We start from the raw sequence: 128,640 nt of genomic DNA on the forward strand, positions 1-128,640 counted from the left end.
ACAAAATTTAGTACCGCCAGGGAGAAAAGCGGTGTCAAAATTTGAACTGCTAGAAACACAGTTTGAAAGGACAGTCAAGGACAAAATCGCTAGTAAAACCCACTTTTAGTAAAAAAATTACTGTTTTAAGCACATTTTTGGAATCCTCATTAAATTTTCTATTTGAGAATCAGAATAAACAATACAAAATTTAGTACCGTCAGCGAGAAAAGCCGTGTCAAAATATGAACTGCAAAAAACACAGTTTGAAAGGACAGTCAACGACAAAATCTCTGGTAAAACCCACTTGTAGTTAGAAAATGACTGTTTTAAGCACATTTTTGGAATCCTCATTATATTTTCTATTTGATATTCAGAAAAAACAATACAAAATTTAGTACCGTCAAGGAGAAAAGCGGTGTCAAAATTTGAACTGCAAGAAACACAGTTTTGAAAGGACAGTCAACGACAAAATCTCTGGTAAAGCCCATTTGTAGTTAGAAAATGACTGTTTTAAGCACATTTTTGGAATCCTCATTAAATTTTCTATTTGACAATCAGAAAAAACAATACAAAATTTAGTACCGCCAGGGAGAAAAGCGGTGTCAAAATATGAACTGCTAGAAACACAGTTTGAAAGGGCAGTCAACGACAAAATCGCTGGTAAAACCCACTTGTAGTTAGAAAATGACTGTTTTAAGCACATTTTTGGAATCCTCATTAAATTTTCTATTTGACAATCAGAAAAAACAATACAAAATTTAGTACCGCCAGGGAGAAAAGCGGTGTCAAAATTTGAACTGCAAAAAACACAGTTTGAAAGGACAGTCAACGACAAAATCGCTGGTAAAACCCACTTGTAGTTAGAAAATGACTGTTTTAAGCACATTTTTGGAATCCTCATTAAATTTTCTATTTGACAATCAGAAAAAACAATACAAAATTTAGTACCGCCAGGGAGAAAAGCGGTGTCAAAATTTGAACTGCTAGAAACACAGTTTGAAAGGACAGTCAAGGACAAAATCGCTAGTAAAACCCACTTTTAGTAAAAAAATTACTGTTTTAAGCACATTTTTGGAATCCTCATTAAATTTTCTATTTGAGAATCAGAATAAACAATACAAAATTTAGTACCGTCAGGGAGAAAAGCCGTGTCAAAATATGAACTGCAAAAAACACAGTTTGAAAGGACAGTCAACGACAAAATCGCTGGTAAAACCCACTTGTAGTTAGAAAATGACTGTTTTAAGCACATTTTTGGAATCCTCATTATATTTTCTATTTGATATTCAGAAAAAACAATACAAAATTTAGTACCGTCAAGGAGAAAAGCGGTGTCAAAATTTGAACTGCAAGAAACACAGTTTTGAAAGGACAGTCAACGACAAAATCTCTGGTAAAGCCCATTTGTAGTTAGAAAATGACTGTTTTAAGCACATTTTTGGAATCCTCATTAAATTTTCTATTTGACAATCAGAAAAAACAATACAAAATTTAGTACCGCCAGGGAGAAAAGCGGTGTCAAAATATGAACTGCTAGAAACACAGTTTGAAAGGGCAGTCAACGACAAAATCGCTGGTAAAACCCACTTGTAGTTAGAAAATGACTGTTTTAAGCACATTTTTGGAATCCTCATTAAATTTTCTATTTGACAATCAGAAAAAACAATACAAAATTTAGTACCGCCAGGGAGAAAAGCGGTGTCAAAATTTGAACTGCTAGAAACACAGTTTGAAAGGACAGTCAAGGACAAAATCGCTAGTAAAACCCACTTGTAGTTAGAAAATGACTGTTTTAAGCACATTTTTGGAATCCTCATTATATTTTCTATTTGATATTCAGAAAAAACAATACAAAATTTAGTACCGTCAAGGAGAAAAGCGGTGTCAAAATTTGAACTGCAAGAAACACAGTTTTGAAAGGACAGTCAACGACAAAATCTCTGGTAAAGCCCATTTGTAGTTAGAAAATGACTGTTTTAAGCACATTTTTGGAATCCTCATTAAATTTTCTATTTGACAATCAGAAAAAACAATACAAAATTTAGTACCGCCAGGGAGAAAAGCGGTGTCAAAATATGAACTGCTAGAAACACAGTTTGAAAGGGCAGTCAACGACAAAATCGCTGGTAAAACCCACTTGTAGTTAGAAAATGACTGTTTTAAGCACATTTTTGGAATCCTCATTAAATTTTCTATTTGACAATCAGAAAAAACAATACAAAATTTAGTACCGCCAGGGAGAAAAGCGGTGTCAAAATATGAACTGCTAGAAACACAGTTTGAAAGGACAGTCAACGACAAAATCGCTGGTAAAACCCACTTGTAGTTAGAAAATGACTGTTTTAAGCACATTTTTGGAATCCTCATTAAATTTTCTATTTGACAATCAGAAAAAACAATACAAAATTTAGTACCGTCAGGGAGAAAAGCGGTGTCAAAATTTGAACTGCAAGAAACACAGTTTTGAAAGGACAGTCAACGACAAAATCTCTGGTAAAACCCACTTGTAGTTAGAAAATGACTGTTTTAAGCACATTTTTGGAATCCTCATTAAATTTTCTATTCGACAATCAGAAAAAACAATACAAAATTTAGTACCGTCAGGGAGAAAAGCGGTGTCAAAATTTGAACTGCAAGAAACACAGTTTTGAAAGGACAGTCAACGACAAAATCTTTGGTAAAACCCACTTGTAGTTAGAAAATGACTGTTTTAAGCACATTTTTGGAATCCTCATTAAATTTTCTATTTGAAAATCAGAAAAAACAATACAAAATTTAGTACCGTCAGGCAGAAAAGCGGTGTCAAAATTTGAACTGCAAGAAACACATTTTGAAAGGACAGTCACGCACAAAATCGCTGGTAAAACCCACTTTTAGTAAAAAAATGACTGTTTTAAGCTCATTTTTGGAATCCTCATTAAATTTTCTATTTGATAATCAGAAAAAACAATACAAAATTTAGTACCGTCAGGCAGAAAAGCGGTGTCAAAATTTGAACTGCTAGAAACATAGTTTGAAAGGGCAGTCAACGACAAAATCGCTGGTAAAACCCACTTGTAGTTAGAAAATGACTGTTTTAAGCACATTTTTGGAATCCTCATTAAATTTTCTATTTGACAATCAGAAAAAACAATACAAAATTTAGTACCGCCAGGGAGAAAAGCGGTGTCAAAATTTGAACTGCAAGAAACACAGTTTTGAAAGGACAGTCAACGACAAAATCTCTGGTAAAACCCACTTGTAGTTAGAAAATGACTGTTTTAAGCACATTTTTGGAATCCTCATTAAATTTTCTATTTGATAATAAGAAAAAACAATACAAAATTTAGTACCGTCAGGGAGAAAAGCGGTGTCAAAATTTGAACTGCTAGAAACATAGTTTGAAAGGGCAGTCAACGACAAAATCGCTGGTAAAACCCACTTGTAGTTAGAAAATGACTGTTTTAAGCACATTTTTGGAATCCTCATTAAATTTTCTATTCGATAATCAGAAAAAACAATACAAAATTTAGTACCGTCAGGGAGAAAAGCGGTGTCAAAATTTGAACTGCAAGAAACACAGTTTTGAAAGGACAGTCAACGACAAAATCTCTGGTAAAACCCACTTGTAGTTAGAAAATGACTGTTTTAAGCACATTTTTGGAATCCTCATTAAATTTTCTATTTGATAATCAGAAAAAACAATACAAAATTTAGTACCGTCAGGGAGAAAAGCGGTGTCAAAATTTGAACTGCTAGAAACACAATTTGAAAGGACAGTCAAAGACCAAGTTTTACCAAATTGGTAAAACCCACTTGTAGTAAGAAAATTACTGTTTTAAGCACATTTTTGGAATCCTCATTAAATTTCCTATCCAATAACCAGAAAAAAACCTCCAATTGTTAGTACAGTCAGGAAGAGAAGCGGTGTCAAAATTTGAACTGAGAGAAACACAGGTTGAAAGGACAGTCAGAGACAAATTACCCTGTAAAACCCACTTGTAGTGAGAAAATGGCTGTTTTAAGCACATTTTTGGAATCCTCATTAAATTTCCTATTCAATAACCTAAAAAACAGTACAAAATTTAGTACAGTCAAGAAGAAAAACGGTGTCAAAATTTAATCTGTGAGAAAAACAGTTTGGTAGGACAGTCAGGGACAAAATCGTCTATAAAACCCACTTGGAGTTAGAAAATTTCTGTTTTAAGCACAATTTTGGAATACTCATTAAATTTCCTGTCCAATAACCAGGAAAAAAAACTCCAAATGTTAGTACAGTCAGGAAGAGAAGCGGGGTCAAAATTTGAATTGAGATAAACACAGTTTGAAAGGACAGTCAGAGACAAATTACCCTGTAAATGTCACTTGTAGTGAGAAAATGGCTGTTTTAAGCACTTTTTCGGAATCCTCATTAAATTTCCTATCCAATAACCTAAAAAACTGTACAAAATTTAGTGGTCAGGAAGAGAAGCGGTGTCAAAATTTGAACTGAGAGAAACGCAGTTTGAAAGGACAGTCAGAGACAAATTACCCTGTAAAACCCACTTGTAGTGAGAAAACGACTGTTTTAAGCACATTTTTGGAATCCTCATTAAATTTCCTATTCAATAACCTAAAAAACAGTACAAAATTTAGTACAGTCAGGAAGAAAAACGGTGTCAAAATTTAATCTGTGAGAAAAACAGTTTGGTAGGACAGTCAGGGACAAAATCGTCTATAAAACCCACTTGGAGTGAGAAAATTTCTGTTTTAAGCACATTTTTGGAATACTCATTAAATTTCCTATCCAATAACCAGAAAAAAAACTCCAAATGTTAGTACAGTCTGGAAGAGAAGCGGGGTCAAAATTTGAACTGAGGTAAACACAGTTTGAAAGGACAGTCAGAGACAAATTACCCTGTAAATGCCACTTGTAGTGAGAAAATTTCTGTTTTAAGCACATTTTTGGAATACTCATTAAATTTCCTATCCAATAACCAGAAAAAAAACTCCAAATGTTAGTACAGTCTGGAAGAGAAGCGGGGTCAAAATTTGAACTGAGGTAAACACAGTTTGAAAGGACAGTCAGAGACAAATTACCCTGTAAATGCCACTTGTAGTGAGAAAATGGCTGTTTTAAGCAGTTTTTCGGAATCTTCATTAAATTTCCTATCCAATAACCTAAAAAACTGTACAAAATTTAGTGGTCAGGAAGAGAAGCGGTGTCAAAATTTGAACTGAGAGAAACACAGTTTGAAAGGACAGCCAGAGACAAATTACCCTGTAAAAGCCACTTGTAGTGAGAAAATGGCTGTTTTAAGCACATTTTTGGAATCCTCATTAAATTTCCTATCCAGTAGCGTAAAAAAACTGTACAAAATTTAGTACAGTCAAGAAGAAATGCGGTGTCAAAATTTGAACTGCCAGAAACACAATTTGAAAGTCAAGAAACAAAAATGCTGGTAAAACCTTTGTCTCTGGTAAAAGGGTAAGACCCTCTTGGAGGGTGAGAAAATGACTGTTCTAAACCCAACCGACAACTGACAGAAGCCAGTTAACCAATTCATACCTAACCTCACTTCTCCAATGTTGACTTTATCAGCTGTTTTACGTCATGTAGTTTTTGGAAGGGCAAACACAGGAAATGCTGTCATATTAGTTTCATTTTAGAGATTTTATGACGTTTTTCCTTTATTTCGTGGATAATTATAGTAGTGGATTGTCACTGTCAGTGGCAGTGGATTGTGAATTTACTTAAAATGACTAAAATTCTATCAGAATTCCCCGTCTCCCACAATTCATAACACATCAAAATGCAGGCATTTTATGAAATTTCAACTGAAAGTCTTTAGAAAAACTCAATTTAAGCTAAAACTCTATCAGTATTCATAAGAAAGTGTGTTTTAATGGCCGTGTTTGACCTTCCCAAAGTTTCGATTACCTGTTTTTGTAATTTGATTGGAGTGACTAATTTAATATTGCAGAATAGTTTGTTGACTTAACAAAATAATGGCAAATTTCACAAAAAAACTGTCTACATTAAAGCCCTGGGTGTACTTCTACTTCTAAATATTATTGAAAGTTTCGCATCAGTCCCAACACTCCCAACTCAAGTACAACGTGTAGGCCAACAGGTGACGTCATAAGCAGGACAGCCTCAGAGCACAACCGACAACTGACAGAACCCAGTACCCCAGTTGACTTGTCAGCTTGTCTATGCATACTTAACCTCACTTTTTTTTTGTATTTTTTTCCAATGTTTCTTTATTTTCAATTGAATATTTAAAGTATAGTTTGACTCAATAAATAATGGCAAATTTCACAAAAAAGCTGTCTACATTAAGGCCCTGGGTGTACTTCTACTTCTAAATATTATTGAAAGTTTCGCATCAGTCCCAACACTCCCAACTCAAGTACAACGTGTAGGCCAACAGGTGACGTCATAAGCAGGACAGCATCAGAGCACAACCGACAACTGACAGAACCCAGTACCCCAGCTGACTTGTCAGCTTGTCTATGCATACTTAACCTCACTTTTTTTTTGTATTTTTTTCCAATGTTTCTCTATTTTCAATTCAATATTTAAAGTATAGTTTGACTCGATAAATAATGGCAAATTTCACAAAAAAACTGCCTGGACCATCAAAACCGTGGACGTTAACCGAAAAAGCGCAAAACTTCTTTTTCGTCACCGCCAATCTGTCTACTTGCGCTGCCGGTTTGGCCACAGTACTGCCCCACACTGTCCTAGCCTCACATTACAAGGACTTTCTACGACTTTACAAGTATAACATTCACTAATTCCACCCTCACAGACCCTTATTAGTGCTTTTGTAGTAAAGGATTCACTGTGCCAGTTCCACCAGTTCTAACCGAGAGATTCAACAAAACGTTGGATTTGCTGGAAATTAGGAAGAAAGAACGGTATCGCTTTGAACCATTCATGTCTTGCGGGTTTGATGTGTTTAGTTTGGGCACCCAAGGCCGGTATGGTATTCACATAGGTTTGCCAGTGAATTTCCGATATAACAGTACAGAGGATGTGGATATGTCCAAAATTCGAGTGAGTTTTTGTCTTTTGTCACTGTTTTGTTTTCAGACAGTTTAATATTAGCTTTGGTGCTTGATTCTGAACTGTCCTTAAATTGATTTGGGTTAACAGGAACCCTAAAATTCATATTTTAAACCAGTTTAGAATCAATAATCAAAATAAAGTTATAGTGGTGTAGTTTGTTCAGGATTTTGCTGAATCCACTCTATTCATGGATTTGTTTATCTTAATTTTGATATTTTTTAAAAAAATTTTTTTTAAATTTCCAGTTTTGAAAACTGAAAATTCAAATATATCAAAATCATGAAAATTGACTTAAAAACTGCAAATTAACATCAAATTCATGAAAACTAGCTTAAACATTGCAGTTTTACCAGTCAAGTGAATTTTCAAACTTCCTCAAACTAATTTTAGTGTTTGAAACTTAATAATTGATTTGAAACTGAAAGTTGATATCAAAATCATGAAAATTGACTTAAAAACTGCAAATTAACGTCAAATTCATGAAAACTAGCTTAAACATTGCAGTTTTACCAGTCAAGTGAATTTTCAAACTTCCTCAAACTAATTTTAGTGTTTGAAACTTAATAATTGATTTGAAACTGAAAGTTGATATCAAAATCATGAAAATTGACTTAAAAACTGCAAATTAACGTCAAATTCATGAAAACTAGCTTAAACATTGCAGTTTTACCAGTCAAGTGAATTTTCAAACTTCCTCAAACTAATTTTAGTGTTTGAAACTTAATAATTGATTTGAAACTGAAAGTTGATATCAAAATCATGAAAATTGACTTAAAAACTGCAAATTAACGTTAAATTCATGAAAACTAGCTTAAACATTGCAGTTTTACCAGTCAAGTGAATTTTCAAACTTCCTCAAACTAATTTTAGTGTTTGAAACTTAATAATTGATTTGAAACTGAAAGTTGATATCAAAATCATGAAAATTTACTTAAAAACTGCAAATTAACGTCAAATTCATGAAAACTAGCTTAAACATTGCAGTTTTACCAGTCAAGTGAATTTTCAAACTTCCTCAAACTAATTTTAGTGTTTGAAACTTAATAATTGATTTGAAACTGAAAGTTGATATCAAAATCATGAAAATTGACTTAAAAACTGCAAATTAACGTCAAATTCATGAAAACTAGCTTAAACATTGCAGTTTTACCAGTCAAGTGAATTTTCAAACTTCCTCAAACTAATTTTAGTGTTTGAAACTTAATAATTGATTTGAAACTGAAAGTTGATATCAAAATCATGAAAATTGACTTAAAAACTGCAAATTAACGTCAAATTCATGAAAACTAGCTTAAACATTGCAGTTTTACCAGTCAAGTGAATTTTCAAACTTCCTCAAACTAATTTTAGTGTTTGAAACTTAATAATTGATTTGAAACTGAAAGTTGATATCAAAATCATGAAAATTGACTTAAAAACTGCAAATTAACGTCAAATTCATGAAAACTAGCTTAAACATTGCAGTTTTACCAGTCAAGTGAATTTTCAAACTTCCTCAAACTAATTTTAGTGTTTGAAACTTAATAATTGATTTGAAACTGAAAGTTGATATCAAAATCATGAAAATTGACTTAAAAACTGCAAATTAACGTCAAATTCATGAAAACTAGCTTAAACATTGCAGTTTTACCAGTCAAGTGAATTTTCAAACTTCCTCAAACTAATTTTAGTGTTTGAAACTTAATAATTGATTTGAAACTGAAAGTTGATATCAAAATCATGAAAATTGACTTAAAAACTGCAAATTAACGTTAAATTCATGAAAACTAGCTTAAACATTGCAGTTTTACCAGTCAAGTGAATTTTCAAACTTCCTCAAACTAATTTTAGTGTTTGAAACTTAATAATTGATTTGAAACTGAAAGTTGATATCAAAATCATGAAAATTTACTTAAAAACTGCAAATTAACGTCAAATTCATGAAAACTAGCTTAAACATTGCAGTTTTACCAGTCCAGTGAATTTTCAAACTTCCTCAAACTAATTTTAGTGTTTCAAACTTGATAATTGATTTGACACTGAAAGTTGATATCAAAATCATGAAAATTTACTTAAAAACTGAAAATTAACATCAAATTCATGAAAACTAGCTTAAACATTGCAGTTTTACCAGTCAAGTGAATTTTCAAACTTCCTCAAACTAATTTTAGTGTTTGAAACTTAATAATTGATTTGAAACTGAAAGTTGATATCAAAATCATGAAAATTGACTTAAAAACTGCAAATTAACGTCAAATTCATGAAAACTAGCTTAAACATTGCAGTTTTACCAGTCAAGTGAATTTTCAAACTTCCTCAAACTAATTTTAGTGTTTGAAACTTAATAATTGATTTGAAACTGAAAGTTGATATCAAAATCATGAAAATTGACTTAAAAACTGCAAATTAACGTCAAATTCATGAAAACTAGCTTAAACATTGCAGTTTTACCAGTCAAGTGAATTTTCAAACTTCCTCAAACTAATTTTAGTGTTTGAAACTTAATAATTGATTTGAAACTGAAAGTTGATATCAAAATCATGAAAATTGACTTAAAAACTGCAAATTAACGTCAAATTCATGAAAACTAGCTTAAACATTGCAGTTTTACCAGTCAAGTGAATTTTCAAACTTCCTCAAACTAATTTTAGTGTTTGAAACTTGATAATTGATTTGACACTGAAAGTTGATATCAAAATCATGAAAATTGACTTAAAAACTGCAAATTAACGTCAAATTCATGAAAACTAGCTTAAACATTGCAGTTTTACCAGTCAAGTGAATTTTCAAACTTCCTCAAACTAATTTTAGTGTTTGAAACTTGATAATTGATTTGACACTGAAAGTTGATATCAAAATCATGAAAATTGACTTAAAAACTGCAAATTAACGTCAAATTCATGAAAACTAGCTTAAACATTGCAGTTTTACCAGTCAAGTGAATTTTCAAACTTCCTCAAACTAATTTTAGTGTTTGAAACTTAATAATTGATTTGAAACTGAAAGTTGATATCAAAATCATGAAAATTGACTTAAAAACTGCAAATTAACGTCAAATTCATGAAAACTAGCTTAAACATTGCAGTTTTACCAGTCCAGTGAATTTTCAAACTTCCTCAAACTAATTTTAGTGTTTGAAACTTAATAATTGATTTGAAACTGAAAGTTGATATCAAAATCATGAAAATTGACTTAAAAACTGCAAATTAACGTCAAATTCATGAAAACTAGCTTAAACATTGCAGTTTTACCAGTCAAGTGAATTTTCAAATTTCCTCAAACTAATTTTAGTGTTTGAAACTTAATAATTGATTTGAAACTGAAAGTTGATATCAAAATCATGAAAATTGACTTAAAAACTGCAAATTAACGTCAAATTCATGAAAACTAGCTTAAACATTGCAGTTTTACCAGTCCAGTGAATTTTCAAACTTCCTCAAACTAATTTTAGTGTTTGAAACTTAATAATTGATTTGAAACTGAAAGTTGATATCAAAATCATGAAAATTGACTTAAAAACTGCAAATTAACGTCAAATTCATGAAAACTAGCTTAAACATTGCAGTTTTACCAGTCAAGTGAATTTTCAAACTTCCTCAAACTAATTTTAGTGTTTGAAACTTAATAATTGATTTGAAACTGAAAGTTGATATCAAAATCATGAAAATTGACTTAAAAACTGCAAATTAACGTCAAATTCATGAAAACTAGCTTAAACATTGCAGTTTTACCAGTCAAGTGAATTTTCAAATTTCCTCAAACTAATTTTAGTGTTTGAAACTTAATAATTGATTTGAAACTGAAAGTTGATATCAAAATCATGAAAATTGACTTAAAAACTGCAAATTAACGTCAAATTCATGAAAACTAGCTTAAACATTGCAGTTTTACCAGTCAAGTGAATTTTCAAACTTCCTCAAACTAATTTTAGTGTTTGAAACTTAATAATTGATTTGAAACTGAAAGTTGATATCAAAATCATGAAAATTGACTTAAAAACTGCAAATTAACGTCAAATTCATGAAAACTAGCTTAAACATTGCAGTTTTACCAGTCAAGTGAATTTTCAAATTTCCTCAAACTAATTTTAGTGTTTGAAACTTAATAATTGATTTGAAACTGAAAGTTGATATCAAAATCATGAAAATTGACTTAAAAACTGCAAATTAACGTCAAATTCATGAAAACTAGCTTAAACATTGCAGTTTTACCAGTCAAGTGAATTTTCAAACTTCCTCAAACTAATTTTAGTGTTTGAAACTTAATAATTGATTTGAAACTGAAAGTTGATATCAAAATCATGAAAATTGACTTAAAAACTGCAAATTAACGTCAAATTCATGAAAACTAGCTTAAACATTGCAGTTTTACCAGTCAAGTGAATTTTCAAATTTCCTCAAACTAATTTTAGTGTTTGAAACTTAATAATTGATTTGAAACTGAAAGTTGATATCAAAATCATGAAAATTGACTTAAAAACTGCAAATTAACGTCAAATTCATGAAAACTAGCTTAAACATTGCAGTTTTACCAGTCAAGTGAATTTTCAAACTTCCTCAAACTAATTTTAGTGTTTGAAACTTAATAATTTATTTGAAACTGAAAGTTGATATCAAAATCATGAAAATTGACTTAAAAACTGCAAATTAACGTCAAATTCATGAAAACTAGCTTAAACATTGCAGTTTTACCAGTCAAGTGAATTTTCAAACTTCCTCAAACTAATTTTAGTGTTTGAAACTTAATAATTGATTTGAAACTGAAAGTTGATATCAAAATCATGAAAATTGACTTAAAAACTGCAAATTAACGTCAAATTCATGAAAACTAGCTTAAACATTGCAGTTTTACCAGTCAAGTGAATTTTCAAATTTCCTCAAACTAATTTTAGTGTTTGAAACTTAATAATTGATTTGAAACTGAAAGTTGATATCAAAATCATGAAAATTGACTTAAAAACTGCAAATTAACGTCAAATTCATGAAAACTAGCTTAAACATTGCAGTTTTACCAGTCCAGTGAATTTTCAAACTTCCTCAAACTAATTTTAGTGTTTGAAACTTGATAATTGATTTGACACTGAAAGTTGATATCAAAATCATGAAAATTGACTTAAAAACGGCAAATTAACGTCAAATTCATGAAAACTAGCTTAAACATTGCAGTTTTACCAGTCAAGTGAATTTTCAAACTTCCTCAAACTAATTTTAGTGTTTGAAACTTGATAATTGATTTGACACTGAAAGTTGATATCAAAATCATGAAAATTGACTTAAAAACTGCGCAAATTAACGTCAAATTCATGAAAACTAGCTTAAACATTGCAGTTTTACCAGTCAAGTGAATTTTCAAACTTCCTCAAACTAATTTTAGTGTTTGAAACTTAATAATTGATTTGAAACTGAAAGTTGATATCAAAATCATGAAAATTGACTTAAAAACTGCAAATTAACGTCAAATTCATGAAAACTAGCTTAAACATTGCAGTTTTACCAGTCCAGTGAATTTTCAAACTTCCTCAAACTAATTTTAGTGTTTGAAACTTGATAATTGATTTGACACTGAAAGTTGATATCAAAATCATGAAAATTGACTTAAAAACTGCAAATTAACGTCAATTTCATGAAAACTAGCTTAAACATTGCAGTTTTACCAGTCCAGTGAATTTTCAAACTTCCTCAAACTAATTTTAGTGTTTGAATCTTAATAATTGTTTTGAAACTGAAAGTTGATATCAAAATCATGAAAATTGACTTAAAAACTGCAAATTAACGTCAAATTCATGAAAACTAGCTTAAACATTGCAGTTTTACCAGTCCAGTGAATTTTCAAACTTCCTCAAACTAATTTTAGTGTTTGAAACTTGATAATTGATTTGACACTGAAAGTTGATATCAAAATCATGAAAATTGACTTAAAAACTGCAAATTAACGTCAAATTCATGAAAACTAGCTTAAACATTGCAGTTTTACCAGTCAAGTGAATTTTCAAACTTCCTCAAACTAATTTTAGTGTTTGAAACTTAATAATTGATTTGAAACTGAAAGTTGATATCAAAATCATGAAAATTGACTTAAAAACTGCAAACTAACGTCAAATTCATGAAAACTAGCTTAAACATTGCAGTTTTACCAGTCCAGTGAATTTTCAAACTTCCTCAAACTAATTTTAGTGTTTGAAACTTAATAATTGATTTGAAACTGAAAGTTGATATCAAAATCATGAAAATTGACTTGGCAACTTCAAATTCATGAAACTTCTTAAATATTGAAATTTTGCCAGTCAACTTAATTGTCAAACTTTGTCAAACTTATTTTGGTGTGTGAGACTGGATAATTGGCTTGAAAACTTCCAATTAACGTCATAATTATGGAAATTGACTTTACAACTTATAACTGCAAATTGAATTTTCAAACATTGTTAAACCAATTTTAGTGCTTGAAACTTGATACCTAATTGATTTGAAAACTGGAAATTAACATCAAAATCATGAAAATTGATTTGGGAACTGGAAATGTACACCAAGTTCGTAAAATTTACATGGAATTCATTAAAACTGACCTGTTTCTGGAAATTCAAATTTTGACACTACTTTTTTCCTAACTTTACCTTATTTTGAGGTGTTTTTTAATGTCATTCAAAAGGAAATTTAATGAGGATTCTAAAAATCTGCTTAAAAATGTCATTTTCTCACTCCAAATGGGTTTTACAGACAATTTTGTCCCTGACTATCCTTTCCAACCATTTCCAACTGTGTTTCTGACAGATCAAACTTTGACACCGCTTTTTTCCCTGACTATACCAAATTTTGTCGTGTTTTTTCAGTTTATTGGACAGAAAATTTAATGATTATTCCAAAAATGTGCTTAAAGTTGTAATTTTCTCACTCCAAGTGGGTTTTACAGGCAATTTTGTCCCTGAATGTTCCTTTTAAACTGTGTTTCTGACCGTTCAAACTTTGATACCGCTTTTCTCGCCACCTGTACCAAATTTTGTAGTGTTTTTTTGGTTATTGGATAGGAAATTTAATGAGGATTCCAAAAATGTGCTTACAGATGTCATTTTCTCACTTCAAGTAGGTTTTACAGGCAATTTTGTCCTTGACTGTAATTTCAAAATGGGATTCTGACATTTCAAACTTTGATACCACTTTTCTTCTTGACTGTACCAAATTTTGTACTGTTTTTTTCAGCTTATTGGATAGGAAATTTAATGAGGATTCCAAAAATGTGCTTAAAACACTCATTTTCTCATTCCAAGTGGGTTTTACAGTCGATTTCGTTCCTGACTGTCCTTTCAAACTGTGTTTCTTGCAGATCAAACTTTGACACCGCTTTTCTCCCTGACCGTACCAAATTTTGTACTGTTTTTTTCAGCTTATTGAATAGAAAATTTAGTAAGGATTCCAAAAATGTGCTTAAAACAGTCATTTTCTTACTCCAAGTGGGTTTTACAGTTGATTTCAAACTTTGACACTTTTCTCTTTGACTTTGTCTGATTTTGTAGTGAGAAAATGCCGTAGCAACTAAGAATTGACTTGATAAGTCAATTTTGAAATTTCTTGCGCTTATTTTTAGGTTTTTACTAATAAAATTGACTAGGAAATGTGAAAATATACTTAAAAACGTAAAGGCTGACCTACAAGTTTGAAAATGTACCTAAAAACGTCAATTTGGAATTTCTCTAAGGAAGTTAACTAGAAAAATTGAAAATTGACCTAAACAGGTGAGACTTGACTTTAAAATGTGAAAATGACCTAAAAATGTCTTTTTCTTTCTTGGAAACTGAGAAATAACGAGAAGTTAATTTTCAAATTTCTGACACTGTTTTTTAGGTTTTTAATAGGGAGATTGACTAGACAAAAAATTTGAAAACACGTCTTAGAAATTGACAATTGACTTAAAAAGTTTTTAATTTAAAATTTCCGACGCTCATTCTTAGATTTTTACTAAAAAAATTTCTAGGATACTTGAAAATTGACTTGAAAACATGAAAATTTACCTAATTACTTGAAAATTGACCTAAAAATTTGAAAACATGTCTTAGAGACTGAGACTTAACTTACAAATTTCTGACTCTCTGACTTTACTTTAAAATGTAAAAATTGACCTAAAAATTTGAAAACACGTCTTTGAAACTGAGAATTGACTTAAAAAAATAAATTTCAAATTTCTGACGATAATTCTTATATTTTTACTAAGAAAATTGTCTAGGAAACTTAAAAATTGAAAACATGAAAATTGACCTAAACACTTAAAAATTGACTTTAAAATGTGAAAATTGACCTAAAAATTTGCAAACACATCTTAGAAATTGAGAATTGATTTAAAAAGTCAATTTTATAATATTTGCTAAGAAAATTATCTAGAAAAATTGAAAATTGGAGTTGAAAACATGAAAATTTACCAAAACACTTGGAAATTTATTTTAAAATGTGAAAAATGACCTAAAAATTTGGAAACACATCTTAGAAACTGAGAATTAACTTAAAAGTCAATTTTCAAATTTTTTACTCTGTATTTTAGGTCTTTAATAGGGAGATTAATTAGAAAACTTGAAAATTGACCTAAAAATTTGAAAACACGTCTTTGAAACTGAGAATTGACTTAAAAAAATAAATTTCAAATTTCTGACTATAATTCTTATATTTTACTAAGAAAATTGTCTAGCAAACTTAAAAATTGACTTGAAAACATGGAAATTGACCTAAACACTTAAAAATTGACTTTAAAATGTGAAAATTGACCTAAAAATTTGCAAACACATCTTAGAAATTGAGAATTGACTTAAAAAGTCAATTTTATAATATTTACTAAGAAAATTGTCTAGAAAAATTGAAAATTGAGTTGAAAACATGAAAATTTAACAAAAGACTTGGAAATTTATTTTAAAATGTGAAAAATGACCTAAAAATTTGAAAACACGTCTTAGAAACTGAGAATTGACTTAAAAAGTTTTTAATTTCAAATTTCTGACGCTAATTCTTAGATTTTTACTAAGAAAATTGTCTAGGAAACTTGAAAATTGACATGAAAACCGGAAAATTGACCTAAACACTTGATAATTGACTTTAAAATATGAAAACTGACCTAAAAATCTGAACACATGTCTTGATGACAATTGACTTAAAAAGATAAATTTCAAATTTCTGACGATAATTCTTAGGTTTTTACTAAGAAAATTTGAAAATTGACTTGAAAACATGAAAATTGACCTAAACACTTGAAAATTGACTTTAAAATGTGAATACTGACCGAAAAATTTGAAAACAGATATTAGAAATTGAAAAAAGACTTAAAATGTAAATTTTATGACTTTTACTAAGAAAATTGACTTAAAAACATAAAAATTGACCAAAACACTTGGAAATTGACTTTAAAATGTGAAAATTCACCTAAAAATATGAAAACGTCTTAGAAACTGAGAATTGATTTGATTGATGACTTTTGTCAGTTTTCAAATTTTTGACTCTCATGTTTAGGTTTTTAATAGGGAGATTAACTAAAAAACTTGAAAATTGATCTAAAAATTTGAAAACACGTCATAGAAACTGAGAATTGACTTAAAAAGATATATTTCAAGTTTTTGACGTTGAACAGAAGATTTTTACTATGAAAATTGTCTAGAAAACCTGAAAATTGGCTTGAAAACATGAAAATTGACCTAAACACTTGAAAATTGACTTTAAAATGTGAAAATTGATCTAAAAATTTGAAAACACATCTTAGAAATTGAGAATTGACATAAAAAGTCATAATTTTTTCTAAGAAAATTTTCTAGAAAAATCTGAAAATTGACTTGAAAACTTACAAGAAAATTATAAGAAATTGTAGGAAATGTTTTATAATCTTAAAACAAATCCTAGTCAAATTGTCCAAATATACAGCGTGGTCCAAATTGATTGTAGGATAATTAGTAAGGGTGGAAAGTACGAGTACCTACAGAAAAATAAACTCAAAAGTGTCCATAAACTATAGTCGAAAAAAGCTTCAAAAAGGTATGGGCTGTCACCCATCAGAATGCCTTAAAATTACAGCTTAAACAAATTTGAAGCTGTCAAACATTTTAAACGGCTCCCGTATCTGTTCAGATTACTTTCCGCATTTGAAAAAATTCCCAAATAAACACTGCAACTTGGCAAACATGCATGCCAAATTTCATTTGAGTACTTTTTTCTTGTAAGTTTTTATGTCAATTCTCAATTTCTAAGATGTGTTTTCAAATTTTTAGATCAATTTTCACATTTTAAAGTCAATTTTCAAGTGTTTAGGTCAATTTTCATGTTTTCAAGCCAATTTTCAGGTTTTCTAGACAATTTCCTTAGTAAAAATCTTCTGTTCAACGTCAAAAACTTGAAATATATCTTTTTAAGTCAATTCTCAGTTTCTAGGACGTGTTTTCTAATTTGTAGGTCAATTTCTACATATTAAAGTTAATTTTCAAGTGGATAGATCAATTTTCATGTTTTCAAGTCAGTTTTTAATTTTCCTAGAGAATTTCAGAGTAAAAATTATAAAACTGACTTTTAAGTCAATTCTCAATTTCTAAGATGCGTTTTCAAATTTTTAGGAAGTTTTCACATTTTAGTAAATTTTCAAGTGTGTAAATCAATTTTCAAGTTTCCTAAAGTATTTTTTTAGTAAAAATCTATGAATTAGCGTAACTAAACACTTTTGACGTCAATCCTCAGTTTCTATGACGTGTTTTCAAATTTTTAGATCAATTTTCAAGTTTTCTAGTTAATCTCCCTATTAAAAACCTAAACATCAGAGTCAAAAATTTGAAAACTGACAAAAGTCATCAATCAAATCAATTCTCAGTTTCTAAGACGTTTTCATATTTTTAGGTGAATTTTCACATTTTAAAGTCAATTTCCAAGTGTTTTGGTCAATTTTTATGTTTTCAAGTCAATTTTCTTAGTAAAAGTCATAAAATTTACAAATTTACAATTCTCAATTGCTAAGATGTGTTTTCAAATTTTTAGGTAAATTTTCACATTTTCAAGTCAATTTTTAAGTTTCCTAGACAATTTTCTTAGTAAAAATATAAGAATTATCGTCAGAAATTTGAAATTTATTTTTTTAAGTCAATTCTCAGTTTCTAAGACGTGTTTTCAAATTTTTAGGTCAATTTTCAAGTTTTCTAGTTAATCTCCCTAATAAAAACCTAAAATACAGAGTCAAAAATTTGAAAATTGACTTTTGTTAATTCTCAGTTTCTAAGACATGTTTTCAAATTTTTAAGTAAATTTTTACATTTTAAAGTCAATTTTCAAGTGTTTACGTTAATCTCCCTATTAAAAACCTAAAAATCAGAGTCAGAAATTTGTAAGTTAATTCTCAGTGTCTAAGACATGTTTTCAAATTTTTAGGTCAATTTTCAAGTAATTAGGTCAATTTTCATGTTTTCAAGCCAATTTTCAAGTTTCCTAGAAATTTTTTAATTAAAACTTACAAAATTTAAAATCAATTTTGTCTAGTCAGTCTCCCTATTAAAAACCTAAAAAACAGTGTCAGAAATTTGACAATTAACTTTATTATATTTTATATTATATTATTATTTTTATACTTTATTATTTATTATATATAACATTTTATAGTCAAATCTCACGTGTTTAGGTCAATTTTCAATTTTTCTAGTCAACTTCCTTAGAGAAATTCCAAATTGACGTTTTTAGGTGCATTTTCAAACTTGTAGGTCAGCCTTTACGTTTTTAAGTATATTTTCACATTTCCTAGTCAATTTTATTAGTAAAAACCTAAAAATAAACACTGCAACTTGGCAAACATGCATGCCAAATTTCATTTGAGTAACTTTTTTCGTTTAAGAATTAAAATTTAAAAAATGATTTTGGTGCCTCACGTTTATACAGGGTGATTCCAAAGTTGGTGCTTTCCTTTCACCTGCGAATAGGTCTTCAAAAGATAAGTTTTTTTTTCCTTTGACGCTTTTTCGAAATATGAACAATAACGAAGATACAGGGTGTCAAAGTTTTACTGAAAAAAAAAATAATAAAAAATAACTTAAATTTAATTTTAACTAACTACAGGTTATTCCTTATCAACAGACATAAACAAAAACGAAAGATTTCAGCCGCCTTTGAACTAAGTTTTAATAATCTGACATTTTAAATTAAAACAGCATTTAATTTTAGGCACGCATTAAGACGGTTTTTATTTTTTTTACTGGGAAACGGTGCGTCGTAGCAAAAATAATAAAAGGGGTTTTATTTTTAGAATTGAACAAGGAATTCAATAATAAATTTTATGTTGAAAAAAAAACCAGTAGGGTATAATTTTTTTTTTGAAAATGTTTTAAAAAAATGACACGCGCGCCTCTGGTAAACGCAAGAAAATTTTTGTTTCTTGGAAAATTTGCTTTCCACGTAGCTACTGACACCTACAAAATTTTGTTTAATTACTTCAAGTGGTTTGGCCAAAATCATAAAATTTTTATTTTTTCAGTAAAACGTAAAGATAAGTCTTATATTTTTACTAAGAAAATTGTCTAGGAAACTTAAAAATTGACTTGAAAACATGGAAATTGACCTAAACACTTAAAAATTGACTTTAAAATGTGAAAATTGACCTAAAAATTTGCAAACACATCTTAGAAATTGAGAATTGATTTAAAAAGTCAATTTTATAATATTTGCTAAGAAAATTGTCTAGAAAAATTGAAAATTGAGTTGAAAACATGAAAATTTACCAAAACACTTGGAAATTTATTTTAAAATGTGAAAAATGACCTAAAAATTTGGAAACACGTCTTAGAAACTGAGAATTAACTTAAAAGTCAATTTTCAAATTTTTTACTCTGTATTTTTGGTCTTTAATAGGGAGATTAACTAGAAAACTTGAAACCTAAAAATTTGAAAACACGTCTTTGAAACTGAGAATTGACTTAAATAAATAAATTTCAAATTTCTGACGATAACTCTTATATTTTTACTAAGAAAATTGTCTAGGAAACTTAAAAATTGACTTGAAAACATGGAAATTGACCTAAACACTTAAAAATTTACTTTAAAATGTGAAAATTGACCAAAAAATTTGAAAACACATCTTAGAAATTGAGAATTGATTTAAAAAGTCAATTTTATAATATTTGCTAAGAAAATTGTCTAGAAAAATTGAAAATTGAGTTGAAAACATGAAAATTTACCAAAACACTTGGAAATTTATTTTAAAATGTGAAAAATGACCTAAAAATTTGGAAACACGTCTTAGAAACTGAGAATTAACTTAAAAGTCAATTTTCAAATTTTTTACTCTGTATTTTTGGTCTTTAATAGGGAGATTAACTAGAAAACTTGAAACCTAAAAATTTGAAAACACGTCTTTGAAACTGAGAATTGACTTAAATAAATAAATTTCAAATTTCTGACGATAACTCTTATATTTTTACTAAGAAAATTGTCTACGAAACTTAAAAATTGACTTGAAAACATGGAAATTGACCTAAACACTTAAAAATTTACTTTAAAATGTGAAAATTGACCAAAAAATTTGAAAACACATCTTAGAAATTGAGAATTGATTTAAAAAGTCAATTTTATAATATTTGCTAAGAAAATTGTCTAGAAAAATTGAAAATTGAGTTGAAAACATGAAAATTTACCAAAACACTTGGAAATTTATTTTAAAATGTGAAAAATGACCTAAAAATTTGGAAACACGTCTTAGAAACTGAGAATTAACTTAAAAGTCAATTTTCAAATTTCTGACTATAATTCTTATATTTTTACTAAGAAAATTGTCTAGGAAACTTAAAAATTGACTTGAAAACATGGAAATTGACCTAAACACTTAAAGATTGACTTTAAAATGTGAAAATTGACCTAAAAATTTGCAAACACATCTTAGAAATTGAGAATTGATTTAAAAAGTCAATTTTATAATATTTGCTAAGAAAATTGTCTAGAAAAATTGAAAATTGAGTTGAAAACATGAAAATTTACCAAAACACTTGGAAATTTATTTTAAAATGTGAAAAATGACCTAAAAATTTGGAAACACGTCTTAGAAACTGAGAATTAACTTAAAAGTCAATTTTCAAATTTTTTACTCTGTATTTTTGGTCTTTAATAGGGAGATTAACTAGAAAACTTGAAACCTAAAAATTTGAAAACACGTCTTTGAAACTGAGAATTGACTTAAATAAATAAATTTCAAATTTCTGACGATAACTCTTATATTTTTACTAAGAAAATTGTCTACGAAACTTAAAAATTGACTTGAAAACATGGAAATTGACCTAAACACTTAAAAATTTACTTTAAAATGTGAAAATTGACCAAAAAATTTGAAAACACATCTTAGAAATTGAGAATTGATTTAAAAAGTCAATTTTATAATATTTGCTAAGAAAATTGTCTAGAAAAATTGAAAATTGAGTTGAAAACATGAAAATTTACCAAAACACTTGGAAATTTATTTTAAAATGTGAAAAATGACCTAAAAATTTGGAAACACGTCTTAGAAACTGAGAATTGACTTAAAAAAATAGATTTCAAATTTCTGACGATAATTCTTATATTTTTACTAAGAAAATTGTCTAGGAAACTTAAAAATTGACTTGAAAACATGGAAATTGACCTAAACACTTAAAAATTTACTTTAAAATGTGAAAATTGACCAAAAAATTTGAAAACACATCTTAGAAATTGAGAATTGATTTAAAAAGTCAATTTTATAATATTTGCTAAGAAAATTGTCTAGAAAAATTGAAAATTGAGTTGAAAACATGAAAATTTACCAAAACACTTGGAAATTTATTTTAAAATGTGAAAAATGACCTAAAAATTTGGAAACACGTCTTAGAAACTGAGAATTGACTTAAAAAAATAAATTTCAAATTTCTGACGATAATTCTTATATTTTTACTAAGAAAATTGTCTAGGAAACTTAAAAATTGACTTGAAAATATGGAAATTGACCTAAACACTTAAAAATTGACTTTAAAATGTGAAAATTGACCTAAAAATTTGAAATCACATCTTAGAAATTGAGAATTGACTTAAAAAGTCAATTTTATAATATTTACTAAGAAAATTGTCTAGAAAAATTGAAAATTGAGTTGAAACTATAAAAATTTAACAAAAGACTTTGGAATCACCCTGTAATTCGCTAGCTCCGCTAGAGGGCACTTCGACTAGGATTTATATGACATTTTGGAGTTTATTTTTTATGTCCTCTTGAATTATCCTACAATCTGGACCACCACCCAGTTTTGGAGGTTAAATCCACAAGATTCAAGAAAATCCTGAATAAGTTCTAGCAGACACCTTAAAAGTTTTCACGCACACTTTTTCAGGTAAACCAAGTTTCGGTAGTTTGGGAGTCGGAGGAAGGCAACCAACTACTAAACGCCTTAATAGTACCGGAACCAGCTCAACTCTACGCAATAGCGAGAGAAATCAAATTGCGCGATAGCTACAAACTCTTCATAGACGCTGCTCTAACATTCATGGGATTCAGTTTCACTTACGTGACTAGTAGATTTTTAAATAAAAAACTCAATTTATACCAACAACCGAAACAAGTCAGGTTGATCGGTTACGGTTTGGTAGTATTGTTGAATTTAGGGAATTATTTAATGTGCTCGGACGCTGTTCAATGTTTCTACGAGGACAAAGTTGACAGAGAACTGAAGGAGCTTAATCCAGTGTTTTCGGAAGGGGGTAAAGTGTTTTTTGAGAAATTACTGGAGAGGAATAAAGCTTTAAGGGTTTTAATGGGGAAAGAGGGAGAGAGCACTTATACAGTGACGGGGAATGAGAATTTCTTTCTGAGACAGAAACATTTGCCTTTAGTGCAAAGGAAAGCGTTTTTCGACGAGTCTGCTGGTAGTGTTAGTGCAAACACCAATTCCGCTTAGTGTTTTAATTATTTATGTGTTGTTGAAGTGAGTAAAGTGTTTAGAACTGTTTTTGTTTGGGAACGTTTACATTGTGAGTCCTTTTCCGCCCAACCATTTAAATGAGGTGCTTTCAGATTCAGAGTCTGATATTGGCATAAAATTTATGAAAATTGACTTGAGAACTGTAAATTAACGTCAAATTCATAAAATTTAACTGACAATTGTCAAAATAACTCTCATAAATCTAAGAAACACAACATTTCGAAAACTGTGTTAAACTGTAATTCTTGCAGGTTCTAGACAAATTTTGAAATTAATGACATTTATCACGTGGTTTTACAGGATAATTTACCTATACGGTCACGTGACAACTGTCAAATAACTCATAAATCTCAGAAACGCGTTTTATATCGAATACTGCAAGAAAACTCTTCTAAACCCTGATTTTTCCAAGTTTTGAGTAAAGATCGACAGTTCAGACGTTAGTGACAGTTGTCAGGTGATTTCAGAACACTATTTAGCGAGACGGTTACGTGACAATTGTCAAAATTACTGTCAAATCTCAGAAAGACGGTTTATATCGAATATTGCAAGAAAAGTCTTCTAAACCCTGATTTTTCCAAGTTTTGAGTAAAGATCGACAGTTCAGACGTTAGTGACAGTTGTCAGGTGATTTCAGAACACTATTTAGCGAGACGGTTACGTGACAATTGTCAAAATTACTGTCAAATCTCAGAAAGACGTTTTATATCGAATACTGCAAGAAAACTCTTCTAAACCCTGATTTTTCCAAGTTTTGAGTAAAGATCGACAGTTCAGTTCAGATTTGCAGACTTTAGAACTGAAAATTAAAGTCAAATTCGTAAAATCTAACTGCCAGTTGTCAAAATAACTGTCATAAATCTTAGAAACACAACATTTCGAAAACTGTAAGAAAACTCTGTGTTAAACTGTAGTTCTTGTAGGTTCTAGACAAATTTTGAAAGTTTTGAAATTAATGACATTTATCACGTGGTTTTAGAGGATAATTTACCTAGACGGTCACGTGACAACTGTCAAAATAACTGACATAAATGTCAGAATCACAACGGTTTGATAACTGTGTAATTCTTGCGGGTTCTAGGCAAATTTTGAAAGTTTTGCCATTAATATTATTTATGAGGTAGTTTTAGAGGATAATTTAGCTAGACGGTCACAAACCCTGATTTTTGCATGTTTTGAGTACAGTTTGCCAGTTTTGAAGTTAGTGACAGTTGTCACGTGATCTTAGAGCACTATTTAGCTAGACGGTTACGTGACAACTGTCAAAATAACTGTCAAATCTCAGAAACACGTTTTATATTGAATACTGCAAGAACACTTTTCTAAACCCTGATTTTTGCAAGTTTTGAGTACAGTCTGACAGTCTTGACATTAGTGACAGTTGTCACGTGATTTTAGAACACTATTTAGTTAGACGGTTACGTGACAATTGTCAAATAACTGTCAAATCTCAGAAAGACGTTTTATATCGAACACTGCAAGTATACTTTTCCAAATCCTGATTTTTGCAAGTTTTGAGTACAGTTTGACAGTTTTGACGTTAGTGACAGTTGTCACGTGATCTTAGAACACTATTTAGCTAGACTGTTACGTGACAATTGTCAAATAACTGTCATAAATCTCAGAAACGCGTTTTATATTGAATACTGCAAGAAAACTTTTCCAAACCCTGATTTTTGCAAGTTTTGAGTAAATATTGACAATTTTGACGTTAGTGACAGTTGTCACGTGATTTTAGAACACTATTTAGCTAGACGGTTACGTGACAATTGTCAAAATAACTGTCAAATCTCAGAAACACGTTTTATATCGAATACTGCAAGAAAACTTCCAAATTATGATTTTTGCCTGTTTTGAACACAGTCTGACAGTTTTGACGTTAGTGACAGCTGTCACGTGATTTCAGAACACTATTTTGCAAGATGGTCACGTATTGAATCAAAATTTTGAAAGTTCTGTATCTCGGTTATTTTTCTGGTTACAGCGACCGTAAAAAACTTAAAATGTTTGTCTTGAAATGCTCTTTCACCTCCTGCAAACAGTGACATGATTAAACATATACAGAGTGTCTAAAAATTAAAAAAATTATCGCATTAAATCAGAAAGTAAAACTTTGCCAGAAATAACCGCGTTTACACCGTTTTACCATACGGTATCGGTGTAAATGCAGTCATTTGGGTGCTAAAAGGCTTACTGAATATTTTTGGTGTCCGGTCAAATTTTTGTTTCTCTAACCGTTTCCAAGATATTCGACTTTTTTTTGAAAATTGCATCAAAATTTTGAAATTTCTGTATCTCGGTTATTTTTTGGGTTACAGCGACCGTAAAAACTCAAAATGTTCGTCTTGAAATGCTCTTTCACCTCCTGCAAACAGCGACACGATTAAACATATACAGAGTGTCTAAAAATTCAAAAAATATAACGTCAAATGAGAAATTAAAGGTTTTCCAGAAATAACCGCGTTTACTCCGTTTTACCATACGGTACCGGTGTAAATGTAGTCATTTGAGTGCTAATAGGCTTACTGAATAATTTTGGTGTCCTGTCAAATTTTTGTTTCTCTAACCGTTTCCAAGATATTCGACTTTGTTTTTGAAAATTGCATCAAAATTTTGAAAGTTCTGTATCTCGGTTATTTTTTGGGCTACAGCGACCGTAAAAAACTCAAAAGGTTTGTCTTGAAATGCTCTTTCACCTCCTGTAAACAGTGACACGATTAAACATATACAGAGTGTTTAAAAATTTAAAAAATAACGCCAAATCAGAAAGTAAAGCTTTGCCAGAAATAACCGCGTTTACACCGTTTTACCATACGGAACCGGTGTAAATGTAGTCATTTGGGTGCTAAAAGGCTTACTGAATATTTTTGGTGCCCGGTCACATTTTTGTTTCTCTAACCGTTTTCAAGATATTCGACTTTTTTTTGAAAATTGCATCAAAATTTTGAAATTTCTGTACCTCGGTTATTTTTTGGGTTACAGCGACCGTAAAAACTCCTAAGTAAAACTTCCTAAGCCTGAAATTAGCCTAAAATGATCATAATTAGCCTAAAATCTTCCTTAAAGCTAGTAAAATGTGTAAAGCAAACTAGATCAGCCTAAAGCTTCATGAGTTACACTAAAACCCTGAAGATTAGCCTAAAAGAGCTCAAAATCTTTTAATCTAACTTTGCAAATCTTAGATCAGCTTGAAATTAGCATAAAATGATCAGAATTAGCCTTAAATCTTCCTTAAAGCTATTAAACTGTCTAAAACAACCTAGATCAGTCTAAAGCTTCTTGAGACAGTAAAACCCTGAATATTAGCCTAAAAGAGCTTAAAATCTTGTAATCTAACATTGCAAATTGTAGATCAGCCTGAAATTAGCATAAAATGAGCCTAAAATCTTCCTTAAAGCTAGTACACTGTGTAAAACAAACTAGATCGGCCTAAAACTTCTTGAGTCACACTAAACCCTGAATATTAGCCTAAAAGAGCTTAAAATCTTTTAATCTAACTTTGCAAATCTTAGATCAGCCTGAAATTAGCATAAAATGATCAGAATTAGCCTTAAATCTTCCTTAAAGCTAGTAAACTGTGTAAAACAACATAGATCAGTCTAAAGCTTCTTGAGGCAGTAAAACCCTGAATATTAGCCTAAAAGAGCTTAAAATCTTTTAATTTAAGTGTGCAAATCTTAAATCAGCTTGAAATTAGCATAAAATGATTAGAATTAGCCTTAAATCTTCCTTAAAGCTAGTAAACTGTGTAAAACAAACTAGATCAGCCTAAAACTTCTTGATTCACACTAAACCCTGACGATTAGCCTAAAAGAGCTTAAAATCTTTTAATCTAACTTTGCAAATCTTAGATCAGCCTGAAATTAGCATAAAATGATCAGAATTAGCCTTAAATCTTCCTTAAAGCTAGTACACTGTGTAAAACAAACTAGATCGGCCTAAAACTTCTTGAGTCACACTAAACCCTGAAGATTAGCCTAAAAAAGCTTAAAATCTTTTAATCTAACTTTGCAAATCTTAGATCAGCTGGAAATTAGCATAAAATCATCATTATTACCCTAAAATCTTCCTTAAAGCTAGTACACTGTGTAAAACAAACTAGATCAGCCTAAAGCTTCATGAGTCACGCTAAAACCCTGAAGATTAGCCTAAAAGAGCTTAAAATCTTTTAATCTAACTTTGCAAATCTTAGATCAGCTTGAAATTAGCATAAAATGATCATAATTAGCCTAAAATCTTCCTTAAAGCTAGTACACCGTGTAGAACAAACTAGATCGGCCTAACACTTCTTGAGTCACACTAAACCCTGAAGATTAGCCTAAAAGAGCTCAAAATCTTGTAATCTAACATTGCAAATTTTAGATCAGCCTGAAATTAGCCTAAAATGATCAAAATTAGCCTTAAATCTTCCTTAAAGCTAGTAAACTGTGTAAAACAAACTAGATCAGCCTAAAACTTCTTGATTCACACTAAACCCTGACGATTAGCCTAAAAGAGCTCAAAATCTTGTAATCTAACATTGCAAATTTTAGATCAGCCTGAAATTAGCCTAAAATGATCAAAATTAGCCTTAAATCTTCCTTAAAGCTAGTAAACTGTGTAAAACAAACTAGATCAGCCTAAAACTTCTTGATTCACACTAAACCCTGACGATTAGCCTAAAAGAGCTCAAAATCTTGTAATCTAACATTGCAAATTTTAGATCAGCCTGAAATTAGCATAAAATGATCAGAATTAGCCTTAAATCTTCCTTAAAGCTAGTAAACTGTGTAAAACAAACTAGATCAGCCTAAAACTTCTTGAGTCACACTAAACCCTGAATATTAGCCTAAAAGAGCTTAAAATCTTTTAATCTAAGTTTGCAAATCTTAGATCAGCCTGAAATTAGCATATAATGATCAGAATTAGCCTTAAATCTTCCTTAAAGCTAGTAAACTGTGTAAAACAAACTAGATCAGCCTAAAACTTCTTGAGTCACGCTAAAACCCTGAATATTAGCCTAAAAGAGCTTAAAATCTTTTAATCTAAGTTTGCAAATCTTAGATCAGCCTGAAATTAGCACAAAATGATCAGAATTAGCCTTAAATCTTCCTTAAAGCTAGTAAACTGTGTAAAACAAACTAGATCAGCCTAAAACTTCTTGATTCACACTAAACCCTGAAGATTAGCCTAAAAAAGCTTAAAATCTTTTAATCTAACTTTGCAAATCTTAGATCAGCTGGAAATTAGCATAAAATCATCATTATTACCCTAAAATCTTCCTTAAAGCTAGTACACTGTGTAAAACAAACTAGATCAGCCTAAAGCTTCATGAGTCACGCTAAAACCCTGAAAATTAGTCTAAAAGAGCTTAAAATCTTTTAATCTACCTTTGCAAATCTTAGATCAGCTTGAATTTAGCCTAAAATGATCAAAATTAGCCTTAAATCTTCCTTAAAGCTAGTAAACTGTGTAAAACAAACTAGATCAGCCTAAAACTTCTTGAGTCACGCTAAAACCCTGAATATAGGCCTAAAAGAGCTTAACATTTTTTAATCAAACTTTGCAAATCTTAGATCAGCCTGAAATTAGCCTAAAATGATCATAATTAGCATAAAATCTTCCTTAAAGCTAGTACACTGTGTAAAACAAACTAGATCGGCCTAAAACTTCTTGAGTCACACTAAACCCCGAAGATTAGCCTAGAAGAGCTTTAAAATCTTTTAATCAAACTTTGCAAATCTTAGATCAGCTTGAAATTAGCATAAAATGATCATAATTAGCCTAAAATCTTCCTTAAAGCTAGTACACCGTGTAAAACAAACTAGATCGGCCTAAAACTTCTTGAGTCACACTAAAGCCTGAAGATTAGCCTAAAAGAGCTCAAAATCTTGTAATCTAACTTTGCAAATCTTAGATCAGCCTGAAATTAGCCTAAAATGATCATAATTAGCATAAAATCTTCCTTAAAGCTAGTACACTGTGTAAAACAAACTAGATCATAAGTGAAATCAAAACTCAGAGTCGATCTCCACAAATATTTATTAAAAAGGCTGTTAATTTCCTAACATGTTTCGGGTGTATTCAGACACCCATCTTCAGAGGCTGTAAGTTATACAGTGTGTTAATTAAAAACTTTTAAAAAACTAAGGATATGGAAGCCTACCTTAACTAGATCACTAGTCTGCTGACTGTCATTCTAAAAGGGGGGACAGCTGAACCCAAATGTACCAAGGTGGTTTTTATTCTGCACGGGGGAAAAAACCTTGATCAAAAACCCAGTTCTGGTATAGAGGTGACAGGTTGCTCCGTTTTTTATTCTCGAAGGGGAAAAAAAAACTTAATCAAAACCCAGTGTTGATGTCAAAAAGTGAAGTTACTAGCTCAGTTTTTATTCTTTAAGGGGAAAAAACTTTTTAATCAAAACCCGAAGAAGTTGAATGATGTAAAAACTGCATGTCTATCTGTAATAAAAAGCATGAGTAGAAATAGGATGTCCTGAAGGGGTGTATATGTAATGGGGGGAGATAAATTAAGGTCAAAAGATAAAATGAAGATAAGTCAAAAAGGGGGGGCTAAACTGCATATCTTACCTGAGGAGACCAAATGGACACGAAAGGGACGTCACACAACAAAAAACCGCGGTGGACACTCACAAGTTCAACATTAAACAAATTAAAATGAGGGCGACTTTCCCTTTGTCACTGTGGAGGTGTGACCGTGCAGGGCAACATGGCTTGGGTGCAGCAGGACATGGAGTGGCCAAAATGGCTTCCAACCCACGCCAAGGGCAGGTTGCAGGAAGCGGAAGTCTAGGGGGCAGCAACATATTGCCAAATTCGAAAAAACCGAAAAACCAAATCTCCTAGAGAACTGAAAAGGTCAAAAACCCCCAGAGCCGGACATGACAGACAGCTGACAGCAGACAATACATGTGTGATCGGTCCACTCATCAAAACAATACAGTGTAAACAAATAAAGTTAGGTTAAATTAGCACTTAACACTAATTATCCTACGGCCTAATTATAGGTTTTACAAATAATACAATGGTTAATCAACAAATGAAAGCAAAGAAAGAAAAAACCAAAATTAAAATTAGATTAACATTAAGCAATGAGCAACCTTCAACCTGGGGACACAAAAGCACAGATTAAACACCGTTCTTGAGCACAGGCGAAGCAAACGTAAGTATCAAACAGTGGGTATTGATTAAGGGTAAATGGGGGGAAATCTAATGTAGGGAGGCGGGAAAAGTCTGGGAAACTAGAAATTGAGGGATCTGAAGAAAGGAGTGGAGCTATGTCTAAGCTGGTCATTAAGGCAGACCACCTTATCGTTGGATGAAGCCTTGTGGATTTCAAGGACCTCCAGAAGGTCCAGCAGATTGCCTTTTCCACAGAAATGGAGGGGCTTAAAGCCCTCATCAACGTTGAAAGTATGGTTATTAAGGCGAAGGTGGCGTGAAAATAGTGATTTCATGTAGCTAGTGTTCAAATTTGGGTTGTTAATAAATTTTTCAATTCAAAAATTTTTCAATTCAAAAATTTATTAACAACCCAAATTTGAACACTAGCTACATGAAATCACTATTTTCACGCCACCTTCGCCTTAATAACCATACTTTCAACGTTGATGAGGGCTTTAAGCCCCTCCATTTCTGTGGAAAAGGCAATCTGCTGGACCTTCTGGAGGTCCTTGAAATCCACAAGGCTTCATCCAACGATAAGGTGGTCTGCCTTAATGACCAGCTTAGACATAGCTCCACTCCTTTCTTCAGATCCCTCAATTTCTAGTTTCCCAGACTTTTCCCGCCTCCCTACATTAGATTTCCCCCCATTTACCCTTAATCAATACCCACTGTTTGATACTTACGTTTGCTTCGCCTGTGCTCAAGAACGGTGTTTAATCTGTGCTTTTGTGTCCCCAGGTTGAAGGTTGCTCATTGCTTAATGTTAATCTAATTTTAATTTTGGTTTTTTCTTTCTTTGCTTTCATTTGTTGATTAACCATTGTATTATTTGTAAAACCTATAATTAGGCCGTAGGATAATTAGTGTTAAGTGCTAATTTAACCTAACTTTATTTGTTTACACTGTATTGTTTTGATGAGTGGACCGATCACACATGTATTGTCTGCTGTCAGCTGTCTGTCATGTCCGGCTCTGGGGGTTTTTGACCTTTTCAGTTCTCTAGGAGATTTGGTTTTTCGGTTTTTTCGAATTTGGCAATATGTTGCTGCCCCCTAGACTTCCGCTTCCTGCAACCTGCCCTTGGCGTGGGTTGGAAGCCATTTTGGCCACTCCATGTCCTGCTGCACCCAAGCCATGTTGCCCTGCACGGTCACACCTCCACAGTGACAAAGGGAAAGTCGCCCTCATTTTAATTTGTTTAATGTTGAACTTGTGAGTGTCCACCGCGGTTTTTTGTTGTGTGACGTCCCTTTCGTGTCCATTTGGTCTCCTCAGGTAAGATATGCAGTTTAGCCCCCCCTTTTTGACTTATCTTCATTTTATCTTTTGACTTTAATTTATCTCCCCCCATTACATATACACCCCTTCAGGACATCCTATTTCTACTCATGCTTTTTATTACAGATAGACATGCAGTTTTTACATCATTCAACTTCTTCGGGTTTTGATTAAGTTTTTTCCCCCTTAAAGAATAAAAACTGAGCTAGTAACTTCACTTTTTGACATCAACACTGGGTTTTGATTAAGTTTTTTTTCCCCTTTGAGAATAAAAAACGGAGCAACCTGTCACCTCTGTACCAGAACTGGGTTTTTGATCAAGGTTTTTTCCCCCGTGCAGAATAAAAAAAAACCACCTTGGTACATTTGGGTTCAGCTGTCCCCCCTTTTAGAATGACAGTCAGCAGACTAGTGATCTAGTTAAGGTAGGCTTCCATATCCTTAGTTTTTAAAAGTTTTTAATTAACACACTGTATAACTTACAGCCTCTGAAGATGGGTGTCTGAATACGCCCGAAACATGTTAGGCAATTAACAACCTTTTTAATAAATATTTGTGGAGATCGACTCTGAGTTTTGATTTCACTTACCCTGAAGATTAGCCTAAAAAAGCTTAAAATCTTTTAATCTAACTTTGCAAATCTTAGATCAGCTTGAAATTTGCATAAAATGATCATAATTAGCCTAAAATCTTCCTTAAAGCTAGTACACCGTGTAAAACAAACTAGATGGGCCTAAAACTTCTTGAGTCACACTAAACCCTGAATATTAGCCTAAAAGAGCTTAAAATCTTGTAATCTAACATTGCAAATCTTAGATCAGCTTGAAATTAGCATAAAATGATCAGAAATAGCCTTAAATCTTCCTTAAAGCTAGTAAACTGTGTAAAACAAACTAGATCAGCCTAAAACTTCTTGAGTCACGCTAAAACCCTGAATATAGGCCTAAAAGAGCTTAACATTTTTTAATCAAACTTTGCAAATCTTAGATCAGCCTGAAATTAGCCTAAAATGATCATAATTAGCCTAAAATCTTCCTTAAAGCTAGTACACTGTGTAAAACAAACTAGATCGGCCTAAAACTTCTTGAGTCACACTAAACCCTGAAGATTAGCCTAAAAAAGCTTAAAATCTTTTAATCTAACTTTGCAAATCTTAGATCAGCTTGAAATTAGCATAAAATGATCATAATTAGCCTAAAATATTCCTTAAAGCTAGTACACACTGTAAAACAAACTAGATCGGCCTAAAACTTCTTGAGTCACACTAAACCCTGAAAATTAGCCTAAAAGAGCTCAAAATCTTGTAATCTAACATTGCAAATCTTAGATCAGCCTGAAATTAGCATAAAATGATCAGAAATAGCCTTAAATCTTCCTTAAAGCTAGTAAACTGTGTAAAACAAACTAGATCAGCCTAAAACTTCTTGAGTCACGCTAAAACCCTGAATATAGGCCTAAAAGAGCTTAACATTTTTTAATCAAACTTTGCAAATCTTAGATCAGCCTGAAATTAGCCTAAAATGATCATAATTAGCATAAAATCTTCCTTAAAGCTAGTACACTGTGTAAAACAAACTAGATCGGCCTAAAACTTCTTGAGTCACACTAAACCCTGAAGATTAGCCTAGAAGAGCTTTAAAATCTTTTAATCAAACTTTGCAAATCTTAGATCAGCTTGGAATTAGCATAAAATGATCATAATTAGCCTAAAATCTTCCTTAAAGCTAGTACACCGTGTAAAACAAACTAGATCGGCCTAAAACTTCTTGAGTCACACTAAACCCTGAATATTAGCCTAAAAGAGCTTAAAATCTTTTAATCTAAGTTTGCAAATCTTAGATCAGCCTGAAATTAGCATAAAATGATCAGAATTAGCCTTAAATCTTCCTTAAAGCTAGTAAACTGTGTAAAATAACCTAGATCAGTCTAAAGCTTCTTGAGACAGTAAAACCCTGAATATTAGCCTAAAAGAGCTTAAAATCTTTTAATCTAACTTTGCAAATCTTAGATCAGCTTGAAATTAGCCTAAAATGATCAAAATTAGCCTAAAATCTTCCTTAAAGCTAGTACATTGTGTAAAACAAACTAGATCAGCCTAAAACTTCTTGAGACACACTAAAACCCTGAGAATTGTTCTAAAAAGGTTTAAAAAAATCATACAAAATAAAAAATTTAAAAAAAATAAAAATAAATACAAATAAAAATAATAATAAAAAAATCAAACTATAATTTTGCTTACTGTAAATAACAACCGACTGTATTATACTTTACACAGTAACTATTGGTCAAAAAGTGTGAAGAGCCGTTCTACTTCCTATGTTCTTACTCTTCCTAGGTTATCCCACTTTTGCTTTGTAGCAGAGGCACAGCATATGAACAAATTGGCAGTCACAAAACAAATTATTACATTACCAATGAAAAGTGTCTTCCATTCATTGGCATCTTGCTATATAAAAAAAACAGAAAAAAAAAAAACTAAAACTAAACTTCTTTCTCAACTTCTAAGCAGTTAGAAACTGATACTAACCGGATCAGGGAAAACCAACAACACGTAATACATCACAATAACTTGGCTGACAGTGATGGATATCCCGCGCAAAATGCCAGCAAATCTTGGCGTTAAATCAATTTCGTTAACTATGTAGCCAGAAAAAGTAGCACCATGAAAAGCTTGGCTAATTGTAATCAGGATTAGTGCAGTTGTGATATCATTGGCAACGTAGATTAGCAAAACCAAACAGAGCAGTTCACCGCATGATGCTAGAATTTAAAACACATTTTTGGAATTTTCATTAAATTTCCTATGTAATGACATAAAAAAAACACTACAAAGTCAGGGAAAAAAGTGGTGTCAAAGTTTGAACTTCCAGAAACACCGTTTGAATGGTCAGTCAAAGACAAAATCGCCTGTAAAACCCACTTGGAGTGAGAAAATGACTGTTTTCATCAAAATTTTGTAATCCTTATAAAATTTTCTATTCATTAACATAAAAAACACTACAAAATTAGATACATTCAGCGAAAAAGGCGGTGTCAAAATTTGATCTGCAAGAAACACAGTTTGAAAGGACAGTCAAGGACAAAATCATCTGTAAAACCCACTTGGAGTGAGAAAATGACTGTTTTAAGCACATTTTTGGAATCCTCATTAAATTTCCTATCCAATAACGTAAAAAAAAACAATAAAAAATTTTCTACAGTCAGGAAGAAAAGCGGTGTCAAAGTTTGAACTGCCAGAAACACAGTTTGAAAGGACAGTCAGGGCCAAAATCGCCTGTAAAACCCACTTGGAGTGAGAAAATAACTGTTTTCGTCAAAATTTTGGAATCCTTATTAAATTTCTTATCGACTATCATAAAAAACACTACAAAATTAGATACATTCAGCGAAAAAGGCGGTGTCAAAATTTGATCTGCAAAAAACACAGTTTGAAAGGACAGTCAAGGACAAAATCGTCTGTGAAACCCACTTGTAGTGAGAAAATTACAGTTTTAATCCCATTTTTGAAATCCTCATTAAATTTCCTATTCAACAACATAAAAAAAACACTAAAAAATTTGGTACAGTCAGGGAGAAAAGCGGTGTCAAAGTTTGAACTGCCAGAAACACAGTTTGAAAGGACAGTCAGGATCAAAATCGCCTGTAAAACTCACTTGGAGTGAGAAAATAACTGTTTTAAGGACACTTTTGGGATCTCCATTAAATTTCCTGTTCAATAACCTAAAAAAAACCTTACAACATTTGGTACAGTCAGGTAGAAAAGCGGTGTCAAAGTTTGAACTGCCAGAAACACAGTTTGAAAGGACAGTCAGGGCCAAAATCGCCTGTAAAACCCACTTGGAGTGAGAATATAACTGTTTTCGTAAAAATTTTGAAATCCTTATTAAATTTCTTATCCACTAACATAAAAAACACTACAAAATTAGATACATTCAGGGGAAAAGACGGTGTCAAAATTTGATCTGCCAAAAACACAGTTTGAAAGGATAGACAAGGAAAAAATCGTCTGTAAAATCCACTGAAAGTGAGAAAGTGACTGTTTTAAGCACACTTTTAGAATTCTCATTAAATTTTCTATCCAATAACCTGAAAAAACATAACAAAATTTGATACAGTCAGTGAGAAAGGCGGTGTCAAAATTTGATCTGCCAGAAACACAGTTTCAAAGGATAGCTAAAGACAAAATCGATGTAAAACCCACTTGTAGTGAGAAAATTACTGTTTTAATCCCATTTTTGAAATCCTCATTAAATTTCCTATTCAACAACATAAAAAAAACACTAAAAAATTTGGTACAGTCAGGGAGAAAAGCGGTGTCAAAGTTTGAACTGCCAGAAACACAGTTTGAAAGGACAGTCAGGATCAAAATCGCCTGTAAAACTCACTTGGAGTGAGAAAATAACTGTTTTAAGGACACTTTTGGGATCTCCATTAAATTTCCTGTTCAATAACCTAAAAAAACCTTACAACATTTGGTACAGTCAGGTAGAAATTCGGTGTCAAAGTTTGAACTGCCAGAAATACAGTTTGAAAGGACAGTCAGGGACAAAATCGACTGTAAAACCCACTTGGAGTGAGAAAATAACTGTTTTAATCCCATTTTTGGAATCCTCATTAAATTTCCTGTTCAATAACGTAAAAATACCTTACAACATTTGGTATAGTCAGGTAGAAAAGCGGTGTCAAAATTTGAACTGCCAGAAACACAATATTTGTAATTTGTCAGTAATTTACCGGTCAAATTTTCATGGTAAAGTAAAATATTTACTTTACCGGTAATTTACCCATCACTAGTTAAAAACAACTTACCAATCGCTTGAAAAAGTTTTCTTGATCTTAATCTCGTGATGTAGCTTTTACGAATTAGATAGTCGGACAGACAAGCTGCTATTACTCCACAAATTCCGGAAGAAAGATGTGGCAGTAAACTATTTTCGAGTGTCTAAAACAAATTAAAAAAAAAAAATATTAATTAATTAATTAAATTACTTTTTTTTATTTAATAATTTTTTTTTGTAACTTAATTTGCTGTCAAGGAAAGCAAACAAAGTCTTACCGAATAAAAGTCCCAATCCCTGTTAATTGTGTACATATATAGAGGAATTTCAGTCATTGTCATGGTTTCACTCAAGGTTGAGCTAAAATTGGCAGTCATTACTGCAACAACTGGCAACACAGCCATCATAATATGTTTCCACGGAGCTGAGGTATTCTGCCAAATAAATGTCAATCAGACAACTAAAAGTTTAAATCCAGGGTTGCCACATTTTCCCCAAAAATTTGGAATTTTATCTTTTTGGGGTATTTTTTGCAGGGGGAAACCAGACTAACTGGGAAAACCACCCCTTTTGGGAGAATTTGATGAAGTTACGCACTATACCGTCAAAATTTGTGGAAGAGAGAGTATACTAAAGTTTTGTATTCAATTTTGGCGGGCGCAACAGTCTTCTAGGCCAGTTTTCGCAGTTTTTAGGTTTTTTTCTATAAAAACTCTGCTTTGACAAAAGAAAGAAGTTTTGTGCTACATTTTGACGTTTGAACGAACCTCTTAGCTGTCATAGTAACTAAGCTAGGCGCTGTCAAATTGTGACACCTTCAATATTTCCAGTACAGTTACACTGTTGTATTTCATGTCAAATATCTCAAGTATTTGTGATTTTTGACAAAAATTATTCAGGTTTCAGAAAGTCAAAATCACGTGCTACATTTTGACGTTTGAACAAACCTTCTAGCTGTCATCGTCACCAAGTTAGGAGCTGTTAAATTGTGACACCTTTACTATTTCTAGTACAGTTACACTGTTGTATTTCATGTCAAATATCTCGGGTATTTGTGATTTTTGAAAGAAAATAGTATTCAGTTAAAATATAGCCAAAATCACGTGCTACATTTTGACATTTGAACGAAACTTCCAGCTATCATAGTAACCAAGTTAGCACGTGTCAAATAAGGACACACCTGTCATCTTAAAAGAAACTGAAGAAAAGTGACGGTTTGGGAATTTTCTTATTTCGACTGGGTAAATCGAGTTGACAGATGTGGCAACCCTGTTTCAAACTCACATTTTCCCTTGGAGAATCCTGCTCCAACGAGGTTTCAATGTAGCAGCGTTCCTCCGTTGATATATTTGGATGGGAAGCAGGATCATTGAATCCAAAAAAGTAATATAATACACTCCAGGCTAATCCTAGCGCTCCGTATAAGTAGAAAAGTCCCGACGCTCCCACTGATGAATATATTACAGGTTTAGTGATTAGAAACGAAGCTATAATAGCAACAATTCGACCTAAAATTAGGACAAAGTGAGTAAAAGATCGAGTAAGTCAGTGTTGCCAAGTCTAGGAAAAATACCCCACCTCTGGGGATTCGAACCACATTAGGATTTATATTTATTTAATTATTATTTATTACAAAAATTTAAAAAATCGTTTCTGTCCTTTAGAAACTAGATAATACCATCATCAAGTATATCATTGAAAAGGATTTTATAAGCGCTTTTCAAAAATGCAAAAATTATAAATGGCGACCATAAGAATTTACAAAGTTATCATCTATATGTCGGAAACCGATGCCGATAGATTTTAGATAAAGTTCTCTAATACTTTTACCATTTAACCGACTCTGTAGCCCTTATGGTTACCGAGATCCCAATACATATAAAATCAATTTGGGACACACTGTATAATAAATTTAGTCTAAAATAATTTTAAAAAAACTAGCTTAAAATGGCCTGAAAAAGCCTAAAATGCTAAATATTAACCTAAAATTCTTAAAACTATCTCTAAAAGCCTAAAATGCTTTAAATTAGCCTAAAATACACTAATTTTTAAAATTAAAAAACCGAAGATGAGCCTAAAATTGTTATAATAATCACGAAAATCTTAGAATGTCTGTAATTATCATAAAATGCACATAATAGCCTAAAATGTTTTAAATAGCATTTTTTATTAATTAGCCTAAAATTACCAAAGTTAATTAGAGCCGAAAATCACCTAAAAAATAAACTGATTTAGGCTGAAATGTTGAAAACTAGCTTAGAATAGTAAAAACTATCTCGGAAATTCTAAGTTGTCCAATTAACCTAAAATGCATTTTTTTTAGGCAAGAAAAGTGAAAATTAGCCTAAATTGGTAAAAACGAGCTGAAAATGCGTTATATTACCTTAAAATTGTCTGGTCGATTTTGAAAAATCTAACAATGCTAAAAAAATTATCCTAAAATATACTAATTTAGTCTAAAATGATATAAAAAAAGCCTAAGATGGACTGTAAAAGCCTAAAATGCACTAATTTAACCTAAAATGTCGAAAATTAACTTAAAATTGTTAGAAGTGACCCGCGTGAAAGCTTCGAATGTCTTAAATTGGTCGATATGGTTAAAATGGTGAAAATTAGCCTAAAATTTAATAATTTAGGGTAAAATATTAAAAATGAACCTAAAATTGTCAAAAACATCTCGAAAAGCTTAAGATGCCTTAAATTAGCCAAAAATGCACTGACCAGTGCTAAAATGCTGAATATTACCATATATTTTCAAAAAATATTGCAAAAAGCCTAAAATGCTCTAATTTAGCCTAAAATGTTGAAAATTAACCTAAAAATGTTAAAACAACTTGAAAAATTCTAAAATTGCCCTGATTTGGACTAAATGCTAAAAATTAACCTAAAATTCTTAAAACTATCTCGAAAAGCCTAAAATGCTTTAAATTAGCCTAAAATACAATAAGTTTTAAGATTATAAAACCGAAGATTAGCCTAAAATTGTTATAATAATCACGAAAATCTTAGAATGTCTGTAATTATCATAAAATGCACATAGCCTAAAATGTTTTAAATAGCATTTTTTATTAATTAGCCTAAAATTACCAAAGTTAATTAGAGCCGAAAATCACCTAAAAATTAAACTGATTTAAGGCTAAAAATGTTGAAAACTAGCTTAGAATAGTCAAAACTATCTCGAAAATTCTAAGTTGTCAAATTAGCCTAAAATGCATTAATTTAGGCAAGAAACCTGAAAATTAGCCTAAATTTGTAAAAACGAGCTGAAAATGCGTTATATTAGCTTAAAATTGGTCGATTTTGAAAAATCTAACAATGCTAAAAATTATCCTAAAATATACTAATTTAGTCTAAAATGAAAAAAAAACTAGCCTAAAATGCACTAATTTAGCCACAAAAGCCGAAAACTAACCGGAAAGTGTTACAAGTAATCCGAGAAAGCTTCAAATGGATTAAATTGATCGGTTAGGTTAAAATGAGGAAAATTACCCTAAAATTGAATAATTTAGGCTAAAATATTGAAAATTAGCCTAAAATTGTCAAAACTCCCTCGAAATGTCTTAAATTAACCAAAAATGCACTGATTAGTGCTAAAATGCTGAAAGATAATATAAAACTGTTCACCCAAACGCGAAATGCCTTAAATTAGCTTAAATTTTGTAATTTTGGCTAAAATGTTAAAAATCAACCTAAAAGTGTTAAAGCAACTTGGGAAAGTCTAAAATACCTTAAATTAGCTTAAGTTGCCCTGGTTTGAGCTAAAGACTATTTTAAAAAGCCTGAAATCCCTTAAATTAGCCTAAAATTTAGCCAAATGAACTAAAAGACAAAATTATGTTTGTTTTTTCACTTCTTGTCTTGTTAACAGCTTAACGAAGCCCCTGAGAGCAAAAACACCGTAACACAATCTTGTAGAGGATGAAATTTCCTTCAACTTTAGTTATTTACACTTTTTTTTAGCTCCTCAAATAACGGAACTACGCTCAGCTAAAATAAAGTTTTTAAAAAAACGTAGTTTGTGTCACTTCTTGTCTTGTTAGCAGCAATTTTAGTGAAATGTGGCAACTTTTTTGCATTTGGGGAAATTATTATATTATTCAAAGGTTGGCAACACTGAGGTAAGTATAGTATCAAGTTACCGTTATAAATAATCATAGTCAGAGTAGATCTTTCGTCTGGTGGAGCCCATTTTCCCAAAAACACGTGGACACAAGGAAACAGAAATCCCTGAGAAAGACCTGCAAGTAAGAAACGTTACCAGTTAAGACTTGTAATAAGTAATTTAGAATTTCAGCACCTTGAATGTATCTGCATATCGTTACACCTGTGGATCCTGAATTACTCGCAGCAAATGGTATAAGAATGAATGCAATCGAATTGATAACGATTGCGGAAATTAAGAAATATTTAGATCCATACTTATGTCCCACGAATCCGGCCAACACTGGAAGCCACATGTAACCTTTTGCGAATGCTGACAACATCCTCTCAACTTCTGTCTAAAATTCAAATTATATTACTCAATAAAAGAAAAATTCAGAGAATCGATTAAAAAATTCCTCAAAGAAAAGTCAAAATACAATAAAAACTAAATTCTTTTCTAAATTAAAGTCTAAAGTTGAGACTCCACTAAAGTCGAATGTAGTATCTAATATTCTATGTAACAGTTGTAACAAATGTTATGTAGAACAAACAAAAAGATATCTTAAACACAAAATAAAAGAACACCAAAATGGTGAAAAGAATTATCTTACAAAATCAAATCCAACAGCACTACACCATTTCCAAATGTAGTTCAGAATAGGCCAAGTGAGATCCAGAAGAGAACAAGCGTAATTCAGAATAAGCAACTGTAATTCAGAACATTCAAAGGTTATTCCATAAAATACATTATCTGTGGATAAAATTACCAAAACTCCAAGGCACTTAATACGGAAGGACAATTACCACGATATGTAGAGGATCGTCAAGTTTTTGATAGTGACTTAAGACACCGGAAAGGACAAATTCATAATGGTTGGAGGATTGGTCAAATCGCGGAGGTGACACATAAAGAGGCTACAAAAAGAGTGAAGAGCAGCGTTTCTAAGGAAGACATAATAAAAGGACAGCGCTCAGACCCTGATTTGAAAGTAATCAGATCATGGTTGGAGAATGATTTGAAGACCGATGATGAATGGAGTCCCGATGAAATTAGGAAGGATCAACTAGAACACAGCGATATAAGCCCATTGTTGTTGAGAAATGAACAAAGCGAGCCAAGACCAACATGGCAAGAAATCTCTAGCAAAGGCCTGACGTTCAAAGCACTTTGGGCTCAGTGGGACTCGCTTGTTGTTGAAGGCGGCTTGCTAAAAGGAGCTTGGGAGAGTGCCGATGGGCAAGAGATAAGAAAGCAGCTGGTAGTTCCCAGAGGAAGGGTCGACAACGTACTGGAGGAAATGCACAATGGAAAGACTGGTGCTCATTTGGCAGGAAATAAGACTTTGGACAAAATCCGGCAACGCTTTTACTGGGTGAACTACTGCCAAGACGTAAACAACGTCTTGGCAGGCAGACAATGTTCCATTTGTGCAGCTAGCCACGGATTACAGAGAAGATCCCGGGGACCTATGAAGCAGTACAACGTAGAATTGCCATTCGAACGTTTGGCCATAGAAGTCGCTGGGCCTTTTCCTGAGACCAACAGAGGCAACAAGAACATTTTTGTTGCCATGGATTACTTTACCAAATGGCCTGAGGTGTTTGTGATTCCAAATCAAGAAGCCAGCACAGTCGCGGATATTCTCGTCGAAAATGTCTTCAGTAGATTTGGTGTGCCGTTGGAGTTACACTCTGACCAAGGACGAAACTTTGAGTCAAAGCTCTCTCAGAGGATCTCTGGATCTGAATAAGACCATAGAGCAACATCTCTCAAAGGTTGTTGATCAGCATCAGAAAGATTGGGACCAGCATATTCTGCTCTTCTTGATGGCGTATAGAGCAGCAGTCCACAACTCAACGGGACAGTCACCATCTAAAGTTCTGTTTGATCGAGAACTTCGACTTCCATGTGATGTGGTGTTCGGATCTCCAACAGGCCAAAGCACAAACATTGAGAACTACGTTAACGAGTGGCAAGAAAGATTACTGAACATCCATGATCTGGTCAGGGAAAGTTTGAATCTAGCTAGCGACAAGATGAAAGCTCGTTATGATCTTAGGGCCAATTCGGGAGGGTTCCAGAAGGACATAAAGTTTGGTTGTTTAACCCTCAGAGGAAGAAAGGCAAATCACCGAAATTAACACCGGTTTGGGACTAGATGAAGCGGATCGGGACGATCAGCTTTAAGAGGGGGGCAGTGTTACGGTTTGGGCCTACTATGCTCGATACTTACTGAACGAGCACTCGATTCGGGATGGATCCAATGCGCCGCAATATTTGGCCTGGCGCGTGTTAAAGTAGGCCGCCGTTAGAAAGCGATTCACCGAGAAGCATCTTCGATGTTAGAACGTGGTTTGCCGAATATAAAAGAAGCGGTTTACTTTTATAGTTAAGAGACTGTGCCGCCATCTCTGCAACAGCTCGCAGCTCAGGTGATAATTAGTAACATCTGCATCTTCAGAAATCTCCATGTTAAAAGCACTTTATGAAACGTGTCAGCTCAAAATATTAATGACAGAATAGCACAATAATGACGTTGTCAACATTGTAAACAAATCACCAGTCGTTTATTGTGGTTGAAGTCATAACTACTCGTACACCTATACTACCTTATTGTTAGAGACTATTAGCAATCAATATTTCAACTGAATGATTTGTTAAGAGTTCGATGAGATTTTGATAAATGGTTGAAAATAAAATAGTATACAACCAACGGTAGAAAGTTTAATTTCTGTCTCGAGATAAAGTTTATACTACCTAATCTCTCGACAGAAATCAAACACTTTCCACCTGAGTATGTAATATATTATTGTTGAGCGTGGAATCGTGGATTGGTCGTGAGTGGAATGTATTTTGTTTAATAGGAAAAACTCTTACCCACAGGTTAGTATTTGAATCATCCATGGCAACTAAGGCTGCGCTGAAGCTTATTTTCGTGAGGTAACCGATAACGATAGCGACAAACAAGATGATCGCTTGAATGTGCCTAGTTCCGATAGCTGGTTTATTGTTTGTGGCATAGTCAGCTGGAAATAACAGTTTTTTTAGGTTTTTTCGGTCTGTACCAGGACTTGAAAGCAGACTTTGGCTGCGACATTTATAATACTTGATTACATACAGGTATGGAAATGTATACTACACCAGTGGTAATTTAAAACATTTTACTGTTTTTTTTCAGGCTACAAATAGAAACTTTAATAAGGATTCCAAAAAATGTGCTTAAACCAGTCATTTTACCAGCGATTTTGTCCTTGCCTGTCCTTTCAAACTGTGTTTCTTGCAGTACAAATTTTGACACCGCTTTACTCCGTGACTGTACTAAATGTTGTATTGTTTTTTCTGATTATCAAATAGAAAATTTTATGAGAATTTCAAAAATGTGCTTAAAACCGCCATTTTCTTACTACAAGTGGTTTTACTAGCCATTTTGTCCTTGACTGTCCTTTCAAACTGTGTTTCATGAAATACAAATTTTGACACCGCTTTTCACCGTGACTGTACTAAATTTTGTATTGTTTTTTCTGATTATCAAATAGAAAATTTAATGAGGATTCCAAAAATGTGCTTAAAATAATCATTTTCTTGCTACAAGTGGGTTTTACCAGCGATTTTGTCCTTGACTGTCCTTTCAAACTGTGTTTCTTGCAGTTCAAATTTTGACACCGCTTTTCTCCGTGACTGTACTAAATTTTGTATTGTTTTTTCCGATTATCAAATAGAAAATTTAATGAGGACTCCAAAAATGTGCTTAAAATAGTCATTTTCTTGCTACAAGTGGGTTTTCCCAGCGGATTTGTCCGTGACTGTCCTTTCAAATTGTGTTTCTAGCAGTTCAAATTTTGACACCGCTTTTCTCCCTGACGGTACTAAATTTTGTATTGTTTTTTCTGATTATCAAATAGAAAATTTAATGAGGATTCCAAAAATGTGCTCAAAATTGTAATTTTTTTGCTACAAGTGGGTTTTTCCAGCGAATTTGTCTGTGACTGTCCTTTCAAATTGTGTTTCTTGCAGTTCAAATTTTGACACCGCTTTTCTGCGTGACTGTACTAAATTTTGTATTGTTTTTTCCGATTATCAAATAGAAAATTTAATGAGGATTCCAAAAATGTGTTCAAAATTGTAATTTTCTTGCTACAAGTGGGTTTTTCCAGCGAATTTGTCTGTGACTGTCCTTTCAAATTGTGTTTCTTGCAGTTCAAATTTTGACACCGCTTTTCTCCCTGACGGTACTAAATTTTGTATTGTTTTCTCCGTTTATCAAATAGAAAATTTAATGAGGATTCCAAAAATCTGCTTAAAACAGTAATTTTCTTACTACAAGTGGGTTTTACCAGCGATTTTGTCCTTAACTGTCCTTTCAGTGTTTCTCGCAGTTCAAATTTTGATACGGCTTATCTCCCTCACTGTACTAACTTTTGTATTGTTTTTTCTGATTATCAAGTAGGAAATTTAATGAGGATTCCAAAAATGTGCTTAAAACAGTCATTTTCTGACTACAAGTGGGTTTTACCAGCGATTTTGTCGTTGACTGTCCTTTCAAGCTGTGTTTCTTGCAGTTCAAATTTTGACACCGCTTTTCTCCGTGACTGTACTAAATTTTGTATTGTTTTTTCTGATTATCAAATAGAAAATTTTATTAGAATTCGAAAAATGTGCTTAAAATAGTAATTTTCATACTACAAGTGGGTTTTACCAGCGATTTTGTCCTTGACTGTCCTTTCAAAGTGTGTTTCTTGCAGATCAAACTTTGACACCGCTTTTCTCCCTGACCGTACCAAATTTTGTACAGTTTTTTTCAGCTTATTGAATAGAAAATTTAGTAAGGATTCCAAAAATGTGCTTAAAACAGTCATTTTCTGACTACAAGTGGGTTTTACCAGCGATTTTGTCGTTGACTGTCCTTTCAAGCTGTGTTTCTTGCAGTTCAAATTTTGACACCGCTTTTCTCCGTGACTGTACTAAATTTTGTATTGTTTTTTCCGATTATCAAATAGAAAATTTAATGAGGACTCCAAAAATGTGCTTAAAATAGTCATTTTCTTGCTACAAGTGGGTTTTCCCAGCGTATTTGTCCGTGACTGTCCTTTCAAATTGTGTTTCTAGCAGTTCAAATTTTGACACCGCTTTTCTCCGTGACTGTACTAAATTTTGTATTGTTTTTTCTGATTATCAAATAGAAAATTTTATGAGAATTCCAAAAATGTGTTTAAAACAGTCATTTTCGTACTACAAGTGGGTTTTACCAGCGATTTTGTCCTTGACGGTCCTTTCAAACAGTGTTTCTTGCAGTACAAATTTTGACACCGCTTTTCTCCGTGACTGTACTAAATTTTGTATTGTTTTTTCTGATTATCAAATAGAAAATTTTATGAGAATTCCAAAAATGTGTTTAAAACAGTCATGTTCTGACTACAAGTGGGTTTTACCAGCGATTTTGTCCTTGACTGTCCTTTCAAACAGTGTTTCTTGCAGTTCAAATTTTGACACCGCTTATCTCCCTCACTGTACTAACTTTTGTATTGTTTTTTCTGATTATCGAGTAGAAAATTTAATGAGAATTCCAAAAATGTGCTTAAAACAGTCATTTTCGTACTACAAGTGGGTTTTACCAGCGATTTTGTCATTGACTGTCCTTTCAAACAGTGTTTCTTGCAGTTCAAGTTTTGACACCGCTTATCTCCCTCACTGTACTAACTTTTGTATTGTTTTTTCTGATTATCGAGTAGAAAATTTAATAAGGATTCCAAAAATTTGCTTAAAACAGCCATTTTCTTACTAAAAGTGGGTTTTACCAGCGATTTTGTCCTTGACTGTCCTTTCAAATTGTGTTTCTAGCAGTTCATATTTTGACACCGCTTATCTCCCTGACTGTACTAAATTTTGTATTGTTTTTTCTGATTGTCAAATACAAAATTTAATGAGGATTCAAAAAATGTGCTTAAAATAGTCATTTTCTTACTACAAGTGGGTTTTACCAGCGATTTTGTCGTTGACTGTCCTTTCAAGCTGTGTTTTTTGCAGTTCAAATGTTGACACCGCTTTTCTCCGTGACTGTACTAAATTTTGTATTGTTTTTTCTGATTGTCAAATAGAAAATTTAATGAGGATTCCAAAAATGTGCTTAAAACAGTCATTTTCTGACTCAAAGTAGGTTTAAGACTGTGGTTTCTGCAGTTTAAATTTTGACATCGTTTTCTCCCTGACTGTACTAAATTTCGTAATGTTTTTTTCAGGTTATTGAATTGAAAATTGTTACTGTTTGAAGACTCTTTCTGTCTCTCTTAGTAAACAAAGAGAGAAACCGTTATTTTTCCTTAAAAACAAATCAGTTTTAGGGCAACGCAGTTACTGTATATAAGGACGATTTTTGTTTGAAACAAACGAGTGTTTTAACGGGATTTTTTGTTGTAAATGGTTTTTGCGCCAAGCCAAAACGAACCTTACTATGAAAACCAAACTGTTAATTGCACTATAAATAATCCTTGTGCAATGTATTATTTCTTAGAGTTGTGGTAAAATTTTTGACACTTAAAATTGTATGTAAAAATTCAATAAATTTGCATTACATTTTATGCAATTTGAACACAATTTTTAACAGTGTATGACTATGAATTTGGGTACTTACTTTCACATGCAGTGAAAACAGAAAATCAATGCAAAAATAAGTGCTACACATACCTGAAAGTGTACCAGAAGGTACTTGCTGGATATCCACCTCTTTTACCGCCATCTGATCTTCTTAACGTGCAAACCATACGATTACTACCCTACACTCAGATTTGTGAAGCCAAGTGAATTTAAATTTATTAATCATTCAAGTGTCGGATATTCTGCAACAGATCTTTATCCAGAGAAATATCTTGTCAACGTAAGTAATATTCTATTGTATGTACTCCAGATTAGATTAACTCTAGAAAATAACATTGAAGGCCATCATCCACTCAGTTTTAAGTAGTGGAGACGCCTTTTAATCTATTTTCTAATAATTACTTGCATACAACTGAGCTACCAAGGCGCACTTGTTGAGTTGGAGGAAGCGGAAAGGTTCAGGTTGGGTTCGTCTGGAGGGGCATGACCAAAGCTCAAGCTGTCGGGAATCGAAAAAGGTTTCACGGAGGAAACTCTGATAAGGACAATTTATGAGGACAACAAGAATCCATGGATGTTAGATTGGTATCAATAATTAACTAGTTGGCAACAATGCCGGAAATGTTGACAGCAAGTGAGAAGTTAGAGAGGGAAGATTATGTTGATTGGGCTTTTGCCGCAGAAAATTTTCTGATTATCGATAACCTGAAGAGCTGTTTTTATGGTACTGAAACTGATGACACAAAGATTGCTAAAGAACTTGCCAAACTGGTGTTGACCACCGACGCTTCGTTGTAGCTGCATATCAGATATACCACAACAGCTAAAGATTTATGGGACAAGCTGTAGTCATTGTTTGACAATTCAGAGTATGCCAGGCGTATTGGTTTGCTTTGAAGTCTTATTTCCGTGCGATTAGAAGATTGTGATTCCCACGTCATATGTGAATTCACTAGTTGAAACAACCCAGAAGCTGAGAGGAACAGGTTTCAAGATTGACGAGGAATGGATTCTTCTTCTTAGAGTGCCTATCCGTTCCGGATGTAGGCTATCATGTTAGCTATTCGAACTTTGTTAACAGCAGCGCCGAACAGCTTAGTGGATGATTGGTTGAACCACGTTCTTAAATTTTTCAACCACGATACTCTCCTTCTGCCCACTCCTCTAGCTCCATATACTTTGCCTTGGAGGATCTTCCGTAAAAGGGCTTTCATTGCGCATTATATGTCCCAGATATTGTAGCTTTCGAGTCTTAACTGTATTCAGGACTTGTTTTTCCTTTCCCGACCTTCTCAGCACTTCCGTATTGGTTATTCTCTCTGTCCAAGGTATTCGTTGGATTCTTCGGTTCAGCCACATTTCAACTGCCTCAAGTTTTTTGGAGGAGGCATCCGTAAGCGTCCACGATTCGATCCCATAAAAAAGGGTCGAAAACACGTAGCATCGCAAAATGCGAATTTTCGTGGCTGGTAAAGACTTTTTTCTGACTGTGCGATGTGACCCTGTCCTTTAGGATTTGCAAGGAAGCTAAGTTGTCTGCGAAAATAACGGTATCATTTGCATACCTTATGCTATTCAATCGTTTTCCATTTAGCAGGATTCCAGCTTCAATATCTTGCAGGGCTTCTCTGAAGATATATTCCGAGTACAGATTGAAAATTACAGGAGACCGCACGCATCCCTGCCTTACACCACGTTATATTTGTATCTCTTCCGTTGTCTCTCCGTCTACCCTCTGATTCCAGTAGAGATTTCTGATGATTTTGAGGTCCTACCCATCCAGGTCAGTTTTTTGCAGAACTTTCATCATTTTCGTTTGTCGCACTTGATCAAACGCATTCCTGTCATCTATAAAACATGCGTATACATCGCAGTTTACATCCCTGCATCTTTGAAACAACACCTGGATAGAAAGTCTCTTTCTCTAGTCCCTACAGGACTTCTAAAGCCGAATTGAGTCTCACACATCTGTTCATCACATAGTTTAAATATTCTACCGTGAATTATCTTCAGGAACGTCTTCAGTAGGTGGCTCATCAAGCTTATTGTACGAAACTCGCTACATTTCCTAGCATTAGGCTTTTTGGGGAGGGTAACAAATTCAGATTTCAGCCACTCCGTGGGTAGGACGCCCGTATCATAGATCACATTGAACACCCTTGTGAGCCACCCTAGATTCTTCCCCTCGATCAACCTCAATATCTCAGCCTGAATTCCATCGGGATCCAAAGCCTTTGATCTTTAGCATTTTTCAAGGCTGCCTGTACTTCTCCTTCTAAGATTGGGGGACCATCTGCTTTATCAATATTGGGTAGCTTCATTCTCACGTCATCAAACAGTTGTTTAATGTTTTCTTCCCAGGTTTGCTTAATTTCCAATTTTTTTAATATAAAACTCGGCCTTGGTTATCCTTAAATACATTAACTGTTCTTCTTTTAGCTGTTCCCTCCATTTCCTGCACCTTCTTGTGCAGATCGTGTATTCTCTCGTTTTATTTTTAAGCAATTTCCTTTTTTCCATCAGTTCCAGGATCTCGTCTGTCATCCAAGATTTCTTCATCTGTTTGTCAGGCTTTAAGTACTTTTCCTTGACTTTATGCATACTTTCTTGAAGCATTTTAAGGTCTTTTTCTACATCTCCATCGTTTTCCTGCTCTTCAGTCTCTGTCAAAAGTTCATTCCTTACCAACTTGTTTGTGGTTGTATCTTTTAGTCTTCTTAAATCATATCTTTCTACATGTTTTTTCTCTACTCTCTTCAGTCTGGTTCCCATTCTTCCTATCAACGGGTTATGATCCGATTGAACATCTGCTCCTGGATAGGCGTCTAACGATAAACGGTCAGGAAATGGATCAGGTGGAAACGTACACATATCTCGGAACCACAGTTAACGCGAAATGAAACCAGACAACAGGAATACGATCACGTATAGAAAGGGCTCGGGTTGCGTTTAATAACGTGAAGAAACTATTTACCAGCAAAGATATTTCTCTACAACTAAAATTTAAAGCTAGTCAGGTGCTACATATTTTCTGTTTTGTTCTATGGTGTAGAGGCTTGGGCCACAACTGAGGCCACTTTAAAAAGACTGGAATCCTTCGAAATGTGGACATATCGGCGTATTTTGAAAATATCCTGGACGGAACACATCACCAACATAGAAGTCGTGCAGAGTTGAGAGAAAGAGAAGGAAGTCGTCTTTACAGTAAAAAAACGGAAGCTGGAGTATTTATCTGAGTAAGAATCGCCATGTTAATAGCCAACGTCCGCAACGGAGAAGGCAATGAGAGAAGAAGAAAAAAATCTCTTGTAATCAATTCTCAAGTTTTATTTTCTGCAAAGTGACCATCATCTTGCGCTCTTTTAATAACATCCAACTGCGTGCCCTTGGGAACGACTACCAGTTCGTTTCCATTTTCAAAAGTACATTACAAAATGTCATACTTAAGAACGCTGTGTTTTTCCGCCAGATTTTAAAAGTTTTTTCACTGTCATTAGATGTTCGTCCGTTGCCTGAGCTATTTTTATTCTCTTTAGAAATGCATGGTCTTCCCTCAAAACCATCATGACTGGATATCGACTCAGCGCATCAATGCTTCAGCTCATAATCATACTCCTCTAGAAGTAACGCTCGTGTGAGGACACACAGGAGGGGAATTAAAATCATGATTGTTCAAAGATGGTCACTCTTTATCAGGAAGAGTGGAGTTTACAAAGGAGAGCGTTATAAAGAAGTTGAAGGAATCGGGATTAGAAGTTCAGAGACCTGAACAAGGCAGTGGCAGAGTGGTCTTAGTTGATCGTTAAGGCAAATGCATTCGTTGCCTTTCGTGGCTTTATTGATTTCAAGAACCTCGAGAAGGTTCAGAAGATTGCCTTTTTCACTGGAATGTAACACCCTGAAGCCTTGTTCAATGTTAAAAGAATGTTGGTTAAGGCGGAGGTGTCGTGCGAAGTTCGATTTGATGTAACTTGTGTCCAAGTTAGGGTTGTTACGATATTTGTCAGCCTCTCGTGTGTGTTCATGGACCCTTGTGGAAAATTGTCTACCTCTTTGCCCAATGTAGGTTGCTTTACACTGTGGGGTGCAGCAAGACAGCTGGTATACTCCAGATCGCTGAAGTGGGGGGAGGGTAGTGTCTTTTGAATTACAAAGAAATTGATGTAAAGTGTGTTGAACTTTAAAACAAATGTTGATGTTTAGTGATTTGAAAAGGTTTTTAAACTGTTGTGAAATTGGGTCCAAGTAAGGTTATAGCTTCCAAGCGTTTAGATATAGCATCTGTCAAGGTCCAGGTTTCCACTCCATATAGAAGCGTGGAGAATACGTAACACTTTAGGACCTGTGTTCTTATAGCAATATTCAAGTGCATGTTACATAGGATCTTTCTAAGGCGGTTGAAAACAGTTCTGGCTTTTTCTATGCGGCATCTGATTTCCCGTGAGTGATCCCATTCCTTATTCAGGCTGCAGCCCAAATCGTACCTGCTGTTTCCAAGCTTTTGTTACTGGCCCTAAACTGGTGGTACTGCGCCTCATCGTTTGTACTAACTATAAGAATTTTGGTCTTCTTGCAGTTAAACCTCATTCCATATATGTCACATGCCTCCACCACTCGGTCTATTAATTCCTGTAATCCCTCAGCACTATCTGCTATGAGAACTGTATCGTCCGCATACCATAAATTATTGATGGTCTCTCCATTGATCCTAATAGCTTCCTCTGTTGCACTGAGCGCCTGTCTAAACAGTATTTCGGAATACGTGTTAAACAGAGTTGGTGACAGTATGCATTCCTGACGCACTCCCCGATTCACTGTAAATTCTTGGGAGGTTTCGTTGTCTATACGCACAGCCGCTCTCTGGAGTAAATACAGATTAGTTATGAGGCGCAAGTCTTTCTTGTCGATACCAGATTCCAAATTAATATTTGAAACAACTTGTGGTGTTGCACCCTATCAAACGCCTTCTCAAACTCGATAAAACAGGCGTAGACATCGCAGTTTACGTCCCTGGCTCTCAGTATCAGGACCTGTATAGAAAATAGGGTCTCTCGCATTCCCCTTCCACTTCTGAATCCGAACTGAACCTTGCTCAAGTTTTCTTCGAGCTTTCTGTATATACGAGAGTGGATGATGTTATGTAGGATTTTCAGTGCATGATTCATCAAGCTTATAATTCGGTAGTCAGAGCACCTAGTAGCTTTGCTTTGTTAGGAAAACCAGCCAATCCTTAGGCAATTCTCCCGTTTCATATATTTTATTGAGTAGTCTTGCCAGTAGTTTAAGTTGGGTGTCTCCCAAAAGTTTCAGTATCTCCGCCTGAACATTGTACGGTCCGGTTGCTTTGTTATTTTTTAGTCGTATTACTTCATGGAGTGTTATTTCTGGGCCTGAATCAGCATGGATAATGGTTTCCGCCTGTTGCTCTGCCTCAAACAGCTCTCCCATGTATTCCTTCCACCTTTCCAATATCCTTCTATTGTCAGTTACAAGACTACCTTGCTTTTCCAGGACCAAGTTACTGCTGCGCAAGCCAGAGCTTCCTGCCATGGCCTTGATTTTCTTGTGCAGGTTGAAGGTATCAATCTTATAATCGTATCATGCTAAGAACGCCCCTGGAAATTACATTTTTAACATGAGCTGACAGCACTTGTAGATCTTTAATCTTTGGTTGGAACACGAAATTGAATTTTAGACCCCGATTAAGAATATCTTAGTCAGACTTTAATGTACAGTTAGAAAGTTTAATGTTTTAATGTTGTTGAGTGTGGAAGTTAAAGTTGGTTGTTGAGGTGCGTTGGTCACCAACAGCTCCATAGAAAATTTTATTATTGAATTTGGGTTAGGCGGGGACGTCTGAAGACTCAGAAGGCAGGTTGTCGTAGGTGGTGTTTAGGAGAAGTGTGGGGGGGATTGTGGGACTTACGACTGAGCTTAGATGTGTGAGTTTGTTTTGGAGGGTTCCAAACTTGTTTTCTCCCATATCATGCACATAATCAAGTAAAGAGTGATGTAAAATGTAAAATTGAAGATGTTAGTGAGTTTGAAATAGATGCATTTAAGTTTGAGTTCGATAGGACTCAGTTTAAAATATGACCTTTCTATCTGCTCCCTAATCCAAACCTTAGTAGCAAGTTGAAAAGCCCTTCTGGAGGATGTTGTGTTGGCGCTGCAGCGAAGAGAGACATATTTTGGCTTCAAGTTCCTTCTTATGCACTCACCGTTGAACCAAATGTTGAGGCGGGTAAGTTTTGAGTAGATTCTTCGTAAACTCGTGGACTAAAAGTGCTCGGCCACCAGTTTTCATGGTAAAAAACCAGTCCATTTTCACACAGTGGAGGTGTAAGTACGAATCTAAGGGGGGTTATTAACCACACAGCCTTCTCCACACTTTTAGAACTTTTAGTTAGTTTTAAACTGTTGAAGACCCTCACTGATGATAGTCTATGAAGTGAAGCACATTGAAGCTAAATCACATCAATGAAGTCACATATGTACAGTATGTCCAAGATTCGATTCTCTATACAGGGTTCTCGCTTCCGGTAAGAGCTACTCCAAAGGTTAAATGGGGAAAGTTTTAGAGAATTTAATAGGCAATCCAACCGTTTTAAAAATATTAAATTTTTGCTTCGTTTTTGAATTATTTTCGAAAAACCAAAAACAAGAAGACAAGATGTTAACGTACCAAAATCAACTGTTCACCAAGTTCTTAAAACATCTGGATATCATCCTTATAAGCCAACAGTTGTACAAGGACTTTTGGAGACCGATTATCCCAGAAGACTGCGTTTCTCGAACTGGTACATTAATAAATGTAATGAGGACCCAGAATTTTCTAATTTTGTTGTATGGACTGATGAAAGCAGGATTACTAATTGTGGTGTTTTTAATAAGTACACCAGTCATTTTTGGGTTGTAGAGAATCCCTATGAGGTTGGTGTTTTGATTTGGTGTGGAATCATTGGTATGCAAATCAAATATTACTTTTATAATAAAGTTGCGACTAAGTAACTGAGCAATGTTTCTCATTTTCAGAAATCGTTTAATAGGGCCATTTACATTTGATTATAATCTTAATGGAAGGAGGTATTTGCATTTATTGAGAGCTGAGATCTTACCAGCTCTTCGAGAAATTGTGCCAAATGAAGCTGATTTTAGAAAATTATGGTTTCAACAGGATGGCTGTCCTGCGCATAACACAGCGCCCGTTATGGATTTTCTTAGAAAAAATTTTGGAAACAATGTCATTACATCCCCAGACCTATCCCCTTCAGATTTTTATCTTTGGGGTCATGCTAAGAATGAGATTTATGGGTTTCGTATATTGGTTGACAAGTATGGCACATCATCAGTTTCGAGAGGACTGTAGCTACTAAAAAATAAAATAAAAAGTTCAGATCCGCATTTGAAAAATTGCAGTTGATAGTATCTAAAAAACGAAACGAAACTGAAAGGTAAAACTATTGTTACGGTTTGAGCCTACTATGCTCGATACTTACTAAACGAGCACTCGATTCGGGATGGATCCGATGCGCGCAATATCTGTTAGATCTCACCGTTAGAAAGCGATACACCGAGAAGCATTTTCGATGTTCGACGCAAATCGCGAAGCGTTTTGCGGTGGTTCTAGAACGTGGTTTGCCGAATATAAAAGAAGCGGTTTCGACGGTGGAGAGTAGTGGATTTGGGAACGCGGTAAAGTTTAAATAGTAGAATAATTGTGGAATTGTAGTAGTGTTTTTTGGTAGCTGAATTAATTATTGTACAGAGCGTTTTGAAGTGTAAATGAATTTATTTCTTGTTGAGTTAAATTGATTTTGTGTAAACCCACGGGAAAACCGTAACACTATTTTTTAAGAAAAGCATAAAAAAGTGCCTTCAGAAGGTATCATTTATTTTCCAAAATAATCAATAATAAAGCGGTAAAAAAAATGTTTATTTGGCTTTTTCGGTTTTTGTCATATATCTCCGGAAGTAATGAAAATGTTTTGATTTTTTTTAACAAATTATTTAGCAATAAAATGCGCAACTTTACGATTAAATAGAAAAGTGCATTGACATTTTGCCCAAATGACGGTGGTTCCAGAGCGAATTTTCCATAAAATACCACCATTTGGGTACCACCACGAAAAAGTGTTGTTTTATGGCAATTTAGACCTCAGAAACTCGAATCCGGTGTCCAAATCGCTCTAAGTTCCACCGTTTTGGGAGTAATTTTAAAAATATAGTGTTTTGGTGTTTTTGGCACTTTTGGACAGTTTTCAGGAGGTGGTTCCATTGTAAGGGCCGGAATCGCCTTTTCGCACCTTACGTCACATTTCTACCATTCACATAAAATCGAATTTGAAACACCCTGTATATGTTTAAATACTACATTATCTTCACAAAGGTATTTCAATTCAAAAAGGGTGCGCATGCGCAATGAAGAATCAGTACTGCCTGCAGAGCAGCGCTTATAAACACTTACAAACAGCAGCTAATCCGAATTTCACAGCAAATGATAACAGTTCTAATTATCTCAAGAAAACTCGTGATTTACGTGTGTGTGTGTGGGGATCTCCAGAAGAACAGCCGGAGCAGAGTACTGGTGAGCCCCTTGTAGCGTAGAGTTCTTTTCATATAGTCCACTACGTTTTCAATTTTCATTTTAATTCGCCTTTTCGTTAACATTTTGGTCCAATCGAAGCGGATTCCTGAAATGTTCAGTACATAAGTATCAAGTTATTCATAGTTTCTAGGTAATTTGCATATTATAATATTCAAGAAACTTTACTTTTACATTTTGTTCGCACACAAAATTAATTTCTACATTCAATTTACTTGTTTAAAAACTAGTTTTTTCTATTTACGGCATTTCTTATCTGTGTAGGGTAAAGCCGTTTGTTTATACCTCAAATTTCAAACACACAAACTGGTTGTTCGGAGAGTGGATTGCAAAATTGCTTTAATTTTCATTAACTGTATTTCTTATAGTACATTAGGGCCATCTCACATTCTCACATTATACTATTTTTCTAAAAAATGGCACAACTGAGGAGGCTGGAAGCTAAGAGGGCTAGAAAGAGTATTTTGATTTAACTTGTTTTTAATTGCGATACTACGTGTGAGACTAGATAATGTGTGTGTGTTTCGGTGGTCAGTTTTGAAAATGCCACCTTCTTAATACACTTTACAACTATCAAGGGGCCCAGTGAAACATTCTGAAGGAACTAGAGTTTGTGGAACAGAAAAGGATGCCTTTTCTAATAGAAAACACTGTCACAATGAAACAGCCCATATATTTACTTACTCCCAAGAAGAGTTGTTACAAGAACACTACAAAAACCAAGTTTATTCAAGCCAGAGTGGTTCTCGAAGAAACATGGATATAGAGTAAAGGTGTATTTAGCGGAAGCTGACAAGGTGATTTACCTAATACTATAAAAAGGACTCTGGTAGAGGTATTAATGAGCTGCTAATACTAAATAGCTTATGTTTCAGGTACCTTTATTTGCCTAATCTGGAGTTTGCTTATCATGCTTTGAAAGGGTCCAAATGTAAAAAGTCCCATTATCAATTGCTCTAAAAGACTCTAAACAGAAGGTGTTTGAAGCTATGGTTATAATGGTGTTGTCAAAATCCATATGCAGAGTGTTGAAAAAACAAATTTCTAATAAGTTTCAGGTAATATTAGAAAGATACAAGCAATTTGATCAAATGCCATTATTTTGCAGAATTAGTCCTTATAAATTTTGCCGTATCTTCTCTGACTATAAGGCTAGAAACAGATGGTGCTACTGTTAAATACTTTTACATCAGATAGTAGGTTAAATTACTATTTTAATTGTATTATTTACACATTATGAAATATACAAATAAAATCTTTAAAAAGTACACTCAAGTTTCTTTTTTATCTAAGAAGTCTAGTTTTCTTCATAAACAATCATAAAATTAGATAATTTCTTTAACTGAGGTACCTACCTGCTCTTACAATGAATTGAACTGAAATTGAAAAAACATGGTAAATAAATCACACAACAAAACCAAATTGATATGTATTTAATGCTGGGTAAATTTACAAAAGGAAATAAATAAGCAATCTATATCACAAAACCAAGTTCTTAAAACACCAACAATTCTGTTATAAGTTAAAACACTGCTTTAGGATTTAATAGTCCCCAGGATACACACATTGCCTTTCCTTTCTTGCAAATTTTATGGAATAATTCTTGAAACGTTGGTATTGGGCTGTTAATGACCCGTTTGAATGCATCTATCTGTGATGTTCTTTCCAGATAATTTAAATTGAATGTGGTTGTTGTTCCCAAGCCAAATTTTGATTGGAACTTTCCGCCTTTGTTTACCACTAAATGTTGCAAGTTTTCCAGTTTGGTGAAGAAAAATCTTAAATTCTACGCAGGTCTCGCAAGAACAACACTAATTAATAAACTTAAACAACCCTAAATTAAGTTTTTATTTCTTCTGTTTGTAGTTTTTGCGGTTTTTCAACTTTTTAAAATTCCTAACCTCAAAATGTTGTTTAGAATGTTTAGCCGACTGTCAGTTGGGACTGTGCCCTATGTTGCCACATCTTCCACGAGCATGACCCAATGACTAGAGTCCGGGTTCCTAGGAATTTTGTTTTTCGTAAATAATTAAAGAAACCAACCTTTGACATCTGATGTGGATGATTTACGCAAAAACACGTCATTTGACAGATTTTTTTCATGTTTTTTTCTTTTTTTTGAATCTAAAAGCTTCCGTAGGCTTCTAGAGCAGTTTAGCAGCTTCCAAAAGTTTCTAGAACTGTCTACAAGGTTTTATATAACGTAGACGTGTCAAGACGAACATTTTAACTAATTATGGCATGGAGGACACGAATCTGGTGTCCGGTTTGCTGTAATTGCCGCCATTTTGTCTGACTTTGATATTAGGACATTTTTTTGAAAATTTTCAAGACATGGCACCCTTAAAAAAATATATTTTGACAAATAACACTTTACGTCACATTTCTATCATTAACCTCAATTAACTAAGACAGTTAAAGACAATTTTCAAATTTCAAAAATTTTCCAAAAAACTTTATTGGGTTACCTACCCCCCTTTAAAAATGTCAAAAATCTAGTTTTTTATTTTTCAAAGTCGACCGGTGCATTGTACGGTAAAATGTTATATTCAATGGAAGTTGCGTCTTTTTGAGGGGCATACATGGTAAAAATTTCACAGTGCTAACTAAAACCGTTTTCGAGATATTTAGAAAAAGGCCCGGAAAAAGGTAATCAAGTCTGACGCTTAGTTAGATTGAGTTAGCGGTGCCCGCTCAACGTCACGTGAGAGCTCCAATCATTCGCTACTTACGATCATGTGTCTATACTCTATACGGAAAATATTGTCCAAATGAAGGTTTTTCCTAGCCTATTATACTGATCGCCGCCTGAATTAAAGTGGTTTTTAGTAAATATCTCAAAAACGGTATAAAAACTACAAGAGCGCGAAATTGTTCCTAATGGACCACTAAACCAAACTACGTAACGTTTGAACTTCAATACAGTTCCCTGTATATTCCAAATGCCTCTAGAGCATCCCAGAACGTTCAATATGCTCTTTAAACTGTTCAAAACCCTTCCAAATACTCCTCAAGTAGTTTAAAACGGTTTTAAAACATTATGGGAACTCCAAAATGCTTCCCAAGCAGTCGAAAGCCTTCCAAAACGATCTAAAAGTTTCCAAGAGCATTTAGAACAGTCTAAATGATTCTAAATGCCCTTCAACTAGTCCAAAAGCTCCCAAAAGGTATCAAAAGAGGCTGAAAGCTTCCAAAAAACTCTAATAACCGTTTAACAGTTTCCAAATGCGTCTAAAGCATTCCAGAACGTTCAATATGCTCTTTAATCTGTTCAAAAACCTTCCAAATACTCCTCAAGTAGTTTAAAACGGTTTTAAAACATTATGGGAACTCCAAAATGCTTCCCAAGCAGTCGAAAGCCTTCCAAAACGATCTAAAAGTTTCCAAGAGCATTTAGAACAGTCTAAATGATTCTAAATGCCCTTCAACTAGTCCAAAAGCTCCCAAAAGGTATCAAAAGAGGCTGAAAGCTTCCAAAAAACTCTAATAACCGTTTAAAAGTTTCCAAATGCGTCTAAAGCATTCCAGAACGTTCAATATGCTCTTTAATCTGTTCAAAAACCTTCCAAATATTCCTCAAGTAGTTTAAAACGGTTTTAAAACATTATGGGAACTTAAAATGCTTCCCAAGCAGTCGAAAGCCTCCCAAAACCATCTAAAAGTTTCCAAGAGCATTTAGAACAGTCTAAATGATTCTAAATGCCCTTCAACTAGTCCAGAAGCTCCCGAAAGGTATCAAAAGAGGCTGAAAGCTTCCAAAAAACTCTAATAACCGTTTAAAAGTTTCCAAATGCGTCTAAAGCATTCCAGAACGTTCAATATGCTCTTTAATCTGTTCAAAAACCTTCCAAATACTCCTCAAGTAGTTTAAAACGGTTTTAAAACATTATGGGAACTTAAAATGCTTCCCAAGCAGTCGAAAGCCTTCCAAAACGATCTAAAAGTTTCCAAGAGCATTTAGAACAGTCTAAATGATTCTAAATGCCCTTCAACTAATCCAAAGTCTCCCAAAAGGTATCAAAACAGGCTGAAAGCTTCCAAAAAACTCTAATAACCGTTTAAAAGTTTCCAAATGCGTCTAAAGCATTCCAGAACGTTCAATATGCTCTTTAATCTGTTCAAAAACCTTCCAAATACTCTTCAAGTAGTCTAAAAAAAATAGAAACTTTTCAAAACAGTTTAAAATCTTCCGTATGCTTCTAAACTAGTTTGAAAGCTTCAAAAAATGTCTAGAACTTGATCTCAAAAAATGTAAAAAGTTTTGCACTCTGAAAGAGTTTTGTGTTTTTTAACAGAATTTTTGCTTTTTTGAGGAAAATAATTTAGGATATTAAGATTTTTTAATTAGATTAATAATAAGATTTTTTTCACGATTTTAGTGCTTTTTAATCCGGACTCTAATGTCTACGATATGCCATAATGCCAACTACAATATTGCCTTGGATAAATTAGTGAGTAGATATCAAAATAAACGCCTACTTGCAGCAAATGCTTTAAATGCCTTTTTGTCAGGTACATTAAGGAGTGTTAATGCAAAAGATCTGAATCATTGACAATGTTAAATTTCAAACAGAACATTGGGATTTCATACTTTTTCACTTACTTCTAGTAAAGCTTGACATAAATGAAATGGGCTTTAGAATCAGTTCAACATTTGACTACCTACAGTAAAGCAAATAAATCGGAATTTTGTAATTTAAATTCGTCAGGTCACTCAAAGGTACTAAACTAAAATCCTTCAATTGTTTTCCATCAAAAGGTGCATCATCATTCTACCCCTTCCACAATCAAATGCTATCACTTTCAAAATGCACAAGTTTTTTGGAAAAGTCTCCAAATGACCGACTAACTTATGCTAAACAAGCTAACTGTGTCTCAAATGCTTACATCACTCCCATACCGTTCAATCTTGTAAATCCTCTTTCAGTTGCCGAATTTGCCATCATCGATATCATTCTGTTCTGCACATTAGAAAAAGCTCCTTTAAATACTGCTTCCAGTGTTCATCTTCCACTACTGTTGCAAATACATTTAGTGTTCATAGTACAGTGTCATTAATAGAGTCCGGATTAAAAAGCACTAAAATAGTGAAAAAAAGCGCTTAAAAAGCAAAATTATTTTCATCAAAAAAGCATAAAAAGCACAAAACTCTTTCAGAGATGCGAAATTTTTTTCAGTTCAACTTCTAGAAATTTTTTTACTTTTTCAAATTGCTTTAGAAGCATACGGAAGATTTTAGACTGTTTTGATAACTTTCAAAAGTTTTTTGAACTACTTGAAAGCATTTGGAAGGTTTTTGGACTGTTAAAAAAGCATATTAAAGATTCTGGAATACTTTAGAGGCATTTGGAATCTATTACAGGGTTCACAAAATTTTTTGGAAGCTTCTAAACTGCTTTAATATCTTCTGGGAGCTTCTAGACTAGTTGAAAAGCGTTTGAAATCTTTTAGAGTATTCTAAATATTTTTGGAAGCTTCTAGACTATTTTGAAAGGCTTTAGACTACTTGAGAAGCATTTTGGAGTTTCTATAGTGTTTTTAAATCTTTTTAGATTACTTTAGGAGCATTGAAGGTTCTGGACTGCCTGTAAGACATGTGAATTTTAACTTTTCGAAGCTTTTAAACTGCTCTAGAAGCTGACTTGAAATTTTTTGAGAGTTTCTAGACTAGTTGAAGATTGTTTGAAAGCCTTTAGAGTGTTCTAGAACCTTCTAGACTGTTTTAAAAGACTTCAGATTGATTTAGAAGCATTTTCGAGTTTCTCTAGTGTTTTGAGATCTTCTTAGACTACTTTAGGAGCATTGAAGATTCTGAACTGCTTTTAAGACGTGAATTTGAACTTTTGGAAGCTTTTAAATTGCTTTAGAAGCATGCGGAAGCTTTTAGACTGCCTTGAAATTTTTTGAGAGCTTCTAGACTAGTTGAAGATTATTTGGAAGCCTTTAGCGTATTTTAAAAGCTTTTGGAAGCTTCTAGACCGTTTTGAAAGACTTACGACTGCTTTAAAAGCATTTTGGAGTTTCTGTAGTATTTGGAAATGTTTTTAGACTACTTTAGGAGCATTGATGGTTCTGGACTGCTTTTAAGACATGTGAATTTGAACTTTTGAAAGCTTTGAAACGGCTTTAGAAGCACACGTAAGCTTTTAGACTGCCTTGAAATTTTTTGAGGGCTTCTAAAAGCTTTTGGAAGCTTCTAGACTGTTTTTGAAGGCTTTAGACAAATTTTGGAGTTTCTGTAGTGTTTTAAAGCCTTTTTAGACTACTTTAGGAGCATTTGGAAGGTGTTTAAAGAGCCTTAAAGGTTCTGGACTGCCTTTAAGACATTTGAATCCTTGTAGACGATTTTAGAAACTTTTGGAAGCTGTTAAACTGCTTTAGAAGCATACGGAAGCTTTTGAGAGTTTCTAGAAAAGTTGAAAAGCATTTGGTAGCTTTTAGACTGTTCTAAAAACTTTTAGAAGCTTCTAGGCTGCTTTGTAAGCTTTGCAAGGCATTTTAGAGATTTTATAGTGTTTTGGAATGTTTTTACATTTTTTTAGACTACTTTAGGAATATCTGTATTTTTTTTGGTCAGTTTAAATTTGTAAATTGATACTTATACATTTCGCAACATGTTTTTGTCGTTCAGAATCGCCTTCAATATCTCAATATAGCAATTTTTGGTCAAAGCAGTTATTAGTTTAGTTTATTTTTAAAAACTTGAAAAGCTTGTTTTGTTAAAAACTAGTTAAACCATACAAAAATAGCAGTAAATAAGCACAAAAAACTAAAATATGCACAAAACGAAGAAAAAAGCAAAAAAAGCATCAACAAAATCTGCCAAATGACGCGTTTTTGCCTAAATCGTTCACATGAGATGTCAAAGGTTGGTTGCTTTTATTATTTACAACAAGCAAAATTCCTAGAAATCCGGAAGAGATAATAGAACTAAATCTGCAATACTAAGCGGTGAGTCACTGTTTTGCCAGTTCTTTAAAGAATTTATCGCCGCTAGATGGTGCCAGCACCACACATATTGAAGAGCCATCTACTGGCTGGTAAGGCAATTATAATGCGGCGGGAAATTTAAACGGTTCTCTTTATAATTTATGACGTTAAATTTATGGTATGATTTTGCGACTTTCTTACGTCGATGTCGATCTTAGCGTTAAATAACTATAAGGTAAATCAACACAGTTCTATAGCATCGACGTATAAAAGTTACAAAATCATACTTAGTAGGTAAGTATGTAATTTCAGAGACATTGATTGCATTTTCTGTCACATATGTAGCAACTAAAGATAGATATAAATTTATTTAGTAAAATAACAGGAAATAAAAAAAGATAGCAGAGGATACTGCAACATAATATTGACATATTGATTAACATTCTTGTTTTAATTAAAAAAATCTTAGTAACACCTAAATTAGGTATGTTGTATAAATGTTGAGAAAACACCTTAATTTGCCACCTTCTAATAACGACTAGACTTATGTGTGATACACTTATCTGTTCGCATTGTCCAGATCAACAAAAAGCTCAAAATTCTTTTCCACGAAGCAAAGCGGAGAGGGTTTTTAGAAGGGTTGGGAAACGTAAAGCGGCTACCATCACTGTCTGGTTTGCAACCAGGAATCACAGAACTAGCTTTTCCCATGTTTTTAAAATAACCGATTAAGGAAACACTCACAAAACAGAAAAAAATTACAACCAAAACAATTGTTTCCGTTCGAAACGCAGGTTAGAAATAGGAAATAGGGTTAGGATTTAGAAAAAAAAATTGAAACAGTTTGATCTTGATGTATGACATGACAATATTGACACAAGTAACATCTTCTGCGACCTATCGAAGGCGTTTGACTGTGTGTCACACCGGATCCTACTTAGCAAACTTGTATACTATGGCTTTAGGGGTAACTCGCTACAACTTATTCAGTCATACCTTTCAGACCGCTTCCAACTTGTCGATATCGCCGGAAGCAGGTCGGAGGCACTCTAGACCCCTATTATTCATCTTGTATGTAAATGATCTACCTTCCCATCTCTCAAATCTGACAGCGGTTCAATATGCAGATGGCACAACCCTTCTGGACCATCATTGTAACACTGCTCAGCTCCACGTGGCAGCTGCCGCCACTCTTCAGGAAACTAAACACCTATTTTTGCCTCAACCTAAATCGTTCAAATTTTTAGGAGTCATTATCAATCCTTGACAGCAGGTTGACTTGGAAACACCACATCACCCAATTGACAAAAAGCCTCTCTTCGACCCTATTTCTCCTCCGCAGAATCTCACACACCACTCCAATAGAAGTCTCTCGCACAGCATACATGGGTCTTTTCCAGTCCAAACTATCATATGGCCTATTATTCTGGGGAAATTCGACGGACTGGCAAAAGGTGTTACAAAAAAAACCATAGAAATTATGGGCAAAAACTAGAGTCCTTGGACAGCTGCAGAGCCTCTTTTCAAGATCTCCGAATCCTAACCTTACCAGGCCTATACATATACCAATGTTTGGCGCATGTGAAATCCACAATATCAGAATTTGCAACAGAAAACAGCAGACATCATTATACCACAAGGCACATTGAAATCTTATTAACACAAAGATACAGACTTACCTTAACCGACAAGAGCTACATCAATAACAGCATCAAACTGTACAACTCCCTGCCCAATGAACGTAAAACTTTGCCCTATGCTACATTTAAAATAAAAATAAAACAATTACTTTTAGATCTGTGTCCTTACTCCTTAGATGAATTTTATATTAGCAATAGTTACACCATAGGTAATGTTATAGTTATGTTGTATATTGTGTAATTTGTAAAATATATTATTATTATATCTACCTGGCCCTCTTGAGGTCATTTTTTCTTCAAAGAACCCTCATATGCCTGGCTTCAGGCTACTCTATCTCAGTTTAGTGTCTATTTTTAGGTTGTCTATGGGTTTGACTCATTGGTCGCGAGCAGAGCGTTTTTGATGTCACAATGACGTAATTTGATAGGTGGTCAAATTAGGGTTTTGCCAAATTACGTCATCGTGATGTCAAAAACGCTCTGCTCTCTCCATGGAGCTTGAAAACGAATGCGGGCATTGTACAATAAAAGCCAAACATCTCTCAGAGCCTAAGTATTCTTTTGACGCAATTGTTGTTCAGAAACTTTGTTCGAATATGCCATCTTTCGATTTACGAAATCACACCTGGAACCATCTAGACTATCTAGAGGGTTTGAAATTAGCAGACGAACGTTTATACTTCTCCAGTTCAATCGATTTGCTAGTTTGCTCCAATTTTGTGTTCTGGTAAAATAGTAGGCCAGCCTGGTCAAACAACTGCCCTATAGAAACAACTTTTGGTTGGGTTTTGATTGGTAAGGAATCTGGTATAGTTAATAATTCATCTTCAAATACATTTCTTGCTTCTTCAGAAGTCAATCTTGACTTCCAAATTCTGGGAAACAGAACATATTACTTCCAAAACGTTTTCTTCACCTGATGACATAAAATGCGAAAACGTTTTTCGCAACACTGTTAGTCGTGATTCTACAGGGAGATTTATAGTTTCTCTTCCATTCGAGAATTTAGAACCAGATCTTGGTGATACTTATTCTTATCAGGCCCTTCGTTCCTTTATGATACTTGAAATATTTGGGAAAATATTTCGTTCAAATGACCTTTTAGGGTAAAATTGCACTGATTCAATCTGGTAGATAATTTAATTCCATACAACTCTTCTTATAATACGTTTTTGACATTTTTTTGAAATAACAGAGTTATGCACTTGTTTCATTTTTTAAAACAGTCTTGGACGAATATCTCCCTCAAATGACCTTTTAGCGCAAAAGTGCCCTGATGCAATCTTATAGGGAGTCTAAATTGCTACAACTCTTCTTATTACATTTTTTTGACATTTTTTTCAAATAACGAAGTTATGCAATTGGTTCATTTTTTAAAACAGTTTTGGAGGAATATCTCCCTTAAATGACCGTTTAGGGCAAAAGTGCCCTGATGAAATCTTGTAGAGAATTTAGTTCTTTACAACTCTTCTTATAATACGTTTTTGACATTTTTTTGAAATAACAGAGTTATGCACTTTTCATTTTTTAAAATAGTCTTGGACGAATATCTCCCTCAAATTACCTTTTAGGGCAAAAGTGCCCTGATGCAATCTTGTAGAGAATTTAATTCTTTACAACTCTTCTTATTATACTTTTTTGATATTTTTTTCAAATAACGGAGTTATGCAATCGTTTCATTTTTTAAAACAGTTTTGGAGGAATATCTCCCTCAAATGCCCTTTTAGGGCAAAAGTGCCCTGACGCAATCTTGTAGAAAACTTAGTTCGCTACATCTCTTCTTATTACACTTTTTTGATATTTTTTTCAAATAACGGAGTTATGCAATTGTTTCATTTTTTAAAACAGTTTTGGAGGAATATCTCCCTCAAATGCCCTTTTAGGGCAAAAGTGCCCTGACGCAATATTGTAGGGAATTTAATTCGCTACATCTCTTCTTATTACACTTTTTTCTACGAATGTTTGCAAATAAGCTACTTTGCATACGTAAAAGTGTGTGCAAAGTGGCACTTTCCCGCACACTTTTTAAAATGCTGATTATACCTTGCAACAGTGGTTTTATATAGACTATTATACATAAAATCTGCTTAGAATTTTGCGTAGAATTCAAAAATGTAATAATATTCAGGGGTTTCATATAAAAAACACGACTTTTTTCACATTATTCTTCCGTACAGTTTAGGTAAATAAACCACCTTGTCTCTGTCTTTGAAAATGAGGCTTGTTTCCTTAGAAACCAAAGCTCATTGTCAAACAACGCATTTATATGCAATTTAAAGTCTACAACAGTGTTTATTCTTAAGCCTGGTTTATAAAACAAAATTTAACTTTAGTTTTAACTTTAGTATTAGCATTAAGAATAGAAGCAGTGGTTTTAAATTGTGATGTTCATAAACAAAATTTAACTTTAACTGTAAATTTAGCTGTAACTTCTGACCTTGGTTTTACATAAAATTCTAAATTTTCTTACAGCTAATACTAAAGTTAAATCTCCAATGTTCAAACTTCTTTTTAAGATTGAATTTTTGCTTTATTTATGAAATTTCTAAACAGAAATTCAAAGAATATCCTTTTGCTATTGATTTAGTGCAGTAATGTGGAATTAGGCAGCAAAACTTGAAAAAAATAACATTAAAGTTAGGTTACCTTTCAGAAAACTGTATGGTTAAATTAAGGGTTTTATAAACACCCTTTTTTTTTAGGGTTAATACTAAATTTATTACTAATGCTAAAGTTACAGCTAAAGTTAAAATTTCTTTTATAAACTAGGCTTTACTTATTTAAGTTAAAAAAACTATTTTAATAATGGATATCACTGAAGATGAACTTCCGGAAGATGTTCTAAAAGCCGCCAACATGGCTAGTTTGCAATTGCTGCCTTTCAAATCGCGAGAAAAATACGAGAAACAGTACGAGTTGTTTACCCAATGGTGCGAACAAAAGGGGATAAAAACCTTAAAGGAAGAGGTACTTTTAGCGTATTTTGTTACTTTAAGCAAAGAATTCAAACCTAACACAATGTGGTCAAAGTATTCAATGCTCAAAAATGTAATAAAAATAAAAAGAGACATCGATATCGGTGAATTTTATAAGCTCACTGCATTTCTGAAAAAGCAGAATGTTGGTTTTAAACCTAAAAAGGCAAAAATTTATACAAAAGAAGAAATATTCAGTTTTATGAACTCCGCACCAGATGAAATTTACCTGTTAATTAAAGTTGCCACTATATTCGGACTTGCTGGTGCATGTCGAAGGGAAGAGCTAGCCAATTTAACCTCTACAGATATTGAAGACAAAGGAAACCTCATAATTGTTAAAATTAGGGATTCCAAAAATCATACAGGAAGAGACTTGTTGAAGTTTATAACGGAACCTACCTGCAACTGTACAGAAGATACACCTACCGGCCTACGTCCAAAAAAGTCAAACAATCGTTTTTTTCTAGTTTACAGAAAGGGTATAGTATATTTCATTACCAGTACAGAAATGAGGATTTTTCCGTGCGCGCGTGACAACACGGGAAGTCATGCAAGAACGGAAAATCCATTTCTGTACGAGTAATGAACGATATTTTTTATTATACTTAGGTACCTGAAATCAACATAAACAAAAAATATCGCAAAAAATTATTAAGAAAATCGGGAATATTTATTTTTATTTTTAAAACAGTAAAAATGTAAGTACATACAACTCAAATTAACAAAAAAAATACAAGTAGGTAATTCTAAGAAAATTAATTTTGGACAGAACCGTTATTATTAATAGTAATATTTATTGTACAATTCGTATTATTGTTGAAGCTCAATCCCTTTTGCATTTCTTTTTGTTGAACTAAAGACTCTGCTAAAGATGTTGAAGCGGAGTGTTCGTGTGTGCTTTGGTTCTCTTGATTGACTGTTACAGATGTTGTAGTTTCCAAGTTACAAGGGCTAAACAACTTTCGTGATACTTCAATTTTTCTTTGTATGGACTCTTCTATATATCCTTCTGCTACATTGGAAGAAAGCCATCCTCCGTGTCTTTTCAAAGTGAGCAAATCACCGCCGTTTTCCACCAACATGGTTGCCGAAGAGCGCCTTAGCCCATGTCCGGTATATTCTTCGGGATTTTTTAGTTTTAGGTATTTTGCAACAAGTTTTGGAATACCACTGGTAGTATGGCACCCAACATGTTGAGCGTAACATCTTTGGTTTCGGTATGCAACAAATAATCTTCTACTCTCCATATGTTTGGGGCGGAGATCTGCGTATTTACGGTAAATTGTACAGGGATCGAATTTGCAATTTTCATTGGTAATGGTAAAACTTCTTGACCTGTGAGTTTTTCCATCTCGTAAGAACACGACAAGGAAACGCCCATTATCTTCCACATCATCTAAACTCAAACGTATTAAATCATCTCTGCGGCATGCACCGAAGATGCCAAACACTAAAATTACGTTTGCTAGTAGATATTCACCATCTGAAGCTTCACATAAAAATTTGGTTACTTGTTCTGCTGTAAGAATCTTGGATTTCTTTGGTATATATCCTACAGCTTGTCGTTTCAAAAAAGCAATCGTTTTTGGATATTGATGGTGAGTATTTTCTTTTATTGCCAAACAACTCTTTAACATAGAGAATCGACTCCATAAAGTGGAGGATTTCATAGTGTTGGCTTTTTCAGAAAAATATACTAAAAGAATATCGTCACTCACAATTTTGATTCGTTTCTGAGTCCGCCATTCGGTAAAACTGTTATATTCTTGTTTATATCTCAACCTGGATTTCACTGGTAATAAATCTGCACTCACTTCTGCCGCTCGTTGTAAGATATTTTCGGGAATATCCACCGCCCTCTGTACAAGAAAGCCAAGAAGGTGCATGCCAAAAATTCCAATATGGCCGAAATATGGGATTGACAGTTTGCATTTGTTTGTATTGTGGAAATTGAGTTTTTGGATGATTAAATTAATTTTTAAGGTTTAAAGTCAAGACTTGGGATTACTTGCCAAAGTAATTGTTGTTTATATGTTTATTGTTCTAGTGAAAGTGTAGTTTGTGTTCATTTTATAGTGTTATCACTATTGTTATTGTTCCTTCATTGTTCTATAATTTGTGGTTGGTTTTTTAACTTAAATTCTATTGCCTCTACAATATGCCGTCCACTGGTTGTTTGCCAAATTGTAAAAGCAATTTGGTGAAAGGCCCAAAAGTGTCAGTCTTTTACTTTCCAAAAGACCCTGCTCGAACCCAACAGTGGTTGAAAGCTTTGAACTGGAATGATTTTACTCTAAGACAATACTCAGTGGTAAGTACAATATGCTTTCTCATTCAGTAAACTTATTGCCTCTTACATACATATTTATGTGAGTTACATTTTGAGGCCGCCTGCATTTTGAGAGCAACAAAGGTTTACTCTGAAGAAACAGGACAGCTTTTAGAAGTTCTATTGGCACATTTACATTTTAAAAGAAAGGTCTTGGTAATAATATAAAACCCATTTACCAGTTTTGCTTACCTAGATTCAAGGATTTCCAAATTTTCTTTGATTGAGCAGTTTTTCCATTAGTTTGTTGTACTTTCCAAGACAAAGGGTTCTAACCAAACTTGCTTTGGCTGGACTTTATTGGATATAAAAAGCCATATCTATACATATCTGGATCAGGAATGAAGCGTTCTTTGATTTTTCACTCACAACTTCTAATCAACTACACGAAAAAATAAAAAAAAAACATATTTTCTACTGCATCTCCATAGGTTTGTGTACAAAAAAAAATCCGATAACGCCGCCATTAAAAGTAACATTCTAGGCTTTCTTGTAAAGAAGGCGGTGGAATATCCCGATTTTCTTCACAATCTGAATTCATTTTTGCAAAATGTAATAAATACATAAATACTTAATTTTCACTGACAGAAAATAAAATTTGTCATTAATAAATAAATCGTTGCTATAGACACATTACTCGTTTCTTTTTTTTCTTCGGGTTGCCATAGGATATCTAGTATCATGGATATCTATGTTTATTATTAAGCGCACGGAAAGAGGGATCGGGAAAAAATTTCCGTGCGCTGTTCCGAAAATGTCATATTTACTGTATTTTATAAACAGTGGAAAATGTAGTATTTTCTGTTAAGTATAATAAAAAATGTTTTTCGCAAAGTGTTGGAGTAAACAGTTTTGGAAAAATGCCTTCTGAAATAGCTATTTTTTTGGAGTTGCCAAATCCAGAACTCTACACAGGGCACAGTTATCGTCGATCATCGGCAACGTTCCTGGCCGATTCTGGAGAAGGAATCACTGACATAAAACGCTTGGGGGGTTGGAAATCGACTACGGTAGCTGAAGAATACATTGATGAATCCACAAGTTATAAAAAAGGATTAAGTAACAAAATTCTGACCTTCAATCCTAAAGAAAGTGAAGCAGTTCCAAGTACCAGTATTTTACCTTCAGTTGCTCAATCTGCGATCAATTTAAAAAATGCGACCAACTGTACATTTAACATTAATGTTGGTAATAACAATAAATAGTTATAAGTTGTTGTTTTTAATATCAATAAAAATTAAAAACAAAATGTATAGATATTTCATTCGTAGAAAAAATATTGTTCCTAACACGTGTGCAAAGTAGTTTTCCCGCACTTGAAGCTTCTAACTGCTTTCGCGTGTGGGAAAACATAACTTTGCACACTGAATAGGAAAACTACTATTTTCTGTCTCAGGAGTAGAGTGCAGTTCAGTTTCTTCAGGTTGTGACGTGGTGGTTGACTCTTTCTGGTCTTCACAATATCTTTTGATATCCATTTCTGGTGATGTCCCAGGTGTCCTTGGCCTTTTCCCGGATATTGTGGGTACGTTTGGAGGTGTCCTTAGTATGCTCTTTCTTGTGGTGATAGTTGAGTTTCTGAGAAGTTCTATCTTTGCTTGAACTGATTTCAACTTATTTGCCTCCCCTTGTATTTCGGATACTTTTAAGCAAATGTTTATCTTATCTGTTGTCTCGTTTGTTAGCAATTTTGCTGCGTTATGCTCGATATTTGGTGTATACTGCCGACCCCAGTGAAAATGATCTGGTTTTATGTACATTTTGATATACATTTTTGATATTTCCTTTTGGTACTCTCACTCACGGTTTATAAACACAATTATATCTCTCAATTCACGTATCGAGCAGAGTATCAGAAACACGTCTACCTATCAGGAGCGAAAAAAGAAGAAGAATAATAGCATAATAGGATGTTATAAAACACACATTTTTATTTGAACTTTGTCTAATGAAATGAGATAAGGGATGTGACGCAATCAGGAGTCACTGAACAGAGTATATTTCAATTTTTCTTGAGTTTGAGAGGTTGCTACTTTTTCAATTATATCCTACTTATAAGATGTGTGTGCAAAAGTTATACTGGAAAAACGACGACTGCCAAGACGTTTATCTACCTCTACAGGTTTAATTTTTTCACAGCAATATGCATTTTAGATAATACATTTCTGAAATGCATATTGCTGTGAAAAAATTAAACCCCATGTCTATAAACATTGATCATAATTGACGTACCTTAATAGTAAACTTTAGGTTAGGCTGCCAAATTGATCTTCAGCAGTTAGCTTACGTCAATAGCATTTTTAAGAGGCTTATTTAGGTCAATATTTATTAACGTAACGTTGGCAACGTCGTATTCGGACGCTAAATTGTACCCAATGGCTTTGATATCCTACCCCTACCCAATGCACAGTAGGCCACGCCCACTTGGGTTTTAGACCCATCCACATCCATCTAATTTCTTTCATTTCCGTTGAAGCTGTCGTAGCGACCAGAAGTGAAATTTTAAGCTCTGTTTAAAGTACTTGTGATTTTTCTAAAAAGGCATTTTATATCCACATAAGTCTAAAATGGCTTGTGGTTGGGCCAACGTTAAAAAACCAGAGGCTGTAAATCTGAAAGAAATCATGTCCGAAGAGGCAAGAGAAAATCGAAAGTGGGGCCAGAAAATTCCTATAACTGGTAAGTTCATTCACATAATACATAAAAACTGTGTAAAGAGCAATTCAGCTCCGAATTACAACCATTTTTACAACGGTCAATGAGTTGCACAACATTTCATTATTGCTATTATCACCACAGATGCTCACACTTCTTCCAATGCTACCTTAACATCTGAGGATATTCCTGATGAGGTGCTGAGGGCGATATCAAATGATACCATGGACAGTGATGCACTAGTAGCCACAATGCTGCAGCTGCAATTTGATAAAGAGTATGACAAGATGCTGATGAGAACACAACAAAAGTATAATGGTGACTCTAAAGTGTCGATATCTTTCAAGAAGTTTAAAAGAACTCCTGAAAATTTTGGTAAGTTAAGAGAGTCAATTTGTGTTTCCAAACTGTTTTCATGATGTTGTCTTGTAGATTTTGAAAGTGATAAGGAGGAAAACACTAGAGACAGAAAAGAGTGGAATCATTTTGACAGTTTTCTTAGTGATAAAACCAGTTTTCCAGTATGTGGTTACAAAGTAAGTTTTTTTTTTGTTTTTGACTTTAAGGGAAAAGTTTTACTTAATGGGTTACAATGTTAATTTTGCAAAATGCAGAGATTTTTTTATAAACTATTTGGTAACGCAACCTTTTAATTTTATAATTATAACTTTACAGAAATTTGCCAAAAGTTCCAAACGGAGATTTTAATCAGACTTCCTGACGTTATCAACCGTATCGATGGTCATGTGGAATAACGTCGCAAGCGTTTTGGTACACTGACACAATGCCATTTACAAAGTTCATCTCCATCATTGTCAAGAGCACGGATTTACATTATTGGCAATAGCTTTCCGAACATGGAATTTTTATGTATAATTTTGCAATTGCTATAAGTGTATGAAACTGTTAAAATAATTGAATTATGTTTAGGCATAGATTTAAATTTATTTCAATAAAATAGTAATTCTGCTCATATAATAAAGAATAAAAAACACTGTTTTGCTGATGTCATTTTATTTATTTTTAATGTTCATTTCATCAAAAAATAAATTGACATGACATTATGTTATTTTCCTGAAAAGCGCTTTCTAAAAAAAGATACAGTCCTCCAAATTTAAGTTCAAAAAACCGCTTTTTTTGCTAAACTGTGAGGTCCTTGGAACATTTTGGATCAAAACAAGTACTTACAAAATGAATAGTCGTTATATGATACAAATACAAAAATAAACAAGAGACTTACACGTTACTACACGTTACTGGACAGTTTAGGCAAAAGTTACTTTCGTCAAGTAATGAGTATCTATTTCGAAAGTACTTATACGAAATTTTATCAAAATTCCTTCAACGATCTCAAAATTATGACAAAACACGCTGAAATTTGGAAAGCGGTATTTTTTACAGGTCCAAGGATGCTCTGTATATTACACAACGTTTCACACGTGTCGTGTTTCCACCTAATAAAAATATGAATTACACATAATATAATATTATAAGGCAGAAAGACCGTAATGGTCGATAGCCGTTTTTTCTTGTTGAAAAATAAAGATTGTTTATATATATATATAATATTATATAAACATAATTATACAGAGTAACCCCAGCAAGTGGGAGCTTGATCCACTGATCCTTTTAGTTGCAGTAAAAAACACCACTTTTTGTAATTGAACAACCATGTACAAATTTTAAATAGGTTGTTACGGTTCAAAAATTTTGAGAGTTTAAACTAAACTTTTGAACATCCTGTTGTTCAATTCTTGGCAAGGTTAGCACAAAGAATAAATTGCCAATTGAACTTTTTTACAGGGGACATAAATTTACCCTGTATAACTATTTACAACTGGCTACCTAGGTTACTGTATCTTCTACTTTTAAAAATGTTTTAAAAGGATTCAAATCTGGTTATCTGGGAGGTTTACAAGTTACTTTTTGACCCAGAAGATAGTAAAAAAACAGGATTTTTGGACTAATTTTCACTGGAGTAAAGCTGAACATTCACAACTTGTAGTCCAAATTTGTCCTAAAAAGTCTAAAATTTGTTATTTACTACTAGGAATAGTCTTATAATGGGCCTATCCCACATATCATAAATTTTTGTTTTAATGACTGGAATCGAAAGAATAGGATCAAAACACTAATTTTTCATATTCTTGACGAAAAAATTATGGTCGTAAATGTTCCTACATTAGTTTGAATTTGTCCATTACATTTAAAAGATCTGTTTTGGCGCGCATGTGACGTACGTAATTCTGGGCGATTTTATTGGCTGTTGCACGCCATCTGTTTCACTTCTTGTCGCTGATTGGTTGATAGTGTAGTACGTCACCGGCGGCGGGCGTTTTAAACATGAGATTAATGTAGTTTTTATCATCATTTTTTTTCTATTTAGACTTAATATTTTTGAAAACAAAAAAATACGGGTATAATATTTTCAATCCGTCTTTGTAGTTATGAAATAAAAAAAAATTGTGGGACAGGCCCATTAGTTTTTTAGATTGCAATCCATTGTCGATTGTCTAAAACTGGATTTAAAGCACTAATAACAGTCCGGAAATTAAAACAATAATTTTTGTGCATAAAACTCATTTCTTACTACTAAAAAGAGTCTAAAAGTTGACTTTTAAGGCTAGAAATGACTTTACTAAAACTTAAAAGGGTCTCATAGTCTATTTTCAGGAATTTAAATGGTGTAAAACTCAATTTTCTGGACTGAAACAAGTCTATAATTCAATTATCAAGTGCAAATGAAATTTTAGGACTAATTTTTCTCTAAAAATTAGTTTTTAAGACTAATATCGTAGCAAATATCGTTCCTTGTACCTCCGTGGGTCGGGACCCCTTCAATTTCCGTTATCTTGAATTACAACCGGAGCACGAACTCTCGGAGTTACCGATTTGATTGTGTCTGCATGAAAGTAAAAATTGCAAATGGTCCCTTTTATCGTCGGAGGTACCAAAATAACAAGGCATCGCTACAAAAAGAACCAGTTTTTCTACAATTTTTGTGAACAGATTTTCGGACATTAAAAGTTTTTCCCCGCCCTTTTAGGGCGCATAAAATCGTAATCCATACTAATCTGGACACCTGTTTGTGGTTAATGACTAGTTACAACTGCTTTGAAAAAAAATACAACTGGATAACTTTATATGCTGTGATATTCGGTCATCGATTGAATAGTTGTTCATTTTGGTTTTTGGGAGTTGAAAATATAGTAAAAGTCAAATTTTACAGTTTAGCTGACGTTTTACAAAATTTATTTTTGTATCCTCAGCACCTACGGAGTAAAAATCAAGGTCAAGAAAAAGCATAGCAAAAGCAGCTTTTCTAACCTAACTAATTAATTTTGCCTGATGCGATATTATTTCATTTGCCCACTTTGTATTTGCAGTCCAAGTTCTGCAAGACATAACATTGTTTGGAGTGTTTTCAAAGAGCGCCTAATAATTTATTAGGGAAGAAAGTCATAAAAATAGCTTTTGCCTAGACTAGAAACGTTATCTGCTTTCAATAATCAAACCGGGTGTCATTTCGGTTTAGCAAAGTATACCAGGGTAAAATAGAGCAATAAAAGATTGCATTTATTTTTGCCAGTTAAATTTACAAACTAAATATAATGGTTTTTAAAAAACACAAACGAGTTACAAAGTGAGCTTAATAATATGGAAGCATTCTGTTTCAAACAGTTTTATATAAAAATAGTTGTTGACCACATTACATGATTTAAGTCTAAACATTGGGTATTCCTAATAAAAGGGTTAGGTATGCAACATACAGTGCGTTTTTTTTAACGCGCAACATAGGATTTCACGTGTTATTTTGGAACTACAAGTATAAAACTTGACGGGTGGCTGTTTCGTACCCTGAAGCTTAAGTAAGTTTACCAATTCGGCCAACAAGGTGTTAAAAAGCTTGAAAAAATCATCTTTTTTCGAAAAGGTTTTATCGTTTCATACTCCCTGTATGCATTGTTGTTCTTTGTTGTTTTTGATACTGGCACGGCAGGTAGCTGGTAAAATTTGGCGTAGAAAGTAAAACAGGGTGATCATTAACTTTATATCAAGAAAGTTAAGAACAAAAGAAGTATTTTTATAAATGAATTGTTCAAAGTGAACTCCGTTTGAATTGGCACAGTATTCCAAACAATCATAAAATGTATTTATGATTGTTTGGAAAATTTAATATAAATTAAATTTATAGAAAATTTTCGGTAGTTTTCCAGAAAAATCTGAAAATTCAAAAAATAACTAGTTTTTTACATTTTTGTACTATTAACTTGAAGGTATTTAGGCAGTTGAAGTTAATTTTGAAAATAAAAAATTTTCACTTGACATTTCTAGTTTTTAATTTTTCAAGGTCAAACGGTGCATGGTACCAAAAAACTGTATAGCAGGTAAAAGTTGCCTCCCATCGAGGTGCATTTGTGGTAAAAATTCAGACCTCTAACCTGAAACTGCAAAAAACCAGAGTCAACTTTGACGCCCTCTAGCGGCTAAACGGGACAACCGAGCCGTGTCTGTTCAACGTCACGTGATAGCCCCATTCATTAACTTTTTTTTGTTATAGGGTGTGTTTATACAGGGTGTTTCAAATAAGCGAGTTATGGACGATTTTCCGGAAAAGTGCACGGAAATTTAATCTAAATTAGGGATTTTTTGGGCCTACTATACTAACGCCGACCATTTTGGATTTTCCTTAATCAAAGTAATTTTTTTAACTAATTTGAACCTGGAAAACACAAATCTGACGTCCATTTTGCTCTAACTGTCACCGTTTCGGAGATGACCTTAAAATTATGTCAACTTTGACAATTTAGGGCGTGGCACCCTTGGAAAATTACATTTTGAAAAATGACACTTTACGTCATTTTTGTATTATTAACCTGAAGGTATTTAAGCAGTTGACGTTAGTTTTGAAAATAAAAAATTTTCTTAAAAAAATCAGAAGGTATCCAGTTTTTAATTTTTTAAGGTCAAACGGTGCATGGTACCAAAAAAGTGTATAGAACGTAAAAGTTGCCTCCCATCGAGGTGCATTTGTGGTAAAAATTCAGACCTCTAACCCGAAACTGTTCCTGAGATATTGAGCAAAAACTGCAAAAAACGAGAGTCAACTTTGACGCCCTCTAGCGGCTAAACGGGGCAACTTAGCCGTGCCCGCCCAACGTCACGTGATAGCCCCGTTTATTAACTTTATTTTGTTACCTATACGGTGCTTTTATACAGGGTGTTTCAAATAAGCGAGTTATGGACGATTTTCTGGGAAAGTGCACCAAAATTTTGCACAAATTGGGAATTTCTGCTGCAGGAGGGTGGTGAGAAAAAAACAATTGAATATCGATACAAACATTTTACATCAAGTAGGCCTAGACTTTAAGGTAGATTTCAAAAATCGAATAAAAAATTATAAGTTTGGTTTGTTGCTCAAGTTTGAGACACCCTGTATACTGATGGATTATCTAGGATTAAAGTATATGCAAATATCTACAAGACTCATATTTGGTATTTTTTTTATAAATTTATTTAATTAAACAAGTTACAAGGATGTTAAAAATTAATTGAATCACCCTGTAAACTACTCCATTGTACTATTGTCAATAACTCGGTTATTTTGACAATTATAGGGTGGTTCAATATACCAATTTGTAGCCCTTGAAATTGTCTTTTGATCACCCTGTATACCATATATAGTAGAAATGTCACCGGGAATGTGTTGTCCAGAAGGGATAAATTTATAAATAATATTTTTTAAAAAAATTGTATTACTTTGAAAAGTATTGAGGTTAGGTAAACAACATTTTTCAGAAAGTTTTCGGTAATTTTCCGGAAAAAAATTAGAAAATCTGAAAATTCATTTGGATCTCTGGTTTTAAGTTTTCTTTCGATTTGTAATTTCGTATCCAAACGCGTTATACGATCCTAAAGTCACGTGACCACCGTGTGATTTTAAAATTATGGTGTCATGTGATTTTTAGATCATAACTCTTTTTGGATCCGAAACTTATGCCAAAATCACTTAAACTCATATCAAAATCAAATCTTCAAGGATTTTGTTTCTGGGAAATTTCTAACTAAAACTCATATATTATTAATTAATAAAACGTTTTATTTACAATAGTAAAAACAATAAAAAATATGTAATTTAACATATACAAATCAGAGTGTCTTTTTCCATCTGTTGCCACAAGAAATGGCAAAATTAAAGGCGTTTTGCCACAAAAGTTGCGCCATTTTATCGGGAAAATAGATAAACAATTCAACACTATTGTTCCAAGTTGTTAGTTTTAAAATTTCGCTGCTATTTTCGTAAACATCACAAGTATGACAATCAAATAATGAGAAAACCAAATCGATTTTGCCATCCCGTAAATCTGCGGCTGTTTTATACAGTTTTAGGTCTGTATTTTCGAGAACAGCCAATCTACCTCCATAAAAAAATGTGTTTTGAATTAAACTGCCCACAGCCAGTGGGGTGCGCATCGGCCCCACGCCTGTACCTACAGTAACCCGTAGTTGCATGTACAGGGTGGCATCGCTGAAACGGAAAACCTTCTGGTCGATATTGGTCATGTTAATGGTCCTGTAACCCATCAATTCAAATTGTGGAATCTCGACACCCTGCCACAATTTTTTAATCTTTTTTGTCCATGACTGGACTGGGGGCTTCACCAGCGACAACTTGTACAACGACATCTTCAATTGGAAATCGCAAGTTTGCTGGTCAAACACCATACAACCGGGAAACACCACGATTCCCTGACGATCCGGTTTGGTGGGTCGGGAGGCCACGATTTTGACGTCATTCTCGACTACCATGACGTAACAAAAATGGGGCGCAGCAACGACGTTATTCAAAGGGGCCGTGTCAATTTTTATGTCGTGAGCTGTGATTCGTCCGTTGACATTCGATGTTGACACAGTGTCTTTTGGTTGTCGGAGTGCTTCTACACGCAGTCCTGCAAAAAAAGATTATGATTTAGTTGCATTTTTTGGCAACATAAAATTATACAGGGAAAAACTGACAGAGATAATTGCATGCACAAGACAAAGACAGAAAATATATAGTAGTAGGCAAAAACTTTGAGGCAATGTTGCCAGCTGAGTTTTTCTATTACTGATTTTTTAGCTACTTACTTGCAAGCAACAACTTTCTGGCTATAAACATGTGGTCAGTAGTACCCAGGAACCCTCGTTTGTATTTCGCTGCTTCCAGGGCTTCTTCCGCAAGAACAACTTCGACCAAACTAAAATGGATCATCTTGTTGTAGTCCTTCATCGTTAAATCCGACATTTTCCGTTGATTTCGTTGTGGAATAGTGATTTGACGCGTTTTTTCCCGGTTATATATCATTTCGTTTGAAACTTGACTGAATTTTTCCCGTAAGGATTTAAGGGCAATTTCCTTGTTCATTTTGAAGATGTTTTCGTACAGAAACTGAACCCAAAATGGTCCAGTTTATAGGGCCTATAGTCGTCCTCAACCTTTCGGTACCTGAGTAGCCATAAATGGTGTTTATTTGAGACTGTCTGGAGTCGGTACTTATTTTGTCTGCAAGGTAATGGTAATGGTCGGTGTGGATGGTGACAGATGTACTGCGACCTAATTAGATCTATTGTACCCCATCTTCTTCTGCTATCTCAAGGTTTCCTTGGTCATAGCAGCCAGCTGGTATAATCCCAGTGTGTCTGCATATATACAAGGTGTCACAAAAATTACTTTTTTCCAGCTTGACACCCTCATATATGTACTTTACACCCTCGTATATGTGCAGCTATTGCGTATATAGAATGTATAGTTTGTGATTGGTCTATCTGACTACCAGTCTTGTGATATCTGACATACAATGCAAAGTTATTTAGTAAACACGCAAAGAAAATAAAATAAAGCAAAATTCAAAGAATTGTGTCATTTTATTGGGTTCGAGTCTAGACAAATTTTAAAACCACCATTATTTGCTAATAGGGTTCCGCACAATTCAAGCTGGTGGTTATACCCAGGAAATGGGTCCGTAATAAAATTTGCCATTTTTACCTTTATAAAGTAGGAATTTTGATTTATTGTACCGTGTGATTGTATATTTTTAGTTTAAAATCAGAGCAAAGCCGGGAATTATGCTTAAACCTAAGCCAAAAATTCAAATAATATCGGATGTTAAAATACGATCCCCATTTCCAACAAACAAAAATTCATCAACAACAGACACAGCTAGTGAAAGAATAACTGAAGAAATCACTGAAAATCCAATAAGAGAAGAAAACTCAGATACGATAACAATACACACATCACATGAAGATCCAATTTTAGGAGCACCTTACGTCCATAAGAGTTTAAATACTTACACAAATCAATTAATATTCAAATGGACAGATAAAGAAAAACCGTATATTAACAAAACTAAATTGTTTGATACGAAAAATCGAATAATCATCTTTATAAACATAGATCCAATTACTGAACAAATACAAGAACTTTTCAGAGATTATTTACCACCAGATACTTACTGTTTACACTTCCCTAATAAAGAATTAGAGCCAGTAATTATCAGGATTTTTCAAGAAACATTTAGACATAATATGTTCAAGCTATTCATTTCTAACATTCTACTCGAAGATGTTACAAATTCAAATGATCAAAAAGAAATAATCGAAAGGTATCATACAACCAAAACATCACATCGAGGAATGACAGAGAACATTAAAAACATAAAACAAACATATTATTGGCCTAGCCTAGAAAAAGATGTAATAAATTACGTCAGTACTTGTGAAGTATGTCAACGTACAAAATACGAAAGACACCCTTATAAAGTAATTTTTAAACCAACACCGACAGGAACAAAACCATTTGAACACATTTACATGGATACATATTCTGTATCAGGATAAAAGTTCCTAACGATAATTGACAACTTTTCTAAATTTGCTATGGCATACCAAATAAATGAAAATGCTATAGAAATATGTCAAAACTTAATCAAGTTCTTTTCACATCATATGGAACACCAAGTAAGATAACTACTGACAATGCACAATCATTTAAAAGTCACTTAGTACAAGACTTATGTAAAACATATCAAATTGAGTTACATTTTACTACACCCTATAATCCAAACTCTAACTCACCAATTGAACGATTTCATTCGACACTTAAAGAAAGTCTTGTCGCCTTAAGAAATGATCATCGGAATAAAACAATTCAAGAATTAGTTGATATTGCTATTTTAAATTATAACAACAGTATACATTCTTCACACGAATATACACCCTTTCAAATAATTAAAGGAAATCTAAATTATCAATTGAATTTTGAGAAAAACCTAAATCAAATTCAAACTGACTATGTTCACGAACTAGCGGAAACATTTAAACCACTTAATGAAAACATTACGTCAAAATTAAATGCAAAAAAGGCAAACGTTTTGAGTAAATTAAATGAAAAACGCGAAAATGACCCTGAAATACCCGTAGGTACTAAACAACTAATATCTAAACCAGTAAAATTGAAAAAGAAGCTACAACCTAAATATACATTAACAGAATTTAGAAATCAAAGGCATCCTAAAGATTTTAAAAGAAAATTGTAATTTCAGGAAATGAAAAATGGACTATTCTTCATATTTCTACCGTTACTCACCAACGCTCAGTACCGGATCGAAGAATTAAATAATCCATTACTACCAATTTCGCAAGAAACTAGTTATATAGTGATAAGTAATTACCATATCAATCTCACCAACATTAAAGAATGTTTAAGGACAACTGAAAAAACACTTTTACAAACCAACAAAACCTTAGACAATTCATACAAACCTTTGTACAACCTTTTAAAGATTAGAATTAACGATTTGTTTGATCAAGTGAATTCAATTAAACCATTTGTAAATCACTATACTACTCCTAGTAATAGAAGTAAAAGAGGTTTATTCAACTTCTTAGGAAAAGCTCACAAATATCTGTATGGTACATTAGACGCAGATGATGGAGACCGATATGACAAATATATTAACATTCTCCATGAAAATCAATTAACAATTGATAAAGACATAACTGCCACGCAAACTGTAGTTAAGCAGCTGACTGAAGACGTTCACTCTAAGTTAAGCGACATAAAAATAAATCAGCAAAATATACAAATCAAGATTAACGAATTATCACGTATGACCCAGTCTACAGGTACAACATTATACGTTATCACGTTACTTGATAATATTGAAAACAATCTTCGCGTGCTAAATGAAATAAGATCCAATGTTCAGACCGCGATCAGTTTTGCAGAAATTAATATAATGCATCATAGTATATTCAAGTATCAAGAACTGCAAAGCATAATTTCAAAACTGGAACAAAGAAATCGTATCCCTTTTGATAACATAATCAAGTATTATGAAGTTGCTTATACAGACGTGACAATAAAGAAAGACTTAGTTATTTTCTATATTGCAATTCCTTTAATTTCTGGAAATCCATACGAATTCTATCAATTGTATCCAATCCCAGTTAATAATCAATTAATGACCTTAAAGAATCGTTATCTTTTAAAGTCATTAAACGATTTTTTCAATTCAAAGGAAAATTGCCAAAAGATTGAAGAAATAACCTTATGTCAAGCAAGTCAATTAAACAAAAATGAACCATGCGTTTTACAGACCATGAACCTTACCAGTCATTGTCCAATGATGTTAAATACGAAATACGAAAAAACATCAATTACCCAATTAAGAGATAATTCAGTGATAATAATTCCAACCTCACTTGAAAATATCTACTTTCAATGTCCCAATCAAAACACTATCGAGAAAATATCTCAAGCTTCATTAATATTACCTGCAGAATGCAAAATAAAAATAAAGGACAATCATTACGATTCTCAGAGACCAAATACTGTTAATCTAAGATTGAAATTGCCATCAATTAATATTGATGAAAATTTGATTAAAAATACAGAACCATTGTTGTTAAAAGAGATCAATTTGGAAAATATTCACAATGACATAGATTTAGCGAAAAAATTGATTGTACACCCTTTAAAGAACATTGATGTTGAAACAACGAGTGTATCTGTATTTACTACATTATTAATTATATTGGTAATATTAGGAATTATAGTTTTAACTTACTATTATTGTAGAAAACCTAAAAAGGATGTAAAAGTGGACATAAAATTAAAACCCCTCGAAAATGAAACCCCATTTTCTCAGTCTTAAGGAGGGAGGAATTATATGACCACTTATATTATTTTATCATTATAATATTGTTCTTCAGACGTTGCACCGTCAGCATTTATTGTAACCTATATAAATGATGCAGCTCAGCATTACATTTAGTCATAATTTCTGTCTTAACCAGTGCGGTAATACACATATTGCTTTTCGTAATTTCGAGTTCTATTTTTAAAAACGCTAGTTGCCGAAAAGTAAATAAAATTCAACGATTGTTTGTTCTACCTGTATAAGACAGAAATCATTATCTTCCACCATAGAAAATCTCAAAATGTCAAAAATTACATTTTTAACAGTACAAATGTTAAAATAATCTATTTGTGACAATTTTAAACTCAAAAAAGGGTGTTTTAGACAACTTTGGCAATTTCAACCTTAGAATGACACGTCTAGACATGTTTGACTGAATAAATATTAAAACAACATGTTTCTGACTGGTTTAAATTGAAAAATGGTCGTTCTCAATAATTTTGACAATTTTAACGTCACAACGATTGTTTGTTCTACCTGTATAAGACAAAAATCATTGGCCGCATTCGTTTTCAGGAGCGAAAAAAGAAGAAGAATAATAGCATAATAGGATGTTATAAAACACACATTTTTATTTGAACTTTGTCTAATGAAATGAGATAAGGGATGTGACGCAACAATCAGGAGTCACTGAACAGAGTATATTTCAATTTTTCTTGAGTTTGCGAGGTTGCTACTTTTTCAATTATATCCTACTTATAAGATGTGTGTGCAAAAGTTATACTGGAAAAACGACGACTGCCAAGACGTTTATCTTACCTCTACAGTTTAATTTTTTCACAGCAATATGCATTTTAGATAATACATTTCTGAAATGCATATTGCTGTGAAAAAATTAAACCCCATGTCTATAAACATTGATCATAATTGACGTACCCTAATAGTAAACTTTAGGTTAGGCTGCCAAATTGATCTTCAGCAGTTAGCTTACGTCAATAGCATTTTTAAGAGGCTTATTTAGGTCAATATTTATTAACGTAACGTTGGCAACGTCGTATTCGGACGCTAAATTGTACCCAATGGCTTTGATATCCTACCCCTACCCAATGCACAGTAGGCCACGCCCACTTGGGTTGTGTTTAGACCCATCCACATCCATCTAATTTCTTTCATTTCCGTTGAAGCTGTCGAAGCGACTAGAAGTGAAATTTTAAGCTCTGTTTAAAGTACTTGTGATTTTTCTAAAAAGGCATTTTATATCCACATAAGTCTAAAATGGCTTGTGGTTGGGCCAACGTTAAAAAACCAGAGGCTGTAAATCTGAAAGAAATCATGTCCGAAGAGGCAAGAGAAAATCGAAAGTTGGACCAGAAAATTCCTATAACTGGTAAGTTCATTCACATTATACATAAAAACTGTGTAAAGAGCAATTCAGCTCCGAATTACAACCATTTTTACAACGGTCAATGAGTTGCACAACATTTCATTATTGCTATTATCACCACAGATGCTCACACTTCTTCCAATGCTACCTTAACATCTGAGGATATCCCTGATGAGGTGCTGAGGGCGATATCAAATGATACCATGGACAGTGATGCACTAGTAGCCACAATGCTGCAGCTGCAATTTGATAAAGAGTATGACAAGATGCTGATGAGAACACAACAAAAGTATAATGGTGACTCTAAAGTGTCGATATCTTTCAAGAAGTTTAAAAGAACTCCTGAAAATTTTGGTAAGTTAAGAGAGTCAATTTGTGTTTCCAAACTGTTTTCATGATGTTGTCTTGTAGATTTTGAAAGTGATAAGGAGGAAAACACTAGAGACAGAAAAGAGTGGAATCATTTTGACAGTTTTCTTAGTGATAAAACCAGTTTTCCAGTATGTGGTTACAAAGTAAGTTTTTTTTTGTTTTTGACTTTAAGGGAAAAGTTTTACTTAATGGGTTACAATGTTAATTTTGCAAAATGCAGAGATTTTTTTATAAACTATTTGGTAACGCAACCTTTTAATTTTATAATTATAACTTTACAGAAATTTGCCAAAAGTTCCAAACGGAGATTTTAATCAGACTTCCTGACGTTATCAACCGTATCGATGGTCATGTGGAATAACGTCGCAAGCGTTTTGGTACACTGACACAATGCCATTTACAAAGTTCATCTCCATCATTGTCAAGAGCACGGATTTACATTATTGGCAATAGCTTTCCGAACATGGAATTTTTATGTATAATTTTGCAATTGCTATAAGTGTATGTAACTGTTAAAATAATTGAATTATGGTTAGGCATAGATTTAAATTTATTTCAATAAAATAGTAATTCTGCTCATATAATAAACAATAAAAAACACTGTTTTGCTGATGTCATTTTATTTATTTTTAATGTTCATTTCATCAAAAAATAAATTGACATGACATTATGTTATTTTCCTGAAAAGCGCTTTCTAAAAAAAGATACAGTCCTCCAAATTTAAGTTCAAAAAACCGCTTTTTTTTGCTTAACTGTGAGGTCGTTGGAACATTTTGGATCAAAACAAAACAAACAAGAGACTTATAACTACACGTTACTGGACAGTTTAGGCAAAAGTTACTTTCGTCAAGTAATGAGTATCTATTTCGAAAGTACTTATACGAAATTTTATCAAAATTCCTTCAACGATCCCAAAATTATGACAAAACACGCTGAAATTTGGAAAGCGGTATTTTTTACAGGTCCTCAAGGATGCTCTGTATATTACACAACGTTTCACACGTGTCGTGTTTCCACCTAATAAAAATATAAGTTACACATCATAACATAATATTATATAAACATAATTATACAGAGTAACCCCAGCAAGTGGGAGCTTGATCCACTGATCCTTTTAGTTGCAGTAAAAAACACCACTTTTTGTAATTGAACAACCATGTATAAATTTTAAATAGGTTGTTACGGTACGTTTCAAAAATTTTGAGAGTTTAAACTAAACTTTTGAACATCCTGTTGTTCAATTCTTGGCAAGGTTAGCACAAAGAATAAATTGCCAATTGAACTTTTTTACAGGGGACAGGGGTGTCCTGAAATAAAACAGCAAATTTTAGCTTGCATGATAATAAATTTACCCTGTATAACTATTTACAACTGGCTACCTAGGTTACTGTATCTTCTACTTTTAAAAGGATTCAAATCTGGTTATCTGGGAGGTTTACAAGTTACTTTTTGACCCAGAAAATAGTAAAAAAACAGGATTTTTGGACTAATTTTCACTGGAGTAAAGCTGAACATTCACAACTTGTAGTCCAAATTTGTCCTAAATAGTCTAAAATTTGTTATTTACTACTAGGAATAGTCTTATAATTAGTTTTTTAGATTGCAATCCATTGTCGATTGTCTAAAACTGGATTTCAAGCACTAGTAACAGTCCGGAAATTAAAACAATAATTTTTGTGCATAAAACTCATGTCTTACTACTAAAAAGAGTCTAAAAGTTGACTTTTAAGGCTAGAAATAACTTTACTAAAACTTAAAAGGGTCTCATAGTCTATTTTCAGGAATTTAAATGGTGTAAAACTCAATTTTCTGGACTGAAACAAGTCTATAATTCAATTATCAAGTGCAAATGAAATTTTAGGACTAATTAATCTCTAAAAATTAGTTTTTAAGACTAATATCGTAGCATTTAGTGCCAAATTTTTGTTACTTTCATTATTGAAGGGTCTAAAACGACTTTTACTATTATTAGCTATTATAAGCACTAAATGCAGTCCGAATTTTTTAGAAGTCAATTTAATAGTAACGAAGATTCAAATGATATTTTTAAGACTATGGACAGTGTACAAACTGACTTTCAAACCTTTCAGACAAGCTTTGTGAAGATAGTCTTAAAACTCGATTGTTCAGGATGAAAACAGTTTTAAAGCAGTAAAAACCAGATTTTTAGGAATTATTCAAATTTCTAGCGCTGAGGTGTTTACAAGTCAATTTAATGGTGACAAAGCTTGAAATGACATTTTTAAGCCTATATGGAGAATGTAATAGTATATTAAGTATCAAGAACAGTAAGTAAGCTTTACTGATTGATGTCATTTGTCATCAATCAGACAAAGTTTTAATTTAATAATAATTGTAATAATAATAAGTGGTGAAGTCCCTACTGTTTTTAATTGAGTGGAGCGAAGTGTAACGGGTAAGGAACAAAAAAACTTTTTCAAAATTTTAAAAAAAGTGCCGACGTTTTAAAGTTTATTTTACTTCTTTTTCAATTCAATTTTTTATTCTTTGAAGAGGCTTAGTAGGTCAATAGTAGTAAACTATCTCCACGATTTGAGCTAATGTACTTAATAAAAGGAAGACACCATAAACTTGTGTATTGTCAAAGCAGTTGTAATGAACATGTAATAGAAACGACAACTAGTCATTAACCACAAACAGGTGTCCAGATTAGTATGGATTAGGATTTTATGCGCCCTTTTAAAGAAAAACTGTTAATGTTAGAAAATGTGTTCACAAAAATTATAGAAAAACTGGTTCTCTTTGTAGCGGTGCCTTGTTATTTTGGTACTTCGGAACAAATCGACCATTTGTAGAGGCGCCTAGTTTTATTGGTACCTCCGACGATAAAAGAGACCATCTGGAATTTTTACTTTCGTACAGACTCAATTAAATCGGTAACTCCGAGAGTTCGTGCTCCGGTTGTAAATTAAGATAACGGAAATTGAAGAGGTCTCGACCCACGGAGGTACAGGGAAGACAAGACAAGAGGTACGGTCCTTAGGGCGTCGGTAAAGCAAAACATCTTCTGAGAGATTTAATGCATTTTATGACAATTTTTAACCCAAATTAAAGAGAAACTAAGCTAGAGATTGATATTTTCTAAAAAGGATATAAAAGAAGGCACTTGCTAGAATGTGCGAAAGTCAATATAATTTAATTAGTACGTCAATTAAAAATTTTGGAAATATCTTAAAAAAATGCTATAATTAGTATAATTGTCAAGTCACTATTTTTCCTACCTTCAAAACTTTTTTGGCGACAAAAATATCTTTCACACAAGCCCTAAACCTTGCTTGGAAGACTAGTTGTCGTATAGCCTTCCAAACAAATTATAAAAATAATTTGGCATGCCCATCATTTGCATAAATTTATGGTGTTTTCCTTTTATTAAGTACACTAGCCTAAATCGTGGAGATAGTTTACTACTATTGACAAAGCCTCTTCCAAGAATAAAAAATTGCCTTGAAAAAGAAGTAAAATAAACTTTAAAACGTCGGCACTTTTTCAAAAATTTGAAAAACTTTTTTTGTCCCTTACCCGTTACACTTCGCTCCACTCATTTAAAAACAGTAAGGACTTTACCACTTATCATTATTATAATTATTATTAAATTAAAACTTTGTCATCAATCAGTAAAGCTTACTTACTGTTCTTGATACTTAATATACTATTACATTCTCCATATAGGCTTAAAAATGTCATTTCAATCTTTGTCACCAGTAAATTGGCTTGCAAACACCTCAGCGCTAACAATTTGAATATTTCTTAAAAATCTGGACTGTTTTTAGTGCTTTAAAACGGTTTTCAGCCTGAACAGTCTAAGACTACCCGCACAAAGCTTGCCTAAAAGGTCTAAAAGTTAGGTTGTACACTGTCCATAGTCTTGAAAATGTCATTTGAATTTCGTTACTATTAAATTCAAAGAAACGGACTGCATTTAGTACTTTTAGATCGAGTTTAAGACTAGTAACAATAGTAAAAGTCAAGTTTCAGACCCTTCAATAATGAAAGTAACAAAAATTAACCAAAATTTCATTATTGAATAATTAATTAGTCTTAAAATTTAATTTGGACTTGGTAATTGAATTCTAGACTTGTTTCAGTCCAGAAATTGAGTTTTTTTATCAATTAAGTTATACACCAATTAAATTCCTGAAAATAGACTATTAGACCCTCTTGAGTTTTAGTAAAGTCATTTCTAGCCTTAAATGTCAACTTTTAGACTGGTTTTAGTAGTAAAAAATGAGTTTTATGCACAAAAATTATTGTCTTGATTTCCGGACTGTTATTAGTGCTTGAAATCCAGTTTTAGACAATCAACAATGGATTGCAATCTAAAAAAACTTATTATAAGACTATTCCTAGTAGTAAATAACAAATTTTAGACTATTTAGGACAAATTTGGACTCACACACAAGTTGTGAATGTTCATCTTTACTCCAGTAAAAATTAGTCCAAAAATCCTGTTTTTTGTTAATGCTCAAAATGATTCCGTCATAAAAAATGTGGGTTTCTATTTAAAAAACTTGAGATTTTTCATTTTTATTAGTGGCAAGTTTATGATTTTTTTTTGACGACCCTGTATACAAATAACTCATTACGCACCCTCAGTTTTATAAAACGATCTTTTATTTACAATAACCCAAAGTTTAATTGCAAAATTAAATACGCTTTTGACAGAGTACAAAAAGATGTTGAGCGTTGCAACTACACTTACAATGTCACTTTTTTGGAAAAACATCAAATATTTCGAAAACGGCTAGAGATAAGCATAGGGCATTGTACACAAAAGTTGGTCAGAATTTTGTGAGGAATCCAAATATGTAATAATATATAGGGTGCGCTATTTAAAATAAGAAAGTTGTGATCGACTTCCGGTATAAACGGAAGTGCAACCATCTTGAAAATATTTTAGTTAGATTGGGCATGCCCACATCAGTATCTTGTCTAATTTTCAAAACTCTCCTATTTATACTTTTTCCAATATCAATCGATGTCTTTCGTCGTGGGACACCCTGTATATAAACCATCTTTATTTCATTACGAAATGGGCTATCGACCGGAATGGTCTTTCTGCCCTTGTTTGTGTACATTTGTTATTTGAGGCTTACTTTAAGTTGGTATAATATATAATAATAATCTAAAATGCTAGTATTACAAAAGTTTATCTAACCTAACCCAACCTAACCTAAAATTACATTTAATATTGTCTTAGTTGTGTTATGCTTGTAAGTGTTCTAGTAGAGTCGGCGATGGAAAAAAAAAACGAGATTGTCTTGTTTGTCTTGTGAGGCAAAGAGGATTTAGTATGGTCCAGTTCTGGTGGTTGTTTTTCCATTTGGATTGGATTTGTAGTAGTATTTCTGTTATTCTAGTTAAGTTTGTGCGCTGGTACAGTAGCTCATTTGGGGGCCGCCACTATTTTCTTCCATTTCGCCCAAATTCACTCACTCACAGTTTATAAACACAAATAAATATCTCAATTCACGTATCGGGCAGAGTACCAGAAACACGTCCATCCATCACGAGCGAAAAAAGAAAAAGAATAATAGCATAATAGGATGTTATAAAACACACATTTTTATTTGAACTTTGTCTAATGAAATGAGATAAGGGATGTGACGCAACAATCAGGAGTCACTGAACAGAGTATACTTCAATTTTCCTTGAGATTGCGGGGTTGCTACTTTTTCAATTATATCCTACTTATAAGATTTGTGTGCAAAAGGTATACAGGAAAAACAACGACTGCCAAGACGTTTATCTTACCTCTACAGGTTTTTTTTCTTCACAGCAATATGCATTTCAGAAATGTTTTATCTGTAATGCATATTGCTATGAAAAAATTAAACCCCATGTCTAAATATTGATCATAATTGACGTACCCTATTAGTAAACTTTAGGTTAGGCTGCCAAATTGATCTTTGACTCAGGTTCCTGCATGTGAATACGTCAATAGCATTTTTAAGAGGCTTATTTAGGTCAATATTTATTAACGTAACGTTGGCAACGTCGTATTTGGACGTTAAATTGTACCCAATGGCTTTGATACCCTACCCCTACCCAATGCACAGTAGGCCACGCCCACTTAGGTTTTAGACCCGTAGCGGCCATAGCCGTAGTATTCATCTAATTTGATTCATTTCCGTTGAAGCTGTCGAAGCGACCAGAAGTGAAATTTTAAGCTCTGTTTTAAGTACTTGTGATTTTTCTAAAAAGGCATTTTATATCCACGTAAGTCTAAAATGGCTTGTGGTTGGACCAACGTTAAAAAACGAGAGGCTGTAAATCTGAAAGAAATCATGTCCGAAGAGGCAAGAGAAAATCGAAAGTTGGACCAGAAAATTCCTATAACTGGTAAGTTCATTCACATTATACATAAAAACTGTGTAAAGAGCAATTCAGCTCCGAATTACAACCATTTTTACAACGGTCAATGAGTTGCACAACATTTCATTATTGCTATTATCACCACAGATGCTCACACTTCTTCCAATGCTACCTTAACATCTGAGGATATCCCTGATGAGGTGCTGAGGGCGATATCAAATGATACCATGGACAGTGATGCACTAGTAGCCACAATGCTGCAGCTGCAATTTGATAAAGAGTATGACAAGATGCTGATGAGAACACAACAAAAGTATAATGGTGACTCTAAAGTGTCGATATCTTTCAAGAAGTTTAAAAGAACTCCTGAAAATTTTGGTAAGTTAAGAGAGTCAATTTGTGTTTCCAAACTGTTTTCATGATGTTGTCTTGTAGATTTTGAAAGTGATGAGGAGGAAAACACTATAGACAGAAAAGAGTGGAATCATTTTGACAGTTTTCTTAGTGATAAAACCAGTTTTCCAGTATGTGGTTACAAAGTAAGTTTTTCTTTGTTTTTGACTTGCATGCAGAGATTTTTTTTATAAACTATTTAGTAACGAAACCTTTTAATTTTATAATTATAACTTTGCAGAAATTTGCCAAAAGTTCCAAACGGAGATTTTAATCAGACTTTCTGACGTTATCAACCGTATCAATGGTCATGTGAAATGACGTCGCAAGGGTTTTGGTACACTGACACAATGTCATTTACAAAGTTCATCTCCATCATTGTCAAGAGCACGGATTTACATTATTGGCAATAGCTTTCCTAACATGGAATTTTTATGTATAATTTTGCAATTGCTATAAGTGTATGTAACTGTCAAAATAATTGATTTATGGTTATGCATAGATTTAAATTTAGTTCAATAAAATAGTAATTCTGCTCATATAATAAACAATAAAAAACACTGTTTTGCTCATGTCATTTTATTTGTTTTTAATGTTCAGTTTATCAAAAAATAAGTTGACATGACATTATGTTATTTTCCTGAAAAGCGCTTTCTAAAAAAAGATGCAGTCCTCCAAATTTAAGTTCAAAAAACCGCTTTTTTTGCTAAACTGTGAGGTCGTTGGAACATTTTGGATCAAAACAAAACATCACTGGATTAAGTAGCACCCTCTCTGTGTCAACAGTTAAGAAAGGATTCTGAAGAAAAGACCAACGCAAAAGCATCTTGTGACTCCTGGCAAACATCGCTTTCTGGTTCGCCATAACGAGAGAAGCCAGCAGGGATATATTAGCCGTGCTAGTGTCCCCTACGAGCAGTACTACCCTGGATAGTGAAGCTACTTAGCGACGTACCGCTTGATACAGGACGAAATACTGGGAGACAACTATGAGTCAGTAATTTCCTATAGTTGGTGTACCTGTTAGTTAATGATGAAAAGTAAATGAAGAAATTTACTCAAAAAGATAGAGTATTAGAGGATATATCATATCCAAAACGAAAAATTAGTTTAGATAAAAATTTAACTTCAAGTTTAACTAATTTGTATACGGAAATTTCGACAAATTTTCCGCTTCAATTAGAAGAAATTGATAATAGTAGTATAAGAAATAGTTTAGAGACTAATTTAGGAGTAAGTACCCTTATTGACAAAATGAGTGATGCTTTAAGATCAACTGTTACTCTTTTAAAAACTTTTGACGGAAATCCACTGAGATTGGAATCCTTTGTAAACCAAGTTAATACATTTCACACACGTTACTTTAATGCTGATCCATCACAGCAAGAATATGTAATTTTGGCAATAAAATCTAAAATATTAGGTGCTGCTGAAGATTTTCATTTAACTCGCCCAGATCTTAAAACTTGGGACGAAATTAAAAATGCATTACAGCAAAAATTCAGTGACCCAATCACCAGAGCTAACCTGCAGCAACAACTAATATTTCTTTCTAAAACAAATGAATTTGAATAACACAAAAATCTGTACTGAAGTAATGAATGCGGAAGCAAGAAGTATATTAATTTCTCAAAATGAACTTACTGCGACACAAAATCTCTTAGCAAATATTTCAAGTGATTTGCGAACTCTGTTAATTGTTCAAAATCCCCAAAATTTGGACAGTGCAATTGATATCATAACTAATTATGAAATATTGACTAGCCAAACCACTTTCAAAAATAACTATTTTCGACGACTTACTTTGAAAGTACCTCATGTACGCTTCCATTTAGATGCAGAAAGGGGTTATTTGCCGCGCGCGAGCAGAAAGAGAGATTTTCTGCTCTAGAGCGTTTTCGCTTTCTACTAACAATCTACTCACCAACTTTTTTCGGCGTTTCCATAACAACGCTTGACATACCTGTTTGAAATAACCACATTCCGTCAAAGTGATTTATCGGTGACAATGAGTTCGAGCGACGAAAATGATGTGAGTTGTCCTTCTAATCCACCCCACAGCAGTCGTCGAAAAAATATCGTCTATATTTCGAGCCAAAAGTACTTTTGCCGCTTTTACATGATTGCAGCGTTCGGCTTCGCCTCAAGCTGCAAATTTCATGTGCAAGCGGCAAATATATACTTTCCGCTCTTAATATAGAATATACTATTTACAGAATCAAAATAAACCAAGTAATAAACCTGCTAATCAAACCTTTGTAAACACTCAAAAGCCTTTCAACTCTTTCAAACCTCAAAACTCATATAGACCACAAAATCAATTCCAAAAATCACAATTTCGACCTCAAAACCATCAACAAAATGCACCAAATCAACGAAACCATCCAAAGCCGCAATTTCCACAACCCATGTCCGGTGTAAGTACCATAAAACGAAATTTAACTCCACCAGGTCCTCAACCTCAATAGAATAGACCTGAATACAGACCTTATAATCATTTCCAACAGACAAGAAAACCCAATTTCTCTTTTCAAGAATTAACACATCTTGAAAATGAAGTTAATGATGATTATTACCAACCCGAATTTGACAATAGTTACCCTAACGAAGACGCACACTTTGAAACTGAAAACCTTGAAGATAATCAATCAACTTCGATGTTACCTCCAGAAGAAAGTTTAGTCGATCAGCTTGAAAATTTTCATCTACAAGCCTCGGACAAAACCAACCATGTTTAAGTTTAAACAGTATGCAGATCAATCAATTACCTTATATAGAAATTCCAAATTATAACATTCGATTACTTATTGATACTGGATCACATGCATCTCTTCTTAGACCATCAATAGCAGAAACATATTTTCCAAATTTAATCGAACCTTATGTAAGTCCTACACTACATACATGTGCAGGTTCAAGGAAAGCAACAAGTAAAGCAAAAATTCCCTTATTTTTATGCTTTGGCATAACAGATTCGATAGAATTTATACTTTACCCATTTCACGAATATTTCGATGGAATCTTAGGAATAAAAGACATTCGTAAACTAAAGTTAGGCATTGACATAGAAAATGAAAGATTAATCAATCAATATCTGGAAATTCCATTTCAGTATAGACGAGATTTCGATCATTATGTCATTGAAATTCCACCAAAAACCATTCAGAAAACAACACTAAGAACTGAATTACCTAACAATACGACTTGGACAATGCCCTATTATCGTGACAACACTTACACTCTTGACATACTCAATCATACTAATAAAACCCTTACTCTCGAATGTAACACAAAAAACAATCTTCCTTTAGAATCAATAGATCTTAATAATTTTGAAATTTTTTACTTTGAAACGAAACATCAAACAAACAAAAAACAATTTTCAGAACATGAAAAAGTTAACTTTGAAAATTTAATAAGACATCAACACCTAAATCAGGAAGAAAAGGTTCAACTTTTTAAACTAATTAAAAATTATTCACAAGTTTTGCATAAGCCTGGAGATAAACTAACATTTTCAAATAAAGTTAAACATGTCATTAACACCACCGACGAATTACCAGTTCACACTAAAAGTTACCGATACCCTTACGTTCATAAGGAAGAAGTGAACAAACAAGTCAACCAAATGTTAGAAGACGGAATAATTCAACCATCTAATTCCCCATGGAGTTCACCTATATGGATCGTACCAAAAAAAATGGACGCTTCTGGTCAGAAAAAATGGCGATTGGTAGTCGATTACAGGAAACTTAACGAGAAAACTGTCGACGATCGATATCCCTTACCAAATATCACTGATATATTAGACAAGCTTGGTAGATGCCAATATTTTACAACCCTCGATCTAGCCAGCGGTTTCCACCAGATTGAAATGGATCCCAATAGCATATCCAAAACAGCTTTTAATGTAGAGCATGGTCACTATGAATATACTAGAATGCCATTCGGATTGAAAAATGCCCCTTCAACTTTTCAGAGAGCAATGGACAATGTCTTACGCGGACTGCAAGGAAAAATTTGTTTAGTCTATATGGACGACATAATTATATATTCCACCAGTTTGCAAGAACATTTAGATTCTCTAAAACAAATTTTTGACCGTCTAATTTCATACAACATGAAAATTCAACTTGACAAATCAGAGTTCTTACAAAAAACTGTCGAAATTTTAGGACACGTCGTGACCCCTGAAGGAATAAAACCTAACCCTAAAAAGCTGCAAGCTATAAAAAATTTCAAAATTCCAAACACCCCAAAAGAAATTAAATCATTTCTTGGCCTTGTAGGTTACTACAGAAAATTTATAAAAAATTTTGCTAAAATCACTTTTTAAACTCTTTTAATTTATGTAAAAACAGTTTAATGAATGACCCAATTCTCCAACACCCCGATTTTGAGAAACCCTTTATTCTTACAACAGACGCATCAGACTATGCAATCGGAGCAATTTTGTCTCAAGGTTCAATTGGAACTGACCTTCCTATAGCATATGCTAGCCGAACCCTCAATCCCTCCGAAGGTAACTATTCCACTATAGAAAAAGAACTTTTAGCCATAGTATGGGCTACTAAATATTTTAGACCCTATCTTTTTGGTCGAAAATTCGCTATAGATACCGATCATAAACCACTTCAATGGCTCTTTTCTATAAAGGAACCCAATTCGAAACTTGTCAGATGGAGACTAAAATTACAAGAATATGACTATACTATAAATTATAAAAAAGGAACACAAAATTCCAACGCTGACGCTCTTTCGCGCCCACCTAGAGAAATAAACCCTATCTCTTATGAACAACCACCATTAACACATATGTCAAACGCATGCGAAAGTAACAATGAGGAAAACGATCAATATTCTTGGCGAGATAGAATTAAACATTTCTTTGAATCACAGGAAAATCTATTTGAAAATCCGAGAAAAATTCCAATCAAAATAATTTCCGACATTCAAATAAAGCCACCAAGAAAATTACAAAGTTCAGAAAAGCCACAGGATTCAGAAAAATCATTTAGCACTGAAACAGCTAATGAGTCTGACCTAAATTTAGAAATTCCTCAAGAAAATAACCAACCCCTAGACGACAACTCAGATACTCTAACGGTCCACACGTCTCAAGAAGATCCTATTCTAGGAGTACCATATGTTAATAAAAGTTTAAACACCTACAAACATCAATTAATATTTAAATGGACGGATAAAGATAAACCGTATACTCTGACAAAGAGCCTTTTCGAAATAAAGAAAAGAATAATTATCTTTATAAACAAAGAACCAGTGACCGAGGAAATTCAACAACTATTTATAAATCATTTACCCCCAGACACCTACTGTCTACATTTTCCAAATAAGGAATTGGAGCCAATAATAATTCGAATCTTTCAAGAAACATTCAAAAATAACTCATACAAACTTTTTATTTCTAACACATTATTAGAAGACATTACAAACATCAATGAACAAAAAGAGATTATTGAAAGATATCACACCACAAAAACATCTCATCGAGGTATGACCGAAAATATCAAAAATATAAAACAACGATATTACTGGCCGAGTTTAGAAAGAGATGTAATTAATTACGTAAACACATGTGAAACCTGTCAACGGACAAAATATGAAAGACATCCATACAAGGTAATTTATAAACCGACACCAACCGGAAATAAGCCTTTTGAACATATATACATGGATATCTATTCTATTTCAGGTCAGAAATTCTTAACAATAATCGATAATTTTTCAAAATTTGCAACAGCTTATCCTATAAATGAAACAGCAATCGAAATATGTCAAAACTTGATTAAACTGTTTTCACATCATGGAACCCCATGCAAAATAACCACGGATAACGCACAGTCCTTTAAAAGTAATTTAGTGCGAGACCTTTGCAAGACTTACCGAATCGAGTTACACTTTACAACACCGTACAACCCAAACTCAAACTCTCCAATCGAACGTTTTCATTCGACCCTCAGAGAAAGTCTTATTGCAATTAGAAATGATCATCGAACAAAAACGATTCAGGAACTTGTAGATATCGCAATACTGAATTATAATAACAGTATTCATTCCTCACACGAGTATACGCCTTTTCAAATTCTCAAAGGAAATCTTAACTATCAGTTAAATTTTGAGAAAAACCTTGATCAAATTCAAACAGACTACATTCATGAGTTAGCTGAAACCTTTAAGGAATTAAATACTAAAATAAACTTAAAATTAAGCGCTAAAAAAGCCAACGTTTTGTCAAAATTAAACGAAAAACGCGAAAATGACCCCGAGATACCTGAACTTACAGAACAACTAATGTCAACTCCTTTTACTAGAACAAAAAATCTAAAACCTAAATATAAATTGACTAAGTTTAAAAATCAAAGACATCCTAAAGACATTAAAAGACGATTGTAAATTTCAGATGAAGATAGTGCTAATTCTACTACCATTACTGGTCAACGCTCAGTATAAAATTGAAGAAATTTCAAACCCCCTACTGCTCGTACAGGAAGGACCAAGTTACATAATAACCAACTACCATCATGTTTATTATCATATAAACTTAACTAATATAAAGCAAAGTTTAATATTAACTGAAAAAACTCTTTTGCAAGTTAATCAAACAATTGATAAAGTACAAAAACCTATGTACAATCTTTTAGTTACTAGAATTAGTGATTTACTAAATCAAGTATATTCAATCAAAAACTTTATCACTCATTACAAGACAAAACGTAGAACTAAAAGAGGACTATTCAATTTTCTGGGAAAAGCACAAAAATACTTATATGGAACATTAGATGCGGATGATGGCGAACGTTATGACAATTACATTAAAATCATCCAGGAAAATCAAAATACTTTACATGATGATATTTCCTCAACTCAAAGCATTGTTAAGCAACTAACAAAAGACGTTGATACTCAGCTGTCTAACATAAAGTCAAATCAGCAAAAACTGCAAGACCGTGTGAACGACTTAACACGAATGACTCAGTCTACGTCAACGACTATGTACTTAATCATATTACTAGATAACTTGGAAAACAATATTCACATCCTCAATGAAATTCGCAACAATGTGCAAACTGCTATCAATTTTGCAGAAATTAACGTACTACATCACAGCATCTTAAAATACAAAGAATTACGAGCGATTATTCATAAATTGAAACCAGAAACTCGAATTCCTTTTGACAACCTAATCAAATACTACGAGACAGCTCACACGGACGTAACTATAAAAAATGACCTAATCATTTTCTACATTGCGATCCCGTTGATATCCGGTAAACCCTACACATTATATCGAGTTTATCCGATCCCAATCAATAATCAAATAATAACCCTTACCAATCCATACCTATTAAAATCTTCAAATGATTTCTACAATTTAAAGGAAAAATGTCCAAAAATTGAGAAAATATCTCTTTGTTTAGAGGAAGTTTTAAACTCAAACGAGCCTTGTGTAATGAAATCAATAAATCTAACAAATAATTGTTCAATGGTTCCAATAAATTTCAAGAAAACTTCAGTCACTCAATTAGAGGATAATTCTATTATAATAATACCAACTCAAAGTGAGAACATTCAATTTCAATGTCCAAATCAAAAATCGATTGAAATTATAAATCAACCATCATTAATTTTACCATCAGAATGTTCAACAAAAATAAAAGATAAAATTTATGAATCTCAAAATCCAGAAATCATCAGTTCACGATTAAAATTGCCAACCATCGTTATTGATGAAAAATTGGTACAAGAAATTGAACCTTTACAATTAACGGAAATTAATCTAGATAACAGGGTGCGGAATAACACACAGTCTTCTCCACTATAAATATTATATTATTTATATATATATATTATATTATTTATAGTGGAGAAGACTGTGTGTTATTCCGCACCCTGTATTCTTACACCTCCACTGCGAGACAATGGACTTCTACTTCAAACTAATCTAGATAAGATTCATGAAGACTTAGAAAGAGCAAAACAATTAACTGTACATCATCTTAAGAAATTCGATGTTGTTAGCTCTAGCGTATCAATTATATTAATATTAGTTATTATTTTTATCATTATTCGTATTGTAATTTACTTTTACTATAGGAAAAATAAAGACAATGTAAAAGTGGACATATAACTAAAAACCCTCGAAAATGTACCCCGATTTTCTCAGTCTTAGTGAGGGAGGAGTTATATGGCCATTTCTGATGATCTAATACTAAATAGACATCCTCAGACTAGCTTTGCTAAGTCAGCATTTATTTTCCTATTTATACAGCAGCATTTGCGCATGTAATTAGTCATTAAGATATCTCGCTTGGTTAACGTTCAAATGTAATTTCGTTCGTTTCTATTAAATAAAAGTTTTTTAAAAACAGAAGTTGCATTAATAAGAACAAAATTCATTGTTGATGTGACGTTAAATAATAAACTGACTTGTCAGAAATATTTTAGATTTTTCATATACGCGAAAATGAAATTAATTGGTAGACGAAGATTGCTGTACTGATATGGATGGGTGTACTGCTGTAATTGGTGCACACTGTGGTCACATAGAGAAATCGTTACCAGCAACCATAAGCGTACACGGTGACACAGTGATTGTTAATTTACTTTTTACCTGTATTTTTTTTTCGGCTGTTGCTATTGACTCCGGCCGTAAAAGTGCATTTCACGGCCGCTAAACAGTACGTAAAGTGAGTACTTCAGGTCCGTTTGAACAAAAATGTAATTTGGGCTGTTGTTTAATTGAATTCGATAACAAATTTTAGACTATTTAGGACAAATTTGGACTCACAAGTAATGTAATAATGTTCAGCTTTACTCTAACCATAGTCTGGGTCAAAAATTAACTTGTAAGCCTCCCAGATAAAAAAAAAAATTTAAAACAAAACATTTTTAAAAGTAGAAGATACAGTAACCTAGGTAGCCAGTTGTAAATAGTTATACAGGGTAAATTTATTATCATGCAAGCTAAAATTTGCTGTTTTATTTCTTGCGATTTTATTTCAGGACACCCCTGTCCCCTATAAACAAGTTCAATTGAAATTTCTGCAATTTATTCTTTGTGCTAACCGTGCCAAGTATGGAGCAAAAGGATGTTCAAAAGTTTAGTTTGAACGTTCAAAATTGTTGAAACATGCTTAAAACCGTAACAACCTATTTAAAATTTGTACAGGGTGTTCAATTACAAAAAGTGGTGAATTTTGCTGCAACTAAAAGTACTAGTGGACCAAGCTTCAACTTGCTGGGGTTACTCTGCATAATTGTGTTTATATAGTATTATATTATGTGGAATTTATATTTTTATTAAGAGAAAACACGACACGTGTGAAACATCGTGTAATATACAGAGCGTCCTTGAAGACCTGTAAAAAATACCGCTCTCCAAATTTCAGCGTGCTTTGTTATAATTCTGGGACCGTTGAAGCGATTTTTTGAACTGAAATTTGGAGGACTGTATCTTTTTTAGGAAGCGCTTTTCAGGAAAATAACATAATGTCATGTCAGCTTATTTTTTGATGAACTGAACATTAAAAATAAATAAAATTAATAATAATAATAATAATAAATTTGTTTATTTAGCTAATAGCTATATACAAAAAACACAGAACAGTAAGTATAGGTATACAATTCTAAATATTTTCAAAATGCGGACATATTTACAATGTGTTCGCGTAGATGGACTTTAAACATTCTCACAGTATTACATTGTTTTATACATTTTGGTAGCTGATTATAATTAAGAAGTCCTCTATATAAAGGCGAATTTAGGGCTTGATCTGTATTACAATGTCTCAAAATAATAAAATCATCACAATTTCTTGTACTGTAACTATGGACCTCAGAAAAGGTTGTTATTTTTCTACACAGGTATTCCGGCAGTAACCCCCGCTTCATTTTAAAAATAAACAAATACACATCAAACATTATCATCTGACGTACGGACAACATATTCAAAGTTTTCTGCATGGTACTTATTGAGACATATCTATTACACTTAAGGATGGTCCTCATCGCTCTGTTCTGTACGATCTCGAACTCCCGCACCTTAAAACTGGGTAGACCATAAAGAAGAGTGGAACAGAACTGCAAATGCGGCGAAGCGATACTATTATATAGCAATAGTTTGGTGTACAATGACAAATTTTTTCCGACTCTAGAAATAAAATTAACTTTCTTTGCATATTTCCTTAACGTATAGTCAGCATGAGCATGGAATGTTAGACATGGATCAAAAATTACTCCCAAATACTTGATGTTTTGCTCATAAGATATGCTATGACCATCCATTTTCAGATCTATGTCGTCAATATTAAAGCTATTCAATTTACATTTTCTTCCAAATATACAAAATTTTAGTTTTTGCTGTATTTATGCTCAGGTTATTCTTGCACAACCAATGAAACAAATGTTCCAAATCTTGATTTACTTTCTGCTGCATCTGCATTAAGTTAGTTCCAGATATATAAATCATAGTATCATCCGCGAACAGTTCGACTCCACAATTCTCAACCACGCCCACAATATCATTTATATACAATAAAAACAACAACGGTCCTAAAACCGTCCCCTGTGGCACCCCATACTCAACCGGTAAAGAATCAGACATACTATTATTCAACTTAACTTTTTGTCGCCTATCATTCAAGTACGACTCAAACCACCGCAACACAACATGTTTGAGGCCCACATTACTAAGTTTCTGCAATAAAATACTTCTTGAGACAGTTTCAAATGCCCTCTTTAGGTCTAAAAATACAGCAAGTACAAAATTACCAACACAGATTCACAAGAATGTTTTTCTCTAAAACCAGACTGATTTGGTATCAAAATATTATTCTTATCACAGTGAAGCTGTAGTTGCGCTTTTACTACCAATTCTAATACTTTTTCGTACAACTCGACTGTATTTATGGGTCGAAACTCAGTGTGTACCCTAGTGTTCTGCACTTTCGGGACAGGTATAATAATCGATTCCTTCCATGCATGTGGAAAAACTCCAGCTGTCAGTGAAGAATTTATAATATCTAGTAGGCGGTTTCCCGCCACATCACACACATCACACAGCACCTTTTTAGAAATGTTACTTTCACCGCCCCCTACATTTTTTAGGTTTTTTAAAGTTATTTTCAATTCACTCATAGTAACTGGGTTGAAACGTGAAAAAACACCATCAGGATTTAATGAAGAAGAAAAGATATTTCCATGAATATTTTGGAAAGGACAAGCAGGCATGCCAGCAATAATATCCGCTATACTACTTATGAAATACTCATTAAATTTGTTTGCAATTATTAAGTTGTTCGTAACTGCGACATCACCGAATTTGACCTCTCCAATAACCGAATTTTTTCTCTCTGGTAATAATAATTTCAAGTTTTTCCACAACTCCTTCGGATTATGTTTGTTGTCGTCGATAGTTCTCTTAAAAAATTCATCTTTTTCAAATTTAATTTTAGAAACAATCAAATTACGCATTGACTTGTATTCCTTCCACACGTCATCATTTCTCTCACGCACCGCTCTAACATACAATGCATCTCTCTCCCTCATTTTTTGTTTAATATCATCAGTGATCCATTTTTTGTCTTCATACTTCTGACTATAAGTTATTTCTAATACTGGGCACATAGAATCAATAATATTTTTTATGTCGTTTACAAAGACATCCGCCAACAGATTTACATCACTAATATTACTATTCCAGGGCACATCAAAAAAATAATCCTGTAATTTGCTTTTGTCATACCCCTTAAATGATCTTCGACAAACATTAACCCTATTCCCTTCTACACGATCTCTCCCTAGGTCAACAGACAATATACAATGATCACCAATTCTAGGCGCAAGATGTACTGCATGCTGCAGGTGTCTGTTGTTTGTTACTATATAATCAATCAGGGTTTGACTTCTGTCAGTGATACGTGTAGGTGAAGCTACAATCTGTGTGAAACCACTAGAGCTTATACTATGAAGTATTTTGTCACCATAAAATGAGTGTTTTAGCAAATCCAAATTAAAATCACCAAAAATTAAAATGATTCCATCAAATGCACTAACCCGATCGAGGTAACCAACAAAAAATTCCAAGAATTGTGCATCCTCTTTTTTAGGTGGGTGATACAGTACCGTGCAGAGGTACTTTATTCCAAAATTAGAAAATTCAACCGACAAAAGCCAAACAAAGTTTTGTACGCATTCTACCGATCTCAAAGTACATCTTACGTCCTTTCTTATCAGTGCCATAACTCCACCCGTTCTTCTATTATCCGTCGTACATTTTTCAATCCTATAGCCCTCAATATCTAACTCCCTCAGAGTCACCTCAGCACACACATGAGTTTCTGACAGAAAAACAATTTTTGGTCGCCACTGGTTTATAAGAGAATTTATACCGTCCTTATTGTTTAAGTAACCCTGACAATTGAGATACACTAAACTGGAATTAAAACTATCCGCATCTAATTGCTATTTATTGTATTTATCATTTTGAATTTTTTCAAATCGTTTCAATGTTTCACATTGGTTATGATCCCATGTTGTATGATCTACCTTGAGTGCCATACCATATTTCTTATTTGACCAAAGACAGTTCGAACATTTAACAAAATTACTCTGACAATCACCTAAACTATGCTCTCCACTACACTTAGGACACACTTTTTTATCAGTACAATCTCTGCTAAAATGACCATACTTACAATAGTTAAAGCATCTAATAATACCATATTCATCATATATTGGACATCGACTCCAACCTATACTAATTTTTCCTTTTTTAATTATCACATTATAGGTATTTTGATCTAGTTCTATGATTATACTAAATTTTTTCCTAACAATTTTAGTTTTACGAATTATATCCATTTTTGAACAATTATCATTGATATTTAATTCGTTTTGTTTAACTATCTTAACTAATATATCACTATCATTCCTATCGTACTCACATTCATCTATTCCGACAATCCTGACACGGTGCTGCAGAGATTTAGGCCTCTCCACATCGTAACTGCCTCCAAGTTTATCTTGAATCTCAGTCTGAACGCTTGCTATTTCCCTACTACCACTACAATTTATAATAACACCTCCTTGTTTTGTCACCCGTCCCATAGTCACTCCTACTCCCATATCCGTTGGATCAACTCTCTGCCGTATATCTTGTTTCACTTCTTTGATTTCCTTTTGGGTTCCTTTTTGTTTTACAATAAGTACGTTGTTGTTCGATTTTTTTGCGACAGCCGAGTAGGTCAATTGTAAGTCATCATTTCTAGGTACCTGAGTGTTCAAATCTCTAAGACATGCTATTTCCATCTTGAGGCAACGATTTTCTTCGATAAGCAAGTCCATTTTTTCCATTAAAACATTGGTGTTATTTACCAAGGTCTCCAAAGTTGTATTTATGAAACTAACAGTATCTTGATCAATATACCCTTCCTCTACTCGACTTCTCTTTCTAGACCTCTCTGGTCTAGTTACTTCACCCAAACTTTCAGCACATGTTTTACACCTCTATGTAGCTTTTCTCATATGAATTACGTCAGCAAAACAGTGTTTTTTATCGTTTATTATATGAGCAGAATTACTATTCTATTGAACTAAATTTAAATCTATGCATAACCATAATTCAATTATTTTGACAGTTACATACACTTATAGCAATTGCAAAATTATACATAAAAATTCCATGTTAGGAAAGCTATTGCCAATAATGTAAATCCGTGCTCTTGACAATGATGGAGATGAACTTTGTAAATGACATTGTGTCAGTGTACCAAAACCCTTGCGACGTCATTTCACATGACCATTGATACGGTTGATAACGTCAGAAAGTCTGATTAAAATCTCCGTTTGCAACTTTTGGCAAATTTCTGTAAAGGTATAATTATAAAATTAAAAGGTTTCGTTACTAAATAGTTTATAAAAAAAATCTCTGCATGCAAGTCAAAAACAAAGAAAAACTTACTTTGTAACCACATACTGGAAAACTGGTTTTATCTCTAAGAAAACTGTCAAAATGATTCCACTCTTTTCTGTCTCTAGTGTTTTCCTCCTCATCACTTTCAAAATCTACAAGACTACATCATGAAAACAGTTTGGAAACACAAATTGACTCTCTTAACTTACCAAAATTTTCAGGAGTTCTTTTAAACTTCTTGAAAGATATCGACACTTTAGAGTCACCATTATACTTTTGTTGTGTTCTCATCAGCATCTTGTCATACTCTTTATCAAATTGCAGCTGCAGCATTGTGGCTATTAGTGCATCACTGTCCATGGTATCATTTGATATCGCCCTCAGCACCTCATCAGGAATATCCTCAGATGTTAAGGTAGCATTGGAAGAAGTGTGAGCATCTGTGGTGATAATAGCAATAATGAAATGTTGTGCAACTCATTGACCGTTGTAAAAATGGTTGTAATTCGGAACTGAATTGCTCTTTACACAGTTTTTATGTATAATGTGAATGAACTTACCAGTTATAGGAATTTTCTGGCCCCACTTTCGATTTTCTCTTGCCTCTTTGGATATGATTTCTTTCAGATTTACAGCCTCTGGTGTTTTAACGTTGGCCCAACCACAAGCCATTTTAGACTTATGTGGATATAAAATGCTTTTTAGAAAAATCACAAGTACTTTAAACAGAGCTTAAAATTTCAGTTCTGGTCGCTTCGACAGCTTCAACGGAAATGAAAGAAATTAGATGGATATGGATGGGTCTAAAACCCAAGTGGGCGTGGCCTACTGTGCATTGGGTAGGGGTAGGGTATCAAAGCCATTGGGTACAATTTAGCGTCCGAATACGACGTTGCCAACGTTACGTTAATAAATATTGACCTAAATAAGCCTCTTAAAAATGCTATTGACGATTCACATGCAGGAACCTGAGTCGAAGATCAATTTGGCAGCCTAACCTAAAGTTTACTAATAGGGTACGTCAATTATGATCAATGTTTATAGACATGGGGTTTAATTTTTTCACAGCAATATGCATTTCAGAAATGTATTATCTAAAATGCATATTGCTGTGAAAAAATTAAACCTGTAGAGATAAGATAAACGTCTTGGCAGTCGTCGTTTTTCCTGTATACCTTTTGCACGCATCTTATAAGTAGGATATAATTGAAAAAGTAGCAACCTCGCAAACTCAAGAAAAATTGAAATATACTCTGTTCAGTGACTCCTGATTGCGTCACATCCCTTATCTCATTTCATTAGACAAAGTTCAAATAAAAATGTGTTTTATAACATCCTATTATGCTATTATTCTTCTTCTTTTTTCGCTCCTGATAGGTGGACGTGTTTCTGGTACTCTGCCCGATACGTGAATTGGGCGAAATTTGGGCGAAATGAAAGAAAATATTGGCGACATACCAACTAACAGTGAAAATATACCAAAAGATAATATCGAAAATGTATATCAAAATGTACATAAAACCAGATCATTTTCACTGGGGTCGGCGGTATACACCAAATACCGAGCATAACGCAGCAAAAGTGCTAACAAACGAGACAACAGATCAGATAAACACTTGCTTAAAAGTATCCGAAATACAAGGGGAGGCAAATAAGTTGAAATCAGTTCAAGCAAAGATAGAACTTCTCAGAACCTCAACTATCACCCCAACAAAGAGCATACTAAGGACACCTCCAAACGTAGACACAATATCCGGGAAAAGGCCAAGGACACCTGGGACATCACCAGAAATAGATAACAAAAGACAATAGGGACTTTTACCTTTTAAGAATGACGTCATCTTTCTACATCTTTGTTTATCGCATATCAAACATGTGAAATAAACAATTTTAGCAAAAAAGGCACGTTGTTAATTTTGTCATCCTGTCAAATTAAAAACGTTGACATTTACTGTCACTTTAATGTAAACAAATATCAAAGGTATAAAAATGATGCGCTACAATGAGCAAGCCCAAATGCTAATTCTAAATGTGCTGCTTTTTTTGGAGTACGAAAAGAAACAGTTTCCAGATGTCATCCCAATTGATTATTTCAATGTGTATGATAGAGCATCACAGGCTTTAAAAGTGAGTACTGCTACCCTATGCCGAATGAAAAAGGCCGGAATTCCAGCTGACGACTCCTATTTTACCAACATTTCTAAGAAAATGTCGGTCAGTAAAACCAAAATAACCGCTTTTTTTTAATTTTTCAAACCATTTTTAGGTTAAAACTTGTGATCTAATTCCAGACATGCGTGTTTTTTCACCTGCATGACGTCATTCTCAAAGGGTAAAAATTTGACTATACATCTATTCTTATTACACTTGAAAAAAATAAAATAAAATAAAAATAAAAAAAATAAAAGAAAACAACATGGGCATTTGCGTAAATCGCAGCACTGTTCGTAGTTTATGATTGAATTGTTTAATTCGTTGAAAAAGCTGCTTTTGCTATGCTTTCTCTTGACCTTGATTTTTAAATCCGTTGGTGCTGAGGATACAAAAATAAATTTTGTAAAACGTCAGCTAAACTGTAAAATTTGACTTCTACTATATTTTCAACTCCCAAAAACCAAAATGATCAGCATATAAAGTTATCCAAGTTGTATTTTTGTCAAAGCATTTGTAATGAACATGTTGTAATAGAAACGACTAGTCATTAACCACAAACAGGTGTCCAGATTGGTATGGATTATGATTTTATGCGCCCTTTTAAAGAAAAACTGTTAATGTCAGAAAATTTGTTCACAAAAATTATAGAAAAACTGGTTCTCTTTGTAGCGATGCCTTGTTATTTTGGTACTTCGGAACAAACCGACAATTTGTAGAGGCGCCTAGTTTTATTGGTACCTCCGACGATAAAAGAGACCATCTGGAATTTTTACTTTCGTGCAGACACAATTAAATCGGTAACTCCGAGAGTTCGTGCTCTGGTTGTAAATTAAGATAACGGAAATTGAAGGGGTCTCGACCCACGGAGGTACAGGGAGGACAAGACAAGAGGTACGGTCCTTAAGGGCGTCGGTAAAGCAAAACATCTTATGAGAGATTTAATGCATTTTATGACAATTTTTAACCCAAATTAAAGAGAAACTAAGCTAGAGATTGATATTTTCTAAAAAGGATATAAAAGAAGGCACTTGCTAGAATGTGCGAAAGTCAATATAATTTAATTAGTACGTCAATTAAAAATTTTGGAAACATCTTAAAAAAATGCTATAATTAGTATAATTGTCAAGTCACTATTTTTCCTACCTGCAAAACTTTTTTGGTGACAAAAATATCTTTCACACAAGCCCTAAACCTTGCTTGGAAGACTAGTTGTCGTCTAGCCTTCCAAACAAATTATAAAAATAATTTGGCATGCCCATCATTTGCATAAATTTAATTTATGGTGTTTTCCTTTTATTAAGTACACTAGCCCAAATCGTGGAGATAGTTTACTACTATTGACAAAGCCTCTTCCAAGAATAAAAAATTGCCTTGAAAAAGAAGTAAAATAAACTTTAAAACGTCGGCACTTTTTCAAAAATTTGAAAAGCTTTTTTTGTCCCTTACCCGTTACACTTCGCTCCACTCATTTAAAAACAGTAAGGACTTTACCACTTATCATTATTGTAATTATTATTAAATTAAAACTTTGTCATCAATCAGTAAAGCTTACTTACTGTTCTTGATACAAAATATACTATTACATTCTCCATATAGGCTTAAAAGTGTCATTTCAATCTTTGTCACCAGTAAATTGGCTTGTAAACACCTCAGCGCTAACAATTTGAATATTTCTTAAAAATCTGGACTGTTTTTAGTGCTTTAAAACTGTTTTCAGCCTGAACAATCGAGTTTTAAGACTACCTTCACAAAGCTTGCCTGAAAGTTCTAAAAGTTAGGTTGTACACTGTCCATAGTCTTGAAAATGTCATTTGAATCTTCGTTACTATTAAATTCTAAGAAATTCGGACTGCATTTAGTGCTTTTAGATCGAGTTTAAAACTAGTAAGAATAGTAATAGTCAAGTTTCAGACCATTCACTATCATCACCATTCATCACATCATTATTGAATAATTAATTAATCCTAAAATTTAATTTGGACTTGGTAATTGAATTCTAGACTTGTTTCAGTCCAGAAATTGAGTTTTTTTATCAATTAAGTTATACACCAATTAAATTCCTGAAAATAGACTATTAGACCCTCTTGAGTTTTAGTAAAGTCATTTCTAGCCTTAAATGTCAACTTTTAGACTGGTTTTAGTAGTAAAAAATGAGTTTTATGCACAAAAATTATTGTCTTGATTTCCGGACTGTTATTAGTGCTTGAAATCCAGTTTTAGACAATCAACAATGGATTGCAATCTAAAAAAACTAATTATAAGACTATTCCTAGTAGTAAATAACAAATTTTAGACTATTTAGGACAAATTTGGACTCACACACAAGTTGTGAATGTTCATCTTTACTCCAGTAAAAATTAGTCCAAAAATCCTGTTTTTTGTTAATGCTCAAAATGATTCCGTCATAAAAAATGTGGGTTTCTATTTAAAAAACTTGAGATTTTTCATTTTTATTAGTGGCAAGTTTATGATTTTTTTTTGACGACCCTGTATACAAATAACTCATTACGCACCCTCAGTTTTATAAAACGATCTTTTATTTACAATAACCCAAAGTTTAATTGCAAAATTAAATACGCTTTTGACAGAGTACAAAAAGATGTTGAGCGTTGCAACTACACTTACAATGTCACTTTTTTGGAAAAACATCAAATATTTCGAAAACGGCTAGAGATAAGCATAGGGCATTGTACACAAAAGTTGGTCAGAATTTTGTGAGGAATCCAAATATGTAATAATATATAGGGTGCTCTATTTAAAATAAGAAAGTTGTGATCGACTTCCGGTATAAACGGAAGTGCAACCATCTTGAAAATATTTTAGTTAGATTGGGCATGCCCACATCAGTATCTTGTCTAATTTTCAAAACTCTCCTATTAATACTTTTTCCAATATCAATCGATGTCTTTCGTCGTGGGACACCCTGTATATAAACCATCTTTATTTCATTACGAAATGGGCTATCGACCGGAATGGTCTTTCTGCCCTTGTTTGTTATTTGTAGAGTCCGGATTAAAAAGCACTAAAATTGTGAAAAAAAGCGCTTAAAAAGCAAAATCATTTTCCTCCAAAAATGCATAAAAATCTGTAAAAAAGCTTTAAAAAAGCACAAAACTCTTTCAGAGATAAAATTTTTTTTACTATTTTTGAGTTCAACTTCTAAAAGTTTTCAAACTGCTTTAGAAGCATACGGAAGATTATAATTTGGAAGGTTTTTTAACTGTTTTGAACTGTAAAGAGCATATTGAAGGTTCTGGAAGGCTTTAGAGGCATTTGGAAACTCTTACACGGTTCTAGGATTTTTGGGAAGCTTCTCGACTGTTTTAAAAGACTTCCGAATGCTCTGGAGTTTCTGTAATGTTTTGAAATCTTTTTAGACTACTTTCGGAGCATTGAAGTTTCTGGACTGCTTTTAAGACATTTTACTTTGAACTTTTGGAAGCTTTTAAATTGCTCTTGAAGCATGCGGAAGCTTTTAGATTGCCTTGAAACTTTTTGAGAGCTTCTAGACTAGTTGAAGACTATTTGGAATGCTTTAGACTGCTTGAGAAGCATTTTGGAGTTTCTCCAGTGTTTTAAAACCTTTTTAGACTAATTTAGGAGCATTTGTAAGGTGTTTGGACAGTTTCAAGATCCTTGAAGGTTCTAAGGCATTTGAAACCTTGTAGACGTTTGAAGCTGCTACTGCTCTAGAAGTATACGGAAGCTTTTAGACTGTCTTGAAATATTTTGAGAGCTTTTAGATAAATTGAAAAGCATTTGTTAGTGTTCTAAAAGCTTTTGAAAGCTTCTAGTCTGTTTTGTAAGCTTTTGTAAGGCATTTTAGAGCTTCTATAGAGTTTTGGAATATTTTTACATTTTTTTAGACTACTTTAGGAGCATTTGGAAATTTTTTGGTCAGTTTAAATTTGTAAATTGATACTTATACATTTTGCAGCATGTTTTTGTCGTTTCAATACAGCAAAAGTCAATATTACCACTTGGCCCAATGGCCTACTGTGCGACGTTACAGAACCAATAAGATTACGTCAAAACTGCTGCGTTTTTCTGTCAAAGCAGTTATTAGTTTATTTTTAAAAACTTGAAAACTTGTTAAAAACTAGTTAAACCATACAAAAATAGCAGTAAATAAGCACAAAAAACGAAAATAAGCACAAAAAGAAGAAAAAAGCAAAAAAAGCATGAACAAAATCTGTCAAATGACGTGTTTTTGTATAAATCGTTCACATTAGATGTCAAAAGTTGGTTGCTTTTATTATTTACAAAAAGCTAAATTTCTAGAAATCCGGACTCTAGTTATTTGAGGCTTACTTTAAGTTGGTATAATATATAATAATAATCTAAAATGCTAGTATTACAAAAGTTTATCTAACCTAACCCAACCTAACCTAAAATTACATTTAATATTGTCTTAGTTGTGTTATGCTTGTAAGTGTTCTAGTAGAGTCGGCGATGGAAAAAAAAAACGAGATTGTCTTGTTTGTCTTGTGAGGCAAAGAGGATTTAGTATGGTCCAGTTCTGGTGGTTGTTTTTCCATTTGGATTGGATTTGTAGTAGTATTTCTGTTATTCTAGTTAAGTTTGTGCGCTGGTACAGTAGCTCATTTGGGGGCCGCCACTATTTTCTTCCATTTCGCCCAAATTCACTCACTCACAGTTTATAAACACAAATAAATATCTCAATTCACGTATCGGGCAGAGTACCAGAAACACATCCACTCATCACGAGCGAAAAAAGAAAAAGAATAATAGCATAATAGGATGTTATAAAACACACATTTTTATTTGAACTTTGTCTAATGAAATGAGATAAGGGATGTGACGCAATTAGGAGTCACTGAACAGAGTATACTTCAATTTTCTTTGAGTTTGCGGGGTTGCTACTTTTTCAATTATATCCTACTTATAAGATTTGTGTGCAAAAGGTATACAGGAAAAACGACGACTGCCAAGACGTTTATCTTATCTCTACAGGTTTAATTTTTTAGCAATAATTCATAGCAATATGCATTTTAGAAATGTATTATATAAAATGCATATTGCTATGAAAAAATTAAACCCCATGTCTAACTATTGATCATAATTGACGTACCCTATTAGTAAACTTTAGGTTAGGCTGCCAAATTGATCTTTGACTCAGGTTCCTGCATGTGAATACGTCAATAGCATTTTTAAGAGGCTTATTTAGGTCAATATTTATTAACGTAACGTTGGCAACGTCGTATTCGGACGCTAAATTGTACCCAATGGCTTTGATACCCTACCCCTACCCAATGCACAGTAGGCCACGCCCACTTAGGTTTTAGACCCATCCACATCCATCTAATTTCTTTCATTTCCGTTGAAGCTGTCGAAACGACCAGAAGTGAAATTTTAAGCTCTGTTTAAAGTACTTGTGATTTTTCTAAAAAGGCATTTTATATCCACATAAGTCTAAAATGGCTTGTGGTTGGGCCAACGTTAAAAAACCAGAGGCTGTAAATCTGAAAGAAATCATGTCCGAAGAGGCAAGAGAAAATCGAAAGTTGGACCAGAAAATTCCTATAACTGGTAAGTTCATTCACATTATACATAAAAACTGAGTAAAGAGCAATTCAGCTCCGAATTACAACCATTTTTACAACGGTCAATGAGTTGCACAACATTTCATTATTGCTATTATCACCACAGATGCTCACACTTCTTCCAATGCTACCTTAATATCTGAGGATATCCCTGATGAGGTGCTGAGGGCGATATCAAATGATACCATGAACAGTGATGCACTAGTAGCCACAATGCTGCAGCTGCAATTTGATAAAGAGTATGACAAGATGCTGATGAGAACACAACAAAAGTATAATGGTGACTGTAAAGTGTCGATATCTTTCAAGAAGTTTAAAAGAACTCCTGAAAATTTTGGTAAGTTAAGAGAGTCAATTTGTGTTTCCAAACTGTTTTCATGATGTTGTCTTGTAGATTTTGAAAGTGATGAGGAGGAAAACACTATAGACAGAAAAGAGTGGAATCATTTTGACAGTTTTCTTAGAGATAAAACCAGTTTTCCAGTATGTGGTTACAAGGTAAGTTTTTTTTTTTGTTTTTGACTTTGGGACTTTTGGGACTGGAAAAAGTTTTACTTAATGGGTTACAATGTTAATTTTGCAAAATGCAGAGATTTTTTTATAAATTATTTGGTAACGCAACCTTTTAATTTTATAATTATAACTTTGCAGAAATTTGCCAAAAGTTCCAAACTGAGATTTTAATCAGTTTTCCTGACGTTATCAACCGTATCGATGGTCATGTGGAATAACGTCGCAAGCGTTTTGGTACACTGACACAATGTCATTTACAAAGTTCATCTCCATCATTGTCAAGAGCACGGATTTACATTATTGGCAATAGCTCTCCTAACATGGGATTTTTATGTATAATTTTGCAATTGCTATAAGTGTATGTAACTGTCAAAATAATTGAATTATGTTTATGCATAGATTTAAATTTAGTTCAATAAAATAGTAATTCTGCTCATATAATAAACAATAAAAAACACTGTTTTGCTCATGTTATTTTATTTATTTTTAATGTTCAGTTTATCAAAAAATAAGTTGACATGACATTATGTTATTTTCCTGAAAAGCGCTTTCTAAAAAAAGGTACAGTCCTCCAAATTTGTTCAAAAAACCGCTTTGTTTGCTAAACTGTGAGGCCGTTGGAACAATTTGGAATTGAAATTGTACTTACGAAATGAATACTCTGTAAATGACGTTTGTCAAAAATGTTTAGCGGCGTCGATACAAGAAGATGGTCTTTATTTATCCGCTCTATTTTCTGCGATCACTGAATATTATACAAAAATTACAATTTTTTAATTTCCTTGTTCAAGTTCCAACCCATCTCAAGACAAATACAGCCTTTTAAAGTACAAAAAACAAGAGACTTGTAACTACACGTCACTGGACAGTTTAGGCAAAAGTTACTTTCGTCAAGTAATGAGTATCTATTTCGAAAGTACTTGTACCAAATTTTATCAAGATTGCTTCAACGGTCCCAGAATTATGGCAAAACACGCTGAAATTTGGAGAGCGGTATTTTTTACAGGTCCTCAAGGACACTCTGTATATTACACGACGTTTCACACGTGTCGTGTTTTCTCTTAATAAAAATCTAAATTCCACATAATATAATACTATATAAACACAATTATGCAGAGTAACTCCAGCAAGTTGAAGCTTGGTCCACTAGTACTTTTAGTTGCAGCAAAATTCACCACTTTTTGTAATTGAACATCCTTTTGCTCCATACTTGGCACGGTTAGCACAAAGAATAAATTGCAGAAATTTCAATGGAACTTGATTATAGGGGACAGGGGTGTCCTGAAATAAAATCGCAAGAAATAAAACAGCAAATTTTAGCTTGCATGATAATAAATTTACCCTGTATAACTATTCACAACTGGCTACCTAGGTTACTGTATCTTTTACTTTTAAAAATGTTTTGTTTTAATTTTTTTTTTATCTGGGAGGCTTACAAGTTAATTTTTGACCCAGACTATGGTTAGAGTAAAGCTGAACATTCAAAACTTGTGAGTCCAAATTTGTCCTAAATAGTCTAAAATTTGTTATTTACTACTTGGAATAGTCTTATATTTATTTTTTTTAGACTGCAATCCATTGTCGATTGTCTAAAACTGGATTTCAAGCATTAATAACAGTCCGGAAATCACGACAATGATTTTTGTGCATAGAACTCATTTTTTACAACTAAAAACAGTCTAAAATTGGATTTTTATGGCTAGAAATGACTTTACTAAAACTAGAGTCCAAAAGTCTATTTTCAGGACTATAATTGGTTTAAACCACAATTTTCTGGACTGAAACAAGTCTCGAATTCAATTAAACAACAGCCCAAATTACATTTTTGTTCAAACGGACCTGAAGTACTTACTTTACGTACTGTTTAGCGGCCGTGAAATGCACTTTTACGGCCGGAGTCAATAGCAACAGCCGAAAAAAAAATACAGGTAAAAAGTAAATTAACAATCACTGTGTCACCGTGTACGCTTATGGTTGCTGGTAACGATTTCTCTATGTGACCACAGTGTGCACCAATTACAGCAGTACACCCATCCATATCAGTACAGCATTTTCGCGTATATGAAAAATAGAAAATATTTCTGACAAGAGTCAGTTTATTATTTAACGTCACATCAACAATGCATAACCAGTAAACATAACAATAAACGTCACCGTAATTGCTAGACTCTTCTCATTTTATATATATATATTTAATATTTATTTTACAGTACAAGGTACAGTAAAAAGGGCTATCGGCCGCGTGGCCTTTCTGCCCCTTCTCATTTTATTTGTCAAAAAATAAGAATTTCTAAATGAATATCGTTTGAACAAAAAATGTTGTGTACACCTCGGCCGTGTAATAATTTTTTCGTCCTCAATATTGTTGTCCTCGGCCGTAAGACGGCCTCGGACGCCAAACTTTCTTTTGGCCGAAAAAATACCATTTCACGGCCTAGGTATACAAATAACCATGTAGGGCAAAAGTGCCCTGATGCAGTCTTGTAGAGAATTTAATTCGCTACAACTCCTCTTATTACACTTTTTTGATATTTTTTACTTTTTAAGATTAATATCGGAGCATTTAGTGGCAATTTTTTTTTAATTTCATTATGGAAGAGTCTGAAACTTGACTTTTACTATTATTAATAGTCTTAAACTCGATCTAAAACCACTAAATGCAGTCCGTAGAAGTCATTTTAATAGTGAAGAGGCTTGAAATGACATTTTCAACACTATGGACAGTGTACAAACTGACTTTCAGGCCTTTTAGGTAAACTTTGTGAATATAGTCTTTAAACTCGATTGTACAGTTTTAAAGCATTAAAACAGTCCAGTTTTTAAGAAATGATTTTTTAGCGCTGAGGTGTTTACAAGTCAATTTAATGGTGACAAAGCTTGAAATTACATTTTTAAGCCTATGGAGAATGTAATAGTATATTAAGTATCAAGAACAGTAAGTAAGCTTTACTGATCGATGACAAAGTTTTAATTTAATAATAATTATAATAATGATAAGTGGGATAGTCAAATTTTTACCCTTTGAGTCATGACGTCATGCAGGTGAAAAAACACGCATGTCTGGAATTAGATCACAAGTTTTAACCTACAAATGCTTTGAAAAATTAGTGTGTTCAGAAGTGACTGATGATCAAGTGCCTTGAAAATCACATGATCATGAGAGTTTCAGTTTAATCATCATTCATTCAGTGAATAGGTGTGCTTGCACTCACTTAAAGATCTCTTCTACTCCTAATAACATAATATATTATTACTGTTCATTGATTTTGTGCTGTGTTATTGTGCTGTGCACAACTAGTGATGAGCGAAATATAACGAACTGTGATTTAATCACTGATATTTAGAAATCACTGATCACGACTGCTACCAAAAGTATCGCAAAAGCGTGACGTGAATAACGTGATTACGATTACAGTTTTCTGATTTTTCCAAGTTCCCATCTCAAAGTTGCGACTTACTAAAACGCGGTTTTTGCTATAAAGTCGATTATCGAATACCATCGTAAGACTTAACACGAGCCGCAAGCGACATCGCGCCTTATTAACAGCACGTACTCGAGCTATGGCTGGAAGATGATCTTTATTTCTTGTAGCCGAAATCGTGAATGCCTGAATGTCGTGATCACGTCACACTATTAAATCACTGATATCAAAATATAACGGTAACAATTAACGTTGTGATTTAAATATCACGGTATCGCTCATCACTATGCACAACAAAGCGAAAATAGTAATTTGGCATACCAACATTACCAACTTCTTTGTTTTTCATAAAAGCGGTTATTTTGGTTTTACTGACCGACATTTTCTTAGAAATGTTGGTCCAAAAACTAAAATTCACGAAACACCTTAAAAATGTTCGGACTGAAATCATTAAAAGAACAAAACACTTTAGGTCACTAACATACAAAAACAAAGGCATTAGTACAAAAACGGCAACTCAAATATACAAATCCATCTGTAGACCGGTCCTGGACTACGGACACTTACTTAGAGCAAACGCTACGGACAAGACTAAAAAATATACACAAATTACTGAACAGATTGCTCTAAGACTAATAACAAAAATACGACATCCTGCAAACCCACTACACAACCCATCCAACCAACTTCTTTACGAACGTACGAACATGACTAAAATAACTGACAGACTCATACAACTACAAACCAAGTGGAAAAATAACCCAAACAACTTGACAATTGTAAATCCACTATGCATAACTAGACAGACTAGACAATCCCGTTATCTTTTCCCCGCTCTCACCCTGTTAGAACATTTTAATTAGAACTAGAAGATAGAAATAAGATTACCTGTACATATTAAAAAACATGTATACATAGGCAGAAAGACCGTAATGGTCGATAGCCGTTTTTTTTTGTTGTAAAATAAAGATTGTTTATACAGGGTAATTCAAATTCGACCCTCACCATTGGGACCTCAGAAACCATAAGAGATACGAGAAAGTTTAAATTGGGGCAAAGTTGCGCAATATAAAGCTCAACCAAATGCTGTTTTAAAAATTTTGATTTTCCGAGTACTTCCGAAGATATCCGAAAAAAACTGAAAATTTGATTTTTTGTTTTTATTTATTTCTAACCTTATTTGAAGAGATATCCCAAAACTAAAAGCATCTTTTCATTGCCACTTTTTCCTAGCTATTCGATGATGGATTCAAATTTGCCACACGACGTTTCGTTTTCTGTCAGTCATCATCAACTTTCTTTTTTCTTATGGGCGCCATATTGGATTTTTAGCCCACCAAATAGTACGTTTTATTCTGATTTTAGTGATGTATAATAACTTATGATTTGCTTCATAAATAACAAAATAATTTAATAAAAACTATTTTTACTTTAGTTATTGGCTTTGAGTTAATGGGCCGTTTTAAAAAATGTCATTGTTTGACAGTACTTGTCAAACACGATAATTCGGACGATCATTAGAGCGTCAATCATAGTTAAAAATGTATCTAGAAAAGAAACCCCCGCAGAAAATGTTATTATTATACAAGCATTGCTGAACTATTTAGGTTAATCAGAAAAAGAGATTTGTTAGCATTATCTCTAACTTAAAAGGCTTATTTATGTTTCCATCATTTTAGGAACTTCATTTTTTGCCAAATTTCAATTTTTTATAATGTTAAGTGCAAGTTTATAGTTATTTATTTTGGAAGTGACAAACCATTTCTTATTCATTCATATTTATTCGAGTGAATAAACCGGTTTAAGTCACGTGTCTTATACAGTATTTTATTAAATTTCGACTTCTTATATTAAAAAAAAAACTAAAATTAAAGTTCTATTAAATTTGCACAGCGCCCCGTAGATGTAACATTGATGTTTGTTTGTTTACATCTGTAAATAGGCGAATGTCATTCAGAGTGATTTAATAGTTACTTTGCAGCAAGTGACTTATACCATTCTTTATTCACGAAAAGAACAACTAGGTCCACAAGCGTAGCGAGTGGCCTAAGCTCTTCGAGTGAATAAACCGGTTTAAGTCACGTGTACACCTTTGTGACTAAGTATGTTCAGGCCAATTGCGTGTGACAAGTACTACCAAGTAATCTTCATAAAACGTCTCATTAACTCAAAGTTAACTAAGGTAAAATCTCTAAAAGCTCTAATGATCGTCCGAATTATCGTGTTTGACAAGTACTGTCAAATAATGACATTTTATGAAACGGCCCATTAACTCAAAGCCAATAACTAAAGTAAAAATAGTTTTTATTGAATTATTTTGTTATTTATGAAGCAAATCATAAGTTATTATACATCACTAAAATCAGAATAAAACGTACTATTTGGTGGGCTAAAAATCCAATATGGCGCCCATAAGAAAAAAGAAAGTTGATGATGGCTGCCAAAAAACGAAACGTCGTGTGGCAAATTTGAATCCATCATCGAATAGCTGAGAAAAAGTGGCAATGAAAAGGTGCTTTTAGTTTTGGAATATCTCTTCAAATAAGATTAGAAATAAATAAAAACAAAAAATCAAATTTTCAGTTTTTTTCGGATATCTTCGGAAGTACTCGGAAAATCGAAATTTTTAAAACTGCATTTGGTTAAGCTTTACATTGCGCAACTTTGCCCCAATTTAAACTTTCTCGTATCTCCTATAGTTTCCGAGATCCCAATGGTGAGGGTCGAATTTGAATTACCCTGTATATACAGTGCGTTTTTTTTAACGCGCAACATAGGTTTTTACGTGTTAAATTTTTAAGCCCATGTTAGACCATGTTGTTTTGGGACTACAAGTGTAAAACTTGACGGGTGTGTGTTTAGTACCCTGAAGCTTAAGTAAGTTTACCAATTCGGTCTAAAAGGTGTTTACAAACTAACAAAAAATCATTTTTTTTCGAAAAGATTTTATCTTTCCATACTCCCTGTATGCATGGTAGGTGCTTGTTGTTTTTGATACTGGCAGGGCAGGTAGCAGGTATAGTGACATATTTATTTATAACGTCAAAAGGGCATATTATGATCGTTTGGGATACTATTTGGTTTTAAACGGAGGTCACTTTGAACAATTTATTTTAATGAATACTTCTTCTGTACTTAATTCTTGATATAAAGTTAATATTCGCAATTTGATCACACTGTTTGACTTTCTACACCAAATTTTACCTGCGTCAGCTAAACTGTAAAATTTGACTTCTACTATATTTTCAACTCCCAAAAACCAAAATGATCAGCATATAAAGTTATCCAAGTTGTATTTTTGTCAAAGCAGTTGTAATGAACATGTTGTAATGACTGACATTGACAACTAGTCATTAACCACAAACAGGTGTCCAGATTAGTATGGATTACGATTTTATGCGCCCTTTTAAAGAAAAACTGGTTCTCTTTGTAGCGATGCCTTGTTATTTTGGTACTTCGGAACAAATCGACAATTTGTAGAGGCGCCTAGTTTTATTGGTACCTCCGACGATAAAAGAGACCATCTGGAATTTTTACTTTCGTGCAGACACAATTAAATCGGTAACTCCGAGAGTTCGTGCTCCGGTTGTAAATTAAGATAACGGAAATTGAAGGGGTCTCGACCTACGGAGGTACAGGGAAGACAAGACAAGAGGTACGGTCCTTAAGGGCGTCGGTAAAGCAAAACATCTTATGAGAGATTTAATGCATTTTATGACAATTTTTAACCCAAATTAAAGAGAAACTAAGCTAGAGATTGATATTTTCTAAAAAGGATATAAAAAAAGGCACTTGCTAGAATGTGCGAAAGTCAATATAATTTAATTAGTACGTCAATTAAAAATTTTGGAAACATCTTAAAAAAATGCTATAATTAGTATAATTGTCAAGTCACTATTTTTCCTACCTGCAAAACTTTTTTGGTGACAAAAATATCTTTCACACAAGCCCTAAACCTTGCTTGGAAGACTAGTTGTCGTCTAGCCTTCCAAACAAATTATAAAAATAATTTGGCATGCCCATCATTTGCATAAATTTATGGTGTTTTCCTTTTATTAAGTACACTAGCCCAAATCGTGGAGATAGTTTACTACTATTGACCTACTAAGCCTCTTCAAAGAATAAAAAATTGAATTGAAAAAGAAGTAAAATAAACTTTAAAACGTCGGCACTTTTTTTAAAATTTTGAAAAAGTTTTTTTGTTCCTTACCCGTTACACTTCGCTCCACTCAATTAAAAACAGTAGGGACTTCACCACTTATTATTATTACAATTATTATTAAATTAAAACTTTGTCTGATTGATGACAAATGACATCAATCAGTAAAGCTTACTTACTGTTCTTGATACTTAATATACTATTACATTCTCCATATAGGCTTAAAAATGTCATTTCAAGCTTTGTCACCATTAAATTGACTTGTAAACACCTCAGCGCTAGAAATTTGAATAATTCCTAAAAATCTGGTTTTTACTGCTTTAAAACTGTTTTCAGCCTGAACAATCGAGTTTTAAGACTATCTTCACAAAGCTTGTCTGAAAGGTTTGAAAGTCAGTTTGTACACTGTCCATAGTCAATATCATTTGAATCTTCGTTACTATTAAATTGACTTCTAAAAAATTCGGACTGCATTTAGTGCTTATAATAGCTAATAATAGTAAAAGTCGTTTTAGACCCTTCAATAATGAAAGTAACAAAAATTTGGCACTAAATGCTACGATATTAGTCTTAAAAACTAATTTTTAGAGATTAATTAGTCCTAAAATTTCATTTGCACTTGATAATTGAATTATAGACTTGTTTCAGTCCAGAAAATTGAGTTTTACACCATTTAAATTCCTGAAAATAGACTATGAGACCCTTTTAAGTTTTAGTAAAGTCATTTCTAGCCTTAAAAGTCAACTTTTAGACTCTTTTTAGTAGTAAGAAATGAGTTTTATGCACAAAAATTATTGTTTTAATTTCCGGACTGTTATTAGTGCTTTAAATCCAGTTTTAGACAATCGACAATGGATTGCAATCTAAAAAACTAATTATAAGACTATTCCTAGTAGTAAATAACAAATTTTAGACTATTTAGGACAAATTTGGACTACAAGTTGTGAATGTTCAGCTTTACTCCAGTGAAAATTAGTCCAAAAATCCTGTTTTTTTACTATTTTCTGGGTCAAAAAGTTACTTGTAAACCTCCCAGATAACCAGATTTGAATCCTTTTAAAAGTAGAAGATACAGTAACCTAGGTAGCCAGTTGTAAATAGTTATACAGGGTAAATTTATTATCATGCAAGCTAAAATTTGCTGTTTTATTTCAGGACACCCCTGTCCCCTGTAAAAAAGTTCAATTGGCAATTAAACTCTCAAAATTTTTGAAACGTACTTAAAACCGTAACAACCTATTTAAAATTTGTACATGGTTGTTCAATTACAAAAAGTGGTGTTTTTTACTGCAACTAAAAGGATCAGTGGATCAAGCTCCCACTTGCTGGGGTTACTCTGTATAATTATGTTTATATAATATTATATATATATAAACAATCTTTATTTTTCAACAAGAAAAAACGGCTATCGACCATTACGGTCTTTCTGCCTTATAATATTATATTATGTGTAATTTATATTTTTATTAGGTGGAAACACGACACGTGTGAAACGTTGTGTAATATACAGAGCATCCTTGAGGACCCCTGTAAAAAATACCGCTTTCCAAATTTCAGCGTGTTTTGTCATAATTTTGGGATCGTTGAAGGAATTTTGATAAAATTTCGTATAAGTACTTTCGAAATAGATACTCATTACTTGACGAAAGTAACTTTTGCCTAAACTGTCCAGTAACGTGTAGTAACGTGTAAGTCTCTTGTTTATTTTTGTATTTGTATCATATAACGACTATTCATTTTGTAAGTACTTGTTTTGATCCAAAATGTTCCAACGACCTCACAGTTTAGCAAAAAAAGCGGTTTTTTGAACTTAAATTTGGAGGACTGTATCTTTTTTTAGAAAGCGCTTTTCAGGAAAATAACATAATGTCATGTCAATTTATTTTTTGATGAAATGAACATTAAAAATAAATAAAATGACATCAGCAAAACAGTGTTTTTTATTGTTTATTATATGAGCAGAATTACTATTTTATTGAAATAAATTTAAATCTATGCCTAACCATAATTCAATTATTTTAACAGTTACATACACTTATAGCAATTACATAAAAATTCCATGTTCGGAAAGCTATTGCCAATAATGTAAATCCGTGCTCTTGACAATGATGGAGATGAACTTTGTAAATGGCATTGTGTCAGTGTACCAAAACGCTTGCCACGTTATTCCACATGACCATCGATACGGTTGATAACGTCAGGAAGTCTGATTAAAATCTCCGTTTGGAACTTTTGGCAAATTTCTGTAAAGATATAATTATAAAATTACAAGGTTGCGTTACCAAATAGTTTATAAAAAAATCTCTGCATTTTGCAAAATTAACATTGTAACCCATTAAGTAAAACTTTTCCCTTAAAGTCAAAAACAAAAAAAAACTTACTTTGTAACCACATACTGGAAAACTGGTTTTATCACTAAGAAAACTGTCAAAATGATTCCACTCTTTTCTGTCTCTAGTGTTTTCCTCCTTATCACTTTCAAAATCTACAAGACAACATCATGAAAACAGTTTGGAAACACAAATTGACTCTCTTAACTTACCAAAATTTTCAGGAATTCTTTTAAACTTCTTGAAAGATATCGACACTTTAGAGTCACCATTATACTTTTGTTGTGTTCTCATCAGCATCTTGTCATACTCTTTATCAAATTGCAGCTGCAGCATTGTGGCTACTAGTGCATCACTGTCCATGGTATCATTTGATATCGCCCTCAGCACCTCATCAGGGATATCCTCAGATGTTAAGGTAGCATTGGAAGAAGTGTGAGCATCTGTGGTGATAATAGCAATAATGAAATGTTGTGCAACTCATTGACCGTTGTAAAAATGGTTGTAATTCGGAGCTGAATTGCTCTTTACACAGTTTTTATGTATAATGTGAATGAACTTACCAGTTATAGGAATTTTCTGGTCCAACTTTCGATTTTCTCTTGCCTCTTCGGACATGATTTCTTTCAGATTTACAGCCTCTGGTTTTTTAACGTTGGCCCAACCACAAGCCATTTTAGACTTATGTGGATATAAAATGCCTTTTTAGAAAAATCACAAGTACTTTAAACAGAGCTTAAAATTTCACTTCTGGTCGCTTCGACAGCTTCAACGGAAATGAAAGAAATTAGATGGATGTGGATGGGTCTAAAACCCAAGTGGGCGTGGCCTACTGTGCATTGGGTAGGGGTAGGATATCAAAGCCATTGGGTACAATTTAGCGTCCGAATACGACGTTGCCAACGTTACGTTAATAAATATTGACCTAAATAAGCCTCTTAAAAATGCTATTGACGTAAGCTAACTGCTGAAGATCAATTTGGCAGCCTAACCTAAAGTTTACTATTAGGGTACGTCAATTATGATCAATGTTTATAGACATGGGGTTTAATTTTTTCACAGCAATATGCATTTCAGAAATGTATTATCTAAAATGCATATTGCTGTGAAAAAATTAAACCTGTAGAGGTAAGATAAACGTCTTGGCAGTCGTCGTTTTTCCAGTATAACTTTTGCACACACATCTTATAAGTAGGATATAATTGAAAAAGTAGCAACCTCTCAAACTCAAGAAAAATTGAAATATACTCTGTTCAGTGACTCCTGATTGCGTCACATCCCTTATCTCATTTCATTAGACAAAGTTCAAATAAAAATGTGTGTTTTATAACATCCTATTATGCTATTATTCTTCTTCTTTTTTCGCTCCTGAAAACGAATGCGGCCAATGATTTCTGTCTTATACAGGTAGAACAAACAATCGTTGTGACGTTAAAATTGTCAAAATAATTGAGAACGACCATTTTTCAATTTAAACCAGTTAGAAACATGTTGTTTTAATATTTATTCAGTCAAACATGTCTAGACGTGTCATTCTAAGGTTGAAATTGCCAAAGTTGTCTAAAACACCCTTTTTTGAGTTTAAAATTGTCACAAATATATTATTTTAAGATTTGTACTGTTAAAAATGTAATTTTTGACATTTTGAGATTTTCTATGGTGGAAGATAATGATTTCTGTCTTATACAGGTAGAACAAACAATCGTTGAATTTTATTTACTTTTCGGCAACTAGCGTTTTTAAAAATAAAACTCGAAATTACGAAAAGCAATATGTGTATTACCGCACTGGTTAAGACAGAAATTATGACTAAATGTAATGCTGAGCTGCATCATTTATATAGGTTACAATAAATGCTGACGGTGCAACGTCTGAAGAACAATATTATAATGATAAAATAATATAAGTGGTCATATAATTCCTCCCTCCTTAAGACTGAGATAATGGGGTTTCATTTTCGAGGGGTTTTAATTTTATGATCACTTTTACATCCTTTTTAGGTTTTCTACAATAATAGTAAGTTAAAACTATAATTCCTAATATTACCAATATAATTAATAATGTAGTAAATACAGATACACTCGTTGTTTCAACATCAATGTTCTTTAAAGGGTGTACAATCAATTTTTTCGCTAAATCTATGTCATTGTGAATATTTTCCAAATTGATCTCTTTTAACAATAATCGTTCTGTATTTTTAATCAAATTTTCATCAATATTAATTGATGGCAATTTCAATCTTAGATTAACAGTATTTGGTCTCTGAGAATCGTAATGATTGTCCTTTATTTTTATTGTGCATTCTGCAGGTAATATTAATGAAGCTTGAGATATTTTCTCGATAGTGTTTTGATTGGGACATTGAAAGTAGATATTTTCAGGTGAGGTTGGAATTATTATCACTGAATTATCTCTTAATTGGGTAATTGATGTTTTTTCGTATTTCGTATTTAACATCATTGGACAATGACTGGTAAGGTTCATGGTCTGTAAAACGCATGGTTCATTTCTGTTTAATTGACTTGCTTGACATAAGGTTATTTCTTCAATCTTTTGGCAATTTTCCTTTGAATTGAAAAAATCGTTTAATGACTTTAAAAGATAACGATTCTTTAAGGTCATTAATTGATTATTAACTGGGATTGGATACAATTGATAGAATTCGTATGGATTTCCAGAAATTAAAGGAATTGCAATATAGAAAATAACTAAGTCTTTCTTTATTGTCACGTCTGTATAAGCAACTTCATAATACTTGATTATGTTATCAAAAGGGATACGATTTCTTTGTTCCAGTTTTGAAATTATGCTTTGCAGTTCTTGATACTTGAATATACTATGATGCATTATATTAATTTCTGCAAAACTGATCGCGGTCTGAACATTGGATCTTATTTCATTTAGCACGCGAAGATTGTTTTCAATATTATCAAGTAACGTGATAACGTACTGTACCTCTTTTTGTAGCGTTTTTAATGTCATTGGATAAGAAATTTAGTGAGGATTCCAAAAATGTGCTTAAAACACTCATTTTCCCACTCCAAGTGGGTTTCACACGCGATTTTGTTCCTGTCTGTCCTTCCAAACAGTGTTTCTGGCAGTTCAAACTTTGACACAGCTTTTCTTCCTGACTGTACCTCTTTTTGTAGCGTTTTTAATGTCATTGAATAAGAAATTTAGTGAGGATTCCAAAAATGTGCTTAAAACACTCATTTTCCCACTCCAAGTGAGTTTTACACACGATTTTGTCCCTGTCTGTCCTTCCAAACAGTGTTTCTGGCAGTTCAAACTTTAACACAGCTTTTCTTCCTGACTGTACATCTTTTTGTAGCGTTTTTAATGTCATTGGATAGGAAATTTAGTGAGGATTCCAAAAATGTGCTTAAAACACTCATTTTCCCACTCCAAGTGAGTTTTACACACGATTTTGTCCCTGTCTGTCCTTCCAAACAGTGTTTCTGGCAGTTCAAATTTTGACACCGCTTTTCTTCCTGACTGTACCTCTTTTTGTAGCGTTTTTAATGTCATTGGATAAGAAATTTAGTGAGGATTCCAAAAATGTGCTTAAACCCTCATTTTCCCACTCCAAGTGAGTTTTACACACGATTTTGTCCCTGTCTGTCCTTCCAAACAGTGTTTCTGGCAGTTCAAACTTTGACACCGCTTTTCTTCCTGACTGTACCTCTTTTTGCGGCGTTTTGAATGTCATTGGATAAGAAATTTAGTGAGGATTCCAAAAATGTGCTTAAACCCTCATTTTCCCACTCCAAGTGGGTTTTACACGCGATTTTCTCCCTGACTGTCCTTTCAAACAGTGTTTCTGGCAGTTCAAACTTTAACACAGCTTTTCTTCCTGACTGTACCTCTTGTTGTAGCGTTTTTTAGGTTATTGGATAGGAAATTTAATGAGGATTCCAAAAATGTGCTTAAAACCCTCATTTTCCCACTCCAAGTGGGTTTTACACGCGATTTTCTCCCTGACTGTCCTTTCAAACAGTGTTTCTGGCAGTTCAAACTTTGACACCGCTTTTCTTCCTGACTGTACCTCTTTTTGTAGCGTTTTTAATGTCATTGGATAAGAAATTTAGTGAGGATTCCAAAAATGTGCTTAAACCCACATTTTCCCACTCCAAGTGGGTTTTACACGCGATTTTCTCCCTGACTGTCCTTTCAAACAGTGTTTCTGGCAGTTCAAACTTTGACACCGCTTTTCTTCCTGACTGTACCTCTTTTTGTAGCGTTTTTAATGTCATTGGATAAGAAATTTAGTGAGGATTCCAAAAATGTGCTAAAACCCTCATTTTCCCACTCCAAGTGGGTTTTACACGCGATTTTCTCTCTGATTGTCCTTTTAAACTGTGTTTCTGGCATTTCAAAATTTGACACCGCTTTTCTTCCTGACTGTACCAAATTGTGTAGCGTTTTTAATGTCATTGGATAAGAAATTTAGTGAGGATTCCAAAAATGTGCTTAAAACACCAATTTTCCCACTACAAGTGGGTTTTACACGCGATTTTGTTCCTGACTGTCCATTCAAACAGTGTTTCTGGCAGTTCAAACTTTGACACCGCTTTTCTTCCTGATTGTACCTCTTTTTGTAGCGTTTTTAATGTCATTGGATAAGAAATTTAGTGAGGATTCCAAAAATGTGCTTAAAACACTCATTTTCCCACTCCAAGTGGGTTTTACACGCGATTTTCACCCTGACTGTACTTTCAAACTGTGTTTCTGGCAGTTCAAATTTTGACACCGCTTTTCTTCCTGACTGTACCTTTTTTTGCAGCGTTTTTAATGTCATTGGATAGGAAATTTAATGCGGATTCCAAAAATGTGCTTAAAACACTCATTTTCCCACTCCAAATGGGTTTTACAAGCAATTTTGTCCCTGACTGTCCTTTCAAACAT

At 33.2% G+C, this 128,640-nt stretch overlaps 9 protein-coding genes and 5 long non-coding RNA genes across 15 annotated transcripts; 8 read left to right on the plus strand and 6 right to left on the minus strand.

Moving 5' to 3' along the window:
* The first annotated feature begins 6,457 nt into the window (after positions 1 to 6,457).
* On the plus strand, positions 6,458 to 22,925 carry LOC145737029 (transmembrane protein 177). The gene is made up of 3 exons (XM_081991601.1): positions 6,458 to 6,725; positions 6,778 to 7,003; positions 22,311 to 22,925. Exons 1-3 carry the CDS (start codon positions 6,550 to 6,552, stop codon positions 22,872 to 22,874), a joined length of 966 nt encoding a protein of 321 aa, XP_081847727.1. The 5' UTR covers positions 6,458 to 6,549; the 3' UTR covers positions 22,875 to 22,925.
* A 5,976-nt stretch (positions 22,926 to 28,901) lies between these two features.
* On the minus strand, positions 28,902 to 30,017 carry LOC145737165 (uncharacterized). The gene is made up of 3 exons (XR_014180296.1): positions 29,471 to 30,017; positions 29,044 to 29,341; positions 28,902 to 28,982 (listed from the first exon to the last, which is right to left on the minus strand). It is a non-coding gene; the product is annotated as an uncharacterized LOC145737165 (long non-coding RNA).
* LOC145737166 (uncharacterized) lies at positions 29,710 to 30,387 on the plus strand. Its single transcript, XR_014180297.1, has 3 exons — positions 29,710 to 29,844; positions 29,908 to 30,062; positions 30,119 to 30,387. It is a non-coding gene; the product is annotated as an uncharacterized LOC145737166 (long non-coding RNA).
* Positions 30,388 to 30,425: 38 nt separating this feature from the next.
* On the minus strand, positions 30,426 to 31,103 carry LOC145737167 (uncharacterized). Its single transcript, XR_014180298.1, has 3 exons — positions 30,969 to 31,103; positions 30,751 to 30,905; positions 30,426 to 30,694 (listed from the first exon to the last, which is right to left on the minus strand). It is a non-coding gene; the product is annotated as an uncharacterized LOC145737167 (long non-coding RNA).
* Positions 31,104 to 31,701: 598 nt separating this feature from the next.
* LOC145737168 (uncharacterized) lies at positions 31,702 to 31,911 on the plus strand. The gene is made up of 2 exons (XR_014180299.1): positions 31,702 to 31,770; positions 31,831 to 31,911. It is a non-coding gene; the product is annotated as an uncharacterized LOC145737168 (long non-coding RNA).
* A 1,638-nt stretch (positions 31,912 to 33,549) lies between these two features.
* Positions 33,550 to 47,109, minus strand: LOC145737035 (putative inorganic phosphate cotransporter). Of its 2 annotated transcripts, none has more exons than XM_081991613.1 (9): positions 46,949 to 47,109; positions 43,145 to 43,293; positions 40,421 to 40,622; positions 40,263 to 40,361; positions 37,408 to 37,571; positions 36,402 to 36,557; positions 36,155 to 36,287; positions 33,873 to 34,105; positions 33,550 to 33,791 (listed from the first exon to the last, which is right to left on the minus strand). In XM_081991613.1, exons 1-9 carry the CDS (start codon positions 46,998 to 47,000, stop codon positions 33,660 to 33,662), a joined length of 1,320 nt encoding a protein of 439 aa, XP_081847739.1. In that variant the 5' UTR covers positions 47,001 to 47,109; the 3' UTR covers positions 33,550 to 33,659. The 2 variants fall into 2 exon arrangements, with proteins under 2 accessions (XP_081847739.1, XP_081847738.1); XM_081991612.1 differs by having other exon boundaries at positions 37,408 to 37,631.
* Positions 47,110 to 56,209: 9,100 nt separating this feature from the next.
* LOC145737269 (uncharacterized) lies at positions 56,210 to 56,731 on the plus strand. The gene is made up of 2 exons (XR_014180337.1): positions 56,210 to 56,521; positions 56,572 to 56,731. It is a non-coding gene; the product is annotated as an uncharacterized LOC145737269 (long non-coding RNA).
* Positions 56,732 to 71,824: 15,093 nt separating this feature from the next.
* LOC145737248 (serine/threonine-protein kinase RIO3-like) lies at positions 71,825 to 72,889 on the plus strand. Its single transcript, XM_081991860.1, has 4 exons — positions 71,825 to 72,019; positions 72,140 to 72,370; positions 72,428 to 72,531; positions 72,671 to 72,889. Exons 1-4 carry the CDS (start codon positions 71,908 to 71,910, stop codon positions 72,701 to 72,703), a joined length of 480 nt encoding a protein of 159 aa, XP_081847986.1. The 5' UTR covers positions 71,825 to 71,907; the 3' UTR covers positions 72,704 to 72,889.
* A 5,193-nt stretch (positions 72,890 to 78,082) lies between these two features.
* On the minus strand, positions 78,083 to 79,647 carry LOC145737129 (uncharacterized). The gene is made up of 2 exons (XM_081991719.1): positions 79,124 to 79,647; positions 78,083 to 78,945 (listed from the first exon to the last, which is right to left on the minus strand). Exons 1-2 carry the CDS (start codon positions 79,398 to 79,400, stop codon positions 78,146 to 78,148), a joined length of 1,077 nt encoding a protein of 358 aa, XP_081847845.1. The 5' UTR covers positions 79,401 to 79,647; the 3' UTR covers positions 78,083 to 78,145.
* Positions 79,648 to 84,370: 4,723 nt separating this feature from the next.
* On the plus strand, positions 84,371 to 85,546 carry LOC145737124 (serine/threonine-protein kinase RIO3-like). Its single transcript, XM_081991718.1, has 4 exons — positions 84,371 to 84,565; positions 84,686 to 84,916; positions 84,974 to 85,077; positions 85,216 to 85,546. The coding sequence occupies exons 1-4, from the start codon at positions 84,454 to 84,456 to the stop codon at positions 85,246 to 85,248; spliced, it is 480 nt and encodes a 159-aa protein (XP_081847844.1). The 5' UTR covers positions 84,371 to 84,453; the 3' UTR covers positions 85,249 to 85,546.
* A 5,553-nt stretch (positions 85,547 to 91,099) lies between these two features.
* On the plus strand, positions 91,100 to 92,230 carry LOC145737268 (serine/threonine-protein kinase RIO3-like). The gene is made up of 4 exons (XM_081991890.1): positions 91,100 to 91,294; positions 91,415 to 91,645; positions 91,703 to 91,806; positions 91,902 to 92,230. Exons 1-4 carry the CDS (start codon positions 91,183 to 91,185, stop codon positions 91,932 to 91,934), a joined length of 480 nt encoding a protein of 159 aa, XP_081848016.1. The 5' UTR covers positions 91,100 to 91,182; the 3' UTR covers positions 91,935 to 92,230.
* A 12,994-nt stretch (positions 92,231 to 105,224) lies between these two features.
* On the minus strand, positions 105,225 to 106,503 carry LOC145737254 (serine/threonine-protein kinase RIO3-like). The gene is made up of 4 exons (XM_081991870.1): positions 106,154 to 106,503; positions 105,803 to 106,033; positions 105,642 to 105,745; positions 105,225 to 105,546 (listed from the first exon to the last, which is right to left on the minus strand). The coding sequence occupies exons 1-4, from the start codon at positions 106,263 to 106,265 to the stop codon at positions 105,514 to 105,516; spliced, it is 480 nt and encodes a 159-aa protein (XP_081847996.1). The 5' UTR covers positions 106,266 to 106,503; the 3' UTR covers positions 105,225 to 105,513.
* A 6,495-nt stretch (positions 106,504 to 112,998) lies between these two features.
* LOC145737253 (serine/threonine-protein kinase RIO3-like) lies at positions 112,999 to 114,293 on the plus strand. The gene is made up of 4 exons (XM_081991869.1): positions 112,999 to 113,297; positions 113,418 to 113,648; positions 113,706 to 113,809; positions 113,963 to 114,293. The coding sequence occupies exons 1-4, from the start codon at positions 113,186 to 113,188 to the stop codon at positions 113,993 to 113,995; spliced, it is 480 nt and encodes a 159-aa protein (XP_081847995.1). The 5' UTR covers positions 112,999 to 113,185; the 3' UTR covers positions 113,996 to 114,293.
* Positions 114,294 to 123,327: 9,034 nt separating this feature from the next.
* On the minus strand, positions 123,328 to 124,766 carry LOC145737023 (serine/threonine-protein kinase RIO3-like). The gene is made up of 4 exons (XM_081991598.1): positions 124,299 to 124,766; positions 123,948 to 124,178; positions 123,787 to 123,890; positions 123,328 to 123,648 (listed from the first exon to the last, which is right to left on the minus strand). The coding sequence occupies exons 1-4, from the start codon at positions 124,408 to 124,410 to the stop codon at positions 123,616 to 123,618; spliced, it is 480 nt and encodes a 159-aa protein (XP_081847724.1). The 5' UTR covers positions 124,411 to 124,766; the 3' UTR covers positions 123,328 to 123,615.
* Positions 124,767 to 128,640: the final 3,874 nt, after the last annotated feature.

The sequence above is a fragment of the Ips typographus genome, linkage group LG13 (genome assembly GCF_016097725.1).
Source record: "Ips typographus isolate SLU linkage group LG13, UJ_Ityp_2.0, whole genome shotgun sequence".
Classification (NCBI taxonomy): Eukaryota; Metazoa; Arthropoda; class Insecta; order Coleoptera; family Curculionidae; genus Ips; species Ips typographus.

Bases quoted from the DNA above. Each gene is read 5' to 3' on its own strand.
- LOC145737124 (XM_081991718.1), top strand. From the start codon at position 84,454: ATGGCTTGTGGTTGGGCCAACGTTAAAAAACCAGAGGCTGTAAATCTG. The intron at 84,566-84,685 runs GTAAGTTCATTC...TTATCACCACAG, and splicing joins CCAGAAAATTCCTATAACTG to ATGCTCACACTTCTTCCAAT. The intron at 84,917-84,973 runs GTAAGTTAAGAG...GTTGTCTTGTAG, and splicing joins AAGAACTCCTGAAAATTTTG to ATTTTGAAAGTGATAAGGAG.
- LOC145737029 (XM_081991601.1), top strand. From the start codon at position 6,550: ATGGCAAATTTCACAAAAAAACTGCCTGGACCATCAAAACCGTGGACG. The intron at 6,726-6,777 runs GTATAACATTCA...GTGCTTTTGTAG, and splicing joins GACTTTCTACGACTTTACAA to TAAAGGATTCACTGTGCCAG. The intron at 7,004-22,310 runs GTGAGTTTTTGT...ACACTTTTTCAG, and splicing joins TGGATATGTCCAAAATTCGA to GTAAACCAAGTTTCGGTAGT.
- LOC145737023 (XM_081991598.1), bottom strand. From the start codon at position 124,410: ATGGCTTGTGGTTGGGCCAACGTTAAAAAACCAGAGGCTGTAAATCTG. The intron at 124,179-124,298 runs GTAAGTTCATTC...TTATCACCACAG, and splicing joins CCAGAAAATTCCTATAACTG to ATGCTCACACTTCTTCCAAT. The intron at 123,649-123,786 runs GTAAGTTTTTTT...ATATCTTTACAG, and splicing joins TTCCAGTATGTGGTTACAAA to AAATTTGCCAAAAGTTCCAA.
- LOC145737254 (XM_081991870.1), bottom strand. From the start codon at position 106,265: ATGGCTTGTGGTTGGGCCAACGTTAAAACACCAGAGGCTGTAAATCTG. The intron at 105,746-105,802 runs GTAAGTTAAGAG...GTAGTCTTGTAG, and splicing joins AAGAACTCCTGAAAATTTTG to ATTTTGAAAGTGATGAGGAG. The intron at 105,547-105,641 runs GTAAGTTTTTCT...ATACCTTTACAG, and splicing joins TTCCAGTATGTGGTTACAAA to AAATTTGCCAAAAGTTGCAA.
- LOC145737129 (XM_081991719.1), bottom strand. From the start codon at position 79,400: ATGAACAAGGAAATTGCCCTTAAATCCTTACGGGAAAAATTCAGTCAA. The intron at 78,946-79,123 runs GTAAGTAGCTAA...CTTTTTTTGCAG, and splicing joins CAGAAAGTTGTTGCTTGCAA to GACTGCGTGTAGAAGCACTC.
- LOC145737248 (XM_081991860.1), top strand. From the start codon at position 71,908: ATGGCTTGTGGTTGGGCCAACGTTAAAAAACCAGAGGCTGTAAATCTG. The intron at 72,371-72,427 runs GTAAGTTAAGAG...GTTGTCTTGTAG, and splicing joins AAGAACTCCTGAAAATTTTG to ATTTTGAAAGTGATAAGGAG. The intron at 72,532-72,670 runs GTAAGTTTTTTT...ATAACTTTACAG, and splicing joins TTCCAGTATGTGGTTACAAA to AAATTTGCCAAAAGTTCCAA.
- LOC145737253 (XM_081991869.1), top strand. From the start codon at position 113,186: ATGGCTTGTGGTTGGGCCAACGTTAAAAAACCAGAGGCTGTAAATCTG. The intron at 113,298-113,417 runs GTAAGTTCATTC...TTATCACCACAG, and splicing joins CCAGAAAATTCCTATAACTG to ATGCTCACACTTCTTCCAAT. The intron at 113,649-113,705 runs GTAAGTTAAGAG...GTTGTCTTGTAG, and splicing joins AAGAACTCCTGAAAATTTTG to ATTTTGAAAGTGATGAGGAG.
- LOC145737268 (XM_081991890.1), top strand. From the start codon at position 91,183: ATGGCTTGTGGTTGGACCAACGTTAAAAAACGAGAGGCTGTAAATCTG. The intron at 91,295-91,414 runs GTAAGTTCATTC...TTATCACCACAG, and splicing joins CCAGAAAATTCCTATAACTG to ATGCTCACACTTCTTCCAAT. The intron at 91,646-91,702 runs GTAAGTTAAGAG...GTTGTCTTGTAG, and splicing joins AAGAACTCCTGAAAATTTTG to ATTTTGAAAGTGATGAGGAG.
- LOC145737035 (XM_081991612.1), bottom strand. From the start codon at position 47,000: ATGGCGGTAAAAGAGGTGGATATCCAGCAAGTACCTTCTGGTACACTT. The intron at 40,362-40,420 runs GTGCTGAAATTC...TCTTACTTGCAG, and splicing joins GATATGCAGATACATTCAAG to GTCTTTCTCAGGGATTTCTG. The intron at 36,288-36,401 runs GTAAGACTTTGT...AATTTGTTTTAG, and splicing joins GGGATTGGGACTTTTATTCG to ACACTCGAAAATAGTTTACT.